The sequence below is a fragment of the Hemiscyllium ocellatum genome, chromosome 4, assembly GCF_020745735.1.
Source record: "Hemiscyllium ocellatum isolate sHemOce1 chromosome 4, sHemOce1.pat.X.cur, whole genome shotgun sequence".
In the NCBI taxonomy this organism is placed as follows: domain Eukaryota; kingdom Metazoa; phylum Chordata; class Chondrichthyes; order Orectolobiformes; family Hemiscylliidae; genus Hemiscyllium; species Hemiscyllium ocellatum.
This window is the reverse complement of record NC_083404.1, coordinates 85,105,127-85,235,549: the sequence shown is the minus strand read 5'-3', so window position 1 is coordinate 85,235,549 and position 130,423 is coordinate 85,105,127. Positions and strand designations below refer to the sequence as shown.

At 40.1% G+C, this 130,423-nt stretch overlaps 1 protein-coding gene across 1 annotated transcript; it reads right to left on the bottom strand.

Moving 5' to 3' along the window:
* Positions 1 to 12,985: 12,985 nt before the first annotated feature.
* adcy8 (adenylate cyclase 8 (brain)) lies at positions 12,986 to 121,843 on the bottom strand. The gene is made up of 18 exons (XM_060824370.1): positions 120,953 to 121,843; positions 119,284 to 119,433; positions 110,347 to 110,477; positions 109,678 to 109,789; positions 98,616 to 98,743; positions 92,718 to 92,876; positions 92,301 to 92,571; positions 67,072 to 67,269; positions 66,466 to 66,566; positions 61,971 to 62,172; positions 58,008 to 58,097; positions 44,377 to 44,549; positions 41,637 to 41,715; positions 35,099 to 35,257; positions 32,309 to 32,455; positions 30,023 to 30,115; positions 29,792 to 29,906; positions 12,986 to 13,473 (listed from the first exon to the last, which is right to left on the bottom strand). The coding sequence occupies exons 1-18, from the start codon at positions 121,820 to 121,822 to the stop codon at positions 12,986 to 12,988; spliced, it is 3,666 nt and encodes a 1,221-aa protein (XP_060680353.1). The 5' UTR covers positions 121,823 to 121,843.
* Positions 121,844 to 130,423: the final 8,580 nt, after the last annotated feature.

The following is a 130,423-nucleotide window of genomic DNA, read 5'->3' as shown; positions in this document are numbered from 1 at the left end:
GTATAATTGATCTGGCTGCAAAAGGAGTACTTGTTAAAACATACCCAGAAAATGAGATTACTGCTATTTACCTTCCAGTAAGTGCAGGGTTAATCTTCTAGGCCTCACAAGAAAATCTCTCCTTCACCCCACACTTTTCCTCTTACTTTCCCCAGTGCTGAATCAACTCTCATCTCAACCATGAAACTTGCAGTGGCTACTGCAGTGCCAAATGCATCCTTGTTTTCCAATTAGGTGGTTCTTCCCACCTTTATTAAACAGGAGAATGATGAGGTCAGTTCATGTTAGACTTGGGACTTAAAAAGAACAGGTCTCATGCTGCACAGGACTTGATGGTTTTCCATCTGCGTCAGCTACTGGCTACAAACTTCATGCTGCAGTCATACAGGGCCTTGGTGAGGCCACATCTTCAGTACTGTGTGCAGTTTTGATCTCTTAGTCTGAGGAAGGACATTCTTGCAATTGAGAGAGTCCAGTGAAGCTTCACCAGACTGATTGCCAGGATGGCAGAACTGACACATGATCAAATGGGCTAGTATTCGTTGGAATTTAGAAAAATGGGGGGGGGGGGGGATCTCATAGAAACATATAAAATCATAATGGGACTGGATGCAGGAAGAATATTTCTGATGTTGGGGAAGTGAAGAATGAGGGGTCACAGTCTAAGAATAACTTGTAAGCCATTCAGGCCTGAGATGAGAAAGAATTTCTTCATTCAGAGGATTGTGAATCTATGGAATTCTCTCCTATAGGAAGCTGTTGGGACCAGTTCATTAGATATATTCAAGAGGGAGCTGGACTTGGCCCTTGAAGCTAAAGGGATCAAGGGGTATGGGGAGAGGGCGGGAATGAAATATTGAGATTGCATGATCAGCCATGATCATATTGAATGGTGGTGCAGGAGTGGCCTACTCCTGCATCTATTTTCTATGTTTCATACCAAGGAATTAAAATTAGGGACTGAAGAACAGTCATTGAACTTGAAACTCTGCTTTTTCTCCACAGATGCTAATGGACCTCTTCGGTTTCTCCAGCAATTTCTGTTTTGTTTCAGGTATCCAGCATCTTTGTTTTATATTACTTTTTTTGTTTGTTTAAAACAAATGGCTGAGATTAGACATCTTCTTTCGTGAATTAATAAAATGTAGTCGTGTGAAACTTCATACCATGATAACTTTTCCTCCTAAAGTTAAATTCTATCTTGTTCTATATACTATGTTCATGTTATGTCCAGATGGATTTATAAAAAATATACAAATGTGCAACCTGCAATAATAGCAGGTGTGAACCAAACACTTCGTGTCATAGAGTCATAGAGATGTACAGCATGGAAACAGACACTTCGGTCCATCTCATCCATGCTGACCAGATATCCTAACCTAATGTAGTCCCATTTGCCAGTACTTGGTCCATATCCCTCCATACCCTTCCTATTCATATACACACCCAGTTGTCTTTTAAATGCTGTAATTGAACGAGCCTCACCAATTCCTCTGGCAGCATATTCCATACATGCACCACCTTTTGTGTGAAAAAGTTGCCTCTTAGGTCCCTTTTATATCTTTCCCCTCTCACCCTAAACCTATGTATTCTAGTTCTGGACTCCCACACCCCAGGGAAAAGACTTTGTCTATTTACCTTCTCCATGTCCCTCATGATTTTATAATGTCAGCCCGCAACCACCGACATACTAAGAAAAACAGCCCCAGTCTATTCAGCCTCTCTCTATAGCTCAAACCCTCCAACCCTGGCAACATCCTTGTAAATCTTTTCTGAACCTTTTCAGAAGGAGAAGAGAATTGCATGCAATATTCCAAAAGTAGCCTAACCAATGTCCTGTACAGCCGCAACATGATCTCCCAACTCCTATACTGTCATAATAACCATTTAAGCTTACTCCTTACTCAAACTCCTCTTTGTGACATGCCTATTCTCAACCACTCCAAATGATGCAATTTAAATGTCTGCAGCTCTTGCAAACTGCTCATGTAAAACAACTTAAGTAGGGATAATAATGCAGCAAAATTGTAGTTAATAAAACGCCTGAAATTCAGGGACAGTGAATAGGGCAGAAACTGATGAACTTATGCACTCCTGGCTGGCATTCTCCATTCTACCACCCCTCAACTTTAGACATTGAAAACTCTGCTGCCCATCTCTTAACTAGCACCAAGTCGTATTTCATCATCTCCCTTGTGCTCATTGATCAGCATTGACTCCCAGGCAAGCAACACCTTGATTTCAAAAATATCATCCTTGGGCAGCATTTATTGCTCCCATTCCAGGAGGTATGTTTGAAGGTGGGGTGACAAGTAGCTGCACAGGGTGGAGATCCTGCTACCTTCCTGTCTCTCTCCCTCTGATTAAATCCAGGATTGTGAATGATCTTTCTGCCAATTGAGGCCCTATAGCAGCCAGTTGATGGCCCTTTTAGGATTCAGTCTGCAAACTCTGGTATTGGACCAATGGACCAAGGAGAGACACTTGCCATATGTGGTGTTGTTTATGGCCTAGTTTCTGTCCTGTTACATCAGGTCAGAATTGGGTGGGGGATACATACTAGGAATCACTTTATGCCGTTCTTTCAATATAATTTTCTTCAGTTTGCCACTGAACTTCTTGACATGTTCACAGTTCTGCCCTTACACATCTTTTGACATGGATTACTGATGAAGGTGTAAGTAAACTGCTGACAGCAGTCACGGCTTTCATATACAGTTACAAATGGAAAGCTGTCAGTCTTCAATTGCCTGGCAGATCTTTCAGTACTACTTTTGTCTCACTGGTGGAGATCCTAGAACTTAATGTTGTCGACCGAGCTGTGAGCTATAGCCAGTTAAGGAATAAAAGCCCTTCAGGCTCCTGGATGTTGGATTGGGGGAGGGGAGGTAGAGGGTGTCATAGTTTTGGCTCTGGGTGTTGTTTCCTCCTTTGCCCCACTGCCGTTATTACACTCTGTCTCTGGCTTTCAAATGTTTCATGACTTCGCCCTTCCTTAGCCTTACGTTTTCTAACCACATCACTCTCTGAAATATTTGTAAGCTTCTAATTCTCATCTCTTGACCACTTTAATTTTAATCAGACCTCTCCTGGTAACCACTCTCTTCAATCATATAGACTCTATACTCTAGGATTTGCTCCCTACACTGTCCTGTTTCTTTGCTTATATATCTGGAAGGAACTGAAAGGGTTAATATTTGGTTGAGTGGGTAAGCACCGCCTACTGTGATAATGTCACAAGGATTTGTGGAGAGAGTAAAGTAGGATTTCATGAGAGATAGATGTAAGGCTAGCTTTTCCCAGCAGTCCTTACCATAAAGTAGGGCATATTCTTATAATGTGTGAATATGTGCGGAGTTGCGATGAACATCTTGTTTACTCTACAAAACTCTTCTCATTAAACTAGAGAACGGTTACCATTGCACACGTGATCACATAAGCCCCTAAAGAGCCCACGCAATTAGAAGAAATGGACAGAAAAACACACAACTTGGTGGTCACCCTGGGATCTGAACATATAATTTAGCAATACCCATGCAAACATCTTGTAACCCAGGACACTTCAAGAAAAAGATACTATTGATTGCTAAAATAATGTAGTCCCTGGTACAAAGGGGAAACTTTAAATAAAGCATTCATTTAGCCCAAGAAGATGAGAATTTAAAATATAACCTCGGAATGGGTGCCACTGCCATACAGCATAGATATCACAGCAAGTGAAAAAAATGGAACGAAAATGGCCAGGAGAGAAACCTACAGGGTAATTAAGAGAAATGAGCGATTTCTACGAGAAGTAGGAAATCCTCCATTAAAGCTTTAATAAGTGGAAATTCTAAAGCCACTAAATTATGGAAATCCCCTTTCGCAGCAGCAAAAATTGGGAAAATGATCCAGAACAGTAGCAAAGCACAGAAGAACTGCCATTACCACAAAATAAAAATCTATAAAGAACATAAATACCCAATAATGATTGAAAGTCATGGCATCAGAAATAGTATTGCGAGGAATAATAAATTTCTGTTTAGTCAATTTGATCCATAAATTATCAACTGGTCATCCTGGAGAGAAAAAAATGCTTGAAGTATAGAATATCTTCTAAACTGGGGGTCCTGTATCAGAAGCTGTATCCATTTGAAAGTATAGTGGATTATGTTATTACTTGCCAAGGAAGAAAAGAAGCAACAGACACTTTTGAAGAGATACTGAAAATCATAACAAATAAAATTCTAGAAAGGACAAGACTGACAAAACAATGCTTATATTATTTAATGAATTATTTCTACAGACTAGTGGAGAGATGTGACTTAAAGAGAATTAATGTTTGTCATTATTGATACATCTTTGCCATTTTATTACAGTGCAAAGAAGACTTGATTCAAAAGTTCAGATGATGAGTGAAGCAGAGGTGCAGAAGCATCACTTATAGGAGAAGATCAAACCTGGTGCAAGTCATCTTAGAAGTATCAATTCTTAAGGTATACAACCACAAAAGACACCTGAAATACACCGATCCAGATAACAGGCATTAAAAGCTCTGACTAATGCTGGAGAATAATAGGCATAGGCAAAGGGATAAACATCTAACAACACTCAAAGTTTTTATTGTAAAGCAATCAGGCATTTCCGAAATGTGCTGAAGCAGGACACAATCACAGAAAAGCAAAAGACCCACACAAATATATAAATGAGGTGGATGAGTCTCCAGCAGAAGGCAAACCCAAATTTTCCTAGGAGAAACCAGTGGCCCAGAATCAAAGAACATCTCATGAATCCCAAGTTATACAGTGGCACAAGTATAATAATATCATTAGATAGAAAGTCTTTATGACAAAACACTGCCTACAAGCTGACAGATATTTAACTACATGGTCCAGGGGACTTCTCATTTACATGAAATGTATGCAAGAAGTAACTCTCCAACATTAAATACCAAACATTAAAAAATCTTAAAATACTTCACAACCATGAATTCTCATTCCTGAGTGGAAAGACATGTATTTACCTCAATCATCTTTAAAAGCTGGAAGAGGTTAAACAATGAAAGGTCAAGAAACAGTCAATCAAAGAATGACTAGTCAAGACTCAGCCAATGAAGGCATAGCTGGTCAAAGATTTAACAGCACTCTGTTAGCTCCTGACTGAATCTTAACAAAATATCATAATCTCCTGAGGTTAATTATGTTGGAATAGGAAGTTTTATCATGCCATCAATGAGATGGAAAGCTGTGTCCATATTGATTTGGAAGAAATGTCTTCTATTACTACCAACTAATGAGACTTGCGATTCTAATTAACAACAAACTTTGAGAAAGAAGGAAAATAAAGAGGCAGCAACTGAACGGCATAGCCAACTTGGGACAACTGAAGCATCTGCAACTGAAATGATTGGAACATTGCACAGTGGACACCTGGTTATGAAAAATACAAGTCATATATTAGATGATGAAATGACAAGGAAGAGACAGGATCAAATGTTCTTATATTCTCCATATTGTTCTTATGTTTCAAAGTTGATTCCTCAATAACCATAAAGCAATGTCAACAAGAAGGAATCTAGTAATTGAAAAATTGAGCAAGTTGATTTCACCAATAATTCAGCAGCAGAAAGCAAAATAGAACGTCCAAATTATTCAACAATTTAAAATAAAAAAAACCTATCTACTTCAGTACAAATTTAACTCAACTTGAAGATGTGATGCATAAAACCCCATGGAAACAAGTACAGGGGATAAAGGGTTCTCCAGTTCAAATCTCAGATCATTGGGAAGACAGTTCAGGGTAACTAACTGACACAACAATTTACCATTCTTCCAAGTTTGAAGAAAAAAATGTTCTCCAGATATCTGAATTTGAAAAGTCAAAGATTTGGTGCAAAATGGGGTAGCTGTAAATGTAATTATCTAAACAAATATTAGGTAACAGAAAAATATCTGGGTGGGGACAGTGAAGTGCTGTTGTATAAGGATCTGAAAAAATTAATGCTTGATTGAGTTCAATAAATCACTCTTAATTGAGACAACCTGATTACATCCTAACCTGGGAGAATAAAAAAGAATTTTGTGGGAGCCAGAATTTTTTTAATAGATATTTTTATTGAGATGAAAAGATCTTTTCTCAAATTAAAAAATTACAATGATAATAAACCAAGATAAAACACTTCTCTAAATATATAACAAAAAAAACTCATGTGCAAGACGAACAAATCAGTAAAGGCAATTAATTAATAAATAAAATAGCTCAGCACAACGAAACATTAGTTCCTAACCTACAAGAGTATTGAGTATTACACATGAATTTATTCGAAATCCTTCCTTCAAAGATATCAAGTTCACTAAGTCAGATTATGGCTACACAAAAGCTCTAGTTAAGATGGCAGATAAATCAACATCCAGATAGTCCAAAAAGGGCCATCATATTTATAATAATTTTCAGTTTTTTGGTGTACATATTCATATGAAATTCCAAAGGATTACGTTTCATGATTAACCTATGCCAACCTGGCGGACCTGGGGGGGTTTCAGAGATCCGACACATCAAAATATTTACCCTCGCACAAAAAAGTGAGAATATAGTGAAAAGTGAAAAATGTTTTTGATTATCTCATGTAATATCTGGATGTGGTACAATTGTATTTAATTTTATAATGTTCCTGTTGAGTGGTCTGAGATATTTAATTATGTTAAAGATGTTTTACAAACTTGTTGTTTTTGTAACAGGGGTGTCCAGGTGTACTGAAGTTCTATCCTGTTTACAGTGCCATGGGTAAGGTCACGGAAAGGGCCTTCCATGAACCTCAAGGCATTTCAAGTCCTAAGACTTTTCCAGAAATTAAAGCTGTCATCTCTCTATAAACAGGGGTGATGTTAGCACTGTGCACTGGCCCTGAGCCATTAGGGACGTTGGGTGTACTCTGTGATGAGGTTAGTGATCCCAAGCAAACCTTTGGGCCTTGACAATAAAGCAAATAACTCTTATACTTTGGAAAATGTCACAATGTGAGGACAAAGTGCATGCTATGATTGAAATTTCACTAACCTGTTCTCAATTATTTCAAGAGCATGGCCTCATTTTTGATCCTAGGTTGTCCAATCAGAATAAAGTCTGTCACTTAACTGTGGCACTAGAGATTAGGTCGAACTTTATGACGTGCTGCACAGCAGACAAACAGTTGCACCCTTGCAGCAGTAACATTTTCAGTTAATGAGTAACTGGAAAACTTTAAAATTACACCATTATCCTGACCCTGAAAAGATGCTAATCAGAAATTAATTGGCTTGATGCCAACTTGCTATGTTTTGTACGGAGATAAATGTACAATACCTGCAGCTGCTGATAGACATGGTAAAGGTAGAAAGTGATGCTGAGAAGAAAGGATAGATCATTTCACAAAACATGAGTTCATTTGGTTTATGATCTATCAAGATATCTTCCAGGGGATAAAGTCACAGTCTGCTGTCTTTTCACAGTGCTTTTGAAAATGTACATTAATTCCCAAGAACGTATTAAAATCACAGGATTCCAAAGGGTGACCAAATGAAAATTAACTTTATTGCATTGACGATCCAAAGTACATTAATGCTTTATTTATTTTCCATGCCACACTTTATACATTGCAAGTAGTTTCAAATTGAAGGGTGATAGATATAGGACAGATGTCAGGGTAGTTTCTTTACTCAAAGAGTAGTAGGGGCGTAAAACCCACTGCTTGCAACAGTTGTAGGCTCGCCAACTTTACGGGCACTTAAGTGGTCATTGGATAGGTACATGAACGAGAATGGAATAGCATAGGTTAGTTTGGCTTCAGATTGGTTTCACAGGGTAGCACTACATCGAGGGCTGAAGGGCCTGTACTGCACTGTAATGTTCTATGTTCTATTTCCATACCAAAGGCTGTTTTTAGTGGATGGATTATATGCTTAGTTAAAAATCACACAGGTTATAGTCCAACAGGTTTGATCGGAAGCACACTAGCTTTCGGAGCATCGCTCCTTTATGTGCTGATTCACTATCACTTTCCCATCCTCTCCATCAAGAAATACTGCTAATTATAATTGATGGGGTTATTCCACTCATGAATACTTGATGGTTCCATTTCACTTGTTTGAAGAAAAACAATGATGTGCTGTTCTAGTCAGTTTCTAAATGAGAAACATAATTCCCAGGATCACATTAGTCAGATAAATTAAAATACACTTTACTGTGAGACAATCCCTATAGTTCAATGGAAATTCAGTGTTAAGAATTCTGTGTTACATATACTTTAAGAATTCCAGTACCCCAGCACGTAGGACATACACAGAAAGTCAGTTGTAAATATTTTGCAATAACAACTCACATGTAGAATTGCCATGCAACTTTTATTGTTTGCAACTGCCAGTCACCATTTATACCTCTTCAATGCAGCTCCTTTTACAGACTATGCAGGGACCAGAGGAAGGAACTGAATTAGCATGAAAAGAGTATGCATCTGGGCTGCTCCAAGTTCATCTCAGGCAATCGTCTGATGCACCAGGTCTCTGGTCTGGAATTTCTAACGCTGCTGCCGTTCAGGGGTGTGACGTTTGGTAAAGTAACTTCCTGATCTCTTACCTTAAGGGAACTGAGAATTCATATTTTAATTGCCTCAATTCCAAAGGGGACTGGGGAGAAGGAATTAACAGTGTAGGGATTTCCTTTCCCTTATGTTTACAAAACATCAGGCTCTATAATTTTGGTATACAGATCATCCAGCCCAAACCAAATCCCCCTCCTCTTGCCCACCCCACCCCAATAAATACCAGCAAAGGCGAGGTCCTTACCTTTTAGGTCTTTCCTAAGTTTTTGAATTTTCTGTGTTATCTTTGATATCTTGTCTAACGATTCATGTTGGTCACCTCTTTTCCTAAACAGGAAGACTTTCCTTTATCTCTAGTTACTATGTCGATTCTTGTACATCCCAGAAGAGTGAGTTGAGGCATAGATAAGATTGATCCAGGTCATGGTCAAATATCATGGATTGTGACAACCTGCCAATTGGTCTGTTTCTAATGGAATTCTCCAATTTACTTCAAAATAGTAAATTGATACGATTTAACCAGTCGATACATTCGGAGATTCAGGGAGAGGAAAATCTCAACAAATCTCTATGTATTAGCACCTATGCTCTTAAAATATTGCCAGCTACGCTCTGAATTTACATTGCTTATGCTCTGTTTCCTCCCATTTCTGAACAGTGTGTCCTGAAATTTAATAAATCTTCAGCTCGTGGCCAATTTTCTGTAATTTCTCCTTTTATGGCATTAATACCCTATCCTTTCATATGAATACAAGGGCTGTAAACATTGGGAGGTTGGCATGTGGCCCCAGCTGGTCAAAATTACACATTTGAACCTCCCAGTTGATAGTGTTGCAACACTGCCCATCACTTTTGAACTTTGCATTCCTCGTGTCACAAGATACTTTACGTAATTTTTTAAAAAAAAATTGATCACTGTCCTTAAGAATGTTGCTTCTACTTTAATAACTCTTCAGAGAGTGATCAGGCAGATCGAAATATTTTGTCATTTGGAGGCAGCTGGAGAGAGTAGAAACAAAAAAATTAACAAGCAGCAAATTATTTGTGTTTCATTGAGAAGTGGCTTTCATCTTCCATGAAATCAAATAACTGAAACATATTCCGAGAAACATAGTGGCAGTCTACCTAAGTTGTGAATCTTGCTCAATGTTAATGAAATTGAATCTTCTTGCTCAGTAAAGGCAAGATGACAATCAGTACTCTAGTGGGTGACCTCTGACATCTGGCAACAGTGATGTAATCAAAAAAAACTAAGCAAATTAGCACATTGAAGAATTCTCACAGACAGCAAACTAGGCAGTAACAAACAAGTTTTATTTAAACTTCTTTAGAATTTAAAAAAAAGTTGGGATGTTGTAGTAGAAAGTGAATACCGCAACTGGGATTTTATTCACTAGAGTTTCTAAAAATAAGTGGTCTCATTGAAACATATAGGAATCTTCAGGGCTTGACGGTAAATGCTGAGAGGATGCCTCCCATCATGGGAAAGTCTCAGACCAGAGGGCAAAGTCTCAAAGTAAGGGAGTGCTAATTCAAGACTAAGATGAGGAGGAATTTCTGCTGTCAGGAATTGAGAGTCTTTGGAACTCCTTGCCACAGAAAGCTCTGGGGGAAGAATCCTTGTGTATGTTTAAGGCTGAGATGGATAAACTCCTGATCAGTCAGGGAATCAAGAATTATGGGGAAAATGCAGGGAAGTAAATATGAGGATATTGGATTAGCTATAGAATGGTGGAAAAGGCTTGAGCGTCTGAATGGCCTATTCCTGTTCATAAGCCTTATGATTTTATGGTCTTATAATTAAATTTTTTAAAATCTAAGACATCTTTAATATTTGTTACAGAAATGCTTTACATTTGTTATCACTTGGAAGCCTTAAATCTTGATGGATTGTGGACAAAACAATTTATTTCAGGTTTTATGGATATAGAATAGTTTCTTTAAGATAAATAATTGACAATTCACTGCGGACCTTGGAGATAATCTTTTAACAATACCTCCCAGAATCACATGATCAGTGATGACTGCTTATATTGCTGTGGATTCTGTTGAGTTGCTTTGAACAGTAACTGGCCTGAATAGGTGCTTGTTTTATCTGGTACAGATGGAGGAAAGCCTGTCTGGAACAAGCTGTTCAGCTGACCTAAAAGAAACTCTCCAAATCAGTTCAGATTGAAATGTATTTGTTCTTTTGAAACAATGATTCAAAGAACATTTTAATATTGGACTCAATGAGTAAACTGTGTCTGCAAGACTTCAAATGCAACTGTGCATTGTTAGTGACTACATGTATCAACAATTGGAGCAATGGGCTTTATATTTTTTACCTTCAAGAATAAGACAATAAGACATATGAACAGAAGTAGACTATTTGGATTATCAAGTTTGCTTTATCATTCAATGAGATCATGGCTGATCTGACAATCCTGAATCACTTTCCTGTCTCATCCTCATAATACTTCATTCCCTTCCTGATTAATAATCTACCCATCTTAGACTCAATCATACTAATGACCCAGCCTTTACAGCTTTCTACAGTAAAGTATTCCACAGATTCATTAGCATCAGGGAGAAAAAACGATCCTTGTCATCTCTGTCATTATTGAGTGACCCCTTACTTTGGGATTATTCCCTCTGGCTTAAACTGTTCACAAGAGAAAACAACAACTCCCTGTCAAGCTTGCTAAAAGTATTATATTTTTCAAAAAGGTCTCCTCTCATTCATCTAAAGCCCAATGAGTACAAACTGAAACTACTCAGTCTCTCCTCATAAGAAAATTTCTCCATATTCAGAATCAATCTAGTGAAACCTCTCTAGACTGCCTTCAATTCCAATAATTTTCCCTTAGATAAGGGGACCAAAACAGTTCACACTTGTCTAACAATGACCTTGAATATATTTAGCAAGCCCTCTTTTTTTTACACTCCGTTCTATTTGGAAAAAAGGCACCAGTCCATTTGCCTTCCCAGTTGCCGGCTAAACTTGTATGCTAGCTTTATGTGATTCCTGCAAGAGTATCCCCAGCTTTGTGTAGTGTTTTCCTATTTATACAATTTTCAGCTTTCTATCATTCTTAACAAATCTCATAACCTCACACATTTCTACACTATATTCCATCTGCCAAGTTTTTTCACTCACTTTACTTGTCTATATCCATCTGCAGACATTTTGTGTTTAAACACCTGGCTTTGTGTTTATTTTGTGTCACTGCAAACCTGATGTAGTGATTGTAATGAGGTCAGCCAGTTGGACCTCATAGAATATGAGTTCCCTGATTGGGGTTCTTCATCTGGTCCAATCAGGGAGCCCTGATAGATAAGAACAGGAATGTCAGTCTGGCTGTGAGGGAGCTGGATCTATATTGAAGACTCTACATATGTAAATAAAGGGTAACCCAATGATGGGATACCTACCTCTGTGGAGTGGTTTCAACACCTGCCTTTATGTATAAAGTCCACAATCCAATTGACTTTATTAACTACTTTCGCAATCTTCAACAATTTGTACAAATGAATTCCCTTGTTCCTCTGTTCTTATGCCATGTTTAGATTAGTATCCTTTTTTATATTGCTCTTTCTTATTTTTCCTATTAAAGTACATCACTCCACATTTTCCTGTCTTAAATTTCACCTATTTCTCCACATATTTCACCAACCTATTCCCTCATGTAATCTATCAGTATACTCTTCAGTTCACAAGATATCCAGGTTTTATGCCTTCTGCAAATGTTGAAATTGTGTCTCAAGTCTAAGTCATTAATATTGATCGAGAAACATAGTTAATATCCTGATCCCCAGGGGGACCCTTAAAAATGTTCTTCCAGTATGAAAAATAGCAATTCACCATTGCTGTCTATTCCTTGTCACTTACCCAACAGTGCACCCCTGCTGCCCCTATCTTTTTATATTTCACTAGCTTCAACTTTACTGACAAGCCTGTTTTGTGACATGTTATTAAATGCCTTTTGGAAATCTCTATATGTCACATCAATCACATTACCTTCTTGAATTCACTCTTACTCTTAATAAGCAACTCAATTTAAAATTTGATTTGTCTTTAACAAATTCATAACAGTTTTCCTTATTAAACCACATTTGTCCATGTAACCATTAATATTGTCTTCAATTTTTTCTTAATAGGACTGGAATATTTCTGTAGTTCTAGCAACAGAGCACAACTATTTTGTAAAGATTTGTCCATGAACATGGTGATGAAATGCATGAACTCATCTGTGGTGTTAATGTGGCTAAGAATTCTTATTAACCATTGAACAGAGATGTGTAGCCTGAACTTCTTTGGCTTTGGAGATTTTTCAATAGTGTAAAGATGCAGGCTTTAAAACACTAGACCAGTTTTAAAAAAGTAAACCTTTTTATTTATATATATATAATATATAAAAGAAATACAAAATTTCAACAATTAAATTGTAATTATGGCAATTCAGTTTTTTCTGAGTCTTCGACTTGTGTCACTGCTTCAGGTACATTGGAAGTAAGTAATATCCTCCTGTTGTAGTGTCCCTTAATTATGCCAGTGTTCTTATTTTCATTCAGAATTTGCTTTTGTTTTTGTCTGTTTAAAGACTGTACAAGTCCAAGAACAACAGCAGCTAATGAGTATTGACCAGTTAACTTTCTTGGTTGCAATATAAGTGGATTTGGCAGAACTCTTCCCAGAAGAAAGAATGTTTTTACCTTCCCTTCTTGTTCACTTATCCCTTTGACGTATATTTCACCTCTGTACTCAAAGGCAAATCCTTTGTCCTTCAGGATAAGATATGTATCTTCAGGCACTTGTATCTTGCCACTAATGCCTGTGCTATCCATGCGGCTTGCTAAGTTTACAGTTTTACCCCAGATATCGTATTGAGGTTTCTTAGCGCCAATAACTCCTGCAACGACTGAGCCATGGCTAATACCTGGAAGTAAATGTGCATGACCAAGTAAATTATTTACACACATAAATAGAACATAGAACAATACAGCGCAGAACAGGCCCTTTGGCCTTCGATGTTGCACTGACCTGTGAATTATTCTCAGCTCGTCCCCCTACACTATCCCAAAATCATCCATGTACTTATTTAAGGATTGTTTAAATTACCCTAATGTGGCTGAGTTGGCTAGATTAGCAGGTAGGGCATCCCACGCCCTTACCATTCTCTTTGTAATAATGCATCAACTCCTGCTGAGTTTCCACTAACTGTAATGGGACATAATTAATCATTAAGCCATGCCATGCACGCACAATTATCACACACTTTTACTGACGTAATAAAGCATCATGGGAATTAAAAACTCTCCAATAGCTTTGTCAAAGTGGTTAATTCTTTTGATCCAAGACAATGAATACTGACACATTATTTGACAATTGAACATATTAGAGCTGAGCCTTGTCTGCGCCTGACCTGATGTAAATACAGAGATACATTTCAGCAGAGTTAATGAACAGTAATCCCAAATCATAACTGGAAGGCTGTTTGTGTTTTAGCCCTTTCTAAAGCCAGAAACTGAGTCCAATTACTATCCCAATTGGATAAGAAATTCAGAACAGACCAGTGTTTGAACAGGGAATATTTCACGTCTGTATCACTGAATATCCAAGTGAGGTATTGCATGATACTGATTCATCAGGAAATGTATTAGTTACTATTTAAAAAGAAACGGAAAACAAGTAAAGCATCATCTACAATTTTTTTCATTCAGCAACCTTTTCACAGCACTAATATGTTTTAACTTAAAAAAAACCATTTTACTCAGAATCAACACACAGTTAATTTCTCTAAACCACACAGTGAATACCTTCGATATATACCATATAACTCTTAGAACATAGGTAAGAAATGAATTAAAATAATTTGTAACACTACACAAAACTCACCAAAAACATCTAAAGGATGATTTGCTTTTCAGGAACACATAGATATCTCACTACTAATGTAAACCTCTGAAATATTTGTGGTCAAATAGTATGTTACAGCTGCGTTTCAGGATGTCTAGTTATTCTTTCACTTAAAACTTCTCACTCTGGGAAAGGTTGCATAATATTGTCCAAGTGATAAAGGCAGGTCTTCATGCAGTCTTAGTACAAATTTTATCTACTGTCTGGTTTTTTCACTTGTCATCATTGAAAATGAAAGTCTATTGGGAACTGTTCGTATTTGAGTTGAAAAGGCTGGTTCATATTCAATAGGTTTAATACTATTCAAGAACTGAACAATCTTTTTCCTTCAAATCCACTTGTTAGAATTTCAGAATCTAACATTGATGCCAGGAGCTTGTCAGCCCCCAATCTTGTTCCATGACAAAGTCCTCATCTAGGATTCAAAGTTTGTAGCAACAATTTAGCTATTGGTTCAGTATTGCTGAAAAAGACACATTTTGTTAAAACTTTTCATTTTTCACCTTTCCAAGAGGAAAACCAACATTTATACTGTAAGAGAGGAAAAATGCGAATTTTTGGGCAGCACAGTGGCTCAGTGGTTAGCACTGCTGTCTCACAGCGCATGGGAGTCAGGTTCGATTCCAGCCTCAGGCAATTGTCTGTATGGAGTTTACACACTCTCCTCGTGTCTGTGTGGGTTTCCTCTGGATGCTCCAGTTTCCTTCCACAGTCTAAAGATGTAGGTTAGGTGAACTGGCCATGCTAAATTTGCCACAGTGTTCAGGGATGTGTAGGTTCGGTGCATTGATCAGGGATAAATATAGGATATTAGAGTAGGGGAACGGGTCTGGGTGGGTTACTCTTCAGTGGATCAGTGGGGACTTGTTGGGACGAAGAGCCTGTTTCAACACCATAAGCATTCTATGATGATTCTAATTGGTTGGCATTGCCATGGAGACCGTAGTCATGAATGCTGATTGCCAGATTTTGTTGGTAATTATAATTGACTTTGTTGCAGGTTGACTCTTTTGGTAAGGGTCATTGGTCATAGGTTTATCATTCAGGCTTGCAGTGTGGCACACTTGCATATATGAAAAGTTACCTAATATTAATACATAGGGCCTGTTCTTTGCAGACAGAACAACATGTGTGTTTGAACTCAACAAAATAGGTGATGGCCATTCACTGGTTCATTTTATGACCAATTAGAGTCTATCTGCCTAGTTTGAACAAAGCTTGACTGTTAACTGTCAATCAACATTAATCGGTATATTTTCCATGGAAATCCTTTCACCAATCAGAATCATTGCCAACCAATTAGCATTCCCTTCTTCTACACTAGGATTGCTGGTTTTCCCCTTTGATATTTCTTGAGAATTGTCCAGATGAGTACAAGGCGAAAAGTTTTGACAAATTTTGAATTTTTCTGCAATCACAAGCAACTATCCTTTTGTATCACAAGCTCCAGTCCTCCTTAGGCTCCACAGGGACTTTGACCAAGTAAATCAACTCATGGACACAACCTTTAAACTCACCAATCAGAATAGTTCAGTCTGATCAAAACTGAGGGTTATCAGATTGTCAGATGTTTCATGCAGTACATATTATCTGCCAGTTGGTGTCCCTGTAATGCTTAATGAATGACAGTAAATTGGAAGTAAGAAACAAATGTGTGAGTGATTTAAGGTGATACTTGTGATAGCAAAATTAAAATTATTTAGATATTTATATGTGCTAGTATTTGTCTGTGCGGAAGATCCAATGACTATGCAGCCATGAAGTTACAGCATAATGCAAAAAGGGCATAAATATTTATATTAAATAATAATGGATTGAGATTACATACTTAAAAAAAACAATGTGGGTCAATGGAATGAATATCTGTTCAAGTGCACATTTAAGTGAATGAACATGACTTTACACATTAAATAATTCATTGAATGGAAGTGCCAATTGATCTTAATTGTGCCAGCCTTTTCATGTGTGTTTACACCTTAAGTTCGTGTCATCTAAAATGCACAGCGTCCTCTACAGAACATACAGGACCATTGTGAACAGAGCAAGCAACCCTGTAACTCCTTAATCAAACAGACTGAAAGATGTTTAAAGAGTAGAGCAGTTTCAGCACAGAATTTAAACCCGGAAGTATCTGTGAGATTATTTAATTCAATGGGAAATCACGTGCAGAAAAAAAAGAAAGAAAGATGACAAAAAGAGAGGTTAAAAAAAATTAAAAGAGAAAAGTAAAAGATGGAGAATTAAAGTATAAAAGTAAAAGCAAAATCCAACAACGAATGAAATCTGGGGCATTTTTAGAGCGGGCACTCAGTCAGGATACAATGCACCAACTGTGGATTTCATGGAGACCTATTTTGATGTTGTCAAGAAACCCATATGTAAAATTGTTTAATTAATTATTGCGATATAGTAGGTATGTATCAGCTATTTCAGGCTTAAACATGCCATTCTTCACCTGAATGAAAGGTCGCTTATAGTAGCCACTGTCTCCTTTCTTTCAGGCAAATGTTTATCAGAGAGCTTTTGTTTAGGTACAGCTGTTTACAATCTTGGAGGATTTCAAAGTGATCAGATCATGACAGAAAGTATATTGGATGTGTTTGACACCAAATGAAAAGAGAGAAGAATCTGCGATATTTCATAGAATCCACACAGAGTGGAAACAACTCATTAGGTCCAAAAAGTCCACACTGACTCTCCAAAGAGTAACCCACCCAGACCCATTCACCTACTCTAGCATTCTACATTTCCCCTGGAATGCACCTAACCAGCAAATCCCTGAACACTATGGGCAATTTAGCTTGGCCAGTTCACCTAACTTTCGACTGTGGGAGGAGACCCGCACAGACACAGGGAGAACATACAAACTCCACAAAGACAGTCACATAAGGCTGATGTCACGTGAGACACTAGCCAGGTCATAGCCTTTACAGACAGAGGCTCATTTTCCTTGATCTTTTGGAAAAGTAATACTTCCTCAGGTTGAAGTTGTCACAGTGAGGTGGTGGCAGCTTGCAGCCTTCCACAGGAAGTGCTGCTCACTGTTGGCCCCAGTGGCCACAAATTAACCATAGCTCCAACACTGACCAATTGCCTGCACTTTTTCACCACTGATTTCTTCCAGGGCACGACTGGAGAGATATTCAGTGACTCCCAGTCGGCTCCTCATAAATATAATGAGCAGATTCTTTACGATTGCTTTCAAGTTCCAACAAAATTTGCCTCACAATCACAATAGCTCAGGATAGTTGGCTGATTTCCACTGACTGCACATTTTTGGCAATATTATAAAGCATTATGAGCTTGTCCAAAAATCCAGAACTGGTTCATAATCATATCAAGGGGTTCTTGTCAGTACCTGTGCACCAGATTTCCTCCAGAGCAAATTAACATGGAGAAACCCATCCCACCAGGAACCAGAGGCTTGCCAGATATTCCAGCAATGAAACAACTATTGGCTCATGCCCTCTGAAGGTCATCCCAAAAATAGAAGATGAAGTTAAGTACTGTGAGGTACTGAGACAGAGAGAAGAATCAGGAAAAGAGTAGAATTCCCATTTCCACACCCACTTTTGCCATCATCCCTCCTAAAGGCTAATGCTGCCTGATCTGCTGTACCTTTCCAGAGCCACACTTTTCAACTCTGACTCTCCAGCATCTGCAGTCCTCACCTTCTCCAATATGTATTGCAACCTGGCAGCAATCAGTAGCACTTTTTAAGGTCACATTTGTTGGCCTCTACACAGCTATGGTCATCGCCTGCATGAACTCATTTCGGAGGATGTTCAAAGCTCCCATGAGGTGAGCTTCCTCTCCGTGGCAGACCTTTTCACATTCCTGGATGAGGCAGACACTGCATCATCAACTCTGCTCCTCTTTGGTCTCCATCAGTACAGTGGAGACAGAGAGTTTATGCAGCACATCTGTTAATACTTTTCTAGGCTGCTGATGTGTCTCTTGAATTTTACTTCTCTGTGACAACCCCATGATGTTCTCAGAGTGGGTTGTGTTCCCTGACCTGGATCATCCACTACTGTCTCTGCCACTACTTCCATTCATGCACATGTGGTGAAAATCTGGCAAACTATCTAAATAGAACCATGCTAGTGTGTGTGGTTGCACCTTCTGTGGTGGTGCATCTCCAGAAGGAGTGAGGTCCTCTAAGGACTCATCCTCATGGATGTCCAATGACAATAGCTGCACCTGTGAAGACAAAATAAAGGGTTGTGATTTAATCATTGCAAAGTCATAATCTTGACAGTCACCATACTCAGGCTGCTCAGTTTGATCACTAATCAAAGAATACATGTGCATTGTGATACTGTCTCTAGGTGTTTGTAAATTCCATGTTTCTCCATTGCCAACTTAAAGAAATCAGATTGCGCCACCTCTCTCCCTTTTCTTTGCCTTCTCTTCTCCTTTTAGAGGTGAGCAAACAGACCTGGGAGCGAAAGTCAGGTTTTCACCCAATTGATGCAGTGCATTCAGTGAGAGTGACAATGTAACATGCACAAAAGAAGCACAGGAGGGGTAAAAATGAATGAAATTCACAAGGAAAAGGGAGGTTGATGACGAACACAGAAAGCGAAGGCTGGATAACCAAAAATACAAACGAGCAAATGTATTGACTTTTCTTGACTTGGTATGGTCATTAAATAGTGCCCTACACTCCCTAAAATCCTGCTACTCGCTTCCTCAATTACATGAACCATGCCTTCTTGGTGAAAGCAGAGGTTACTTTCTTCCCATTGTTTGGGAAATGTATATCCCTGTTTTTTTTCCTGATTGCATCCAGCAGTAATTGATTTTGAGTACAGCCTTTGCTCTCTATCCACCAACAACTACTATATTTAAATGATCAATGCAATAATGTAAATTGGAGGATTTCAACTGGTTGTGGATAATATAACAAGGGCAGCACCCAAAGCCTCTCTACCGTAAGTGTCAAGAGTGTGATAAAATACTCCATACTTGCCTGGAGAACTGCAGATCCAACAACACTCAAGAAGCTTGACACCATCCAGGAGGGAGTTGGTTGCAGACAGCATGGATGTTTGTGGATGTGGTGCCAATCAAGTGGGCTGCTTTTTCCTGGGATAGTGTCAAACTTCTTGTTGTTCAAGCTGCACTCATCCAGGCAAGAGTATTCCATCACACTCCTGTCTTATAGGTGGCAGACAGGCTCTGGGGAGTCAGCAAGGGAGTTACTTAGCATGACCTTCTCTTGTAACGACTGTTTTTATATGGTGAATCCAGTTGGGTTTCAGGTCAATGGTAATGGCAGGATATTGATATTGTGGGATTCAGTGACTATTCAGTATCAAGGTGAAGTCATTCAATTGTCTCTTATTGGAGGCGGTCATTGTCTGGCATTTGTGTGGTGTGAATCTTACTTGCTACTTGTCAGTCTAAGCCTGGATATTGTCCAAATCTTGTTGCATTTGAATACTGCTTCAGTATCTGAGAAGTTACGAATGGTGCTGAACATAGTGCAACCATCAGTGAATATTTCCACTTCAGACCTTATGATGGAGGGAAGGTCATTTGTGAAGCAACTGAAGATGTTTGGGTTGAGGACACTACCCTGAGGAACTCCTGCAGGGATGTCCTGGAGCTGAGATGACTGACCTTCAATAACCACAACCACCTTCCTATGTGACAGCTATGCCTCTAATCAATGAGGAGCTTGCACCGTGATACACATCGATTCCAGTTTTGCCAGGGCCTCTTGATGTCCCACTCAATCAAATGTGGTCTTGATGTCAATGGCTGTCACTCTAACATCACATCTGTATTTCATGTGTTTTGTTCATGTTTGAAGGCTGTAATGAGGGCAGGAGCTGAGTGGCTCAGATGGAATCCAAACTGAGTATCACTGACTAGGTTATACATGCTACCTCATACATGAACTGCTGCTGGCTGTGTGAGATCTAATGATGGTGTTTCATTCAGAAACAATGCCTAATCGTTTTAGTATTTCTGTGTTGGTATCAGTGTCTGACCAAGAAGCAGATCTTGGATATTTAAAAGAAGGAAAAACAAGAGGTGCATGCTTACACCAAAGGCAGCTTGCAAACCAAAATATATTGTGAAATGAGACAGAAGTGAGATGTGAGAAAACAAACTGGGTTTGGAAATCAGATCATTTGCTTTGTTCTCAGCACCACCACTGGCCATGGCTTCAGCTGCTCCAGTTATACCTCAAACTTCTTCTTCATGCCTGACCTCACTGCTTAGCTCCTGCTGGTTCCAGCTCTGTGCCATGTTATCATGAAAGAGAGATTGAACTGTCTTAGTACATGTGGTGCAAACCGTTTAGGTGATGTGGCTGCCATTGCTGAATGTCTTGTAGTGTGTGCAAACTGAGATGAGGGTACGAGATTCACAACAGAGGTAAGGGGCAGGAGGATGAACTAGAGGTTCTTCGCAGGTGAACAATGTGCTATGCTCTATTAGGTACAGTGTGAAGCTCATGGTTCAGTTTTAAGTAGATGGTATTTGAAAATAAATTTCCTGTGAGGTCATTAAACTTCTATCGAAGTAAGATTATTAATATTGACCTCCATGATTGTGCCCATTGCCTTCTAAGTGTTTGTTTGGAGGGCCTCCGATGAGAAGAGGATCTGCTGCCACTTGTCCATCTCCAACACCATGGCCTTGAGTACTGTATCAGCCAATCTGACTGCTCACTCTTTGCCAATCTTTTCGCTAATGTGTACTAGAGATTCCTCTCCAGCCATTTTCAGTACTGGCTGCAATGCAGACTGGGTTTAAATAGTGTAGGCTAGACATAAAAGGTCTTAGCCTTGAATAAAATTAGCACTCTTTATCTCAGCCAATCAGCAGCACACTTACTGCTGGGTTGCAAGCCAATATTATCCAATCAGTGGGTAGCATAAAAAGTTACCTGCATGACGCTGAATGGGTATAGAGTACTTGCTAATTGAGGTCCTGGTACTTGTTTTGGGGAGTCTATCCAAATTTTAGATTTTTTTTGACATTAACTGCATCATTACATCATAAAACACATCAAACAATAAAAAAACATTTTTCAGTAAATATTAGAAACTGCTACATTAAAACAATATGTTGTGTTTTACTGTTTAAAAAAAATCCTCAGATTTGGTGTTAAACTTTATTTCCAGGTTAACAATGATACTGGAGAGGACTATTTTTACACAGCGAAATCTGTTATTAGATTAGCAACTGCTAACCCCAGTAAATATTACAGTCCTTGAGCACCCAATGAAAAGCTTTCCCCACAGGCCTTGAAAGCTTGGAGGGAAGGTGAATGTTTTGAGCTGTGACGTGGGTACCCGAGTGAGGCAGGCAGCTCCCTGGTCCCAGCAGCATTTCTTGAAGTAGTTACCACAGTAAGGACTATAACAGTCTCAAACACTGGAGAGCTGGAGCTGTAATGAAAAGTGAGCAGGGATTGATGCACGAAATGTGTCGGGGTCAGAGCAGGCAGGCCAGGGGCTCAAAGGAACTGGAGACGTGGGAGATTGGGGTTCCAGTTAATGAGGCACCCCAAAGCCTCTTGTCTGCTTTCAACAGCTGCAGTAAAAGCTGGACCCCTCCCCCACTGGTTGGCCCTAGTGACAGTATGATGAAGCTTTTAAGTCACCAGTTCATTTACCACTTAAGGGTCACAACTGACCTATTGACATGTACTGATAAAAATATGGTGACAGCAAGGGTGTGTGTGGAGGGCAGGTGACCATGGCATATTACAAGGCTGAAATCCTCATAATATGCCAATGAGGATTTTATTGGGGACAATAAAATCCAGCGCGTAAAGTTAGCATTTCCAAGTGGATTGCTCATGCCATTTGTAGCTTAGAAGGATAGAATACATTATTCCATGACCAAAGGGCAAATTAAACTTCTTTTAAGGACAAAGTGTCTCGTTATTGTTTTTGTTGAGTGAATTAAACCCATTTTTTCTTTGGCAAAATATCAGGCTAATCAGAAATCAAAAGAAACCAGCATGCATGAGTTTTTTTTATTTTCTTATCTTTCATTCAAGTGTAACACAATAATGTTCATGTTAACAGTGTCGACCTTAATTATAACGTGTCTCAAACAAGATTTGAATACTCGATATCTATAATACCATAAGGCGTAAGAATAGATGTAGGCCTTTCAGCCCACTGAGTCCATTCAGTGAGAATATGACTGACCTGTTAATCCTCAACCCTATTTTCCTGCCTTATCCCCTTGATTCCCTTACAGATTAAAAATCTGTCTATCTCAGCCTTGAGTATCCTTAGTGACCCAACCACAACAGCCCTCTGTGATAAAGAATTCCACAGATTCACTACCCTCTGAGAAAAGCACTTCTCCTTCTCACTGTCTTAAATGGACAACTCAGTTAAGATTGAGATGAGGAGGAATTTCTTCTGTCAGAGGGTTGAGAATCTGTGGACTTTTTTTACAACACAGAGCTGTTGAGGAGGGATTGTTAAGTATATTCAAGGCTGAGATAGACAGATTTTTAATTAATAAGATAATTAAGCGTGATGGGAAAAGACAGGAAAGCAGAGTTGAAAATGATCAGTCTCATCTTATCGAATGGCGGAGCAGACCCGATCGGTCGAATCAGCAATTTCTGTTCCCACATCTTACAGTCTTATGGCCTGTAGCCTTTCAGTGTCTAATGCCTTAGTAGCTAGTTTCTTAATATCACATGGAGTGAGTGGAGTTCACTGAAGACTGGCGTCTGTGATACTATGGAGTTTAGGCAGAGATCCATAGTCATGTAATGATATTCAGAGATACTAGAGTCTATGGAGTTGAAAATTTGATGATCTCCAAAAAGGTTAACCCACTGATGGAAAATAAGCAATTGAAATAAAATTGAGACCTCCACTTACCTGATCTTAGTTTATTTCAGCTCTGTCTTTAGAATGAGAAGGGTGCTGAGGATTTAAATGTTTTTCATACTATTTGCATTAATATTATCCAAACCTGATCGAAACTGGTCTTACGGTTTTCTGTGTCTTTTAACTATGGCCTCTTGCATATCCCTGATTTTGATATTGATACCATTAAAGTGGCTGTGCCTTCAGCTGCCTCACCCTGAACTCTGGGATTTCCTTTCTATATCTCGACCTGTCACCTCCCTCTCCGCCTTTAATTGCCTCATAAAATCTTCCACTTTGGTCAAGTTTTTCATTGTCTGCGCTAATATTTTCTCATTTGACTTGCTATTGAACCTTGTTGGATCATGTTCCTTTGAAGCACCTTGAGACATTTTGCTCAGTTAAATGTGATTTATTCCTGCAAGTGGTTTTGGTTGTTTTAGCTGATACCATATCAACTTTATATAACATTCTACGTGAAACATTTCAGAGGAGAAATATTCTGCTGCATGCGAGGCATTACTATGAAGATGTGCCTGAATATTTAGGAGGCAGACAGCCCCTTAGGGTGCTACCTGTGCAGCCCATGTGATGCTGCCTGCCTCCAGGGTTTCAGTGTCAGTCTGTATGTATATTAGATGACAGTAAGCAGGAGGGTCCAGACAGGCTGCTAAGTCTGGACAAATAAAGACCCTCAAATTATCTTGAGTAAAAATCTCAGAAGGAGGATGCTCAGGTGTGCAGTAGAATCCCGTCTGCGCTCACCCCTGCCTGGACGGAATTTCACATTGGCCCCAAGGTCCCGTACATCCCAAGGGAGTCTGTGCCCCACAACCTGAGCTGCCTCCGGAATTTTAGTTTTGCCCCTTTTAAGGACGGAAAAGGCGGGCCCTGTACGGACTGTTGCTGCACACCGTACACCTCTTCTCCCTCATCCACCGTCTGGACACGCCTTGGCGTGCCCATTTGCTACCGGGTGGTTGGGATCCTCAGTGAAGGGCTCTCTATGCGGGAGTTCTCCTCCTTTCTCTCGGAGATCTGGGGTGGAGGGTACTGCACGCAGCGGTCCCCTGCAACTGCAGATTGCAGTGGTTCACGGACTTCGAGCCCAAATGCTTGTTCTGTGGTGCTGTGGACCATGTATATATTGGGTGTGGGCGCTTGCACTCCCTTTTTGATTTTCTCAAAAACCTCCTCCTCTGCTTTTGGGTGCACTTCAGTCCCACGCTCCTGATCTTTGGGCACCTAGTACGGAGGAGGGAGGGCAGGTCTGAAGACCTCCTCGTGGGTCTGCTCCTGGGCCTGGCCAAACTGGCCATAAACAGGTCCAGGCAGCGGGCCGTGGAGGGGGTCGTTAGGGCCGAATGCCTGCCCCTCTTCCACGGTTACGTTAGAGCCCGGGTGTCTCTGGAAAAGATGCATGCAGTGTCCACCAACACCCTGGAGTTGTTCAGGGAGAGGTGGGCACCGCAGGGAGTGGAGTGCATTATTTCACCCTCCTATTCTATTTTGATTTGATCCCTGCCCTCCCCTCCACTGTTTGATCACACAACATTGCCCTTTGATGTGAAGGACACTGCTTGTCACTGGCCACTCCGGTGTTTCCTATCTTCCTGGTGGTGGAAATTTGAATAAAGATTCATGCACCTTGTGTCTTTCACTGTGTCTCACACCTGCACACACACAACATAGGTGCTGGGGAAAAAATAAGCACTACCGCAGTTAGGCGGGAGTGTGGGGGTAATAAAAAGGAAAAAAACAGAACAGGAGTGTCAGACATCCTGTTCACTCTGAGAGCTGGCTCTGAGGGAGCTGGATCAGTGTCAAGGACTCTCCACATGTAAATAAAGCGTGATTTGGTTAAAAAAAACAGGAGTGTCAGGGGTTCTGTTCACTCTGAGAGCTGACACTGAGGGGGTTGGATCAGTCTCAAGTATTCTCCACTTGTAAATAAAGGGTGACTTACTGATGGGATACTGGAACTCTTTCAACCATAAATGGACATTGTTTATGCAAACTTATCAGGGAGGCCAAAGGACATGCTAAACTCCAAATGATACATTCTTCACATTTAAGGCTTGAAACTAAAGCTTCAACTCTTATAACTCTCAGTTATGCACATCATAAAAGGAATCTGCAATTTAGGAAGTCTTTTTTGTTTTAATATGAAAAATACACTCAGAAGTGGTAGCTTACCAGTGAGTTTAGATTAGATTCCTTACAGAGTGGAAACAGGCCCTTCAGCACAATCAGTCCACACCAACCTCCAAAGAGTAACCCACCCAGACCCATTTCCCCTCTGACTAATGCACCTAACACAATGGGCAATTTAGCATGGCCAATTCACCTTGTCTGCACATCTTTGCACTGTGGGAGGAAACCAGAGCACCTAGAGGAAACCCATGGAGACACGGGGAGAATGTGCAAACTCCACACAGACAGTCGCCCGAGGCTGGAATTGAACCTGGGACCCTGGTGATGTGAGGCAGCAGCACTAACCACGGAGCCACCTTGCCACCCATTATATTTGATTCTCTGGGACTTGATCAGATAGAACTTGCTAGAGGTGTATGAGAGTATGCTTTAGACTGTTAGTATTTGCAAGACCATGAGGAAAGGCATCATTACCCTTGTCTACATGCAGAATGGGGAGAGGGAGGAAACTAGAAATGGATGATCAATCTCACTGCTGAATGTGGACTACAAAATTTTGTCCAAGGTCACAGAATCATGTAGCACACAAAGGTCATCGCCAACTGGAATAGGTCTACTCTGGAGTTAGTTATTCACACTGACCAGACCTGTGCTGTACCTGGAAGGAAGATCTCTGAGGGTGGACGTTACTCAGGAATACATGCAGGTCAGGGAGGATGGACATATGCCTCATCAAATTAGACTGGGGAAAACCTTTATCAGAATTTCACCCACTTACATGATGAATGTGCTCACCAAAACAGGCTTTGCAGAGGGAATCTGCATTTGGATTTGACTAATCTTTATAAACATCAGTAGTGCAGTCTCAATCAAAGGCAATCAGAAAGCATCCCAATCAAATCTGGAGCTGGCTCTCTCTCTCTTCCCCCCGCCTTATTTGTATGTTGTATAGAGCCCTTCATCAGCACGTCCATCAGAAAGGATGTGAGCCTGACAGAAGTGATGATCCCAGGCAGTGGAGGCCATTAGGTTCAGGCCTCCCTGAACACGGAGGGCATCACTACCTTCTGCTCAGGCCTGCTGTCAGGCATAGGCTCATGAGATTTGCCACCAGTTTAAAGTGGCCTTGAGAGCCAAGGTAAATCAAAGCAAGAACGAGGCCAGGCTCTTTAGGAACTGGGTCAATTGATATCTATTTCTCCATCAGGTCAAATTACCTGCAGATGCTGGCCATGTGGTTTGGCATTGCTAATATCCAGGAGCAGTATAATTCCAAAGTGAAGCAGAAACTGGGCATGTGGCAGCACCACTCCCACTGGATTATGGGTAGAAACCTAGTCATGAGATGTGAGCTGGTCTTGGTATAACTTTACATAGGCAGGACTGGCCCATTCCCCAAGTCACCTGAGCCATCTTCTACTTACCTGGGGGTCAAGGATGGATTGTGGCCAGCAAGGAAACCTTGTACAAAACCCTGGATAGAAGAGGGAAGAACAGACCCAATGTCAGTCTCATCCTGACGGTCCCGTTGTGTGTGGTTGTATTAAGCTGTCCGTGGACCTCCAGTCTACCGTAATTAAATGTTGGAGCTCTACCTGTCCCCAGTGCTGTGAAGGATAGGTCTGACCCCATTGCTATGGAATGATCCCAGTAGCTAGGCCATACATATTACCTGTCCCTTGTTAAAAGATTTGTATAGAACAACACCTTTGACCACAAGGGGGTGGTCAGCACATAACGCCTTTGAGACGCTGTGGGGATAGGAGATGATTCATCCTGATCCCGGAGCAGACTGCTGAATTCATTTGGCAGAACGCCTCATGGCCAGACCTTTCCAACAAACACCAAGACGTAGTTTGGCTGGTGGTGAGAAGGGCACTACTCATCAGATCATTCATATAGATTGAGCACTCTGTGCCATAGGATGCTGCTCTTGAAATTGCTGTGGCAGTGAGGAGACTGTCATACATCTCCTTCTGAACTGTGCCTTTTCAAAGGGAAGATCTCGAGAGAGTGATGCAGTGTGTTTTTTTGTCGAGGTTTGTCCTGAGCAGCTCCATGATGCTCAAGTCTTGAGTTCTACAGGCTGGTCTCAGTGATGCACACCAACAAACATCAACTGTGCCTCAATGACACATCAACATGTCGAAAGACAAGCTCTTTGGTCTGCCCAAAACGTGCTGGTTGTCCAGAGCAAAGTATCATCCTCAACTGTGTACTGCAAACTGGCATATTACAAGTGAAGGATGTACTAAAGCTTGGGACAGCTGCCACAAACACCCAGTGGAGAAAGGCCATTGTCTAAGGCTTTTCATCCATAACATACTGAAGAGTTGTGTGGGATATAGGTAAAGTAGTGTTACTTCTGCAATCATAATTACTTATGCAAGGTAAATGAACTCACACCAGTGTATAATTGTTTCAGACAAGAGCTGAGTTTACAAGAATGAAAACTATGTGAAGGAAATACATAATTGTTTTTGTATTAGCTAAAATGTGCATACAAGAATGAAATGTGCCTGCAAACAATGGTAGATGTTACACACAAATAGATAAGGTGCTGTGAGGGGAGGGGGTTAAGCTAGATATGCCTGTACAAACAGTAGTTATAAGCATCTATTTCCCACTTCTGCAAAAACAAGAACAAACCACAACCAAGAAGTCATGAGGTCATAAGATCATAACAAGTGAGGGAAACAGATGGTAGTGAAGGAGGATATACCTAACAATGACCATGGCGGGATGTGGTCAAACGGCCTTGTGAGGCCAGAAATAAGCATTTTGTCACAGACAAGGCCGGATAAGGCAAGAGATCAACAAGAATAATGGGCGTCGGTCTTAGAGAAGTGGGAGATGTAAACAGGGGAGGAGCAATGGGAGGATGGAATAGGAACAAATTACAGAAATGTTGTGGATAGTTGAATTCAGTGTGTGTGTGTGTGTCCCTGCCTTGTAGACAGTGGACACAACAACATCCCTCTTGCAATAGCGAAATAAATGACACTATTGATTCAGATCTTATCTCGGACTGAAATTATTGAAGTGCGTGAGCTTCGCTTCTCACAGTTGAATGCTTGTAACGGAAAGTACATAGTTCTTGCCATATTTAGTTAATACAAGCAAGAGGCTGGAAGAACACAGCAGGCCTGGCAGCAACAGGAGGTGGGGAAGTCAACATTTCAGGTGTTACGTCCGAAACGTTGACTTCTCCACCGCCTGATGCTGCCTGGCTTGCTGTATTCTTCCAGCCTCCAGCTTGTCTACCCTAGATTCCAGCATCTGCAGGTTTTTTGTCTCTAACCTATTTAGTTAATACGACAATTTTTTAATTGGTTGAGGCAATTGGTTGAAGAGAATTGAGAAAAGTGGGTACTTTATTATATTTTCTATCAGATCTGATCTGAAATATTTTGTAATATATTTATGCAAAAGATAAAAATCAGTGTCAGTCTGCGTACTGCCACAAATTCATTTATTTCATTTGAGGTAAATCATTGAATGTTTAACATAAAGCATGAAAATATTCATTTTAAATTCTTTTCACACATTGTGGGCAGGAGGAATCTTGCAGTGTATTTGATGGAATAAGGGCAATTTAATTGGGCAAGATGAGATCTTGCACCTACCATCTTCACTCAATTAAGGCCAGTTGGAAGACTGTTGAATGACCTTCTGCCCTGCTGCCAAATGAGGGCCTTAAGTGTCCAATTAATGCCTGCCTAAGAACCTCAACCAGTACGGGTCATAGAGTTGCTGTGGGCAACATGACAAATAAACCTTAGTGTAATACTTTGGCAGGTTACTAAGGGGTCTCTTGTTTAAAGTGTCTGATCGAAGAACCAGGAATCAGGAACGAGAGATGCGGGAGATATGGTGAGCACCATTACACACCACTACCATCCTGCCCCTGATGTAGATCCCTCTTCCCCCAGGGCCCTGTTCCAGTAAACCCCTTCCAGACATTACTTTGTTTCTGAGTCCTTCCTCAATCTGAGGCGTGGGGGTGGCTATAGTCCCAGCAGCAGTGAGCCCCTCTCCGGTGCTGCAGTTGATAACAGAAGATTTGCCGACCTCTGACTGACTGGCTGCTCTTGGCAGGGTCCTCGATTCTACAATAGGCTGGCCTGCTAAGTGCCTGAGTGGTGTCGGATGTGGAGGACCTTCCTGAAGGAAGGAAGACACTCTAGTCACCAGCCGAGACCATCGCTGTCTCCATACGATTCTGCCCAATGTTTTAATTCTAAAATAGGAGTGAGCCGTGTGCAATTTTTCACAGCAACTTCACGTGAGAATTAATGTGAATATTCAAGCTATACTTACCAACACGAAGTTCAAAGTTATTGAAGGAATGTTTGTTTATTTCCTGTATACTTTCATTTAACGCAATGGTAAAGTCTGCCAAAGCACACAGATGGCCCCATTTTTCATCACAGTGCTAAAAGGGAGATAATAAAAAATGTTTTTTTATTTTATAAATTTTCAATATGCTCATTTATTGAATGTGAAGTGCTATAAAGTATTCACACATACTTTACTCTGTTTCATTTTTACCTGTTTCTCAGGAGACAATCCAGAGACAGCCATGTAAGTACTTCCAATAGTTTTAATTTTTTCAATGTCCTGAAATCGCTCTTGAATCAACAACTGCAAGAATTATCAAAAAGGTGGAACAATCAAATATAAAAGGTCAGATGTATCATTTTTAAAAATTACATTCTATTAAATTCTATTATGTTCTGAACAACTCCCAATTTTGTCCAGCCCTACAATTCACTGTGATTGCATTCCTTAAAATTTGACTCTTGCTCATGTGCACCATTTTTAACATTAGATTTTGACTTGATTTATTGTTGTCACATGTACCTAAGTACAGTAAAAAGTTTTGTTTTGACAGTACAATCAGATCATAACAAACAAGAACATTCAGATCATAGGGTGCTTAGACAGAATGAGGAATACAAAGTTTTGACTGCACAGGAGGTGCACATAAGCAAGGTTAACATTAGATTGAAATTACAGAGGTCCATTAAGCAGTCTAATAACAACAGGGAGAAAGCTGTTCTTGAACCTGCTGGTGCATGTGTTCAAGCTTCTGTATCTTCTAGCTGACAATACTTCAGGTAAAGGAGAAACTGGAATAAGCTGCCTCGATTCAATAACAATTTTTGAAAGGAAATTGGATTAATACTTGAAGGAAATTTGTTGGGCTTCAGAAAGGAGCAGGAAAGTGGAACTCGATAGCTCTTTTAAAATATCGAGTGCATACGTAATGGTCCTTCTTTGCTGTACCATTCTTTGATTGAATTCTACACTCCAATGAACCAGACTGGGACTTTAAAGGCACTAAGTAAATGCCAAGTGCTGTTTCTTTTGAATTATATGAGTTTATGTAAATCCATACTGCAGTTCACTGGTTCCCTGTAACTCCCAATTTGGAAAAAGCTAATCTTACGTCTCATGCTCCAATAGAAACAGAAAAAAAAAATCATTGGTCGAGATATATGAAAACAAAAAAAACTAGATTTCAAAATTTTTGAGGCTTTTTTCCTGCTCAGCCCTGGGAAAGTACGTTAAAAAAAATTACCATGTTTTTGAGGAGACCTCAGAATGGAGGTGCTATCTTCATTGTCCTACAATCTTCATTGTGACCACAACTATCAGTGTGACTGCTGTGCTGCCAAATCTTTGACTGGGCTAAAGAGGTTGGAGTCCCTGATGGTAGTCAGATTTCACCCAGGGTTCCCATCTGCATGTGGTCACATCCTGCTTTATCCCAAAAGTGGTGCTACTTACCTGTTGAGAACATTCTGACCAATTAATATATGGATCCACCTATAATTTTGGTTGGGCTAATGCAGCAGATGGGCTATTGTTCGAATGGTACAACTCTGGGAATTTAGATTAGAGTGGTGCTGGAAAGGCACAGCAGTTCAGGCAGCATCCGAGGAGCAGTAAAATCGACGTTTCGGGCAAAAGCCCTGCATCAGGAATACCTGGGAATATCTGGGAATTTATTAGAGAGTCATAGAGGATTATAGCATGGAAACATGCCTTCTGGCCCAATCTGTCCACACCACCCAGTTTTCACAATTAATATAGTCCCATTTGTCTGTGTTTGGTCAATATCCCTCCATAGCTATCACACCCATGTACCTGTCCAAATGTTTCTTAAATGATAAAATTGTACTTGCCTCCATCACTACCTCTGGCAGCCCGTTCCAGACAATCACCATCCTCTGTGTGAAAAAAAATTGCCCCTCTGCACCCTTTTGGATCTCTCTCCTCTCACATTACACTTACACCCTTTAGATTTAGATTCCCCGACCATGAGAAAATGTTGTTGGCTATTTACCTTATCAATTTGAGAAACAAAGAAAAAGAAAGAAAAGGGGAGAGAGAGAAAGAGAGAGGGAGAAAGGGAGAGAGAGGGGACGATCTTACATTTCTTTAGTGCCATTCATAATTTTAAGATGCCACAAAGTGTTTCCAGCCTTTATAGTTTGGTAGAATACTGTGACTGTTGAAACACAGAAAATTAAGTTACAATGGAACAGCACTATAGCAGTTACCTCTCTGATCTTTCTCTTGAGCCCCTCTCAGTGCTCAGAGAATCTGTTATTCTCAAAGCAAATGCTTCATTCCTTAAAAAAAGATATATGTCATATCTTTTGATGACATATATTGGCGCAAGCCAAAAATAACCAACAGAATGTGTCTTTTTTCAGCAATACTCAAGTTCATTATTAGAATGACAATTTACCTTTACACTTCAAAAAGCAACCAAAGGCATAAAATCACAAGACTTTAAATCATGTAAGTCTAAGATTTTAAAGTTACCTCATCAAAATCAGCAATAATTTCGTTCAGCAAACGTAAACATTCTACTCCTTGGTTATTCATCTCAGTTTGAGAATAAAAATCTGCAAATCCTGGAATGGAGGCAAACATCACAGCAACAGAATCGTAAGATTGTGAATAAAGTTCCTGATGAGAAAAAAACAATGATAGTGGTAAGTAGCAAAGAATAATCATCAGCTTCTCAGAGTTACAGCTTACTTCTGGGAATTCAAAGTTGCTTTTTTGTTGAAAAAGTAAATGATCCAAAATTTTGACTTCAACAATCTTGGTATTCTCATACAGAAGCTGAATTTGAATTGACAAATTCTGTATCAAAAGAATTACATTCTATATCTAATTTTGAAACAATATTTCTGGATTTTGTGCACAGATGTATAACTGGTCATAACTATTATATATGATGTTAATGTAAGGGAATTAAATTGAATCTTAGCATAATAATACCATAATAATCACAAACAGCTTTTATTTTCTTGCCAAAGCAATAAATTCAGTCAATTCAGTCCAGTTGGCATTGGCACTAGCACGACAGTTCCCAATTTGACCTAATGGATTTTGATGGTGGGGGAGTGTGGGTGAGAAAGGGGAGTGAGGTTGCAATCGTAGTTCAACATTACTGATACCTGTGGAGTGCCATACTATTCATACATTGCTCCAGGTAAACATTAAAACATCTTTTTCCATGCTGTGACAATGTGGAAATATTCAATTTCAGAATCAGGCTGGTTTCGATACATAGTCTACTGTAAATACAACCATTATGCAATCATTGAATCCGTGACAAAAGCTTCTGGAAACACAAGTTCTTAATTTTCAAAAGCAATTTCTAAGAATACTCAACACTAATCTCACAGAACCTCATTCATTTTTTTTATATAGGTATTGGGAGGGTGCAGTGGAGTTCGATTAAATTCCAGTCATTGAGAAATCCAATTCCTTTTAAAATAGTTAATGTGCATGCGGGAAGCCATCCACCCTGAATGATCCTTTGTGTGCTGCTTGCTGTCTCTGACCCAGTGTAACCCTAGGCTGTCGAATGGTGGATCCAGTCACTAGGTTAAAGGTCCAATGTGGGGGTTGGGGTAGCACTGGTAAGGGTCTGGGGAACAAACTGTCCTTATACATTTCTGATCCTTCCAATCAAGAAGAAATAATTTGACCTCATTGTCTTCTCCTCCAGTTTTTACTGAGCAGCATGCCAAGAGAGAAATTACACTTTGTAGGACATTTAAAGACATCTTCTATTGGACTTTGATTAATGTTAATTCACAAAGTTTCCACCTGATTTAAGTGGGTAGACTCATGAAAACATCAGAAGAGACATGAATGAAAGTGGGTGGAATCTTGTGTAATTGCTTTCATGTTGAGTTAGTTGGCCGGCCATTTATTTGAGTAGGACAGTCTGAGGAGGACACCTTAATTTTCCTGCCTGGATGCCAATTAATTTCATGGCAGGAAGGCCCATGGACAGCCACTCAAGGATCTCACCTTCCATCACTGGCATTAACTCACTGGTGATTGAGGAACCCACCGTGCTGGCAGCACAATAAGCAATCTGCTGGCTCCGGGAGTAGGGTCCCTTGCACAAAGCTACTCAGGGCCTGATCAAGGGACTTGGCAAAAGGTTGAATGTGGGGGAGGGGATCGGAAAGGGTGTGGGCCAACTAAGAACCATTGCCCTGCCTTTTTTGCCAACTGCTCCAATGTTTCCTCCACCATGACGCCCATCCAACAAATCTCCTGCCAGCAATCACTTGCTTATTTTTGGTTCTCCTTGATCTGAGACTATGTGGATGCAGTGCCAGCATGAAGCCATACTCCTCAAGTGGCGATGCTGAGCACAGAAGGGCTACAGCCTCTGATTGGCTGGTAACTCTCAGCAGATAGAGTGTCCTACTCCTGTTCTTCATTTTCCATCTTGGTATTTGGTCGGGTGTTCCAGCTGCCTCCAACAGTGCCTGGAGGATTGTGGTGCAAAGCTCTGTTTACAGGCTATAAATGAGGCTTTCGAAACTAGAGGCAGCACACTGCCCTCCTGAAGATTAAGGATAGTCATTGCTGCAATGAAACAGAATTTCACCTGGGTAAGAGATGTGCTAATGTCTACAAAGCAAAGAACAACACTGATTCATTGTGGTAAACCAAACAAAACTCCTGTTATTTGGAGTAAAGTGACCCGTACTCATGGAAACTGTGGCACAGTGTGTGCAGAGTTCAGCAGCAATCTGCCTGCCACAAGTTTCATGTGATGCTGTACCTATCAAGAATAGATGCTGTATATAAATTGATATTAAGTAGGAAAATGATTTAATAAAAAATAGCCTGTTGCTTGACTATCAAGTGCCGGACTGGCAATGGAAGTAGGAAACCTTCCAAAATGCAGGTAATGTGGAGATTTTTGCAGGCTTTCATTTGGGCTGAGATCCCTGGCACCTTCACAAGAGTCAGTCCTGTATTTTCATTGCTCCAGTTTTAAATCTAATGCATCCATTCTGTTAAGTGAAAGGAGTTAAAGCTGCTACCGTAGGTTTTACCTTATGATTGTTAATGCCTTGTTGATATTGATGGTATTGGAATTATAAAACAGTCTCATTTATAGCGTGGAAAGATTCATAACTGACAAGTGTACTGGCTATGTAGCTATTTTTAACACTAATTTACCACTCGTTGAATTGAATAAGCTTCAAATATGACTTGTGAATGCAAAACTGAAAAACTTTGACTATAGATTCAATTCGTTTTAAACTTAAGGTAGCTGAGTGAACTTACCTCATTGTCTCTATCCTTTTCCAAGAAATGGTGTGCAACATGACTTGGTAGAATATTTCGAAGCATATTTTCATTATGTTCTCGTAGCTCTCTCATTTCATTAACTTCCTCTTTTGCTTGGACTCGCCATAGGAAGTCCAGTCTTGCAGTGTATTCCAGCTGAACATTTTTATTAAAACAAAGTTAAGATTTTTCAAGTTGATTTCCTTGAATAACTCAAAAATTCCCTTCTGCTTTGTCTATCTCTATTTGTACATTTTTTATGTTTTACAGAATCTGTGCGTCAACCCATAACAATATGCTAAGATGGCTTAATGCCATTTGTTCCTTTCCCATTTTTTTAATGTTGCCCGCATAAATAGAATTGTAAAATATACATCATTAAAGGAATTAAAGAATTACATATATATTATCTCTTGAATGTAACTGATTGACAACAAATATTTTCAATCTAGGTATTCCAGCCTTTGACTATATGGGTCATTAGTTTTTATTTGTTCAGACACATGGGGTTGCTGACTAGGCCTGCATTCCCTGTATGTACTTGACAAGGTGGTGGGGAACTGCCTTCTTAAATACAACTAAAAAGCTTGCAAGGCCAGTGCAAAGGGCAGATAACACAACTGCCCTGCGTTTGTTTTACATATAAATGAAACCAGGTGAGGACAGCAGGTTTCCTGCCCAACAGGACTTCTGCGAACCCGTAAGGTTTATGCAGCAATATAGTTGTCATTACTAATATTAACTTTCTATTCCAAATATATTTACATAACTGATTTTAAATTCTCTACTGACCATGGTGAGATTCTGAACTCATTTTTCCAGATCATTACTTCATGCCTTTGGATGATCACTATCATGGCCACTGTGTTGCATGTAGTTGCATGGCCCACCCATCCTCTGTAATCCTGAATGATTTCTCTCTTTGGGTATTTATCCAGTTGACTTTTAATAGCTACAATTCAATCTGCCTCCACCACACTCACATGCAGCAAATTCCAGATCCTAACTCACTCACTGTTTTCCTCACCTTGCCTTTAGTTCTTTTGCTAATCACCTGAAACTACTATCCTTGGGTTGAAGGCCTTCCATCAATGAGGAACATTGTCTATACTTATTATTAGTCTCTTACGATTTTGAACACTGTTAAATCTCCTCTCAAGCTGCCTTACACTGAGGAGAACAAACTTAGCTTCTTCAATCTATCAACACAACTCATTCTCAGAAATATTTTCTGCAACGTCTCTAAGGTTTCCACATCCCTTTGGAAAGTGTGGTGCCTGGAATTGAAAATAGTATGGTTAGATCATATGGGATCCAGGGAGATCCTGCTGATTTAGATACAAAATTGGTTTAATGGTAGGAGACAGAGGATGGTTATAGAAGATTGTTTTTGGACTGGAGACCTGTGACCAGCGGTGTGCCACAAGGATCGGTGCTGGGTTATTTACATATACAATTTGAATGAGAATATAGGAAACATGATTAGTAAGTTTGTGATAGACTACAAAATTGGTGGTATAGTGGAAAGTGAAGAAGATTATCTGAGAGTATAATGTGATCTTGATCACCTGGGCAAATAGGCAGAGGAGTCGTAGATGGTGTTTAATTTAGATACATGTGAGAGGTTGTATATTGGTAAGACAAACCTGGGCAGGGCTTACACAATTAATGGTAGGGCCCTGGAGAGTGTTTTCGAACAGAGAGACCGAGGGTAAAGGTATATAGTTTCTTGAAAGTGGCATCTCAGGGAATGTGGTGAAGGAGGCATTTGGCACCTTTGCCTTCACTGGTCAGGGCACTGAGTACAGGAATTGGGACGTTATGTTGCAGCTGTACAAAGCATTTATGAGGCCACTTTTGGACTACTGCGTATAGTTCTGGTCACCCTGCTACAGGAAGAATTTTATTTAACTGGAGAGGGTGCAGAAAGATTAGCAAGATATTACCAAGACTGGAGGGTTTGAGGGAGAAGGCGATGCTGGATAGGCTGGGACTTGCATCCCTGGAGCATAGGAAGCAGAAGGGTGATCTTATAGAGGTTTATAAAATCATGCGAGACATAAATAGGATGAATAGCTAAGGTCTTTTCCCCACAATAGCGGAGTTCAAAACTAGAGGGCGTAGGTTTAAGGAGAGAGAGGCAAGACTTAAAACAGACCTGAAGGATTACTCTTTCACACAAAATGTGGTACATTTATGGAACTACCTGGCACAAAAGGTGGTAGAGGTGGGTACAATTACAACATTAAAAAGACATTTGGAATAGTACATAAATAGGAAAAGTTTAGAGGGTTATGGGTCAAACATGGGCAAATGGGATTGGTTCAGGGAAGGAAAACTAGTCAGCAGGGATGAGTTGAACCGAAGGGTCTATTTCCATATTGTATGATTCTATGAAGCTATGTTAAAGTAGTATTTTATCAAGTTTCATCATAACTTCCTTGATTTTATAATATCTCTCTACTTATAAAGTCTGGGATCCATATATGATACCTTTTAACTACTTGTTCAACCTGCGTTTCCACCCTCACATCTCTCTGATCTTTAATCTGTTTTATAACTGTACCAGTTAGTTATACAGCAAACTTTGTTTTAACAGGCACCTTTTGAATCAGCACTCTAAATATTTATTCCACATTTAATCACATTTATGCATTCCAACAGCCTGTCTATACCATCCAAACACTGATCCCTGGGGGGGGGGGGAGTATCACTGTGTATTTTGCACTAATCCAAAAACCTATAATTCACTACTATCTCTGGGCTGAATTTTACCAGTATTCTGGGAAAGACAGGGGCTCGGGATGGTGGGAAAACTCTGTAAAATAACAAGGGAAGGTAGGCAGCGCTGGTGTGCACCTAGTTTTCCTGCAGCTATGTCATCTTTCCAGAAAGATGATAGACAGATCTCCTGCCCTATGGCCAATTGAGCCACTTTAGGGATCGATTAAGAACCTCTTCCTGATATTGCTTGCATTTTACCAATGGTGAGGTGGGCCTTCTGCCATGTGAGGAAATCACCAGGTTAACACTGGTGGGCTCATGGAGATCCTTCTCATTTGGGCATTCAGACAGACGAATAGCAGCAAAGCTTCCCCACCATGGTATACCCACACTAACACCTCTCAACCCATGGTGGGAACTGCTTTTCTGACCAGAGTGCCTGTCAAGTCCAATTATCTTTTTGGGAGAGCATTACCCTTCTATGATATCCTCTCTTCCAACCAGTCCCACCAGTAACTATTACTCCCAGTAAAGCTGCTGAGATGCATGCCCTCTGATTAACTGGCAGTTCCTTGGAGCAATTACTTGCCTCCTGCTCAAAGAGTGTGGCCTGTTAGAGCAGGGTATTTAAGTAGAGTGCCCCAGCCAACTCCCCATCTCCAACCTATCTGTGGGAACTGTCCTGTGAATATATTTTCTCTCTGCATCCAGTAAAATAAGTGACATAAACCCCTACAGTTTAATTATCCCAGTATGCTAATCATAAATGTTTCACTGAGTATGTACATCACAATCTAACACAGGGTGAAGATTGAAAATCCCACAAAGTAAAGTTCTTCTGCAGCCATCACAACTCCCAACACATTCTCCAGATATAGTCATTCCTAGCTACCAGGGTGAAAAGGTGATCTCCAATGATCTGTGTACTCACTTCTCTTACTTACTCTCCTATCATACCTCACCCACTAATCTCATTTATTCACTCATTTACTCACCTCACTCACTTATCTCAACCACCTCGCCCACCTCACTAACCTGATCTCAACCACCTCACTAACCTGATCTCAACCACCTCACTAACCTGACTTCAACACCCTCACCCATCTCACTAACCTGATCTCAACCATTTCACCCACCTCAGTAACCTTACCTCAATAATCTTAGTAACCTGACCCGCTCACTTACTCACATGCATCATTTTTCAATGGCGATTAGAAATCACCAGAAATAAGATGGAGATATTTTCAGCTGTTATTTTCTAAATTGAAGCAATAATTTAAATGGAGAAAAATGGCAGAAGGCTGCAATACTAAGGGACTTGAGGGGGTACGTGTGCATGAAACACAGAAAGCTAGCACACAGGTATAGCAGGTAATCAGGAAAGCTGATGGAATAATGGCTCTTATTTCAAGGAGGATTGGAGTATAATAGTAGGGAAGTCCACTGCAACTTTACAAGGTGCTGGTGAGACCAAAACTGTGAGCAGTTTTCATCCTAATGTTTAAGGAAAGATATCATTTCATTGGAGGTAGTTCAGAGAAAGTTCACTAAGATGATTCCTGGTGTAACAAAGGTCAAACTGGAGTTTAGAAGGATGAGGTGATCTCACTGAAACATGGGATTCTTAAGGGATTTGACAGGATAAATGCTGTGAGGCTGTTTCCACTCATGGGAGAGTCTAAGACCAAAGGGCATAATCTCAGAATAACTTTAAGACTGAGTTAAGGAGCAATTTCTTCTCTTAGAACTCTTTGCCAAAGAAAGCTGTGGGGGCAGAGTCTTTGTGTATATTTGGGCTGTGATAGATAGATAGATTCTTGATCAGTTGGGGAATCAAGGGTTACAAGGAAAGGGCACGAAAGTGGATCTGAGGAATGTCAGTTCAGTCTTGATCCTATTGAATGATGGAACAGGCTCAAGGGGGCAAAAAATTTAATCCTGTACCTATTTCTTATGGTCTAGTAGTTGTAGAAGCCTTTAGCACAGAGACTGACCATTCTGTCTATCAAGTCTTTAAATGAGCTAGCCAGTCTAACCCTATTCACCAGGTCTATAACTTATTAAATGAAACGAGTCAATGTTTTTTTGAAAACAAAGGCTCCTTTCAAAATAATTTCTTGCAGAAAATTCCCCATCTGAATACATGGTACTATTTCTTTCAACAAAAAAACAAAAAATGGTGGAAATACACTGCACATCAGCCATCACTTATGGAAAGAGCAACAGAGTTATTATTTCAGGTTAATGACTTTTCGTCAGAACTGGTGAACTTCCCTTCAGTAAACTGGCAATAAGTTAGTTCTGTCATAATAGTAAGGTCCTGGGGAGTGTTGCTGAACAAAGAGAACTTGGAGTGCAGGTTCATAGCTCCTTGAAAGTAGAATCGCAGGTAGATAGAATAGTGAAGAAGGCGTTTGGTATGCTTTCCTTTATTGGTTAGAGTATTGATTACAGGAGTTGGGAGGTCATGTTGCGGCTGTACAGGACATTGGTTAGGTCACTTTTGGAATATTGAATGCAATTCTGGTCTCTTTCCTAACAGAAGGATGTTGTGAAACTTGAAAGAGCTCAGAAAAGATTTACAAGGATGTTGCCAGGTTTGGAGGATTTCAGCTGTTGGGAGAGGTTGAATAGGGTAGCGCTTTTTTCCCTGGAGCGTCGGAGGCTGAGAGGTAATCTTATAGAGGTTTATAAAATCATGAGGGGTATGGACAGGAAAAATAGACAATCTTTTTCCCTGGGGTGGGGAGTCTAGAACTAGAGGGCATAGGTTTAGAGTGGGAGGGGAAAGATATGAAAGGGACCTAAGGGGCAACTTTTTCACGCAGAAGGTGGTGCGTACATCAAATGGGCTGCCAGAGGAAGTGGTGGAGGCTAGTACAATTGCAATATCTAAAAGGCGTCTGGATGGGTATAGGAATAGGAAGGGTTTGGAGGGATATGGGCCAGTTGCTGGCAGGTGGGACTAGATTGGGTAGGCTATCTGGTCGGCATGGATGAGCTGGACATCTGTACATCTCTATGACTCTAAGTCCTACCTATTAGCCAGAAGATATAAGCATAGAACCAAAACAATTTGCACAAAACTTTCATTTCAAATAAGCGATGATGTCTAGTGGACAGCCTCTTTGGTACTGAGGTACAGACATGGAGATTGGACAGGTCTTGGGTAGTGATCAGAGGTTTAATGATGGGAGAGATGAGAGATATTAGGGACAGGAGATTCCATAAAGGATATCCAATGGCAGGGCAGGTTGGGTGCCAGCATCAAACTGGACACTTTAATCAATGGGGTTTTTGAGGCCCTGGTAGCTTGGCTTGTCAGGGTTACATTTAAAGTCATGATTCATCCTGAAGCATGCAACAAGATTATCGTTCTTTGACAACCATTTCATCTTTTTTGGCTGGATTAGTTGCCTGCCTACTGTTTTGCCTCTGTAGAAGCTTCAATTTAGCAGGTTGGAGCCAGATTTCATGTTTCCTTTCAATTTTGAATACCATCCTACCCAAACCATGCGTTTCTGGGAGTTAAGCTTCATCAATAATAAATCTGATGGCAAACTGCTCTACTTGACCAATACAGGTGGGAGCCAGAACCTTGCTATCAACAGAAATCACAAACATAAAGAAGCACTAACATTGTGGAACTCACAGTCTTTCTATAGAAGAGATATACTCATCATTAGGTAAACTATAAAGAAAAATATATACGCCATGGATGAAACAATGAATAATTCTGCTTATTATTTATTTCTAAATCAATACATTGTAATCTCACTGTTAGTGAACTTCTAAAGTTTGTCATTATTACCTGTTGTCCATGATAAAAAACAGCTAAAACGAACATTGCCATTAACAGCAAGGAGGACTCCTTTGAGCTTAGCAAGTCTCTGCTATAAAAGAACAAATAGGAGCACTCATTAATATTATAATCAACATGTCAAGGAAATCTTCATGTTACAGCTACTGATTCTGTGGCCATGGTTACACCTTGTACAGTTTGTCTAAACAAAACAACGTATCATTCAGAACACAACAAAAGAAGGCACAAAAGCAGACTTTGAAGAATTAGGTTTGAGATTCTATCCCATCACTACAGATAACTCTATGGGAGGCTGACAGGAAAGTAGTGAAGATCTATTTGTTTGACAGGAAAGTGGTGAAGATCTAAAAGGCGTCTGGATGGGTATAGGAATAGGAAGGGTTTGGAGGGATATGGGCCAGTTGCTGGCAGGTGGGACTAGATTGACTAAATGCCAAGACTTCCGCCTGCCCCTTCCAAGGCAAATATCTTCAAGAGCCAGTGGAAGTGGCGCACTACTGTGAGGATATGCCCCACTGGACGTGTTAAGGCCTGCCATATTTGAGCAAGTCAGTTTGTCCATGAAGGTGTCCCATTTGTGCAGGGGGATCATAACTATCAGTATAGTGACACAGGAATTTCATTCAGCCCTCAACTCTTTAAATCTTGTTATAATTTCCAAGTTGTCAATCCATTACCATATCAAAGGTCTTGAGAGACCATTTTGGACTCTGCAACAGTACCTGCTCAAAACTTAATCACCAGGCCAGAAATGTTTTTAGATTTGTGCGCACATTCGACCTATTTATATCTGAGGTCCTACAGTTGAAGGATTAAGCAGTCGCCTCTGGGACTGGGGCTGACAGGCATTGTATTTGCCTATTTATAAGTTCACCTGACAATTCCATCAGGCGAGCCTTCAACATCCGTCACACCTCCTCCAATTTGCAATTGCCAAACACTCATTTTTAAGTGTGAAATGGAAAGTCTTCCATTGTAAATTAGCCCCTCGGTCTTTTGTTGAGCTATACTTGTAATCAACAATTATTCCTTAGAAACATACAGAATTATAAAATAGATTGCGTCCTCTGATGATATATTAAAATATATATTGTTGGGTCCCTAAAAGCTCTGATTATATAACAACAGAACTTTTTCTCAGTAGAAAGCTTTCACTTAATAAGATCAATTCTAAACATTTTACAAAAATCAGTCTTTTCTTGATTCCTTTGATGACTCAGTGAGAAACGAGACCATGAATTGTGGTACTGAAGCATTCAGACCTTGAAGCTCTGATTTGATCTGTTTTCTATGCTGAGCTACCTCACCTCAGCCAAAATCAGAATACTACAGGTGACATTGTTACAAAAAAGTTTGTTCGATTTTAAGTTATTTTCATAATACACTCTGTTTTTGTAATTTTGTGCCCTTCTTCATTCACCCAGCTTGATACCAGTGCATCTCAGAGTTGGTCAGCCCACTCACAGGTTGCTGTCAGAATCCTTGCAAGTGGATGCTCAGAGTACAGAGACTATTTATATAATGACTTGGAGATGCTGGTGTTGGACTGGGGTGTACAAGTTGGGGAACACTTCAGTGGTCCAGGACATTCAGCCTTGGACCTTTGGGTGATCATCCTCCAAGGTGGACTTCGGGACAGGCAGCAAAGGAAAGTGGCCAAGCAGAGGCTGATAGCTAAGTTCGGTACCCATAGGGAGGGCTTCAACCGGGACCTTGGGTTCATGTCACATTACAGGTGATCATCATTGCACTACACACACACACACACAGATATTCCTACACACACACACTCTCACATACACATGGACACAGGTACACACAGACACGCACACAGACACCCACACATGCCCTTATAGACACACACACTTCCACGCTCACACATGCACCCCCTCGCAGACTTAAGACACTCTGCACCCACTACACACACACACACACACACACACACACTTTCTCACACTCACAACCCCCACACCAGACAGACAGACCACGCACATACAAAGACCCACATGCACACACATATTCTGTGGGGTGAATTTGTATTGCAGAGTTACATTACACTTTGCTCAAAAACTGCATACATTCATGTAGAACTCTGAGCTCAAAAACTGCAGGAATTTATGTAAAGCACTGTATCTCACTTATTAGATTAGAATCAATCTAAACATCAGATCATAGACAGAGAACACAGGGGGCTAACACCTTCAACATATTGTCTAGCTATCACCATTGTTAGCAGCTAACCCGAGAATGTAACTTTAAAAAGAAGGGTTTTGTGATTTACACATGAAAGAAGTGAAACTATCACTGTATTCTAACAGATGAAAGGCTTAACAGACAATCAATTTTTCAATGTATAATTTCAGTTACATCACACTGCAAATTTTTGCTATAAATTCTGTGTTACGATCGAGCCCTCCACTATCACCTGATGAAGGAGCGTCGCTCCGAAAGCTAGTGTGCTTCCAATTAAACCTGTTGGACCAAAACCTGGTGTTGTGTGATTTTTAACTATTTAAAAAATGTTAACCTTCGATGATCCCCTTTATTCTGACAGGACATGCTTTAGACACTGCTCGGGCTTTCGCTATGCATTGAGGCACAGAGGAGTTGTTTTTGAATCACATCAATTTCTGCTCCTGACAGTCTTGCTAAGAGGTAATTACTTTATGTTGCCTTAAGTCTAAGTGATGAAATTAGTACTGAATGAAGTAGAACATTAAAAACTTACGTTCCATTGTGACGACTGTTGTCGTATCTGATAAATATCGAGTTGAAGAACGTTTCAGTCAGCAATGAGTAAACTGCAATCATTACCAGCAGCACGCCAAGTTTCAAAATGGAATTCAGACGTAGAAACACTGCACATGTCACCATCGCTAGCACCCCAGTAAACACAAAATACTGAACAGATAACACACAAGGGTTAGGTTAGAGTTTCAACTGCAAAGTGGGCAGATATTCAGGTTGTCTGTGAATTTGTTACTGAAGTTTTACTGTCTTAGTTTCTTTGGAATTACTCTCTTCATTTTTACTTCTCTCTTATAGCTCTCCCAATGCAATAGTGCTCTCGGTTTAAAAACATTAACATCCCGCTTTGCCCTTTGTCATGCCCATACCTCTGACTTTAATGAGTTGTATAATGCCTCAATGCAATTTGTGCTCACTGCTGTAATTTAGTATCCAAACAACATTTCTGCATTTATTCCGTGTACCATGTACTACTGGAATGGTGAAGCAGCTCCATGATAGATCATGGGCATACTTATTTTCCATGATTCAGAAAATTAGTTTATCGAATCTCTACATTAGAGTCATGCAATGCAAATTGAAACAAATCAAAAGTTTGCATTCTGTTTAATTTCAATTAAACAATTCAATAGCAATTTCAAAACTCGCATGTAAAATCATACTTGAAATCTCACATAATGAAAATAAGATATGAGTCTGACAGGTTTGGCACACCTGAAACTACATAACTTTATCAGCTGTACTAAGTTTTCCTTACGAAATCTGAAGGTCCTTTGTCTCAAAAAAAACTGAAACACTAGTAAGAGGGGCAAAGGAATCAAATTACACTAAAAGTAAACTTTTACATTTCTAGAATGAAAGTAAGTACTTGTATTATACAAGATCAAAACAGAAATGACTAGAAACAGCAGCAGACCAAGCAGCATCTGTCGAGAGAAACACTGTTAACGCTTCAGGTGAATGACCATTCAACATTTTCTTTGTATTTACACAAAACCTTTCAAGACCACAGAACATTAAAATATTATGCTTTTGAAGAAGTGCTCTCATGATTGTAGTGCAATCATGTGATGTAAGATGTGTGATTTACATACATGTTTTAATATCATTTTTATTTGAGTTTGGATTTTAGAATTTGACCTAGTGGCATAAGGGGTTTATTATGTGTTGGAAGAGATTTCATGATTAATGTGTTTCATCGGATTATTCAACAATTAGAATTTGAAGAAAGAAAACCTGAAATGTCCCAACTGGAATTAGCTAAGGTGCAGTTGGAAATGAAAACACTTGAATTGGAAGAGAGAGATAAGCAGTGATTAAAGAACACAGTATTAAGAAAACTAAACACTAAAAATGAGGAAAAACAAAGGAAGATAGAAATTGTTGAAAACAAGTTATGGATAGTAATGGAAATCAAGCAGAAAGAAATGGGGAGAGAAATGGAAAGGAAAATAGAAGTAAAAGGATACGAATTTTGATTAGACAAGAAAAATAGAGAACACAAGTTGTTCATGAAACATCTTAGAGGAGTATACTAAGAAGGCTCTGGACAGTCATGAAGATAATTTTTTGGATATTGACAAGGAGAGCTAAACCCCTGGAGGCTCTGATTATTAGGTGCTGATTATTTTATCTCAAAAGGAGAAATATTCCTTTGTGCTTTGAATAAAAGGGCATGAGATCATAAGAACTAGGAACAGTAGTAGGCCTTTCAGCTTCTCAGGCCTTTCCTGCCATTCTACTAGATTATCGCTGATCTTCCAGGGTCTCAACTCCTCTTTAGTGCCAACTCAGCAGAGTTCTGAACTCTCTGATATTTCAAAAATCTACCTATATTCCCTTTAAATACTTTCCGTGATCTAGCCTTTGCATCTCCTTGACATAGAGTATTCCAAACATTCACTATGTTCTGGAAGAAGAAATTCATTTGAACGTCAAATGACTTTCAAATGAGTGTCCCCATATTCTGTAACTTTGTCACCTAGTTCAAGACTTCTCTAATACTGGAAATATCTTCTCAAAACCATCCTGTCAAGTCCCTTCAGAATCCTAAATACTTCAATAAGAATACCCGTCATTGTTCTAAACTCTCATGAATAAAGGCCGAAACTGTTTAGCTGTTCTTGATAAGTCAACCCCTTCATCCAAGGAATCAGCCTAGTGAATTCCTTTTGAATTGCCTCCGATGCCAGTTTATTGTTCATTAAACACAGGACCAAAACTGTACACAGTCCATCAGATGTAGCCTTACCAACATTCTGTACAGTTATAACAAGACTTCCCTTTCTTAAATTCCAACCCACTAACAAGAAAGGCCAAAATTCCATTTGCCTTCTTAATTACTTGGTGCACCTACATGCTTCTTTTTTGTGTTTAATGCTCAAGAATCAATATTCAGAGTATTCAAGAAGATTTGTAGCTCAGGTTGTGGGTAAGGTTGCTGAATAGCTCGATGAGCTGGTAACTTCATTCACAGATGTTTTGTCGCCATTCTAGGTAACATCATCAGTACACCTCTGGTGAAGCGTTGGTGTTCGGTCTCACTTGCTATCTGTGTCTGGGTCTGCTGGGGTTGGTGGCATCATTTCCAGTTTTGTTGCTGATTATGTTTCTTAGTGGTTGGTATATAGGGTCCAGTTCTACATGGAGTTCCAGGTTGAGTGCCAGCCTTCCAGGAATTCCCATGCATGTCTCTGTTTGGTTTGTTCCAGGATGGATACATTGTCCCAGTCGAATTGGTGTCCTTCATTGTCCAAGTGATAGCTGAACATGTCTCTTGGTGGCTAGTTGGTGTTCGTTGGTGGTTAATTTCCTTCCTGTTTGCCCTATGTAATGTTTTGATAGTCTTTACATGGTATTTTGTATATAACGTTGGTTCTGTTGACTGTGGGTATGGGACCTTTTGAATTCGCTAGTAGCTGTTGTAGTTGGTTTGTGGGCTACCAGGATACCCAGGGGTGGGAGAAGTCTGGTGGTCATCTCTGATATGGCCTTAATATACGGCAGTGTGGCCACTGTGTCCGGACGTGTTGTGTCTTCCTATTGTGGTCTGTTGTGTAAGTATCAGCGCACTACTCTTTTTGGGTATCAGCCATTACCTACATTACTGATCACAACACTGGACACACTGGCCACACTGCCATTCATTAAGAACATAACAGAAATGGCCATCAGACTCCTCCAAACCCTAGGTATCAAGGTAGCCCATAAATCAACTACCAAACTACAACAACTAGTTCCCAGAAATGTTAGGAAATTAAGAGTCTCATGAGAAGGAAGAATTAATGGAAATCTGTATTGGTTCAAAAAAAGTGCTGCTAGGAAAATTAATAGGATTAAAGCCTGATAAACTTCCATGATGCAGAGTACTCAAAGAAGTGGCCTTGGATATACTGGATATATTGACGGTCATTTTCCAAAATTCTATAGACTCTGGAGCAGTTCCTACAGATTAGAGAGTGACAAATCTAAACCCAATATTTGAAACGGGAAAGGGGAAGAAAACTGCAGAATCACAAAGCAGTTATCCAAAATCAGTAATAGTATAAGTATTAGAGCCTATCATAAAAGATTGATGACCGAACCGCTTGGTAAGAATTAACATGACCAGACATAGTCAGCATAGGTTTATGAAAGGGTTTAACAAAGTTTCTGGAGGTTTTTGAGGATGTAGCCAGTAAATAGATAAATAAGGGAGAAGTAGGGGTCATGGTGTATTTGGATTTCAAGAATGCTTTCAATAAAGTCCCCCTGTAAAAGGCTATGGTACAGAAGTATTGTACACGGGATTCGGTGTAATGTATTGGCATGGATTGAGAACTGGTTGACAGACTGGAAGCATATAGAGTGGGTCTTTTTTCAGATCGCAGGCAGTGGCTAGTGCTGTATCACAGAGATCAGTGCTTGGGCCCCAGTTATTATTCCTGAAGAAGGACTTATGCCCGAAACATTGATTTTCCTGCTCCTCGGATGCTGCCTGGCCTGCTGTGTTTTTCCAGCACCACATTTTTCAATCCCAGTTATTTGTAACTTGGATCTGAAAACCAAATATAGTATTTCAAATTTTCCTGACAACACAAAACTAGGTGGAAAAGTTATGCACTTTGTTGTGAAGAACAGAAATACAAAATATTATTAAATGATGACATAATGGGAGTATGGATGTACGAAGGGATCTTGGTGTCTTCTACATTAGTCAATGGAGGTAAACATACTGGTGGAGCAAGAAATTAGGAAGGCAAATTGTATCCTGTCTTTGTTGGAAGAGGACTTGTGTTCAAAAGTAGGATGCCTTACTGTAGGGGCTTGTAAGATCATATCTGGAGTACTGTGTGTATCCTCTACCGAAGAAAGGATATTCTTGTCGTAGAAGTAGTGAAGGTTCGCTAGGTGATACTGGGGATGGAAGTTCTGTTGTATGAGGTGAAGTTGATTTGACAAGGTCTGTATTCACTAGAATTAAAAGGAATGAGAGGAGATCTGACTGAAATACATCAAATTCTAACAGAGTCTATAACCAGGTATCACAATCTCAGGATATGGAGTTGGCCATTTAGGACTGAGATAAGGAAAACATTTCTTTACTCACAAGGTGGTCAACCTGTGGAATTCTCCATCACAGAAGTCAGTGGAGGCTGGGCCATTGGGTTTATTCAAGAAAGTATTGATAAAGCTTCAGATATTAAAGGTATTGAGGGGTACAGAGAGAATGCAGGAACATGGCATTGACACAGATGGTCATACTGAATGTGGGATTAGTCTGGAGAGGTGAGTAACTATGTTCTATGTTTCTAAGCTTCCAAAGCTCTGTTAATGGCATGCTGGCCTGTCAACAAAATCCAAGAGGCAAGATGCCACAACTTGTAAATCTTAGATATACAATACATATGATGAACCTGGCACACCACATAAAGTGTCAGAAAGATGAGGTCTTTACTTTCAAGTGATATATGCCAAAAAGCATGGACAATATGCACTATATGCCAAAATTGACACAGATATCAGGGCAAATACCACCCCTTTATGCATCTAACATGAGATGGCCTCAGGAAACTTGTGCACCATGTGCAGTTCACACATGATAAGCTGCTTACAATAGATCTGGCATTCAATGAATTAGCATTATCTATTTTAAAAGTCAATATGACTCACTAGGATGGCCAAATGCAATATTTTACATTATTGCAATAGGTGAACCAGCTATGACCAGTCTGCCAGTGAGCAGGGATCTACCTATCATCATAATCCACAGAATATCAAACCCTTCAGTTGCAACACCAAAGATTCCAAACCATAACAATGATCAGATACAGTTTCATCACAGCTAAGCTCAGCCAGTTCAGCAAGCCTCACAAAACAATGCAACAGCTCAACTGAGGGCCTGAACACATCCAACATTGCTGAGCCATGTACCTTCCTTCTGGTCATTTAAAGATGATATAGATTCTCCGAGAATTTACTCTTCAAAGGCAAAAGGTTATAAGTCTTCAAGCACTATGTCAATATATAATTAGTCACATAGACTTGTTAAAAAAAGAATTTGGCTGTGAATCCATATAATGTGTGATGATGTTGTTCCTTTAACAAGGTTATGTTGTCCTTTTTTTTCCAGAAGTCATAAGAGACACAGACTCTGAAAAGTCTAAATTGAAGGGTTTTAAGGCTAATCTGATTATAACCAACAGACACTGCCTCAGGAAAAAGGCTTTCAAGTTTAAAAAAAACACTAATACAATGAAAGGGGAGTGGCCAGTTCTCCCAGCTCAGCTATTCTCTGTTTTGGTTTGGTTTTTACCAGTCTGGCTATTCACTGAAAGCAGTCAGGCAGTTTTGAAGCTGCCAGAAACAAAGAAGCAGGTCCATACTGGTATTCTCTCTCTGACGTCTCTCCTGTAAGACCCTGTTTTGATTTTAACTTTTGTGCCAAAGGGTGTTTATGGGGATTGTTGTAGGTATTGGGAACAGCACCATTATGTTGGGAGGACCTGTTGGGTTTTCAGAGGTTAAATTATTCGGTATTTTATTCTCTGTTGTATGTGTTTCATTCAGTAATCTTGTAATTAAATTGTTTTGTTTAAAACCAAGTGTTTTAACCAGCAGCATTTCTCCTGGAAGATCCACTCTATACCTGCTTAAAACAACTAGCAAACTTGCTGCTTTCTTGAAATGTTTTAAGGGCGTCCGGCCTGGTCCATAACAATTGGCCAGGCAATAATAAGGACTTTGATCAACACATCAAGCCATGTGTACCATGTCAATTTCATCCACTATAACAGCCAAGAGACCCTCTCCTTTCACATGAGATTCCTTCTGAGCCATGCTGCAGGATAACTGCTGATATAGTCCATATCTAAGGATGCAATGATATTGCTATATTATACAGAGGGCATATTGGTGAAACAGTCACTCACTAAAGATACCACCAGTGCAGCTGTTGTCAACATATTGCCCTCCATATTCAGTATTTTATATGTTCTTTAACAAATTTTGTCTGACAACAATCTGCAGTACATTCCTGCACTCATACAGGAGGTGCAGAAAATGGATTGTTCAACATGTCTCCTCTTCTCCTTAGCGACAGTCAGAAGGTATTGAAGACCACACTGTTCCATAAAATTAATTAAATGTAAAGCGCTTGCTAAGATTTGTAGGGAGCAATGTGATATATATGTGCTACTACATTAGGCAACAGTTTACCTTCAATGGCAGCTCTTAGGTTTGGAAGACAGAGTCATACAGTCCTTTCCTGCCCATAACCTCACCACCAAACCATATGTACCTGACACTGTGTTGGAAAGGAGGGAGAAAATGAGATAAAGGCATTATCAAGGAGCATGGAGACAGTTATCCCAACTTAAACGAGGACAAAGCATTTGAGTTCAAAATTTCCATTCCAACAGATGGATTCATGGATACGGCGTTCTTGCGTCCAGCATGTCATATGACTTCTTTTTTTATTATTCAAGGGATGTGGGCTTTGCTGGTGGACCATGCATTTATTGCCCGGCCCAGTTGTCCCTGAGAAGATGGTGATGAGCTAACTTTATGAACCACTGCAGTCCATTTGGTTTAGGTATAATCACAATGCTGTTAAAAGGGAGTTTCAGGATTTTCAACAGTGACACTAAAGGAATGGCAAGACATTCCCACAAACATTTACTCCTTTAACCACTGATGTACAGTGGCAACACTCTACAAGATGCACTGCAGAAATTCACCAAGGCTTCTTGGATAGTACATAAAAACCTGTGACCATCTGGGAGGACAACAGGTAAATTGGAACATCATCACTTACAATTCTCCTCAATGTCATTTACCATCATGGCCTACTCTTGTAGCCACTGTATTTATATAGCTAGCCCAGTTCAGTTTCTTATCAATGGTAATCCCCAGAATGTTGATTTTGGAGATCCAAAGACAGTAATGACAATGAATGTCAAGGGGCGATAGTCTAGATCTTCTCTTGTTTGAGATGACTATTGCCTTGCACTTGTGTGACTTGAATGTTGCCTATCATTTATCAGTCCAAACATGAATATTGTCCTGGTCTTGTTGCATTTAGACTTGGACTGCTTTGGTACATGAAGTCTTGAATGTTACTGAACATTGTGCAATTGGCTGCAAACATCTCACTTCTGATTTTATGAGGGTGGGGTTGATGGTCAGTGATGAAGAAGCTGAAGCTGATGGGCAGTACTCCAAGGAACACATGCAGAGATGTCTTGCAGCTGATATGACCGACTTACAACAATCACAACCAGGTATGACTTGAACTAGCAGAGATTTTTCCCTGATTTCCCAGTTTTGCTCGGGCTCCTTAATATCACATTGGGTCAAATACTACATTGATGTCAAGGGCAGTTGCTGTCCCCTTCCCTCTGAAGCTTACCTATATAGTCCATGTTTGAACTAAGGCTGTAACGAGGCTAAGAATCAAATGGCCCTGACGGAACCAACCAAACTGAATGTTAATAAGCAGGCTATTGGTAAACAAATGCTACTTGATAGCATTGTTGATGACTATCCTCCCTCACTTTACTGATGATTTACAGTAGACGGATGGGATGATAATATTCTGCAATGGATTTGTCTTGCTTTGTGTATACAGGACAAAAGTGGTCCTTTTTCCTCATTGTCAGGTAGATACCAGTGTTGTATTGCACTGTGAGACAGCTTGGCTAAGGGCATAGGAAATTCTGGAGCCAGAATGATGTCAGCGCCATGCTTTTGAAATATCCAGTGCCTTCAGCTATTTCTTGGTATCATGTGGAATGAATCAAATTGACTGAGGATTGGAATCTGTGACCCTGGGAATTTCCGGAGGAGGCTAAGATGGATCATCGACTTGACACTTCTGATCAAGGATTGTTGCAAATACTTCAGCCTTTATCTTTTGCACTGATGTGCCTGGAGGATTGGGACATTTATGTAATGATCAATAGTCAAATCCTGGAAAGGAATGGATGATATGTCCAAATGCATATCCATCACGGAGGGTGACAGCTGGATAGTAAAAACATTATACCAGACAATAACCTCTGATATCATACACACCCACCAGTGAGGACAGATAGCACACTTGCTGCTATGCTGCCAAAACATCCTGCTAACTGTGTAGAAGATTAGATCTGGTCAAGTCATCATCCTCCAAAATGTTATACAAATGTTAAAAAAGCTCTGTGCATTTATTGGAAAAGGGTTCCTATACTGTAAAGGGAAAATGAATAATATTGGAATAAATCAAATCCTGAGCAGACAGACCTGCACCTTTAAGACAGTTACATTACATGGCATTCTAGTGTATAAGTACCTGCCCAGCTTTCAGTCTCTTTCTCTCACTCTCGATGTAATAAAGCCAGAGTAGGAACATGAAAAGATATACAGCAGCAGAAAAAGACTATTTAACCCTTCAGATCTTTTCCACCACTCTATATTAGAGCCCATGCTCTGTCTCAACTCTATATCGCCAAACTATCCCCACAGACAGTGATATTGTTAAACTTGAATATCCTGAATGACTGAGCTTCCAGCGTCCTTTGGGATCAAGAATTCCAAAGGCTCAACACCCTCTGAGGACAGACAAGTTCCTCTTCATCTTATTCCTAAATGGCTTGCCTCTTATTCTGAGATATGTCCACTTTCTAACTCACAGCCGAAAAATGTGGTTCTGGAAAAACACAGCAGGCCAGGCAGCATCCAAGGAGCAGGAGAATCAATGTTTCAGGCATAAGCCCTTCTTCAGGAATGAGGCTGGTATGCCAGGTGGGCTGAGATAAAAGATGGGGGGAAGGAATTTGGGGAAGGGGCACTGAGAATATGATGGGTGGAAGGAGGTGAGGGTGAGGGTGATAGGCCGGTGAGGGGGTGGGGCCGGAGAGGTCGGGAAGAAAACTGCAGGTCAAGAGGCTAGTGCTGAATCCGGGGGTTAGGACTGAGATAAAGTGGGGGGAGGGGAAATGAGGAAGCTGGAGAAATCTTCATTCATCCAGTGTGGTTGGAGGGTTCTAAGGCGAAAGATGAGGCACTCTTCCTCCAGGCATCGTGTGGCCAGGGTCTGGGGATGGAGGCGAAGTGGGAGGGGGAGTTAAAGTGTTCAGCCACCGAGCGGTTGGGCTGGTTGGTGCAGGTGTCCCAGAGGTGTTCCCTGAAACGTTCCGCAAGTAGGTGGCCTGTCTCCCCAACTCACAGCAGGAGATCCAGGAAACTTAGATGTTGGGTTTCCCCGTTGCAGCTCCTCTGTACATGCAGCCCATGCTCTGAACATCATGCCCAAATTCTTTAGAGTTGTAGGGGATGCAGGATGTGGTCGTGATCTAGTCAAGATAGGGAGTGATTTGACTAGCAAGGGAAGAATTTTAAATTTAATTCCAAGGCCAGTCAGTGCAGGGGTGACAGGTGAACAGAATTCGGTTTCTAACTCACAGCCAAGGGAAACATCCTTCCTGAATTTTCTAATTTCTATTAAGTTGCTTTTCATTCTTCTAAACTACAGAGAATATGGGCCTGGTCTTTTCAATAATTTCCCATACGATAGTCCCACCAGCCCAGGATTCATACTGGTGGACTTCCATAGCAATCCCTCTATGGCAGGTATACATTTCCTCAGGTAAGAAGAACTGCACACATTACTCCACGCATGGTTTCATCAATGTTCCACAGAATGGACTCCTGTACTCAAACTGTCTTACAATAAAGGTTAACCTATCTTTTTCCTTGCCAATCATTCCAATCCATTGGTAGCCACTTCTCAGATGAACCACACTATTTTCAACATACCTTGATGAGCGCATAGATGAGCTTCTGACCTGATAGTCTCTCTGCCCTAGTCAACAGTGGCCGTTTCCATCTTTGCACAGTTGGGCCCTGTCTCAGCTTAGCAGGAGCTTGAACCCTCAACTGTGCCCCTCACTCTGGTCTTCTCCTGGAAGTCCTCCCACCCTCCATCCTTCATAAACCTAGGATACAGGGCATCCCAACGATCCTATCCCACACCGAATTCTGTTCACCTGTCACCCCTGCACTGACTGGCCTTGGATTTAAATTTAAAACTCTTCCCTTGCTAGTCAAATCACTCCCTATCTTGACTAGATCATAACCACATCCTGCATCCCCTACAACTCTAAAGAATTTGGGCATGATGTTCAGAGCATGAGCTGCATGTACAGAGGAGCTGCAACGGGGAAACCCAACATCTAAGTTTCCTGGATCTCCTGCTAAAGTCTTTTAATTATCTGAATCTTACCTGTTTAACAACCAGTCAGACTGACTGGCTGAACCAGTGACACAAGAATGTAACTATAGAGAGTCAGAGAGATTTCACACAATGGATGGTGGTTGGAGAGCTCATTATGGTCAGGAAACGTGAGAGGGAGGACGAAGGAGGACTGAGCTGTCGGTTGTGGAGCAGTGAGGTGTTGATCAAGATGTTAGAAAACAAGTGAGACAGTGGCTGGGAGTAGCGAGACTGTGGGCGAGGCTGATGTTGATTGGAAGGGTAATCATGGGAAAGGGAATCAGCAACTGTGGAATTCATGACAAGGAAACTTATTGGATTTGGAGGGAGCTATCTTTTTTTTTAAAATCACTCACAGGATGTAGACATAGCTAGGTGGGCCAGCATTGGCTGCCCATCCCTAATTGCTCTGAAGACATGGGGATGAGCTACCTTCTTGAACCACTGAAGTCTATTTAGTGTGAGTAGACCGACAATGCCATTCGGGAGTGTTAAGACGGTTCTACCGTCCCCGTGTTCGTTTCGGAGGAATGAGACACCGGGTCAGATTCTAAGAAACAGACTGCTTTATTCGAGAGAGAATCGAGTTACAGCAAGACATCAGACTTGCTGGAGAAGGCGTTCTGACCCTTTGTTCTAAGTTGTTTATTCTTATACCCCCCTTATTCCTGCACCGTTCCCTTATTTGGTAATGGTCGGTTCTATAGTTTGTCATTGGCCCCAGTCTCTTATCAGTGTTCGAACATGCCTTATTCGGCTATCAGTTAGCTCAACTTGCTATGTACCAGATGGCCCCCTTTGTTCTGTTTTTTCAAGTTTTACTGCTCTTTCAGTACTTTTCCACTGGTTCAGTTATCTCCCTCAGACCTCGTGTCTGTTTCCCCCTCTGGGGCCCCCTGGCCACATCAGCCTGAGAGCTATTTCTATCTAACATTTTAGTGTTACATCCATCTTACATTTGCCCGAGTGTTAATCCTACCTAACAGGAGGGAGTTGCAGGAGGAATGGTGATGTATTTCCAAGTCAGGATGGTGAGTGGCTTTAAGGGGAACTTACAAATGGTGGTGTTACCACGTATTTCATTTCTTGTCCTGGTAGTGGTAATGTGTTTGGAAGGTGCTATCTGAAGGGCTTTGATGAATTTCTGCTCTGTAACTTTTGAACAGGACTGAGCATTGGTGGTGAAGGGAGTGAATGTTTGTGAATGTGATGCCAATCAAATGACCTGCTTCAGGAGGAGCTGCACATATCCAGGCAATTAAGGAATATTTAATCATACCTCTGTGCCTTGTAGATAGTAGACAGGTTTTGGGGAGTTAGGAGGCGAATTAACACATTGACACCAGTTTTGGCAGAGCTCCTTGATGCTACACTCAGTTAAATGTCATCTCACCTCTGGAATTCAGCTCTTTTGTTCATGTTTAAACCAAGATTGTAATGATGTCAGGAGATAAAGGGACTTCGAGGAACCAACAGGTGCTGCTTGATAGTACTATTGATGACACTTCACTGATGGTTGAGTGCAAACTGATGGGGTGGGAGTTGGCTAGGTTTGATTCATTCTCCTTTTGTGCACAGGACATACCTGGGCAACTTCCTACTTTGTTGGATAGCTGTTGGCGTTATAGCTTTATTGGAACAGCTTGGTTAAAGGAGTGGCAAGTCTGAAACGCAAGTCTACTACTGCTGGAATATTCTCAAGGCCTATAGGCTTTGCAGTATTCAGTGATATTACGTGGACAGAATTGAATTCACTGAAGACTTGCATCTGTGATTCAGGGGGCCACTAGAAGAGACTGAGATGGATTATCCACTTGGCAGTTGTGGCTGAAGACTGTTGCAAAAGCTTCAAACTTTCTTTTGCACTAATGTGCTGGGCTCCCCTATTTTGGAGGATGGGATGTTTGTGCAGTGCTCCATAGAACTGTTTAATTATCCACCACCTTTGATGACTAAATGTAGCAGAACCATTAAATAGTGCTTTAAAGATATTTGATTAAAGCATCCAGCACTTATTGCTTCCTTTTGTCTAAAAGATGAAGAAAAATCTCACAATTAAGGTGCATGACCTCCTTAAAAGTAGTTACTGACTCTACTCCTGAGAACTGATTAGTCACTGACACCTGAACTACCTCTATTAAAACTAAAATTGGAAATGTTTGAGACAGGTTAGTCAGGATCGAGTTATAAATGTTTACTTTCTCACCAAACCAAAACTTACCCAAGTTCTGTCTCATGTTTACCACCCTCCAGTTCCTTCACCATAACGTAGATGGCCATATCTTCAGACATCAATGAGCACAACACAGTTCATACCTTAAACCTGTACATCTCTCTACCAGCTTCTCCTTCTTAAAGACCGTCTGGAGCATTTACTTCTTAAAGAAAGCTTTTAGTCACATCTAACATCCTCTTTTATTCTGTATCTTTATCCAAGGACATTTCTGTGAGCATTTTGTAATGTTTTCTACGTAAAAGGTATGGTGTAATCATAAGTCATCATTTCTGTAATTTGGATGTGTTCAGTGCTGATATTAAATAATAAATTTGGAAAGGAGGCGTTCTATCCCTAGTATTGACAATATTCACTTTAATGAAAGCAAAATGTCACCCAAAATGGTCTCGGTGACTCAGAATTCAAGTTGAAACGTCTTCAATTGGAACAGCCTCACGACAGAAGACCACTTTTATTCCTCATAAGAAAAGTCTCAGCAGTGTATACGACCATTGCTGCCAGTGAGTTACATGGGTGCAAAAGGGTGAGGTGAATTTCCTTTATCTTTCATCCGGTATTGAGTCAGACTGTCTGACAAAAAAATCTGGCATAATTAAAAGATGATTAAACAATGACACACATGCTAAAAAGAGTATTTAAATACCTTTGGATAGAAGCATATGTCTGCATACATGTCAGTAGAGTTGAATGTCTGATTCTTTACAGTTGTCAAGGTATCTGAATCACACCAAAACTGAAAAAGAAGTCAAGTGTTAGGTGCAATTTACTCAATAATTATATTCAAAAAAATTCTATATCAAGTAATTTGAAATTGATTCGATCTAAATATTTAGTAAAGATATAAAGATGTCAAAGCACACATCTGAAAAGCGATCTGCTAAATTACAGGAATGTATATTAAATTCTCAAAATAGTGTTAATGCCATCTGTGCAGCTAAACAAAGTTAACATCTACGTAAGACCTAAAGCAGGATGTAAATGCATTGGAGGTAGTTCAGAAGAGGTTTACTAGTTTGATACTCAGAATGTGTGGGTTGTTTTATTAAGAAAGGTGGCAAGACTGGATTTGTTTCCACTAGAATTTATGAGAGGGTTGACTTGATAAAAGCTTATAAGATTTTGTATGGTCTTGACAAGGTGGATGTGGAAAGAAATTTTCCTCTTGTGTATGTGTTCAGAACTAAGGGGGCACTGCTTAAGAATTAGGGATCATCCTGTTAGGACAGAGATGAAGAGATATGTTTTCTCTCAAGAGGGTTGGGCTTTGGAACTCTCTGTTCTGAATAAGTTTGGAGGCAGATTATTAAATATTTCTAAGGTGGATGTAAATGGATTTGTTAGGCAAAGAAATCAATTGAGGGGAGATGGGAATGTGGAATTCAAAACACAAACTGATCAGCTAAGAAATTTTGAATGGCAGAACATGCTCTAGAAGCCAAATGGCCTCTTGATTCAATTTTGTACCAACATACACAGATGCATATTCTTCAATTTACACGACTTCAGTTTTTTTAGATTTTAACACAGCTATAGCTAAAGAACTTTGAACATATTGCTTTATTTTTATTAATTCATGGGATGTGGGTGTCACTGGACATTTTATTACCCATCCCTAATTGCCTACAGGGCAGTTCAGAGTCAATCACATTGTTGGAGTCACATGTAGGCCACACCAGGTAAAGATGGCAGTTTCCATCCCTAAAGGACATTAGTGAACCAGGTGAGTTTTTACAACAATCGACAATGGTTTAATGAGCATCATTAGACTACTAATTCCAGATATTTACTGAATTCAAAGTCCACACCTGCCATGCCAGGATTCGAACCCAGGTCCCCAGAACGTTACCAGAGTTTTTGGATTAATGGTCCAGCAATAATACCACTAGCCATCACCTCCCCCCCCCCCCCCCCCCCCAATTTATTTGACAATTTCCAAATTAGCAATGGCAGGGCGGGATTAACTGTACTTGAGAATGAGGCTGGAGAATCCTCTTAATGGTCCTATCTATGCAACGATGGTTTTGCTGTTTGCCTGTATAAATAGGGTTTCTGTCCTATTTCTGACAGAGTGGTGACAGTGAAGTAGGAACTATTCTAAGGAAAAGTCCCAGCCCTAATCATACAAATCATAAGAATCAGGACAGATTCAAGGACCAGCAGTATTTTGTCACTGCAGAAGAATGCACATTGAGGGGAAGTATCAACTCTTTAAATGATAAAGGAAATAGAATCCTTGGCGACAGTGTCAGAGGGGGTTTGGGTGTATTGATGAGGCGGCCCTATCACCGACTCATGGCCACTACAGCAGAGGCGAATTTGGGTGTCTGGCAACATCTGAGTTTGGCACAGATTCATGGAGGCAGCGGTGGAGGCAGGTTTGGGCACATTACGAGACTCTGCAGCAAGGGCCGTGGCTGCGTTAGTGGGATGGGCCTGAAGTGAGCAACAACGGACTGGAGTTTTGTCCAGTGCAGGTTCCTGGCATTTGTGGCATCTGCATTGGTGAGGTCCAGTAAGGACTCAAATTGGCAAGGGCATTGGTGGAGACCGTGGTGCCAAAAATTGGCAAATTTCCTTCCAGTGGCGGCAGCGCAGTGAAGGGAGCTTGTACCTGGCCACTAGACCCTGACGGAACATTGAACAAGACGGATCGTAAAGTTGATCACTTCTTCTTTATTCTTCTACCTTTATATTCTATGTTTTGATTCATTTTTCTGTGTTTTAAGGTGGCGGCTAAGAATGGCGACACTATGCAACATTTTTCATTGTATTTTGTAACAAAATACACATGACATTAAATAAGTCAAATCAAGGAAGACTGCCGTGTATATCCTCACTGGATTCTGGATTAGTGGTGCTGGAAGAGCACAGCAGTTCAGGCAGCATCCAAAGTGCAGCGAAATCGACATTTCAGGCAATTGCCCGAAACGTCGATTTCACTACACTTTGGATACTGCCTGAACTGCTTTGCTCTTCCAGCACCACTAATCCAGAATCTGGTTTCCAGCATCTGCAGTCATTGTTTTTACCTCGTTGATTTTAGCCTTACTGGAGTCTGTTTCACTGGCTTACCTCTGTTCTCAGGCATCCATCACTGGCTGCTGCTTTGAGTCTCCTGGTGACCTTTAAGAGCTACGGGCCATGTGATAATCTGGCAGCTCTGGGATGTAAACTCTTCAATTTTAAACGTTTGGGACTTTAAGGGCAAGCAGTTCACTAGCTAACTGACATTTACTTCCATCAATGTTCCTGGAAATGATTGTGAAAGGGTTGCAATTGGATTTCTGACTGCTGCAACTATTACATTCAGTCCATTGTTTTGCATGTTTGAATTTTTCCTGCCATTAAGTGGGGAAGTAGATTGGAAAAATCTACTTGATGACTCACAGTTGAAAATTGGCCACATTAAAAACCAACACACACATTTAAGTAAGGATAAAAATCTGAAATAGCCTGTTACATTCAGAATAAAAAAAACATAAGAAGTAGGCAATTCAGCCCCTCAGGTCTGTTTTGCCATTCAATACAACCATGGTTAATCTCAGCTCCGCCTCAATTCCACTATTCTGCCTGCTCCCCATAACCCTCCAAACCAGTACTAATTAAAAACCTGTCTATCTCCTCCTTAAATTTAGTCAGTGTCTCAGCAATCACTGCACTCTGGGGTAGTGAATTCCATAGATCATGACCCTTTAAGACAGTAATTCCTCCTCACCACTATTTTAAACCTGCTACGTCTTACACTAAAACTATGATCTCTTGTTCTGGACTGCTGCACAAGGAAAAACATCTATTCTACGTCTACTTTGTTAATCCCTTTTAACATCTTATACCTCTGTTAGATCTCCTCTTATCTTTCTGGATAGTGTAGGCCTAAACTGCTCAATCTTCTTTTCATAAGACAGAATCCTTAACTCAAGATAACACAGTTCCAGTGCAAAGCCTGCTTTATATTGCAGCAGTATGTTTCTTCTTAGAAGGCTTTCATCACCAAGTTTCTGATCCGTCCAGAGACTCAAATTCTCATTCTTATTTATTGAATTTTGAATTTATTTATATTATTTGATGTCATACAAAATTATACTTGATTTAAGCCTCAATATCTTAAAAATAAAGTTTGTTAATCTTTTCTGTTTTTCTGGTAATTTTGGACACAAAATTAGAATATGCCAAATCAGTTTAACAAACTGTAAAAGTGGAGAAAATTTTCACCTAAACTATCACTGGAGCTAAAAGTTTGAGAAAATATTTTATCAAAGTGATGTACTAAAGTAATACAATAACATAAGTCAAAATAATTGTACATCTAATTATGAAGAAATGGCTTTAAGTTTTATTTCATTAAAAATAACTAATAGCGTAATATTCTTCGGAGTTTTTGCTAGAAAGCTACAAACTTTCTGCCTTTATCAACATACACTTCAGTTTTCTGAATAATGATATACTTGACTGGGAGATCAATTGGACCTGTACTTCTTTGAAGGTTGAAAACTAAACTGCACAATGTTCAATAGGATTTAAAATGGTGTGGAGCCCAATAACGTCTATTTAAGTTACATCAAACATACCTCACCAAAAAACAGTACAATAGCAATTTAATACGTACTATGTTCATCATAGCGCTAAGGAAGTTTATGATAATGGAGATAAGTGTAACAATATTCCGTGCGAAATGTGTTTCATTGATCCAGCAGCAACATTGCCGAAGCATTAAAGGCAGACATTTATAATCCTCTGCAGTTGTGAATAGTATCAATGCAGCATGCAATATGATCAGAATAGTATATTGGATCGCCACAGGAATTGTTCTAAAGAGAAAACATTGTAAGGTCACTTTGTTTAACAATATACAGTCACTCGAAACAACACTGCATTTGAAAAACCATTAACATCTATGGACTGTACCTGTCTGACTAACACCGAAATAGTATAAACTGAATTTTGCTATACAGATGTTTTAATGGTCATAAGAAAACAAAAGTACTTGATTTTCACATCACAGTAAAATGATAGCAGACTGGTAGCATCTGAAATTCAGGAAATTGATATTACCATTTTTGTTTCCTATCACTGATTGTTATTTCATTTGTCGGCTTTTCATTGGTTACCCTTCATGTCTGCCTGTTTCAGGTAAGAATGTACTTGTATAAGAGTGAGTCCTTTGACACACACAAAGGAGTGAAGTGTAATTTTAATATACCATGTGAACTGTGACAAAAGCAAGTTCTTTCAGGAAGAACTTTGTGGATACAAGAGGACAGTGAATGCTCCTGACACCATATGGTCTTCTAGAAGTTGCTGATACTGCAGGACCTCCTCCTGTCATTGCCTCCTGCCTCTCCACTTCAAGTTATTACCCCAGGCTCATCTCCATGTAAGAGCTACAATCTCTTCCTGCTCCAACTAATAGGTTACCTTCGAGCACTAGATCAACATCTACAACAAGCTGTGCACATTGAAATGAACTCTGGCCAGTACATGGCTTTGGGCCCTTGCAAATGCATTAAGCTGCATGTCTTATATCCACCCAAAGTTAAAATTAGCCCCAAGTTTCCATCTTTTAACATTACCAATAAAATTGCAACAATCAAATCCATAAGGGTGCTATTTTGCAGATGTGCACTAGATGAGTTGGCCACTTGAGCAGTTAAATTCATCAACAAATTGATAGGCAGTTCCCATAAAGTTGCACGTAGTGAACTTAATAACCGCAGACGGGGGTTGTGTAGAAAGGTTATCTGTCATTTTTAAATATCAGTAATGTTCTATTGAATGACCTGAATTACCCAATTTATCACAATTAAAGCAGACAGTGTGTTCTCTTGCAGCTCTGCCTCCTACATTTGTTCTTCCAAAGGTTAGAGATTGGTTTCCACATGTTTCCCCATTCCCTTTTCCTTGAGGATCTACTTCCACTTTCTCTCTCTCCCTTTTCTCTTTTCCCTGCTGATACAGACTATTTGACCAGTTGTGATTCAAAGATCTCTGGGTTAGGTCATTGCTGTTAGCCTTTGAACCAAGTGCCTTTACCAAAGGTAACTCTTTAATCCTTTAAGTACATTTTAATACTCCTCGAACAATGTAAGTTCTCTTATTTGTTTGTAAGTGTAGTGATCGTGCTCTTGAAATGTAATACAAATAAAGGAGTAAATGAAGGATCTTTGTTTAATGATCTCTTGTGGCTTCGTTTACAGCTGAAAATAAGGCATACAGCACAGAGTTATCTCTAGACACATCCTTGGCCGAGGGTGCTGCATTGCAGAGTGACCATGGCCTCCAATCAAGTGATAACATCCTGAAACTTGGCCCATCCAAGTATGCACCTCTTAAAGCAACTCCACTCTTAAAGTAGTAATGCAAACATTTCCCTTTCTTTTTCCCAAAAGGAGCATCTTCAGCCCTGACCAATAGCCTTGTTGATCACTGACGATTTCAAAGTTGGATTTGTCATATACCCTAGCAGCCTATGCCAGCCAAATAAAGGCCTTCTAGCCTTGCCCTGACATGACAACTAGTATTCATACCTACAATAACTCTCAAGTCAGAGAAGGCAAAAGTACCTCTCTCTAATTTTCAACTGTAAATCAATTAATGTGTTCCATATTGCCAATGTCCAAACCATAATGGATCATTATGATTCCAATACCGGCTCAATTTTGTAAAGCTTCTTCACCATGTGTAAAGCTGCAGTGATGGAATACATCGCCTGTCTTTATGTTACAATTACAACAGTACTCGGGAAGCTCAACACTTTCCATGAAAAGGAATTTTATTTATGGGATACACCTACTGCTGTACTCATTATCTATTGTCTTCAACATTCTCTACCACCACTAGTGTACTGTGGCTGGGTTATATATGATCTATAAATTGCACTGCAGTAACTTGCTAGATTTACTTCAACAGCAATTCCACATCAAAGCAATTAATACTGCTCAAAAATGAATTAAATTAATGCAATCGAACTGAGATAAGGGAAAAGGAGAGATTTCAAAATGTTCCAAAGAACAAACTGGACAACAATGTCAAATATTTTATTATATTATTGTAACGGACAGGGAGTTTGACTAGAGAAGGGATGAGTTACTGGCAGAGGAAGAAAGCATTGCTAACCTATGATCTCAAAGTGTATTGTTAATATTTAAGTCTGGGAAGTGAACAGGAAGTGTTTTCAGGTAAAGAGGGTGTACTTGCAATAATTACTGACTTAATTGGTACTTCAATTATAGATCTTAAAGAAAGAGAGTCCAGCAAAGATTTAAATGTAAAATCTATGCAAACTATTGTAAACATCTGGGGGAAATAAAAGGAAGATAATCCTCCAATAAGACCTAACTGGGAAATGTAAGGGAGAACTGGAATGCATAATCTATGTGGGGATGTATTTTCCATGAAATAATTCTGAACTAAAAAAAATTCACTTCTTTAAAGTGGGTAGATCTGATGTGCAGTTGTGGCACAATAATTGATGAGGTGAATAACTGTCTTTCTTACATATATTTCCATCATCACAAATGAAATGTCATCAGGACTCACAACCTTCTCTGTGGTCAATGTACTCAACTGTTTCATAATGTCACATGAAATTAACCAAATTGACAAAACACTGGCGCTGGACTGCAAGAAGAAAATTGAATTGTATTGTTCACTTACAGATTAAGACATGCTTGCAGATTTAGACATACTTGCAAATACTTCCAATACTGCATCTTACACACTTGCATGGTGGCTTCAGCAGAGTTGAGAAGGAAATGTATGTGAGGCCTTCTCTTTCTGTATTTAACTCGGATGACCACCAGCACTTTGGCTCTGTATGCTGGCGTTATTGAGCTTTGCTTTAACAACAATAAAAGCACACACCAGCGACCATAACACTTGAAAACTTCATCTTGACTGATTCTTCAGTCTTACCACATCAGTTCGAGGATGGCAATGTTCAACCCTGTTTTGCCCATTTATCTTAACCAAGCAAAAGATGGACTGACAATGCTAAACTGCCTAAAGTGTCCAGGGGTGTTTAGGTTAGGTGGGTTAGCCATGGTAAATGCGGGGTTACAATGGTAGGGTATGGGGGCAGGGGGGAGCTTGTCAGAGGATTGGTATAAACTTGATGGTCGAATGGCTTGTTTCCACACTGTTGGGATTCTATGAAGGTTCTAGTATGTAGTTTCACTAAAACTGATGCCCCTTTCCAAGGTATGCCTGATAAACTCCTAGCATGTCCTTCAATGGTGTTCATTGAACTCGTCTTGGTCTCCTCATCAGGTACTAACAGATGCAAATGTGGGATATGCCAGCATTAACTGTTCAAGGCAGTGGTATACAAGTCAGCTGATCTTGACCCACCATAATAGTATAAATGGTCCTAATCTAATGCTATACACCAGTTTTCATATTTACCAGGATTTATTTTGATTCTCAGTTTGTAATTTCTGCTTATCTCTATATCAGCTCTTCCATCCTTTTTGTTTTTTGGTGTCTGCCTATCAAGATTTTAGGATCTTATCATTTCAGGCTTGGCTTGAAAAAATATTAAATATATTTTCAACAGCACACTCTAGCTATTGAATAACACCAAGTCAGATAAACAACAATGCTGTTCCCCAGTGCTATGGAATCTAGAGTCATAGAGATGTGCAGCACGGAAACAGACCCTTCGGTCCAACTTGTCCATGCCGACCAGATATCCTAACCTAATCTAGTCCCATTTGTCAGCACCCAGCCTATATCCCTCTAAACCTTTCCTATTCATTTACCCATCCAAATGCCTTTTAAATGCTGTAATTGAACTAGCCTCCACCATTTCCTCTGACAACTCATTCCATACGTAGAGCACCTCTGCGTGAAAAAGATGCCCTTTAGGCCCTTTTTAAATATTTCCCCTTTCATCCTAAACCAATGCCCTCTACTTTTGGACTCCCCTACATCAGGGAAAAGGTCTTCTCCATTTACCCTATCTATGTTCTTCATGACGTTATAAACCTCTATAATGTCACTCCTCGGATTCTGACCCTCCAGGGAAAAAGTGTGATGTTACACCATACAAATCAGAAAAAAAATAATAATTCATCATTCATAAGGAGTTGGCATGGTATATCTACCTTGGTGTAGGAAATAGACTTTGTACTGTGGCGATGAATATAAGAACAATAAAAGCACACACCAGATTTGACTTGAAAACTTCATCTCGCATCTGTAAATACTGGAAGAAAGAAGCACAAAAGATTAACAGATTATGTGTTGCAGGTTCTGTAGTGCTTTGGAGTGATGTATCTGTCTCTATAGGGTTTCTGGGAAATTAGCAAGATAATGCCGACAAGTAAATGAGCTGGGTCAATTAAAACAAAGAACAATACTAAATTTCTAAAGATATTTTCAGGGTTACTTTACAGAGAGTTTTAAAAATGTTCTGAAAAGTATCTAAACCCAATGGATACACTACTAAAATAACCAGTCTTGATTCATACATTATTATTATCTTCCTCTTTTAACTATCTTTCCTTTCACATTTTAATCGTCTCTCTATTCATTTTACTAAGTACTTCAAAACTTTCTTGTGTGAAAGGTATGCAATAATAGAACTGTATACTTTCTAAATTTAAAATTTTGTGATTGCATCTTTTCCCTTCAAGCTTTTACATCTTTGCTTCCACTTAAAGAGTCTTTTTTGCTAATGCTGCCAAAATGTGTATTTATGGGCCAGCTACCTTTTCCTCCAGGCTGGATTCTTTAAACATCAGTGAGAAAGGCTTGATATGCTCTCTTCTTAATTTATCCCCACTTCTTAAGTCGATGATATGTTCTATTCGCTTGTTAATTTCCTCAGGCCCAGATTGGACATGCAAAGCTTGTGCAAGGTGGTTTGGAAGCAGATTTATTGAATTTCTTGTTAGGGCAGCCAGAGTCTAGGGAAAGCACATGCAAACAGAATAAACCCCGCTAGACCTCTGTTCAATTGCATTAGAGTGAACAGTTAAAGGACATGTGACAAGGCAGAGATGATCTCTTACGGAATTAAGACGAATTTGATTTTACTACCAGAACCCAGTTCTACAAGTACTGCTTTCTCAATAGTATTGATCATTTTCACAGCATGTCTGCAATTTATCCTCTAAACCACACAAACAATGTGTCATTTTGAATAACGTCCATGCGTTATTTTACAATTTCCTAGATACTGTAAGTGCCTTTAATTTTTTTTTCAATGTTTGTCGTTCTGAATTTACATAATTTTTTTGCTGAATGGTAACAATGAACAAATTATCTTGTTAATGAACAGTTAATCAGAACACAAAAGTATCAAATGTTAAAGCAGTAGCTAATAAAAAAAATTGGAAAAATCAAATCTAAAATAAAGAAGAAAATCCTCTTTTTAACAGAAAATTACAGTTTAACTTGATGTAAATTATACAGGGATCAATCAGATTGACTGCATTCTTTTTCCTACAGTGTGACTTAAACACAGTAGAATTTTTAACAAATGGTCATTATCTGTTTGCAACCAGTGCTTTTTAATATACTTTTAGAGGCTAAATTTAATCTTGAGTGACAACACACAACAAAATGTCGGTTTAACACTGTCTTCCATTTTATTTTCCACTGAATTCAGTGTTTTCTAATTCGAGTACTTTATTCCTTATCATTAACAAAAAAAGGGAACTTTGTCAGTTACTTCCATATTTCTAGATTGGCAAATGAATGCCTGGTACACCATACTCAGAATGAACTAAAGTAATATTAAGCACACTCTCCTCCATCTCTAGGAGAAACTGCGCTTTGTATTTATGCTTTAATGTAAAATTTTAATATTTTAATTAATTTCGCATAACTTTTCAGTTGAAATTAACCTTGCTTCTTGACTGGTCCAAAACAATGGTTTAATTTAACAGTAACAGTAAATCTAACTGGTTACCTTTTCCAGCTAGGAGTTAAAACCTTTGCAAAATACAGCTGTTAGCAATGACCTCAACACAGCAACATGGAACGCAAACATTCCTAAAGGTATTGGCAATTTCTCTTACTTTGGATATATTTGCTTATTTCATGGTTAAGAGGATAACACATGCACATACCAACCTCAATTAACAAATTGAGACCTTGTCAAATAACCTTTAAGCATGTTACAATGCTTCACAAACGTGCACTTTAAGAACTCAGTCAGGTCTTCAAACCGATATTTGTGAAACAGACACTAAAGATTGATTCTGCAATATCTCTTTTTAAAAGTATATCGAAATCATTTGCTGTTCAAATGTTTTATTATTTGTGAGAAAGAAGGACTACCATAAACTTGTAGCATATACAAATATTGCCGCCATTTTGAAAGGGTAATAGCTCAATTCACAATCACTTAATTACTAGAGTTAAAAATCACAAAACACCAGGTTATAGTCCAACAGGTTTAATTGAAAGCACAGTAGCTTTTGGAGCGCCGCTCCTTCATCAGGTGGTTGTGGAGGACACAATTATAAGGCATAGAATTTATAGCGAAAGTTTACAGTGTGATGTAACTGAAATTATACATTGAAAAATACCTTGATTGTCTGTTGAGTCTTTCATCTGTTCAAATACCATGATAGTTTCACTTCTTTCATAAAATCACAAAACTTTTTAAAAAAAATTTGCATTCACAGGTTAACTGTAACCTGAGAATGCAACTTTTAAGAAAATGCTTTGTGATGTACACATGAAAGAAGTGAAACTATCATGGTATTTGAATAGATGAAAGACTCAACAATCAAGATATTTTTCAATGTATAATTTTAGTTACATCACACTGCAAACTTTTGCAATAAATTCTATGCCTTACAATTGTGTCCTCCACAACTACCTGATGAAGGAGCGGCGCTCCGAAAGCTACTGTGCTTTCAATTAAACCCGTTGGCCTAAACCTGGTGTTGTGTGATTTTTAACTTTGTAAACCCCAGTCCAACACTGGTATCTCCAAATCTTAATTTCTAGACCTTGTGTTTGATCCTAGTTCCAGTGCTATGAACACTTCCAAACTGAGTCAGATGGAAGCCCCAAAAGACATAGACTCACAGTATAGAAACCAAATCTGGCTTTGTTTTACTTTGATCTCACAATCTTGTTCAGAGGCTATATGAAAAGAGAGAAAAATGAGAACGGCAATTTGGCACTACTGAAGCATAAGACTTCCTGAAGTTGGGGTTGTGGCACACTATGTGGTTGAAAGAGGAAACTAAGCAATGTAGCCATTTAGCCTATGACACGTAGACCTTGCAGAATGATGGACTGAGTTTAAAGTTTAAGTCCTGAGCCACTGGATTGTAAAAAATGACTAAAGCAACAGAAAACTTACCAAAGTGGAATCAGCTGAAGTCAATCCTTTTATTTAATACTTGCGTAGCTCTCCATTTGATTATTGGGAATGTTTCTCAGCTGGTTTTACCCTTCAGATAGATGTACTGTGTGACCACTTATCTAGGTTACCTGCATTTCTAGGATATTGTTCTCCTGCTATAGACCATGTTAGTGACACAACAGATCCCGTGTCAAGTCAGAATGACATCACTTTGATTATTTATATAAGAATAAACCCATAAAGCAGGGATTTCAAACCAGACAAAATTTCACTGTGTTATTAAATTCCAATGATGGGCTATTCACATTCATAATCGGGGTAGTTCCCATGTTTTCTTTATATTTCAAGGATGTTAAATTCAAATTAATAAGATGAAAGGAAAATATGACCTGGCCACCTATTCTATCAGTTTCATTTTAACTAACAAGACCAACATAGAATGGTTGCAAGTGACCAAAGGAGAACTAAATAGCTGAGAAATATTCACAGCAATTACAAAAGAGAGAACTACTTTACCCCAGGAATTAAGTTTGAGTAAGAGTTGACATAATCAAGAGTTTTATACAGAGATGGTCGTAAATAGCAACACAATGAGATAATGCAGGTACAATCATTCCCTGAGAACTTTGAAAAAAATACAGTGCTTATAGTAACGAAACCAATTTACAATTCAGAGAAGATGCTATTGTCAGTTATAGCTAATATATTTTCTTTGGAGTAAAACTTTTAAACATGCATCAATGGATTACTATTCTTACTGTTGCAGTAATTGATTGCAAAGCTGAATATTGCCAGGCATTGTCAGAAATAATCGAACTACATGCAACAATGCAGCAATTGCATTCAGTGTTATGTTGTTAAGCATGATCATTAAGTGATTGTTAAACAACTATATCTACTGAAAATGATGCATGCACAGTTCCGTGTTACAGATTTTGGAGCTGCTTATTAAGGTCTATCCTTTTGCTGCTGGATGACAACATCCACAATGTCCTGGTTCAGTGACAGAGCCCAGCTCACGGACACTGTGTCTGCACAGGCACAATCAAATTACTTTTTGATCAGGCTGCCATGAACAATATGGTTAGAAATTCCTTTGAATTATAAATTTTCTCCTTTCTTTCACCAACGAACCAGTCAGAATTTTCAAATGAAGCCATTAAAAACATTACTCTTTAATACACATTTTGATACTATATAATAATTATTTTTGCCTCATTAATAAAACAGTTTGGACTGTAACACTCTTTTTGCAGCATTCTGTAATATGTTTTTCTGTCATCTATAAAGACAGTTTTATAGCAAGGTTTTAACCTGTCTTCATTTTTTCCCTCTCCCAGATGACAGCTGCTCTGTGTACTTCCAGTACTTCCTCTTTTTATTTCCAACTTCTGGCATTTTCAGTTTTCCTTTCTATTTTAGCATATCATGGTATTTTTGGGTTACAAGTTGGAACTAAATACTAATTGGAAAGCATTTACTGATAACAGCAATGATCAGTGACTGAATAACTGGCTCCCTGAGCAATAATCAAATCATTATTAAAATAGCTTTCCCAAAGAGTATTCCAGGATAGAACATTAAAAGGCACTTATCCTTTGATACAATGCTTTTGACCTGCTTATGGCATGCTGACAGTATAATCAACTTGATTACATATAGGTAAATGACAAAGGGCACTGTAGTTACAGAACAACCAATGATTGTAGTTTTCAACAAAATAATTTGAATAATTTGTTTTTCCTTCTGTCCTGGTTTGCATACGCAACTGCCATTGCAAAACATTTCTGTGCATCAATCTGACAGAAGGAACAGGGCACTATCAATAATTACTAAAACCTTTTACTCAAACAGCACCTAACTTTCTTTGACTCAACCATGCTTTGATGTTGAAATGTTTTACAGAATTTAATGTTTACTATAGGAATCACTGTACTGCATCAGATAGAAAAGGTAAATATAAAAGATGCTTTCCATTCCAATTCAGAGTGTCAACTTGACTTGGTGGCAGCACTTTCATTTCTGATTTTGATGGAAGTGGGAAAGACAGCAGGAAGACTAAAGGGAAGAAGAACAGGGAGTGGACTGAACAGAAGCGACTGAAAAAAAAGTTAGGGGAGGGGAAATGGGGAAGAATGGAAATGAGAAACAAGAAGGGGAAGCAGAATTGAGCAAAGGATGAGGGAGGGAATGGTGTAGGGAGGAAAAGGGAGAGGAAAAGAGAGAAAAAGTCAAAGCGCATAGGAGGCTACTTAATTGATAGCACTCCATCCATCACCTTAAATATTCTTGACCACTAGTTAACAACGACAGCAGTGTATACATTATACAGCAACTTACTAACGTTCCTTGAGCTCCATCTTCCAAAACCGTAATCTTTGCTAACTAGAACAATGATGGAAGAAAATCCATGCAACCACCAACGTTTGCAAGGTTCCCTCTGAGTCACATATCATCCTGACCACTGTTGTCTCTTCATTGTCACTCTGACAAATTCCTGCAACTCCTTCCCTAACAACACTGTAAGTATATCCTTGTGGGTTGCATTAGTTATAGGGGATCGCTCAACACCACCTTCTTAAGGACAATCGCTTTAAGGGGAGAAACGAATGGAAAAGTTTACGAATGCAGAGTAGTCAACACTCAAGGATTTTTTTTACTGTTGAGAAAATGCTTAATTTCATGATTTACTTATTTTAAAAATTGGAATTTTAAGCACAAAATAAATGAGAAGAAAAACTTGGTAAATATTTCTCAGATAATTACCAGTCAAATGTTGGTTACTCTGGGAGAAGCCTTAATTGTTTCAGAGTGACATCTGGGGTTGAGTTAAAATAGAATATAATACTGAGTATGAGTGACTCAATTGGGCACAGGAGATTTCCAAGGCCGGGGACCAAATATTTTTCTGTTTGACAGTGCCGAATGCAGCGAACACTGCCAGGTTCATGCCCATCTCTCCCGTCACATGTACAGTTGTAGCAGGGATGGAATCAGGCCCCTAGGTGGTTCCCACATGTCTCAGTAAGTTGCCTTCTCCACTATTCCTTATTATCTGGATCATAGGTTGGAATGGGCAGGAAAATGATGGTGAGGCCATTTTGTTATTTTATTAGCCTCCCTGCCTATGAATACATTGGTGGGAGGATGCAAATCCAGCTCATGGAGCATGCTGCATGATTTTACAATTGCCAGAAGAGTTTTTTTTTCCTTTAGGAAAAAAGTGGGGGTTCTGACTGATATTATCATCTCTTTCCTCAGGCCTATATTATCTGTTTGTTGGGCTTGCACTTAATGAGCAGAGGCCAGTCCCTCTTTATGCATATTTGCCAGAAGAATCTTCATGTACATATTAATTTATCAGAGCTCAAGAAACTATTCTCTGTTATTATTGTTGTAGTTTAAATATATCCGATGGCAGGATTCCCAAAGTCCCTTTCCCTTACAAGTTGCTGTTATGTTTTAAGCAGTGTTGTCATGCCACCTCTCATTTTCAGGTGGCCCGTATCAGCAGAGATCCTTTCTCAGTCTTCCCCGCATATTAAATTAGCCCTGCCCTGGGGAAATAAGTTACAGCTGTGGGTGGAAATATGGTTCAGTCACATGGTAAATGGTAAAAAAAACACACTTGGAAGAAAGTGGGCGGCATGGTGGCACAGTGGTTAGCACTGCTGCCTCACAGCGCCAGAGACCCAGGTTCAGTTCCCGACTCAGGCAACTGACTGTGTGGAGTTTGCACCTTCTCCCTGTGCCTGTGTGGGTTTCCTCCAGGTCTTCTGGTTTCCTCCAACAGTCCAAAAATGTGCAGGTTAGATGAATTGGCCATGTTAAATTGCCTGTAGTGTTAGGGGTAAATGTAAGGGAATGGGTGTGCTTCAGCGGGTCGGTGTGGACTTGTTGGGCCAAAGGGCCTGTTTCCATGCTGTCAGTAATCTAATCTAAAATCCATGACCGCCAGTTTTTTTTATTTTATTGATAATTGAAAATGTTAAATAAATCCCCCCAATTTTCCTAGTCAGTTAAACATTACTTCTAGAATTCCTCCATTGGAAATTTTTATTTCCATACTTTTTTTATTTCAATTAAATGTTTATGCCTATATGTGTCTAACTCTTTCTGTGATTCCAGTTTACCTTGTCAGTTCCATGAGACCTTGTAGTCTTTATGAATTCAAATTGTTAACATAGATTAGAGGCAGCGTATGTCAAGAGTTACTGAACCACAAAAATGAAACCTTTCTAAAGGTTGCTAACTTGTTACTGTTTCCTAATCCTGTCATTTCCTGAAGGGATTTCTTGCTCTTTTGAACATTGTCCTGTCTTTCTTTCAAATCTGGCTGGTGATTATCCAAGGAATTGTTCATAATGAAATAAAATAATATAATGGCACAGGTGAGGTGCCAGAACACTGGAGGTTGGCAAACATGGTGCCACTGTTTAAGAAGGGCGGTAATGCCAAGCCAGGGAACTATAGCCAGTGAACCTGACCTCAGTGGTGGGCAAGTTGTTGGAGGGAATCCTGAGGGACAGGATGTATAAGTAATTTGGAAAGACAAGGACTGATTAGGAATAGTCAACATAACTTTGTGTGTGGGAAATCATGTCTCACAAACTTGATTGAGTTTTTTGAAGAAGTAACAAAGAAGATTGATGAGGGCAGAGCAGTAGATGTCATCTATATGGACTTCTGTAAGGCGTTTGACAAGGTTCCCCAAGGGAGACTGATTAGCAAGGTTAGATCTCATAGAATACAGGGAGAACTAGCCATTTGGATACAGAACTGGCTGAAAGATAGAATACAGAGGGTAGAGGTGGAGGGTTGTTTTTTAGATTGGAGGCCTGTGACCAGTGGAGTGCCACAAGGATCGGTGCTGGGTCCTCTACTTTTTGTCGTTTACATAAATGATTTGGATGCGAGCATAACAGGTATAGTGAGTAAGTTTGCGGATGACACCAAAATTGGAGGTGTAGTGGACAGAGAAGAGGGTTACTTCAGATTACAATAGGATCATGACCAGATGGGCCAATGGGCTGAGCAGTGGCAGATGGAGTTTAATTCTGATAAATGCGAAGTGCTGCATTTTGGGAAAGCAAATCTTAGCAGGACTTATACACTTAATGGTAAGGTCCTACAGAGTGTTGCTGAACAAAGAAACCTTGGAGTGCAGGTTCATACCTCCTTGAAAGTGGAGTCGCAGGTACATAGGATAGTGAAGAAGGCATTTGGTATGCTTTCCTTTATTGGTCAGAGTATTGAGTCCAGGAATTGGGAGGCTATGTTTCAGCTGTACAAAGCATTGGTTAGGCCACTGTTGGAATATTGCGTGCAATTCTGGTCTCATTCCTATTGGAAAGATGTTGTGAAACTTGAAAGAGTTCAGAAAAGATTTACAAGGGTGTTGCCAGGGTTGGAGGATTTGAGCCACAGGGAGAGGCTGAACAGGCTGGGGTTGTTTTCCCTGGAGTGTCGGAGGCTGAGGGGTGACCTTATAGAGGTTTACAAAATTATGAGGGGCATGGATAGGATAAATAAACAAAGTCTTTTCCAAGGGGTCGGGGAGTCCAGAACTAGAGGGCATAGTTTTAAGGTAAGAGGGGAAGTATATAGAAGAGACCTAAGGGGCAACTTTTTCACGCTGAGAGTGGTATGTGTATGGAATGAACTGCCAGAAGATGTGGTAGAGGCTGGTACAAATCGCAACATTTAAGAGGCATTTGGATGGGTTTACGAATAGGAAGGTTTTGGAGAGATATGGGCCGGGTGCTGGCAGGTGGGACTAGATTGGATTGGGATATTTGGTCGGCATGGACAGGTTGGACCGAAGGGTCTGTTTCTGTGCTGTACATCTCTATGACTCTATGACTCTATATTATTTACATATAATGACTTCTAACATAATGTAATGTCTTTATAACCATGCAAAGATATGGTTTACATTAATACTTCTGCTATCAGTTTCAGTTAATTTCAATAAACAACAATTTCAATGTTAATTATTATTAAGGACTCAGATGTTTATGATGTAATCAACAATTAAATATGGAAAGTAATTTCTCAAATACCTGAAAATTTAATTTAATAAACAATTAATTATTACTATTAGACAATTTAGTTATGAAATTCAAGTGATTAATATTAATTAATGATCTTCTTTAATACACGGTTAAATTTAACTGATTTGTTAAAAGTATAAACAGATTGAGAATGTAATTTAATTTCTTCCCCCTGTCCTGCTTCCTGAGACAGCCTGGACCTTGCTTGAGATTGATGACAGTTTTCTACCAATTAGGTCCTGACAGAAACTGACAGTTTGAGTATTCTGATATCCGGATGGTTCATCATAGAGTCACAGAAACAGACCCTTTGGACCAACCAATCCACGTCGACCATAATCCCAAACTCACTTTGCCTGCATCTGGCCCTATCCCTCCAAACCTCCCCTAATGGTGGCTCAGTGGCTAGCACTGCTACCTCACAGCACCAGGGTCCCAGGTTCAATTCCAGCCTGGGGTGACGGTGGGTGGAGTTTGCATATTCTCCCTGTGTTTGCATGGGTTTCCTCCTACAGGTTTGGTGAATTGGCTGTGCTAAATTACCCATAGTGTTCAGGGATGTGTAGGCTAGGTGCATTAGTCAAGGATAATAGGGTAGGGGAATGAGTCTGGATGGGTTACTCTTTAGAGGGTCAGTGTGGACTTGATGGGCCTGTTTCCACACTGTAGGGATTCTTTGATACATGTACTTATCCAAATGCCTTTTAAACGTTGTAACCATACCCATCTCCTGAGCAATTTATGCTAGGTCACATCACTGGGCCTTTGGAAATTCATGGCCCTATTGCTTTGGACAATTCATAGAAAATAGCTTCTTGTGGGTTACCAGGTGGATAAGTAATGCCAAATCTAGGCAGAATTCAAGCAAACACTTAACATCTTTAAGATGAAGAGAGGGTTGGACTTACCAGAAACAGAATGAATCTAAGCAAAAAAAAAGCGACTTTAGCATTTGAAATGACTGATTCCAGATAATAAAGAATTCATAGGGGCTGTGGTTTGCAACTCCAAAACAGGACTGAGTGGTGACCCCGTCTTCATTTCCATCTAACTCCATTTCAGGCAGTACAGGAAATGTTGCAGAGGGAAACTCAAAACTCCACTGATCAACAGAGAAGCAGCTTCCCCTCAGCTCCCCTTTCAGCATTCCCAAAACACTGTTCCCTCCATGATATCCTGGTTCATTTCTCAATCATACCAAATATCCATCTGTGGTCCCTTCCTTGCAATGCAAGAAACGCAACACCCGTCCTTTTACCTCCTCTGTCCTCAGAGTTACCTGCTCCTATAGTGATTCCAGTTGAGGTTATTAACAGCGCAACCAAGAATCACCGCATGAGGCTGATGTAAGATTTGACAATCTCCTCAATTGTACAAAGTAGTTACAATGCTATTTCAACTGTCAAGAGTCAAGTTAAACCTGATGTGATTGCATAAGATCAAAGCAGTACAACAACTCTGTGCAAGCAGACAGGATCCTGCATGATACTGAAACATGAGAATGATATTCTAGTTTCCAATGACAGCACAGTGGATGTCCAGATTTCCAGATGTGAAGTGAGAGTGGCAGCTCTCGCTTAATCAAAGCAGCATTCAACTAAGCATGGCATCAAGGAACCAGAGCAAAACTAGAGTCAATGGGGATCAGGAGCAAGCTCTCCATTGGTTGAAGTCATACCTGGCATAAGAAGATGGTCATGATTGTTGGAGGTCAGCCATGTCATCTCCAGGACATCTCAGGGAGGTGTCCCAGGCCCAACCATCTTCAGCTGCTTCATCAATGACCTTCTCTCCATCATAGGGTCAGAGGTGGGGGTGTTCACTGATGATTGCACAATGTTCAGCACCATTGGTGATTCAAAAGAATAACAGAATAAAAGAGAAGTACAGGACAGGAACAGACCCTTCAGCCTCCAAGCCTGTGCCAAACATCATGCCCTAAGTAAACTGAAAAACAAATCTTCTGCCCTTATTCAGCCAAACTGTCTGGTTCCACCACCTCTTTTAGCAGTGCTTTTCAGGCTCCCACCACCCTCTGCTTGAAAATCTTCCTTTGCACATCTCCCTTAAACTTTCCCCCTCTCATCTTGAACCTGTGCCCCCGTGTAATTGAAACTTCAAACCTGGGAAAAAGCCTCTGACTATCCATGCTATCCATGCCTCTAATAATTGTTTAGACTTCTATCAGGGGGTCTCCTCACAGCCAGTGTAAACAATCCTAGTCTTCTTAACCTTTTCACATAGTCAATGCCCTCTAGACCAGGCAATATCCTGGTGAACCTTCTCTGCACTCTCTCCAAAGCTTCCATGTTCTTCTGGTAGTGTGGCCACCAAAATTGCACATAATACTCCAGATGCGGCCTAACTCCTTCAATACTGAAATGGTCCATGCCCAAATGCAACAAGATCTAGACAATAACCAGGTTTGGGCTGACAAGTGACAAGTAACCTTCACGCCACATGAATGCCAGGCAATGACCATCTCCAATCAGAGATGCCAACCTAACCACTGTGCCTTGACATTCAATGGTGTTACCATCACTGAATCCTTGCTATCGACATCCTGGGGTTACCATTAACCAGAAACTGAACTGGCATCATTGTACAAATAAAGTGGCTACAAGAACAGGTTAGAGGCTAGGAATCCTGCATTAAGTTACTAATCTCCTAACTCCTCAAAGCCTGTCCATCATCTATAAGTCACAAGTCATGAGTTTGATGGAATAGTCCACACTTGCCTGGACAGATGCAGCTCCAACAATACTTAACAAGCTTCAGATGATTCAGGATAAAGCAGCCCACTTGATAGGCAGCACATCCACAAACATTCACTTCCTCCACCACTGATATTCTGTTACAGCAGTGTGCACTATCTACAGAATGCACTGCCGAAATTTGCCAAGGATCGTCAGGCAGCACCTTCCAAACCCATGGCCATTTCCATCCAGAAGGACAAGGGTAGCAGATACATAACAGCACCACCAGATGGAAGTTCCTCTCCATGCCACTCAGCATCCTGATTTGGAAATGTATTGCCATTCCTTCATTGTCACTGAGTCAAAATCCTGGAATTTCCTCCCTCACGGCATTGTGGATCAATGCACATCACATGGCCTGCAATGCTTCAAGAAGACAGCTCCCACCACCTTCTCAAGAGCAACTAGGGATGGGCAGGAAATGCTGAGCCAGCCAGTGATACCCATGTCCTATGAGTGAATTAAAAAAAAATTCTCTGATTTTGCCTGGCTTTTTCAGGATACTGTCAGCAACAGTCGAAGATTAAAGCCATCTCACAATGCCTTTTCGTCCAGAATGCTATGTAACAACAAATGTATTCCTGACGGTCCCAGCAAAAAAAATCTTTCAGTGCAAGGGACAGTGTCTGCAAAGCTTTTCGTTAATAATTTGCAGTCCTGTGTGAGTCTTATGAAGCTGTGAACTCTGCATTCCTCCAGATGATTTCATTCATCTCTTTCTCCTAATCTTCAGAAAATGATCTAATAAGTTCAAAATATTTCTGAGTAATCTTGTAAGGATCTGAGTGATGTTGGTTATGGGGAGAGTTGTGGCAGAATTAGACGAGAAGTTTGGCAAGGTCTATCTCAATGTTGAGATCATCTAGTCCCATTTTTTTATGCTTTTGCTAGGCAGCTGTGAGTTGCCAATTAAGGGGATTATTGCTTGTTAAACTCCTTGACAACAGCCCAACCCATTAGTATTTTTGAGGTTCGTAGTTCACTAAACTTGCCAACCAAGCTAGACATCGAGAAACATGAAATGGAAATCAGAGCAATTACCTGCCAGATTCGACTCATTGTTGCTTCAGAAATTGCCTCAGACCAAAGTGCAACCTGGGGCGCAATCCACGATTCCAGGTGCACACATCATCCCTCCACTGACACTGGGGCATGGTATCAGACAACCAGTCATGATCACCCTCTCAAATCGACTGCCAGTGTGCTCTGGAAGAAAAGGGCTACTTTGCTGGGCACATTGGCAACTAGAGTTGAAAGGCTGCAGTGTGGACACTTTGCCCAGAGGCACAGATGATAGCACATGGACTGCACTAAGCTGCATCCCTAGGCAACTTGCTCACACTCTTAGTGTTCAGTCACTTAACATGGCTGAGTAGGGGATCAGATATGTACATTAAGGTAGGGTTGGAGTTTTGGAGGGAACAGAGTGTGACCACACCAGGCACAGTCACTTCATAAATCAGGGATTGACCAGGAAAGGCGGATGGTTGTAGGTGCAAGTGGATGCATGAAGCCCATGAAGTTTACAGCATAGGCTAGTAGGAAAGAATTGTGGACATTTGAGGTCTTAACAACATGTTCAGGCTGAGACTGGAAGCCAGTGGGAGCAGATCACGCACAGTTGCCTTCCTTGGTGAGAGGTATTTCCTGGTGAAGCCCCAAGAGCTCAAAGTCTCTCTGTGATGGAGTCTCTTGCTCCTACCCTCCTTACCTTTAATCTGCTCTCTCTGGAATTGTCCAACCTCTCTTCCCAACTTCAGTTTGGTGCAAAGAATGGGAGAAGCATCTTCATGCTCATTAAGATCCTTGGGACTGCAAAGTAAAACACTCCAGCAATCTGGTAAGGGAGATGAGATTGCAACAGTGGAATTAAACCCACCTCCTCCTTCCCATCTGCAACATTAAGATCCAGCATAAAGACTATCTCTTCACACCTCCCTCAAGCTATCTATCTCTGAACATTCTTGTGTTTTCCACCACCGTCAGTGAGAAGATTTCCTTGAAGTTGCACGCTGTTCTGATTTAGACACTGTCATTCTTTCATTATTGTTCAGTAAATGTCCTGGAATTCCTTAACTAAAATTAATGGCAACATCACCACTACAAGAGACTAGAGTTCAATAAGACTCACACTACATTTGGAGAGTAGTCCTTGGAAGTGTTGATTGTTATGTGCGGAAGTACTGACATTAAAGATGTTGTCTGAAAGCACTAAGAATTAGAATCTGGCAGAAATCAGAATGGAATGTTCCAGAGTTCTAAAACGTCGGGATAGATGTAATGGTATGTGGGGCCACTGGGTGTCCAGGGGAGCAGGTTTTCAGGATGACGGTTTTGTACGGAGCTTGGTGACAGCATGAAGATGTAGATATTTGGTGTCAGGATGAGGGCAATGGGAGGTGGAGAGAGAAGACGTAGCTACTCAGCTGGGAGAGTCAAGTTGTTGCAGCAGGTTTTTGCAAACTCAGTTGTGACTGAAGTAGACCTGCATTAATTAATTTACTAATGCGCAGCTGTGCAGATTTTAAAAGTTTAAGATGTTCTAGTCTGGTCACATGGTCATGGGAGAATCATACAGGAAGTTAACCAGCAGGATTAGATCTGTTCGGAGCTTGGGCAAGTAATGCCATAGCACTTTGTGAGTGATGAGTAAGAAATGGAAGAACTTAGAGGTTATGCTTGAAGAACACAATGGCTAGTGGGTAAACAACAGATGGCAATCACCAGCCAGCCTCAGAACACCACTATGATATCTGTGAGGGAGGAAAGTCCATCCAAGATTTAAATAACAAATCTTGGAACAATGTAAATTCATTGGTGCATAGGAGTTGCTTCATGTTCAGGAGTTTGATGACATGAAACGTAGGTTTATTGGGTCATTGAGTAGGGAAGCCAGTTGTCCTTCCAGAGCTCTCTGTAGAGCAAACCAGCCAGTTCTATTCCTATGGTTCCATCTCCATAGCCCAGCAAACATAATTTGCTCAACTGTATATCCAATTTCCTTTTAAAATCATTTGACCTCTCCACTCCAACATCTTCCTGATGGCAAGTTCCAAGCCATTGCTACTCACTGCACAATAAATTTCTTCCTCATATTCAACCTTTGTTGAAATACTTAAATTAATATCTACCAGTACTTATACCATAAGCTTTACATTGTTTACCCCATCCAATTCTCTTGCACATAACTATCAAATCTCTCAACAATTCCAGCTCCTTCACCTTAACCTTGAAATTAAAGACCCCATCTGAAAATGTGTTGCTGGTTAAAGCACAGCAGGTTAGGCAGCATCCAAGGAATAGGAAATTCGACGTTTCGGGCATAAGCCCAAGACCCCATCTCAGGTACCAGCCTGAAACCTCCTCTGTACCCTCTCAAGAACATTCCCATCCTGTCTAAAGTTGGTGATCAGAATTAGATGCAATATTTTTGTTGTCCCCTAATCAGAATTTTACAAAGGTTCGAGGTTACAGATGTCTTGCTTAAGTAGGGAAGAGGATTATCTCAGAGTACTACGGGACTTTAATCAGATGGGCCAGTGATCCGAGTAATTTAATGGATAGAGTTTAATTTAGATAAATGCGAGGTGTTGCATTTTGGTAAGGCAAACCAGGAAGGATTTATAGTTACTGGTAGGGCCCTGAGGTGTGTTGCCAAAATGCAACACCTTGCATTTATTTAAATTAAATTCCATCTGTTCCTTGAAAGTGGACTCGCAGGTAGACAAGTTAGTGAAGAAGGCATTTGGTATCTTTGCCTTCATTGGTCCGTGCATTGAGTATAGGAGTTGGGTTGTCATGTTGCAGCTGTACAGAACATTGATGAGGCCACTTTCAGAATACTGTGTTCAATTCTGGTCACCCTCCTATAGGAAGGATGCTGTTAAACTCGAAAAGCTGCAAAAAATCAAGGATGTTGCTGAGACTGGAGGGTTTAAGCAACAGGGAGAGGCTAAATAGGCTTAGGCTTTTTTCCCCGGAGCATTGGAGGCTGAGGGGTGACCTTATAAAGGTTTATAAAATCCTGAGGGGCATGGAGAGGGGGAAGAGCCAAGATATTTTCCCTAGGGTGGGCCAGTCCTAAACTACAGGATATAGCTTTAAGGTGAGAGGGGAAAGTTTGAAAAGGACCTGAGGGGCAACTTTTCCATGCAGAGAGTGGTGCTTGGTATGGAATAAGCTGCCAAAGAAAGTTGTCAAGACTGGTATAATCACGACATTTAAAAGGCAACTGGATGGGTATATGAAGAGGAAGGGTTTGGAGGGATATGAGCCAAATGCTGGTAAATGGGAGTAGGTCAGACTGGGATGTCTGGTCAGTGCAAACGAGTTGGATTGAAGGGTCTGTTTCCATGCTGTATGACTCAATGTAAGCAATGCCTCAATTTCTGAAGCCGAATATCCTTTCTTAACCATGCTCTCAATATCTAATTTAGAGTGATGCTGGAAAAGCACTGCAGGTCAGGCAGCATCCGAGCAGTAGAAAAATTGATGTTTCGGGCAAAAGCCCTTCATCAGGCTCCTTGGCTGCTGCCTGGTCTGCTGTGCTTTTCCAGCACTATTCTAATCTAGACTCTGGTTTCCAGCATCTGCAGTCTTTGTTTTTACCATGCTCTCAATATGTCCTGCTGGCACCCAAAGCCTAAGCACATGGTCTGTCCTATGTTCCTTTAGCCCTGGACTCATTTTAGAATTCTGCCATTAAGTCCATATTGCCTCTCCCTATCCCTTCATTAAGATGTATCATCACACACTTCTCTGCATTCAATTCTGTCTGCCATCCCTGCCCATTCTGCCAGTTTATCAGTTGATTTGCATCGTCTTCCTTTTTGGTCACATCTTCCAGTTTGGTATCATCAGGAAATGTTTGAATTGTATTCCATGTATATATTTCTTATACAAATAAAAAGAAAAGCTGTGATTCTAGCACTGATATTTAACAAATATCAACATCTACTATCCTTCAGGCTATAAAGCAATCATTCACAACAAACTTGGTGTCCTTTTTCTAAAGCCACGTTTCTGTTACCTGCTGTCACTGGCCCTTGTTTACCTTCAGTCTCAGGTTGGTTAGCAAGCTCCTTCATCAGCCTTTTATGTGGTTCTTCATCAAACACTTTCTTAAAATCATATCTGCACCATATATTAGCTTTTCCTAATTCACTGAAACTACTCTAGGTTGATTGTTTCTCTGTCCATTGTTTTAAAACTTTACAAAACACTGATTTCAAACTGATCAGCCTGTGGTTATTCATGAAATCCTTACACTTTTTACTTAAATATTTGCCACCCTTTGTCGATCCTCTGAAAACTCCCCCACATATCTAGAGCAAGATTGGAAGATTATGGCAAGCTGTTCTGTTTCCCCCTAGTTCTCCCTCCATTAGCCATCTGGATCAGGTGGTCCACTTGGCTCACCTTATTTCCCAACACCACATCCAGCAATATCTTCTTCCTGGTGCCATGAATCAAGGAGGTTCTTCCCCCAAACACATTTCAGAAATTCCTCCCCGTCCTTACAATTGACTCTAACATTATACCAATCAATATTTGGGTCATTAAACATCCCGAATCACCACTATGTATTTTGGACACATCTGTGATTTCCCCACAGATTTATTCCTTAAACTTTCATTATTTGGAGGCTGGGAGAATAACCACAACAGTGTGCTCATCTCCATTTTGCATTTGAACTCTCATCCAATGGATTTTGTTCCTTTCCCCCGCCAGGAGATTCTCTTTTTCCAACATGACAATGTTTTCCCTAATTAATACATCTGAACCACGTTCCTTTTAGCCTTCCTTATCTTTCCAGAACACTTTGAATCTTTGAAATTAAGTTTTCAGTCCTTACTACTTTCAAACCATGTTCCTAAGTTGTGTATCATATTTCCCCTTGGATATTTGTAACTGTAGTTCAACACACCACATCATACTTTGTGTTTTCACACATGCATTGTAAACTGGTCTTTATGTTCTCCATAGTCCTTGTTAAGCTATTTCAATATAATCCTTTGCCATTCCTATAAAAAATTCTACTTCTTTTATTCCATTTGTATGTATTCTGCAGGAATATGTTTCAGAATTTCTCTACAGGTTTGCACAGAATGCCTGAGATTCACTGTTAAAAGATGATTGCTGATGAAGGACCTTGCTGTGGCTGTGTTTATTTTTGATGTACACAGATGCCTCATGAACCGTGGGCAGTTGCACATATGAGGCCCTGAAGCAACACAATAGAAGGCCAAACGTCCTGGGCAAACAATACATGTAGGTGGGTCACATGAAAAAACAAATGAGATGGACCATGTCCAGTGGAACATGAACCAATGAAACACTGATCACATGTGTCAGAGTCCAACAGTGATCAACCCATGATCGATCACCCAAGATCAATCCAGGAACAATGGATCAGGCATGAGGATTGTTACTGAGCAGTCAACTGTGAACGCAGGCTAGAAACCCTAATTCAAAGCATTGTTGAGAGCAAAATCTTCAAAAGGACTTTCTGGAAAGTGATTGGTTCAAATCTGATTGCAGCCAACTGGCCTGTAGTCAAGCCTTGTCTGATTAACTGGGTAAAAACAATGAATCTGGAAACCAGATTCTGGATCAGTGGTGCTGGAAGAGCACAGCAGTTCAGGCAGCATCCAAGAAGCAATGAAATCGACGTTTCGGGCAAAAGCCCTTCATCAGGAATAAGGGCAGAGAGCCTGAAACGTGGAGAGATAAGCTAGAGGAGGGTGGGGGTGGGGAGAAAGTAGCATAGAGTATAATAGGTGAGTGGGGGAGGGGATGAAGGTGATAGGTCAGGGAGGACAGGGTGGAGTGGATAGATGGAAAAGGAAAAAGGCAGGTAGGACAAGTCTGGACAAGTCATGGGGACAGTGCTGAGCTGGAAGTTTGGAACTAGTGTGAGGTGGAGGAAGGGGAAATAAGGAAACTGTTGAAGTCCACATTGATGCGCTAGAGTTGAAGTGTTCTGAGGCAGAAGATGAGGCGTTCTTCCTCCAGGCGTCTGGTAGTGAGGGGGCGGCGGTGAAGGAGGCCCAGGACCTCCATGTCCTCAGCAGAGTGGGAGGGGGAGTTGAAATGTTGGGAAATTGCATGCTTTAGCCAATTATAAAGTACAGCTGTAAAATTGTTGGATTTATGTTGAATTTGTTACAGTTGTGACTCTCAATCTCCAAGACTTTACAAGTCCATGTCACTGCCAATTTAATTTACATTCTCCCCATCGACGCTCGTGGAACCTGCCACAAACGCATTGGTCTCAGTCCTTTTCAGGTGACTACTTTCTCTGAATACTTGTCTCCTGCCTCAGAGCCATTTCCAGTCCTAAGGCCTTCCTCCTGCACCATGTTTAAAACTGTGTGCACTGATCCTCCCCTATCCTTCCAATTCCACACACTAGATCGGGGTGTTACAGCACTGTCACTGGCTGGAAAGAGCAATCAATTACTGTATGGTATGTTCAGATAGTAAGCCGTTACCATTCTTAATGTGAATGTAAGAATTTATAATAATAAATTATGGTAGAAAATGTGTAGTGGTAAGAAATGTCTATACACTAGATTTTTAGAAAACAAATAGTTAAAAAACAAATCTCAATTTATCAAATTATCCTGGGAACTGGAGAATGACTGTAATGCTTTACTTTATTCTTTCCTGTTCCAGTGGCATCAAGGTAATTAAAACTGCTCATAATTATACGCAATTACAACTATGGTCAATTAGACGTCAGTAAATTCGATACAAATTTTAGGGCTCTTATGGTATAATGGTAGTGTTCCTACCTCTGAGCCAGGGGAGCTGAGTTTAAGTTTGACCTGTTCCCAGATGTGTTATAACATCCCTTAACAGGTTGATTAAAAATACCTTGTGTATAAATTTTAGGTTCCAGGTCAACGGCTCTTTTTTTGTTTTACAAAGATAGTTTTCTGAATCTAACAAGATGGAGATGTTTTCCTTCTTTATTCTTTTTCATGTAGATGTGGGTGTCACTGCTAAAGCCAGCATGTTTTGCCTATTCTTAGTTGCCCTTGAACTGAACAATGTGCTAGGCATTTTCAGATGGCAATTAAGAATCAGTCTCATTGCTTTGTTTCTGGGGTCACATGTAGGTCAGACCAGTAAGGACAACAGGATTTCTTCCCAAAAACACATCAGTGCACCAGATGGGTTTTTACAGCAATTGATGATGGTTTCATGGTCATTGTGTTTTCAATTCAAGACTCCACTAAATTAATTTAAATTTCGCTGCTTAACTACAAATCACAGTTGATGAAACTTGCCTTACCTAAATACACTGCAACACAAAGCGGAAAAAAAAATGCTTATTTTGGAATAAAAATCTTGGTCTGGATCTGATTTGTTTTGGATAAGTATAAGTTTCATCAAGCATTTGGTGGGATTTTCACACAAAGCCAAGTGTGATCCCTCACAAAGTCTTGGCAAACTCACCTCAGCAACTAATTACATCGCCCCTGCTGTGGAGCCCCTCGCCTAATTCTAGTCCCAGCTTACTACTCACATTCCCAGAACAACTTGCCACTCAAAAAAGATATCTGATAAAATGCCAGCATCCCTGGCACCCATTCTTAGTTCAAAAAGCTGATGTATGTCTGAATGAGCAGTGACATTCTGAAGCTGCCCCCCTTGGTAATGCATATTCAGTCAGAGATAAGGGAAATGATGTCATGATTCTCCAATAAGGTCCCAAAGATGCTGCTGGATGGGATGGTGCTCAGGAGGGACATGACTTTCCCAAACTACCAGCAGACCCTGACAGCCTGGCCCCAGGTCTCCACTCAGTTCAGCGCACACTCCATCGTCCAGAGGAATGGCCAGCAGAGTCACTGCTGCCTGCAACATCCTCCCTCACTCGCTCACATTTCCCCTCCCTCCAACCTCCTGCACCACTAATCCTCTCCACTGCCTACTCACTCGTACAGGACAACTTGCCACTTTTCGACTACATGCACCTCAGCATTATAAGCCATGCTGCTCACTTCTATCACACTCGGTCCCTCTTGTTCTCCCATTCCAGGACAAAACAGTCCATGACAGGGGGTAAAGAGTCAGGCTGGCGAGAGAGGTGCCAAGACACTAGACTTCTCCCTCATTGGGAGGGAGCTAACACTGATAGAAAAATGCACAAGCATCAGTTTATGCATCTGAGGACATCTTATCTGGGACTGTCCAGATAGGTGACTCAAGGGGTGAAGTCTGGGGGGTATGCTGGTATTGATCCGTCAGCTCTGCCAAGAGCAACTAGGTAGAAAGGGGTAATTTGCATTGCTAACGAGGGATTTCCGTCACAAATTTCACCGCAGTCCATTTCACAGAGACCCCTATAAGATTCTGTGGATTGCATCAAAGAATGGTTCCAGCACAGCCCATTGTGTTGGCTCTCTGCAGCAACAATTCATCTCCTGCCATTTCCGTCTCTTTTCCCTGTAGTCCTCAAAATGGCTTTTCGTTTGAGATATTGGTCCAGATAATCTGACAGATGGAGAGTAGTGGTAGCAAGTGTAGAGTGGAGTCAGGCCATGCAGAAGCCTTCACACTGCTGGCTTCATGAGAACTGCCCCAGGAAATCAAGGTTCCCAAGTGTAATTCCCCTGTGATTGGAAATCTCAGAAAAAGTCCAGAGAATCCACTGATCCTGATTCATTTAAGATGAACTGTTACCAGAAAAAGTGACGGCTTAGAATTTTCCTCCCTCCCCGGGCAACTATTGACACTCCCAGCTACCTATCCTAGCATCACCAAGACGTAGGCCCAGCTGAATCAGCCCTGTTATTGACTTCTCTCTCACCTCCCTCTTTTACTTGATCCCACTAGAACCAACACTAACTCTCCCCATAGTCTTAACCCACCCTTCCCCACACTCCTAACCTGCTCACAACCAACCCCAAGCATTCATACCTGACATTCTCCCCCTAACTCTAGCTTTAAGCCTCACTTGGCATTCTACCCATTTCCAACTCCACCTACTTCACCCATCTGACATCTTTCCTTGTCTCCATTTTAACTCACCTTTCCTTAATCACTGTCAAAGTGGCTTCAGGGTATTTAACTCCTAAAATATGACAGTGAAAAAGGGGATTGTTTCATCTTCAATATTACTCCCTGGTTTTTCCTGATGGATACATTTGGGGCAGGCCAAATTTGGAATCTTGGCTGGAAAACTCACCAACAGTTAAGTGCCAAATGTTTAATCTGTTCTGACAGTAATCAGATTACCTGGGCCAATTATAAAGCAGCATTCTTCAGCAAATAAGAAAGTCCATTTCGAGCCCAATTTGCCTTTCTATGGCAGGTAATCTGGAAGATAATTACTATCTCTTCCTTAAGAGGATTCCAGGAACTGAATCTAAACCTTAACCTCTTCACATAAAAGTGAATGCACTTCATTTTTTGCAAATGTGCTTGACTGGACATATTCCAGTTATCAGGAATAAAATACTTGATTTCCATCTGCAATATCACCTGAGGAAAACTGATTTATAGTCTGTCAACAAGATAATCAATCATGTCTCCAAAAATGCATAGGTTATACAGAAAATTGAAGGGAACACTAACACAGACAAACAGGTTGGTCTGGGTGAGGAAGAATGTTAAAATTCACAAAACAAAACTGAATCTAACGCACATTAAATGCCTGAACCTTCAGTTCTAACAGAGGAAGAATGAGGTTAAGTTGCTTGGTGATGTATCGATTGTTCAGAGGTGAGCCCCATATTTTAACATTTCAATGGTGCTTTTTCTTTTCAAGTTTTAAATGTAATTCTCTTTACGTGGACTTCAGGAAACATGAGAGCTAGAGATGGATGAGGATTGATCGATGCAAGAATAAATGGTCTGTATACCACTGCTTATGAACAAGGAAGACCTGGAGTGCTACCTCTCCGTTCACCAAAGTAATCTACTGGCACCCTGGCTTTGCCTTTCTGATCCCATCCCTGTGAGCTCACCATCACCTTCTCATGAGCAACTATGAAAGGTCAATAAATGCTGCATCCTCATTCTGTGAATAAATAAAAGAATTCTAACCAATCCTTCCCCCTTCCTCCTTTGAATTCCTGGATGTGGACTCCAAATCTTCCTGATCTCCCCTCCAATCTCTAGCTTCTGATTTCTCTAGTATGCTGCAATAGTGTCTAATCTCACAATTCCATCATCTCCACCCCAAGTAACCACTGAGAAAACTGGCTTCTGCACTCCCCCACCAACATCACCATCTGATCTCCATTAAGACTCAAGGGGGTTTTCCATCCCCTTCTCCCCAATACATGGTGAAACATTACACCATAAACCTGCTTCCAGACAGTAGGAGAAAATGGGACAAACACAGCGATGTAGAACTGTACAGCAAGGAAACAGACCCTTCAGCACAACTCGTCCATGCCGACCAGATATCCCAACCCAATCTAGTCCCATTTGCCGGCACGTGGCCTGTAACCCTCTAAACCCTTCCTATTCATATACCCATCCAGATGCCTTTTAAATGCTGTAATTGTATCAACCTCCAACACTCATTCCATACACCTACCACTCTCTGCATGAAAAAGTTGCTCCTTAGATCCCTTTCCTCTCTCACCCTAAACCTATGCCCTCTAGTTCTGGACTCCCCCACTCTAGGGAAAAGACCTTGTCTATTTAATCTATCCATGCCCCATATGATATTATAAACCTCTATAAGGTCAGCCCTCAGCTTTGACGCTCCAGGGAAAACAGCCCCAGCCTGTTCAGCCTTTCCCTATAGCTCAAACCCTCCAACACTGGCAATATCCTTGTAAATCTTTTCTGAACTCTTTCAAGTTTCACAACATCCTTCCGATAGGAAGGAGACCAGAATTGCATGCAATATTCCAACAGTGGCCTAACCAATGTCCTGTACAGCCACAATATGACCTCCCAACTCCTATACTCAATACTCTGACCAATAAAGGAAAGCAAACCAAATGCCTTCTTCACTATCCTATCTACCTGTGACTCCATTTTCAAAGAACTATAAACCTGCACTCCAAGGTCTCTTTGTTCAGCAGCACTCCCCAGAACCTTACTATTAAGTGTATAAGTCCTGCTCTGATTTGCTTTTCCAAAATGCAGCATCTTGCATTTATCTAAATTAAGCTCCATCTGCCACTCCTCAGCCCATTGAAATGGACAGGACCCAACACATTGACCCATCCAGCTTGTCTTCACAACTACAATGCCTTATGCAACATAGCTACTCCACACCAGACCTCTCAAGTGCCATGAAATAAGGCACACAAAGAGAAACTGCTTTGCTCAGTTAAGGCAGGTGAGAACCTGAAAGCATTGTGATCTACTGAGGAAACTACCATGGTCTCACACTGACATCCAATCTCCCAACAAAATAGGTCTCAGATCGCATCTTTACTCTATACCCTTCCTCTATTTGTGGTCTCTGTCATCCTTTGCTCTCTTATTTCCATTCCAGACAACCTTTGTTGAAGGCCTCCTAACATACAGTCTCTTAATTTTGGTGTTTACAATCAGAACTGAAACTTATTAATCAGATCCTATTGCTGAATTGAGCAGAATGAGGAAATCTGCTTTTTCATACAGCATGAATGAAAATCTGCTATTCCTGCACCACCAACACCACCGAGTCTCACCTTCTCCTGCTCCACCCCTTTCTGTAAGTACTGAAGTCATCTTTTCCAACGATGAAATGGAAAATAAAGTGACTAATCTGGAAATTCAGTTAAATCCTTTACTGTTTTGTTATCTCTCTAATTACAACACTGTTGTATAATATTTCCATAAAAAGAAAAAATATTTTTTATTGGTTAATCATTATGAAACTCTGTAAACTTTGGTCTCATCTCTTTCTACATTATTGTGGTATTGGAAGGCTTTCCACAATAAGTAGTGAAAATTGAGCTTGCACATGTAGTTAAAGTCCCAAAGTCATAGAGGTGCCCCAGTACAGGTGTCCCCAGTCAAACACTACATCACAAATGTGCTTCCAAACAATAGGAGAGAATGATACAAACATACGTGATAATATGGACAGGACTAGACAAGTTGACCTATCCAGCTTGTTCTCAACTACATTGCTATGAGCATCACAACATAGTTACTCCACACCAGGCCACAATGTAATCAAATGTAAATACACAAAGACAAACTGCTTCCCTAAGTTAAGCCAGATGATAACCCAAAAGCATCGTGATCTACTGAGAAAACCTGGTGTTGGTGATGTGTTACCATAGCTGAAAATTGTGTTGCTGTAAAAGCGCAGCAGGTCAGGCAGCATCTAAGGAGCAGGAGAATCAATGTTTTGGGCATAAGCCCTTCTTTTTCAGCTCTGAACTCCAGTATCTGCAGTCCTCACTTTCCCCGATGTGTTACCATAGTCTGAACACACCAAAGGGGCTGCTCTCTTATGGGAGAGAAAGCGACTGGTGGTGATTTAACCTGAGGGTCACCAGATCTCAGGCGAGGGAAAAGGTTGAGAAGGAGAATCCTTTGTAGTAATCCCAAACCAGAAGTGAGAATTTAACCCATGCTGTTGGCATCCCACTGCTCTGTAAACCAACAATCCAGCCAACTGAGCTAAACTGATTCCCACTGAGAAAACTATTATTTTGTAATTGTATCAACTATTATACATGTGCAAGACTTCAAGCATACAATTTTAGAAAATGAATGCATGATGAAGGCAGGATTTCATGATCATTTCTAATGATCAGTAAAAAGCTCCCTTAAATGATTTACATTAATTCGAGCAACCGAGAAGGTACATCAGATAAAAGCTGTCTTACGTTCTGTTTTCCAACAATATTATCAAATGGAAGTTCAGGACTCCAGGAACCTTCAGTAAATGTTGTGGCACTGTTTCTACTGTCAGGAGGTGTACTGGATTCTTTCATAATGTCTTCAGGCAAAGTCAACAGGCTTTCTTCTGGTTGCTTGATCAGGTACGATTCAATATTGTGTTTTCTCAGAAACTCATTTCTCTCTTTCCCATGCCCTTCTTCAACCTCATAATCATTATTTAGACAATCCAGTGTTGCTTTAGAAATGTGAATCCTCCTGCAAACAAACAGATGATCGGAGATACAATCAGTTCCCTCCAAGGAACTATCCCTCCCACAAGTGTTTATAACAAGAGCGTTTTAAATTTATTATTCAAAGAAGAATAAATTGCTTATGCCTTGTATAAAGGTCATGATATCTACCCAGGGATTCCACCAGACTCCAGTTTGTTTGCAATATCAACATCCCAGGACCAGACATCAAATTGCCATTTCCGAAGCCCAAGCACTCCACAAAGCACTGATCCAGAGTGTATTCCTATACGCATATCAATCTCATGTTTTGTGTGGACTCTCACATATCTAGCCACAAAAATGAGATAAAAATTACTGAAGTTTTCAAACATTAAGACAAGCAAACTACTATATTCTTAAAATTGTAAGGCAAATACAAATGGATAATAGCTTCAATAAAACAGTGATGTAAAATCTTTAAGTGGTGATACTCAACAAAATAATACCATCACATATATATTAACAATCACATTTTAGTTAAGGGTCAGTTTTCCATTTGTGCACTCCTGTTTTAAAGTAACTGCCTGCACAATTAGCAGATAATGCAACTTTTAATCTCTCTTCATGGATGCTGCCTAATGCTCTGTTGTCTATTTCCAGCATTTTCTTTTTAATTTCAGATTTCCAGCATTCACAGCATTGTGCTTTTCCTTTCACTGTTAGTTATTTAAAGCTGAGACATTTATAAAATTTGCTTAATTAGTTCAATTAAAAATATTTGCTGCAGAAAAATTATAGTATTTTTATCAACAATTTAGTGCCTTCTTCACTGTTACTGATATCTTAAAGGCTGGACATTTCCAGAAAGCACACGCTCATAAATTGAGTTTGAAGGCACAAGAGGGATTTTGAACTGGCAAATCATTACAATAAAACACATTATAACCCAGTTGCATGTGACACTTAAAGTACAATGGTGACATTTTGTTGTGTTTAAGTGCCAGTCATTTCTCAAGAGAGTACTGTTAAATGTCAAAAAGTGAATCTTAGTCATAGAGTCATAGAGATGTACAGCACGGAAACAGACCCTTTAATCCAACTTGTCCATGGCCGACCAGATATCCCAATCTAATCTAGCCCCACTTGCCAGCACCCAGCCCATATCCCTCCAAACCCTTCCTATTCATATACAATATTCATATACCAGATGCCTTTTAAATGTTGTAATTGTACCAGCCTTCATCACTTCCTCTGGCAGCTCATTCCATACACACACCACTCTCTGTATGAAAAAGTTGCCCATTAGGTCTCTTTTATACCTTTCCCCTCTCACCCTAAATCTATGCCCTCTGATTATGGAAAACACCTTGTTTATTTACCCTATCCATGGCCCTTTATGATTTTATAAACCTCTATTAGGTCACTCCTCAGCATCTGATGCTCTAGGGAAAACAGCCCCAGCCTATTCAGCCTCTCCATATAGCTCAAATCCTCCAATCCTGGCAACATCCTTGTAAATCGATCTTATGATCAGTTCTTGAGACAACTGTCTTCACCTAACCTAATGGCCACAGGTCTTCTCTTTACCTAATCTTTAAAATCCAAGTATTAAAATAAGATATCACACATTGACGCTTACGTGTTATTTTTAATATTAAAACCGTTCATGAAGAAGAAAAATAGACCCAGTGTGCTATAACTTGGCATTAATTAAACATTGGAGTCACTAACCCATGTGGATTCTGAAGGCAGGCAAGGAGTAATGTTGGTGCTGCCACCACTTTGTTATGAAGTAGCAGGGGGTTCAGTGGCCACAGAGCTGCTGGCTGTATTTGTGCTCCAGAGGGGGCTGCATTGTAATGTACGAACATGTGGTATAGTCAGCCTTGTGCTCTTAACAACAGTCTGTTCCTTTTAAAGCCATTGAGTACTATGGCTACAAATTATAATGTGTACATATGAAAACCAGAACAGAGAGACTTTTCAGTGTAACAGATGTAACAGCCGAGGTATTATTTTTGGGAGTGGACAGAAGGAGACAAGCTACTGTTCCTTGAGGGTTGGGAGGCCAATTTGGAGCACTTTCAGCTTGGATGGCAAGTAGAGGTTCAAGACAGTCTCTTCACCTGGATCTGAGGAATTGGCTGGAGTGCCACATGGTACATTAATCTCACTTGGACAAAGTCAGTGAATCCATCTTCATCCTTTTACACCAACGTCTTATGTTTCACAACGTAGCACAACCCATTACTCACGCATCAGTACTCGCTGGTACTCAGTAGTCAGGCATGTTCCTGTCCTGTACCCCTTGTGAACCTCCTCGCGCCCTTACATCCTGTGATCTGAGGTATGAGTGAGCCGTTATTGGTGTGACCATGAGCATCTCTTGCTTCCCACTTTTCTCATACCAACTTCAGGTTTTCTATTTTCCATTGCAGCAGCCTCAGCAGAATGCGAGAGAATAGCAGCATAAAACTGACAAGCAGGCCCCCTCACTTGGTGTAATATTTTCAGAGTAAAAAGTGAGGTCTGCAGATACTGGAGATCAGAGCTGAAAATGTGTTGCTGGTTAAAGCACAGCAGGTTAGGCAGCATCCAAGGAACAGGAAATTCGACGTTTCGGGCCAGAGCTCTTCATCAGGAATATTTTCAGACACTGCATAACTACCTTTCAGGCTAGTGAGTAGAATGTGCACATTGTAAACGATTCGGGCCTGAGTGGGTGCAGCCCTATTAGGGCTAGTAGACATATTATCAGCTAGTTTATCAGATGGTGAGGTCAATGAACATTTCCACCACAGAGGACTCAGATAAGGGTTTCTGAGTGTGGCCACAGACAGAAAGGTCTAAGTCTGAAATGTTTTGTGTAAATAACCATGATCAGTCATGATAGGCAAGGAGATCCTCAGCAATGTCTTGGCCACTCAGACACTATCTGCCCCAGGGTTGGCTCCAGCACTAACAAGCCTCACTGCCAAGTAAGCTCCCTCTACCCGGGCTGCAGAACCCGGGACAACTCTCCGTGGAAAAAGCCCTTTTGAGGGCTCTTTGGTGACACGGTGAACATTTTGCGCTATATAAATGTATGTTTGGATGAATATGTTTTGTATTGTGCTCTATTTGTTTGTTTGTGCCTCTGTATAGCCCTGATTGGTACAGTACCATACATAAAGTCATGCCACAGAATGGAACATGGATCAAAGTCTGTATCGAGAGCCTACTGCAGTATGTGATAGCAAGACAAACAAGGTGTATATGGGGCAATGGGTTCTGCTGGCACCATTGCCTATCTTGATCAAAACATCAATGTTCTTTCCCCAGACTCTGAATGGATAAGTGTCGATTAAATAGTCAGTGGGATCTGTTTGGGTACGTGTACAGTATACAGGGAGCTAATGCATTAGAGCTGTCAGGAATAAGAGATCTCAGTGTCTGTCTCCTGTGCAATGTGTCGGGTCTGTGTGGAATTCATGGAATAGATCCACAGAATTATACACTTTAAAAAGGCCTTTCAGCCCATCAACTCTGCACCATCAAAAAAAGGTATTTAAATGTACACTCGTTTCACTTTACAGCACCTGACACATCGCCGTGAATGTTTTGACAATTCATGGGTCCAGCCAAATTATTTTTAAAGATTCCTAACTCAACTACCCTCTCAGGCAGTGCTTTCCAGGTTCCCACTACCCTCTGGATGAAAAAACTTCTTCTAAAATCCCCTCTAAATCTCTGCCTTTTATCTTATAGCAATACCCTTCAATTAAGGGGAAAGGCAGCTTTCACTCCACTCTATCATTAACCCTTGTATTCCTACATGCCCTCAATCCGGTCTCCTCACAGTATTTCTATTTCTAAAGAAAACAACCAGAGTTTGTCTAGGCTCCTTTCAGACCTAAACTGCTCCATCCCAAGCAACATCCTGGTGAATCTCCTCTGCACCTCGTTCAGCGCAATCACATCTAGACTGCTCTGCTTCAGTTAGGTGGAAGGATGAGTCAAAAGCAAATCATAGTTTAAAGCTTGGCAAATTGATTTGAATTAGCAGTAATTTTTGCCTGTTCTACTGATACATTTATGAACGTCCCATTGTGAACAGGAGCATTGTTCACAGCCTCACTCTAAAAGCTCAAACAAAAGTTTGCATTTCCAGATTATTCAATGTTATTTCATGGTAGATCTGAAATAGTTCCCAAAACCAAGACTTCTTGTTCTGTATTTCCAGCAAACCTGTGCTGGATCTGCTAATGATGTGGACAGGCTTGGGTTGGGAGTATAGAAAGGTGGCCATGCCCAGTGACTCCTATTAATTTTATCAGCCTCCTTAAAATTTCTGCTACATTCAAGAATAATGCATTTATAGAAATAAAATTCTTACAATGCTAAAAAATTGGACTTGCATAGCATTAAAATTTACACCAATATTCAAAATTACACTGCAATTTTAGAAAGAGATATATAATATATAATCCATGATAACAAGTTGGGGATCTTGCCATTTTTACTTGCATCTCCAATAAAGCTTTACAAAATTGTGAGATAAGTGAACAGAGATTCTATGATGAATGATATTGGTCTAGACATAAATATTGTCTAGAATATTAAAGGAACACATCTGATTTTTGTCAAATAGTATCATTTTATGCCAACTATGGGAGTAAATGGGACTTTCTTTAACATGTTATACCAAAAGCCACCACCTCTCAATCTGAGATTTAGGGTAATAAAGTAAACCCACACAATACAGTTGTGGCTCAGTTGGTGAAACTGTCTTCTTTCAATTAGAAGGTTATGGCTGACATAATGTTTTTAAAAAAAAGGAGTAAGTGAGGACTGCAGCTGCTGGAGAGTCAGAGTTGAAAAGTGTGGCTCTGGAAAGGTACAGCAGATCAGGCAGCATCCGAGGAGCAGGAGACTTGAGGTTTCAGGCAGAAGCCCTTCATTGGGAACGTGAATTTAAAAACGTAATTTTTTTAAAAACTCAACCTGCTCAGCCACATTAGGACATATCTGCAATGCAAGGTAGGACCAGAACACAGCCTTTCTTGCCCAGAGGTAGCAACAAGAGAACTATGACATGAGACTCTAGTTTACACTCTCAGGTTTCTAGCGTGGCCCTTGAATTCCCTAATCTTCTAACTTGGAAGCTAAAGCATTACCACTGAGGTGACACTGATACATTTTAATAGATCCATTGCAAGTATAGTTAACTGGGAGGTGAGCAAAACAGATGTTTTATTAATTAAATATGTTGGCGGGTTAAATAAGTATCACCAATTGTCTTGCATAATTTACAAATGCCATTAATCCACAAGTAGCATGCTCTAGTTGCAAATTGAAAACCAATATTTGTACCAATACACAAATTTTATTGACTACACATTTAACCACTACATTTTATTATTCTAATTGTAAGGAGTCAAAATATTAATGTCCAGTCCAGTTAAATATAAGGAACATTTAAATCCCCAGGAAAATCAATATTTAGTGTGTTTATTCATTTCAGTAATAATCATTATTAAATGCTTTAAATGCATTACAAACAGGAAAGTCTTGCGTTTCTAGCACTAATCATGACTTCAGGATTTTTCCTGCTAAAAAGCCATTGAGATCATTGTGAACTTTAGCCACTGTTGCAATATAGAGAATACAGCAACAATTTTTTTAAAAATTGCAAAATTCCACAGACATCAATATGATAATAACCTGATAATATTGTTTTTCTGTGATGCTGACTGAGGGTTAAAAATTGGCAAGAGACAACGTTCTTCGAAATGGTTCTTTAAAATGGAATTGCTTACAACCACTGATAGGACAGTAGGATTTAATATCTCATCTGAAAGCAGCATCTCTAACAGCTCAGCACTCCCTCAGTGTGAAAGAGGAATTTCAATTCTTATGATTTGTGCTCAAGTACTGGAGAAGCCCTTAAACCCATAATGTTTTAACTGAGACGTACAGTTTCATCAGTTGAGCCACAAATTATATTACGTACGTTTACTGTATTATGTATCTATTGTGTAACTTTATTATCTTAAACTTGCAGTTGTAATATACTTTAGCATACTTGCATAATTGTGATGAAATTACCTTATTGCCTTGATCATGCTAAGACCCATTTCAACACAGCAGTGTGCGTGGTCTTGACGTGGTTCAGGAAGTCCAGAAACACAGTAGTAGCAATCTCCCAAGATCTTAATTCTAAGGCAGTGATGCTCCTACAATATTATTAAAAATACATTAGTTTAACTACTACACTGCACTGCATAATTGTGCTAGTGGAACTCTTTACATGCACAGATGCATCATTTTCATAATTTAGCATTTATTAAGCCTCTGACAAATTTGCTGAGGGAAGAAGCAAAAATCGGTAAATTTCTCTTCAATGATCAAACGTATTAGATCAGTTGTCTGTGGAAAAGAATTACAGAAACTGTAAGAAAACAATCTCAAACATCCTTTACATAATCACACTTTATTTAAAATAAGCAGGCCACATAGGAAGCACTCAAAAATATACTTAAATTCAAATTTAGGTAAGTACATTTTGTTAGTAAACATTGTGACACATTACAACAGGTTACATATTAGAAATGTATTATTCTGTCTGGAAAATATAATTGCATAAATTACAGATAATATACAATGTAAATGAGTCTTTCAGCTAATTATTGAGTACCGAGGGATATGCCCTATTCTAAGGAGCAAGACCTTCTTGGAGGTGCTTTATTTCTCTGCCAATTTCATTACAAAACACAGTATGGTTGAAATTAGTCTTTGCTTCTGGCAAAAAATGGATTGAAAGCAAACTGGCATCAAATGGAGAAAAAATTATTTTAATTTACCCATCTGCTGAAAGATATATAGATACCATAAACAATTGTTTTCTTAAACAACAAATTACAGCTAAAAAGACACATGGACATCAATGATCAAAATATCATTAGAACTGATCAAGCAAATCAAGAAAATGTATCAGGTGGCAAACAACGTCAATAAAATTCATTGAGAGATTGTACTGAAGAAACGTTGATTAGAAATGAAAAACTCTTTATTCTTATGCTCAAAGGAAGCAAGTCTCCAATATTATAAGTAATGTCAATGGTAAATAAAACCAAATAGATAGCTCACAGAGAATCCAAAATAGGTATAAGACTCAGCTCTGAAGCCAATCCTAATCTTCGCAGCTCAAGAACCCAGCACTTGGATTATGTTTCAATGTCTTATCTGACAGCTGCATCCACAGCTTTCCCCATTCATCTCAAACCCTGCTTAAATTAAACTCAAGAAGTAGATAAAGCCTTGTTGGGTTCCTAGTCTGGGATCACCTCTTGGGGCTTTAACCCTAATTGTACTCAAGCACGCCTGTCTTTGGCAGGTTTATATCCATATTGTGGAGAACTTTTAGAATAATGAACTCAGAGAGGTTAAGTAATTTCACAGAAGTAAAAATGAAAAAAAAATGATTTTTTTCAATTCGATAGAGTTGGGGCAGAAAATGTATCCGTTATGAGAGGTAGAAATAGTCTAAGGGTTTGGAGTTATTTCTTTTGGAAGAGAGATTAACTTCTGGAATAATTTGACAGAAAATGCAGCAAGTGTAGTTTCACTGCCAATAATCAACAGGGAATTGGACAAGTTCTCAACAGTGATAAACATGTGTATGCACAGGAAACTTTTGGGTTATACCTTATACCCTAGTCACCAGTTTCAGAATCAGAAACAAACTTCGCAGAAATTTCTCCTGGACCAGTCATTTTATTTTGCCTTTTCAAAATATTGCATGATGTGGTGGTCACTGTTGGAGTTGGAGGGTAGTGGGCAGAATATGTAAATAGTTTTCAAAAAATACACAGTGGCCTGATAGGCTCTGAAAGACCATACATCGTATGTCACGTATTTTTACATAAACTTTGGTCATGTGCTCTAATATTACCTTGTGTTGTTCAGTGTCAAATTGTCTTTGTGAAGCTGCTTGGAACAAGTTCTTACATTAGAAGTGTTAACTAAAAGCAAATTGTTGTTTACACATCTTCAGTGCCTATTTTCTTCAATAATAAATGAATTTCTTCTGATTAAAATGCACTTTGACAAGTCTAGCTGTAAGTGCCCATTGCAAATCAGTATTTAGCTTTCATCAAACTTTCAACACTATGAACCACATTTCACTGATTATTGAGTTATGTACCAGGTTTTTCTGATTATTAATCCAAATTAGTAGAGAACCCTGACCGATTCTTTGAAGAACTGTTTAAACAGGTCCAGAAATGGCCACAAAGTATATGGGCAAAGGTACTAAATGAGTACTTCTGTCTTTATCAAATTTAAAAAAATGATAGCAATGGCTCAGTTGAAAATGTGGATATTGAGCAACTGAGCAGTACAGTGATAGATAAAGAAGTGCTAAAGAGACCGTTGGCACTCCAGGTAGAAAAATTGTCAGACTCAAGTGGGATACATCCTAGATTGCTGAGACAGGTAAAGGAGCAAATTGCGAAGATGTTGGCAGAAATTATCCAGACCTCTTTGAAACAGGATTAGTCCCAGCAAACTAGAGGACTGCAAAAGTGATACAGTTGTTTAAGAAAGGGGCAAAGGGTCACCTAGGAAACTACAGACCTATTAGCTTGACATCAATAGTGGAAAAACTGACAGAGGCCGTAATATGGGATAAGATAAATATACACTTAGAGAAAAATATGTTAACACCACACAGTCAACATGGCTTTGTCAAGGCCAGGTCATGTTTGTCAAATTTAACCAAATACTTTGACAAGATGACAGAGGCAGTGGATGAGGGTAGTGCTGTAGATGTTGTATATTTGAACTTTCAGACAGCATTTGATGCCACATGACAGGTTGGTTAGCAAATGAGAAATGTTTGGGATTGATGGATCCTTGGCAGCGTGGATTAGAAGTTGTCTAAAAACGAGAAAACGGAAGGTAGGTATCGAACGGCATTTCTCAGACTGGAGATGAGTTGAAGATGGTGTTCCCCAGGGATCAGTGTTGGGACCTTTAATTTTTCAGATTTATGTAAACAATTGGAGATGGGTGTTGAGGGTAAAATCTTTAAATTTGTAAATGATACTAAGTGAGGGAGAATAGTGAATTGTGAGAGGATGATGCTGAGTGACTTCAGAGGAACATTGACAGATTGACCAAATGAGCGGGCAACTGACAGATAAATTTCAATGTAGAGAAATGTGAGGTAATGCATTGTGGTCAAAGAAACACAGAGCAATGGTACAACTTGAGGGGAGTATAGGAGCAGAGGGACCTCAGGGTTCACGTGCATAATTCTCTGAAGGTGGCCAACGAAGTTGAAACAATTGTTAAGAAAGCTTACAGGATCCTTGGGGTTATAAATAGAGGCATAAAAGCAAAGAAATGATGTTACACTCTAAAAATCATTGGTCAGACCACACTTAGAGTATTGGGCTTAATTCTGGGCATTTTATTGAAGGAAGGATATTAAAGCCCTGGAAAGAGAGCAAAGGAAATTTATTAGGATTACATCAGGAATGAGGGATTTTAGGTACAAGGAAAGATGAGAGAAATTGGGCTTATTCTCCTTAGTGCACAAAAGATTAAGAGGTGACCTAATTGAGGTTTTCAACATTATAAACAATTTTGACAGGGTAAAGAAGGATATTCTGTTTCACTATTTGGTATATCAGTAACTAGTGGTCACAATGTCAAGCTTGTCAGCAAGAGAGCTAGGTGTGGAATGAGGAGAAATTTATTTACTCAGGAGAGCTGTTAGGATTTGGAATGCACTGCTTGGGAGAGTGGTGAAGGTAATTCCATAAGAGGTTTCAAAAGAGAGCTTGACATAAAGTTGCAAGTGACACATTTAGAAGGCTACGGAGATAGGGCTGGAGAATGGAACTAGCTGGCTAGCTCTTCAAGGAGCCAGTACAAACAGAATGGGTCAAATGGTCTCCTGCTGTACTGTAAATTAAAGAGTCATAGAGATTAGATTACCTACAGCGTGGAAACAGGCCCTTCGGCCCAGCCAGTCCACACCGACCCTCCAAAGAGTAGCCCACCCAGACCCATTTCCCTCTGACTAATGCACCTAACACTATGGGCAATGTAGAATGGCCAATTCACCTGACCTGCATATCTTTGGAGTGTGGGAGGAAACCGGAGCACCCAGAGGAAACCCACGCAGACACCGGGAGAATGTGCAAATTCCACAGACAGTCGCCCAAGGCTGGAATCAAACCTGGGACTCTGGTGCTCTGAGGTAGCAGTGCTAACCACTGAGTCACCATGCCGCCTATGCTACAGCATGGATGTACAGCATCTCTATGACTCTATAATTTACAGTACAGCAAGAGACCATTTGATCCATTCTGTTTGTACTGGCTCCGTAGCCTTCTAAATTTATCACTTGCAACTTTATGTCAAGCTCTCTTTTGAAACCTCCTATGGAATTACATTCACAGCTCACCCAGACAGTGCATTCCAAATCCTAACAGCTCCCCTGAGTAAAGAAATTTCTCCTCATTCCACCCTTAGCTCCATTTCTATGATTCTAATTAGCAGATACATTGTTATCATTTAACTCTACAATTACTGACATCCCCCAATGTGCTGATTCTGATCTTGTAACATTCAAATGAATCTTTTGTAGTAACATGATATCATGTGTATACATATATCATTATGTCAAGCATATATGCATTCATATAAACATATCAGGAACTGGAATAAGCCATTTAACACTTCAAACCTGCCGCACCATTTGGTAAGATCATGGTTGATCTGGCTGTGGCCTCCACTTGGCTTTCCTGTCTACCTTCTAAATCCCTACTTCAATTCAGAATCTAACTTAGCGTTAATGTTCAATGACTGTCTCTCCACTGCTCTCTGGGGAGGAGAGTTCCACAGAGTAAGAACCCTTTCAGAAAACAAGAAATCTTCACATGTTAATCTTAAATGGGAGAATTCTTATTTTTAGACTGACTCTCCTAGTTTGAGTCTCTCAGAAGAAACATCCTCTCATCTTACCAATGCTTTGTAGCAGAATTACCCTACCTTTACATTCCAATGCCATTACGAATAAATGGCATTTTAGAAGCACCTTTGGCAGGACGTAAACATACCTAATCAATGATTCTTCTTTCCATTGAAGTCAATGACAAAAATTGAACAGGGTTTACACTAGGTAGCCAGTCCGATGTTGGTGTTTCTCAGCCCATGGTGCACAACCTAATATTCAAATGCAATCTCACAAATGAAATGGAACATTTTAAAATACCTTGCTTTAATTTCTATATGAAGCCTTTGCTATACTGTCAAACAGTCTATTTTCTTTGCAACCTGAGAGAATAAAGTTGATTAGATCCCCTACTGTGTGGAAATAGGCCCTTCAGCCCAACAAGTCCACACCGTCCCTCCGAAGAGTAACCCACCCAGACCCACTTCCCTCTGACTAATGCACCTAACACCATAGACAATTTAGCATGGCCAATTCACCTGATCTGCACATCTTTGGACTGTGGGAGGAAACCACGCAATAACAGGGAGAATGTACAAACTCCACAGTCACTCGAGGCTGGAATTGAACCCAGGTCCCTGGTGCTGTGAGGCTGTAATGCTAACCACTGAGCTACCCTTGCTGAGATGTTCACCAAGATTCAGCAATGCCCAGTGGCATTAAAATCCCTCCACCTTGTTCCTACTGTGTGTATATCCCATGTCCCACTTTTGACAGATCGTGTCACTTTATATTTACCTACATTAAACATATTTGCTATTCATCTCTGCATAAAGCAAATATCTCTCTGAATTTGTCAATGGTGATTCTAGATAGTTGCACTGACCCTCCTGTGCTGTCATTCTTAAAATTAAACAACTTTGAAATGATTTAACACTCATAAATTTGGTAAATAGAAATATGGAAACAATGTGAACCATATTTTTGAATACTAAACACAAAAAGCCAAGAAATACATCCTTATGAAAGAGTTGATTGGCCTTTGATTAGTGACCTTGAAAACTATTTCTCCTTATTTATTCTTTCTAAACCCTTTCAACACCTTTATCTCACCTCTTTTTATCCTTCTCTGCTCCAAAATGAACAACTTCAGTTTCTCTAGTGTACCCCATCACGGTTCCCTCTAATTCGTCCTTCGTTTGCACAGACCGCTGAGGTCCATGTGTGACAGGACTTCCGAAACCAGATGTCAATGTTACAATCTGCATTGCCATGATGTGCTGAACATTAGAATGGCTGTGCCCATGTGTAGCCTTGAGGAAATGCTGCTCCACATAAAAAAAACAATGAATCCCTGACCCTCTGTCTTTTGTGGTGTTAATCAAATCTCAGTCCACTTTATCCTGAATATTCTTTGTGCTCCTACCTTGTGCAATAATCTTTTATGAGGCACCGCATCCTCCCAAACCCAAATACACTATATCTATCTGTTCCCCTTTATCAACTTGCCCATTATATCCTAAAGAACTCCAGCAAATTTGTCAAACATGATTTCCCTTCCACAAAATCATGCTGACTCTGTTTGATTGCATTAAGCTTTTCTCAATATCCTGGTATTTCTTCCTATAAAATGGACTATGTGTCTGCTTCAGTTCCATTAGTTTGTCAATACTTTATCCCTTGTGATAGAGACTGTTGTAAGATCTTTCTTCCTATTACCACTTTGCTCATCTGTCATCTTTAGGATGTTTATTGTGTTCTCCACCATGAAGACTGCTACAAAGTATTGGTTTAAATTATCTGCTATTTCCATCTTCCCTATTATTCAACGATTCCACACTTACTTCAGCTCTCTACACTTTTTTATACCGAAAGAAGCAATAATGGGAGACTGGTTAGCAAGGTTAGATCACATGGAATACTTAGAGAACTAGCCATTTGGATACAGACTGGCTCAAAGGTAGAAGACAGAGAGTGGTGTTGGAAGGTCGTTTTTCAGACTGTAGGCCTGTGACCAGTGGTGTGCCACAAGGATTGGTGCAAGGTTCAGTTATATCATTTATATAAATGATTTGGATGTGTACACAGGAGGTATAGTTAGTCAATTTGCAGATGACACCAAAATTGGAAATGTGGTGGACAGCAAAGAAGGTTACCTCAGAGTACAACGAGATCTTAATCAGGTGGGTCAATGAGCCAAGGAGTGGCAGACAGAGTTTAATTTAGATAAATGTGAGGTGCTGCATTTTGGAATGGCAAATTATATAGGAAAGGCAGGACTTATATACTTAATGGTAAGGTCCTAGGGAGTGTTGCTTCACAAAGAGTGCAGGTCCATAGTTTCTTGAAAGTGGAGTCACAGGAAGATAAGGTAGTGAAGAAGGCATTTGGTATGCTCTCCTTTATTGAACAGAGCATTGACTATCAGAGTTGGGAGGTTATATTGTGGCTGTACAGGACAGTAGCTAGGCCACTTTTGGAATATTGTGCACAATTCTGGTTTCCCTCCTATAGGAAGGAGGTTGTGAAACTTGAAAGGGTTCAGAAAAGATTTATAAGGATGCTGCCAGGGTTGGAGAACTTGAGCTACAGGGAGAGGCTGAATAGGCTGGGAATGTTTTCCCTGGAGCGTCAGAGGCTGAGGGGTGACCTCATAGGGTTTATAAAATCATGAGATGCATGGATAGGGTAAACAGATTAGGTCTTTTCCGTGGGGTGGGGGAGTCCAGAACTAGAGGGCACAGGTTTAGGGTGAGAAGGGAAGGATTTTAAAAAAGATCTATAGAACAACTTTTCACAGAGGGTGGTGCGTGTATGGAATGAGCTGACAGATTAAGTGGTGGAGGCTGGCACAATTGCAACATTTAAGAGGCATCTGGATGGGTATAAGAATAGTGAGGACTTAGAGGGATATGGACCAAGTCCTGGCAAATGGGATTAGATTAATTTAGGATATGTGGTCGGAATGAATGAGTTGGTCTGAAGGGTCTGTTTCTGTGCTGTACATCTCTATGAATCTTGTTATACGTTTTGTACATTTATTACCTATGAACTTTCATAATTCATCTTCTCCTTCCTTATTAGCTGGTTAGTGGTTTGCTGCTGGTTCCTAAAAAATTCCCAGTTTTCTGCCTACCATTAGCTTTCCTCCCTCGGCATGCCTTAGTTTTTGACTGGATTGTTTGAGTGGCCTTCTCTAAAGCTGTAACACCCTCCCAAATTCTGGTGCATAGAATTGGCTGTAAGAATCTAGCTGATATCTTACTACTATTTCATAAAAGTTTTTATTTTCTTACTTCTGTACTCTTTTCCTTGTTGTACAAAGGCACAAATCCCATCCATCTTTAAAACAACCTTTCCCCTACAAAGATTTATGTAAATACAAACCCTGGTTCCACTGTTCAATTCCCATTAAAACTATCATTTATTTTATTTTTGCCATTCCTCAACCTTCCTGCCAAAATAAACCACTTCATATTTCTCTACATTAGATCTAATCTGCCATATGCCTGTCCATTTTGTCAGTCTGCTTGTCTTTTTGAAGTTTGCCACTATCTTCCTCACAGTTTATCTGAGTTTTGAATTTTGTGGCATCTGCAAGGTTTGAAACTATGGAGTCATAGAAGTCTGCTGCACAGTAAAAGGCTCCTTTGGTCCATTAAGTCTGTGCCAGTCAAAATCGGTCACCTAATTCTATTATGCTCTGTATACCCAAGGTATTAATATATAATGTTTCTCCCTTCTGAAAAAGAAGTGTTCACCACTATTCTATTTTCTGTCCACTTGCTGATCTCATTTCCACATGGCCTTCAACCCACAGAGTAATTGCTCCTATTGAGTCTATTATGTGGTACTCTGTGAAATAGCTTCTGGAAGTCAAAATGCACAATGTAACCAAACTCTCCATGAATTAATTAAAGAACAAGTTGCAAGAGGTATATTGTATTGGAATGTGGGTTGTACATTCCATTCTACCCAACATTAAATAACTTGTTAGCAAGGGGCTGAAGTGGCAGATTGTGGATTTGAGGCTACACTCAGATAAGTCATGATCAGCCAGATCAGCTAAGATCTCAGTGAATGGTGAAGCAGGATCAAATAGATGAATAAGCCATGTCTCCTCCAAATTTGTATGCCCTTATGTAACACTGCGCACACAAATGCTTAATATTTGGTGTAAAGCTCTGTCCTTGAGAATGCAGGCAAAAAAAAAGCATTTACTTTCTCCTGCCAATTAAAAGATTCCACGGTTGGTTTAAAAAAAAATCCAGGATGCCCAATGGATTATCTGTGCACTTTTATGAATGCAGTTTCATATCACATGATGCCAATTCCAAATGAAAAGCAACAGCTTCCCTAAGGGAGTCTTGCCCTACGTCATTTTAGTGCCTTCTGGACTAGGTTTGATCTTACTGGGTTACCCTATTATTTTAACATCAATAAGCATTTGAAACCATTTAGCATCAATATGAAAGTGGCAGAACCTTAAGAGGCACATACTTCATCAACTCAAATATCAAAGCCTAAAACACAATAACAGCAATTTACATTTATATAGCACTGTTATTGAAGAAAAGCATCACTAGGCACTTAATTGGAATGTGATCAAGCATAAACGATACTGAACTGCAGACAGAGATATTACGACAGGTTGGTCACAAATGTGGACCATTTTACAGGAAGAGAGAGGATGGGAAAAGCATTTTGGGAAAATTATAGACACAGGCAACCGAAAGCATAGCACTCAATGACTATGTAAAGTAACTCAAGGATGCACAAAATGCCATAATTGAAGAAGCATAAAGATTTTGGAATGCTGAAGGTCCGGGAAAGGTGACAGAGACAAGTTGGGCCAAGCTCATTAAGGAATTTGAGCAGAAAGATGAGAATTTAAAATTTATCACAATTTTGGACAGAATGCCAATTTGTGTTAGACTAAACAAAGATGATAGAATCCTAGTCATAGTCAAACAGAAAAGAAACAGACCTTCAGTCCATATTGACCATAATCCCAACTAAACTAGTTCGACCTGCCTGCACTTGGCCCATATCCCTCCAAATATTTCTTATTCATGTACTTATCTTAATATCCTTTAAAAGAACCAAACATGAATCAAAATTTTAAAAAATCTTATACAACTGAAATGTAAAAATAGCTGTAAAAAATCTAGAAGTAAGCTTGCAATTTCAGAAGCAGCTGCAAGATCCATGCTACTTACAGTCGATGGGTGAACGGAACTTGGTGTGGGTTAGGATACAGGCAATGGATTTAATGTCTCCTGAAAAACAGCACCTCTGAAAATACAGAGTTTCCTGTGTATTGCATTTATGTATCAGCTTGAATTACACACTTAGGCCTTACAGTGTGGCTTGAAAGTGTCGTTACTTCACCAAGGGTAACTTGATATTCATTTATAAATATCCTAAAATATACTTGATGATGTCAGTTACTGATGCACAGATTTTGTCCTTTACAAAAATAACGTCCGTTGCATCTTGTTAATCTTTGGGATCCATACTATAATTCTTGCACAAATGTTAACATGAGAGAAGTTATAAAAACATTAAAAGTGCACATTGAAAAAAGGGAAAAGAATGAAACGCTGGAAATAGACATCAACATAGCTTCCATAGGCATTATATTCAAGATGTTTGTCTGTATTTTCCTTTTCGCTATAGATGACCTTTTGTGTATTTTCAGCATTTAGTATTTTTTCTTTTCAGGTTTTTGGCATTTCTTAGTTTTCCTTTTATACATGAAAAACAGTGTGGAAATATACTTGAACATTGGAAGGTAGATCTCCAACCAAAACTGACATGAAGTGTTGCCTGTTAGGCAGCAAGAATCATATCTCTGTAATTGTAATATTAAACTATCACATTGAATTGTGGATCATGATAAAGCAATGGAGGCAGATAAACATGTGGAGTGAATTTACAATGCAGCACAATTCTTGGGAATTTCACAACAGTCTATCATTTTAAATCGTTAATCAGAAAAAATTAAATACAAAAAGCCATGAAAAATGTAATTTTGAATTACAATTATAGAAGGAACAAACTAAATTCTGATTATTGTATCTGGCAAGGTAAAATGACTAGCTTAACTCCAAGATGACTTTTGGGCTCGGTGTAGTACCATATTTTACATATCATAAGCAGTTGTAAAGACCATCCACTGCAATTATGCTTGATTGAACTTACATGTGCAAGTCGATCAAATCTTGCGAACAGTTCATTCAGCATCCTCACCAGTTCCTGTGCAGACAGGGTTGTAGAGAGGTTGGTAAAACCCTTCACGTCTGCAAAGAGAATGCTAAATAAAACATGGAAAATATTGTATTAATTTTTTCTTTCTTTGGTCAATAAGGCAGCTACATTTCAATACTTGAGTCAGTTTAAATTATTCTATTCGCATTTTTATACTATCGGGTACCCATCAGCTTTGTGGAAGGTCCCTTTCAAAATGTGTATCCATTTCGAAATTTATTTCTTTTTCTATCTCTACTGCTGTGAACATGTAGCTGGGAAAGCAGGGAATTAGGTATGTGCTTTTTATCATACATTGCATAATTAAAATGTTGGGGACAAAGGACAACCACTTCTACTGCTCATGACAGGCCGACTTCAACAACTGTTTAAGCAAATCTAAAAGAACCATGCAAGTCAGGAAAACCTGATGAACATGACAGACAGATATTAAATGTCTGATTATTTTCCAGGCCTTTTAACTTTGTAATTAACATGCTGGGTCATTTAAAAAGGAAGATAAACTGGAAGTGTTGGTTATAATCCTAGGTGAAAGATTTGACTTCTTCAACCAAGGTATTTCTTAAATTGAACAGAAATGGTAACAGCAAATAGACTTCTTACCTCACATTTTCATAGCGATGTATGTAGATTTTATGAAACTGGGGCTGTAATTGTTCACCATCCACACTCGACATGTCATTAATCATCTCCAATACAACAAACCGTGGTAAAACTGAAAGAACCAGCCTCTCCTTAATTATGTAAAAAAAATATGCACACATGGATATCATTAGCAATTATAGGTAATATATTCAGAGGATTCTTTAGATTTGGAAGAATTGTAATTAATACCATCCCCCTCACCTATCCTTCTCCAGCCTTCTCAATTCTGACTATCTTCTCTGTTTACTTTCATGCACTGATTTAAATTCTGCTTTCCTTTGACTCCATATACTCTTGTAGACAGACCAGTGAATCCCTTATAATTCTGAATTCGATTGAACATTGTGAAGTAATCAGAACATAGGGAACTACAAGTGAAAAAACAAAACCTTAAAGGTTGGAATCTCAGGATTTCTCCTAGTGCCATACAATGAAGATGAAAAATAGAAGTAAAAACTCGACAAGTGTGTGGCAGGAAAGGAGTTATTGCAGGGAACAATTTCTATTCCTGAGCTTTGGGAACTATTCTGGGGGAGATTGGATCTGTACAAGCTGGATTGATGTCACCCCAGCAGAATCAAGTCCAATATCCACTCAGGGACATTCACCAGTACGATGCAGAAGAATTTAATATGCCAGGTTTGGAAGGTTTGAGGTAAAGGGAGCGAGTGAATAGGCTGGGGCTATTTTTCCCTGGGAGTGTCGGGGGCTGAGGCGTGACCTTAGAGAAGTTTATAAAATCATGTGGAAACATGGATAGGGTAAATAGTCAAGCGGTGAGGAAGTCCAAAATTAGAGGGCACAGGTTTAAGGTGAGAGGGGAAAGATTTAAAAGGGACCTAAGGGGCAACTTGTGCACACAGAGGTAGTGTGTGAATGGAATGAGTTGCCAGAGGAAGTGGTGGTGGCTGGTACAATTACAACACCTAAAAGGCATCTGGATGGGTGTATGAATAGGGAGGCTTTAAAGTGATATGGGCCAAGTGTTGGCAAATGGGATGAGAGGTCGGTTTCTGAGCTGTACATTCCTATGACATTATGACTCTAAGTGACAAAAGGGATGAGACTCAAGAGGGGGCAAGAAAGAAAGAAAGATATAAGAAAGTGAAAGAGCAAGGCAAAGGAAACAAGAGCTAGTAGTAAACTGAGCAACACAAAATGTGTAAAAATATTAAAAGATACTCTATTTGATTGTGTAAAGCATTCACAATAAGGAAAATTAGAAACCCTACAGCATAGAAACAGGCTCTTTGGCCCAACAAGACCACATCGACCCTCTGAAGAGTAACCCACAAGACCTATTCCTCTACCCTACATTTGCCCCTGACTAATGCATCTACCTACCTACACATCCCTAAATACTATGGACAATTTACCTAGCCTGCATTTCTTTGGACTGTGGGAAAAAGCCCACACAGACACAGGGAGAATATGCAACCTCCACACAGAATTGAACCCAGGTCCCATGAAGTAGCAGTGCTAACTGCTGAGCCACTGTGCTGCCCAGTAAGGTAGCAGCACAAAACAGTCATAAACAGGTAAGATATGATATGATTACAGAGACATGGCTGTAAGGTGACCAAGGCTGTGAACTGGAAATCCAAAGTATTCAATCTTTAGGAAGAACAGATAAAAGGGAAAAAAACAGGTAGGGTGACTATTTTAGTAAAGGATAAAACCAGTGCAACAGTGAGAAAATCTAGATGTGAGAATAGTCTAGGTGGAGCTAAGAAGTAACACAGAGTGGAAAGCATGAGTGGGAGTTTCTATTGACCTCCAAACAGTAGTGGCATGTTAGGGCAGAGCATCACACATGAAACTAGAGCAACATTTTATGAGGTCACTACAAAAATCACAGGTGACTTTAATCTGTATATAGACTGAGAAAAACACATTAGCAATACGCAAATGAATTCCTGGAATGTGTATAAGGTTTTTTTTCAGACCAATATGGGAACAAGCTATCCTGGATTTGGCTTTGTGCAATGAATTGGAGTTAATTAATACTCTTGTACTGCGGGTCCTTTAGAAACGAATGCCCATAACTTGATAAAATTCTTCACTAGGATAAAAAGTGAAGTCATCCAATCTGAAACTAAGGTCTGAAATCTAAACAAAGGAAACAACAAAGGTATAACAGGTGAGCTGGCTCTGGTTATTAGGTAATGCCATTAAAAAGCTTATAGGCAATGGCTAATATTTCAAGGATGAGTACATGCATGGCAACAGTTGTACATTCCTTTATAGTGCAAAACGCAACAATGAAGGAGTGTGGCCCAAATGACAAACAAAAGAAATTAAGGTCAGTACTGGATCTAAAGAGGGGTCATATAAAGCCACCAGAAAAAAGTAGCAAGTCTGAGAATTGACAGCAGTTTAGAATTCAGCAAAGGAGATATCAAAAGTTGGGGGAAAAAATAAAGTATGAGTCTAAACTTGCAAGAAACATAAAAATAGACAGTAAAAGCTTCTATAAACATGCAACAGTGAAAGGTCAGTGTCAACAAATGTAGGCTCCTTAATGGTCTTATATGAGAGAATTGATAATGGAGAACAACAAAGTAGTAAAGTAATTAAACAACTGCTTTTGTGCTGACTTCATGGAGGTGCCCACTTTCTCAGATGCACTCAGGAATTGGGGTCTTATGGGGAAGAGGAATTGAAAAAAATTAATATTAATTGAAAAAAATCAATAGGATTAAAAAGATGATAAATCCTTTGGGTTTGATAATCTACAGCTCAGGATACGAAAGGAGGTTTCCATGGAAACAGTGGATGTGTTGGGTGTCACCTTCCAAAATTCTGTCAGTCCTGGAACAGCCCTGGTGATTAGAAGGTGGCAAAAGTAATCCCACTATTTTTAAAAGGAGCAAGAAAATAGGGAATCATGGACTGGTTAGTCTAATACCAGCAGGAGGAAATTTCTAGTCTATTATCCAGGATGTGTTAACAGGCCACTTAGAAAATATCAAAAGGACAAATTGACTGGAGTTTTTTGAGAATGTAACTAGTAGGCTAGATAATGGACAACCACTAGATATAGAGTATTTGGATTTTCAGAAAGCTTTTATTGATGTCCCACATTAAAGAAAAGTGTGCAAAACTAAAGTAAATGGGATTGGGGTAATGTTTGGTATGGATTGGGAATTGATTAGCTGATAGGAAATAGAGAGTAGCAACAAATAGACCTTTTCCAGAGTAGACTACTGCAGGGATCAGTGCCTAGGCCCCAATATTAGCAACATACATCAACAATTTGGGTAAGAGAATCATATGCAATACTTCCAAATTTGCTGGCGACACAACGGAGAGGTGTGGGTGGTATGGACAACACAAACAGGCTTGTAGGTGATGCAGACACTCAAGAAGTTTGACTCCATCCAGGAGAAAGCAACTGCTTGACTGGAAGAACATCTACAAACATTCAGTCCTTCCACCATGAATGCTCAGCAGCAGCAGCAGTGTGTACCAGCTGTAGCTGATACACTACAGAATTTCACCAAAGCTCTTAGACAACATCCTCTAAGGCCATGACCACCACCATCTAGAAAGAGAAAGGCAGGAGATACATGGGGACATCACTTCCTTAAACCTTCTCTCCAAGGAACTAGCCATCCTGACTTGGAAATATGTTGTTGTTCCTTCAGTGTCATTAGTTCAAAATCCTGGAACTCCCTCCCCAACAGCATTATAGGTGTGCCTAGGCCAAATGGATAGCAGCAGTTCAAGAAAACAGCCCACAACCACTTTTTCCACAGCAACTATAGAGTGGCTGCTGGCCTGAGCAGCAAAGCCCACACATCTCCTGAGTGAAAAAAATGGACAAATTGAGTGATGGGCAAATACATGGCAGGTGCAATTTAATATGGATAAACATGAAATTGTCCCCTGAGTAGGAAAAACAGAATAGTTAAATATTATTTAAATGGTGATAGATTAGGAATCGTCAGACTGACTCATGGGATGGCAGGTTTGCTGTTTGAAGGATTGGGTCGACTGAGCTTGTCTTGACTGAAGTTTAGAAGAATTAAGAGGGGATCTCATTGATATTGATAAACATCTGACAGGGCTGGACAGACAAGGTGTGGGGATAAGTTTCCCCTGTCTGGGGGGGGGGGGGGGTCTCAGGATACTGGGCAGTACATTCAGGATTTAAATGAGGAGAAATTTCTTCACTTGGAATTCTCCAATGCAAAAGGCTGTGGGGATGATCTTATTGAATATAAGTAAAAAAAAAATAGACACATTTCTACATGCTAAAGACATCCAGGAGTATAGGGAGGGAATCTAAGTATGGTGTTATGATAAAGTACCAGTCATGATCGTACTGAATGACAGTGTAGGCTCAATGGGCCAAAGGGTCTACCCCTGCTCTTGTTTTCCCCATTTCTTGTGGCTCTATTTTCTATGTTTCGTTGACAGAGGGTTATTTGTTTTCTCAATTTATAGGAATGCCTTGACACAAACTCTATATGTAACTTTGAATGATGGTGTAAAAAGGGAGTGGCATTCCTGACACCATGAATTTTTCCAGCATTGAAGAAGGAATAAAAGCAGCTGACCCCTACATGAAGGCAGAAAACCAATTAACCCAATTCTGGCCCCAGTTTGGTGCCAATTTCTGCTGTTAACCATATTTTCCCAACACTAAGCTGACCCCCCCATTGTTTAAATCCTGCCCCAATAACAAGGCTGTGGGGATGAAAGTTCATCGCACTTTCTGTCAATACTACTGTGGAGAGATTTCCCCTTGCCCCTAATGTATCTATCAGCTTTGGGTCTCTTATTTGATTACTTCGGTATAGGCAACTGAAGGTGCCTCTGTGCTCTCTGTCTGCCTGTCTCTCTTGTTGGGGCTACCAAACTACAGCCTCAGGAGCCAACTGTTCTCCTTAGTAGGACAGTAAATGTGAAAGCAATCATTTACAAAGCTACACTCAGAAGGCTGCACTGACACTCGCAATAACATGATGGGTGGACTTAAGATCCCCACATGCATCTGATATCAGGGTCCCAAAGTAAGGCAGAATATCCAGCCCACTAACTCTGTTTCTCTCTCTGCGGATGCTGTCTCATTTGCTATTTCCAACATTTTCTGTATTTATTTCAGATTTCCTACAACTGACATATTTTGTGTTTGGCTACATCAGCATCGCCTGTTGTGTACTAACCCCTAAAGCTGAAATTACCCTCACTGTATGAAAAGCAAAGTAATGAAGTCCATTCTAGAGCTTGTAGAGCTGTTAAACCTGTGGCAAAGTTGACCCTTATGTTACTTAGCTTTTCAAATAATTACCGTGAGCATTCTGAATAAATCAGGTCAGAATGCTTCCTGCAAATTTTACCCACCTGAATCATTATTCTGTATATCCTTATCAAGGATTATATATAATTAATGTAATTTACAGTTGATTCTTTCAATGTGAAATCAGCATTGTCATTGACATTTGTAAATTTTATCACTGATGAAGATTTTGGCATATGAACTAAACTACTATTGCTTATTGGCATCACTATTTTAACATTCTCATGAAAAGGTAAAAACAGATTGAAGGTAAAATCTTAGCTATCTAAATAAATGAGCACTGAAGATACTGAATGAAGAGATAAGAAATAGATGTGGAACTTTTAAAATACCAAAATGAAAAGGTTATTTAATAATGTAACAAAAGGAATGAAGTCGCCACTGAAATTTAGTCCCCCATTAGCAATATTCTTAATACATCAACATGCATGGGAATTTGCATTTCAAAGTGAGGACAGTATTGACTGCCTCAGCTAAATAATTCTTGTTCTATTATAGATTAAATGAGAAGCAAAGCCAGGTGCATTGCTAATAAAAATGTAGATTTTTTAATCTTACCTATTGCTGAGATTTTAATCGAAGATAAAATAAATTGTGCAAAATGCACTATTAACTTTCGAAATGCATCTGCGTCAGTTGTGATTGGAGGGAAGGATACCTCAGCTATTGGTAATTTGTTTCTTTGGCCATCAATTATTAACAAACACACTTATGTGACCTTCACAAATTACTGTTAGTTTAAACGAGTCTCCTATTTGCAAATCTTAGCTGTGAATTAATATTAGCATAGCAACATTTCTCAGTAGTCCGGAGAGCAGTGGCATTGTAGAAGATCAGCAATCTAGAGTTCAAGATTAATGTTCTAGGGTCATGCATTTGAATCACCGTAGCAGATGGTGAAATTTGAATTCAATAAAAATCTCGAATTAAAAGCTGGCCTAATGGCAACATGAAACCATTACTGATTTTGTAAATACCCATCAGGTTCACTAATGTCCTTTACAGAAGGAAATCTGTCGTCCTTACTGGTCAGATTTCCATGTGAGTCCAGACCAACAAAAATGAGGTTGACTCTTTACTGTCCTCTGAAATAGGCTAGGAAGTCAATCATTCAAGGGCAGTCAGTGTTGGGCCACAAATGCTGGCCTAGCTAACAAATCACATCCCATGAACAAATAATAAATCAAAAGAAAATGTCACAATTTGAGAGACGTGCTTCAACATTCAACCCCCCAAAACTTCACGGGCTAAGCAATATTTTCTTCCATCAGTTTGAATAAAAATTGTTATTAGATAATATTTGAAGTGGAGGACACAAAGCTTCAAAAGACTGCGGTATTATGTTGTTATCAATGATTATGCAAGATGCGCACTTGAAACATTTCAACCATTTTGTGCACTGGTGGAGTTGCATTTCCAGAAGCTTCAATGTAAATGATAATTAGATGAAGCACTAAATAGGAAGCACATTCACTAAGGTGCATTTTAATATACTGTCCCACAGGAATTTATACCTTCAATGTTCTAATCTATCCCACTGTCTTTGAATCTTGGCTTTGAATCAAGATGAAGCTTATGTGATCAAAATCTCTGGTTTGTAATATCTAAACTTAAAAAATGATTAAAACATAATAAAATAAATTTAGAATCTCATCTCCATAAAACAAAACAATTCTCTCTTTGAATTCTTGCGGTATGTGTCACGCTCTGTGGTCAGATTTTAGGAGATCCTTCAATCACAAATGCACACTCGGTAGATTCCTGCACAGACTGAAGTACATTTCATATCTGAGGTCTGTACACACATCTTTTATCAGCTTCAATCAGCAGAAGCCCTGGAGCAGTCTGTCTATAAACTCTTTCAGTTTGTTATAGGATAAGGCTACATAAAAGTGACTGCAAATATCGTTTGAGAAAAGGCAGCTTGATTATTATTCCTTGGACAGGGAAGGCTCTCTGTAGCCCACAGAATAACTATATAAGTGATCACACACCCACATGCATATTTTCTCCTGAAAAAGGAAGTAAATTCTAACAAATGGACACATAGAATTAGGAAAATAGCTTTAACATTACAATAGCAAAATAACATCCCCACTAACTTTTACTTCTATTGCATTACCACCACACAGGATGCATTCACTCATACTGTTTTGGATGCCACAGCATCTCAAAATGCCACTAACAGAATGGCAGAAAGTTTACATTCCATCAATACATCAATCATTTTGGTCTGAAAATGTTTTGAATGACTACTTCAACTTTAAAAAAATAAACAATTGCATTTGCCTTATCAACATAACCATACTGCATTAAACTCCAGTATCACTTTAAAAGCAGATTTCTCACATTCTTTTACACTGTGAAGGGTTCTGTTATTTAAGCACCATGTTATCACTGGCATACTGTATTTACTCAATAGATGTTGTTACATTTAATCGATCTACTTCACAAGCCTTATGTGCAAAGTCAATAATATAGACAACAATATACTATTGAAGAAGTAGCCATGTAAACTCTAATAATATTAGACAATAGCTGATTTTCCTATTCATGATATAAATAGCACCCAAATATTCAGGAATTTGATCTGTTCAACTACAAATTAAGAGCAGAAAATTTATCTTTAAAGTGATTAGATTTCCAAATGGTCAAATGAAAGACTTAGTTGATATTTTAAGCATCATGTATGTATTGGTTTGATAAAATGTAAGCCAAAAAGTGATTACATATTTGGTTAAAATGCAGTGTGCAAGGTTTACCCAAGTGCATGGTGAAAGACACGAACTCACTCAAATGATTAAAGTAACTAAGCACAGAAAGAGGCCATTATCCCATTAAATTCATGCTGAATAATCACTAATATTGAATTTAGGTAAGTGTATTCTTACAATGCAATTAAGTGCTAACTTCGGAACACATCTTCAACGTAGAAATTCTGAAACAAAGTCAAATTTAGTCTTTATAGGCAGCCTGTTCAGTAGGTCCTCTTTTTATTGCATGTTGCTTAAATTCACAAATATCAGCAAATGGTTAAAATATTGTATAACAATAGTAAGTTGCATCATTGGATTTACTGCTGACAAGTGTGACACTAGACAAAACTTTGGTCAGGTCACACAAGATTATTCAAATACTGTCCACAGTCCAAGAGGTCATATTAGGTCATAACAACTTAAGTTACTAAATCTGTAAGATTCTCAAAGTGCACATATACTGAATAGAAAATTGAGGCAGCTTCATTATTACACTGGTTTACTCTCTGCTGATCATATACATCTATAAATGGGATCCCTTTGCAAATACATTTGGAATTATTCTTCATTGGGGCTTTGATAAGAACTCATAGCATAATTTAAGACTGTAGCACAATTTAAGTTAAAACCTTGTTCATTGACATTACTAAGGCATAAAATTTAAATTAAATAGTATCTTGTTGGCATGTTGCAAATTATATTTGCTTTGGTTTATTTGTTTCCATTGCAAACTTTTGAAATATATTTGTAGGATATTAGAGTATGATTAGATTAGGCATTTATACCTACGAGAAGCCAAGCCAGTTTTGCCTGGCTCTGACAGTACATTCTTACCTGTCTTTGATTCTCTGACTCTAGCCGCAGTCTGGCCTCTATACATCGCCTTGTTTCCAGGAAAGCCTGGCGCTGAGCTCGGTCTGAGAGGTAGCTGATAAATATGCCAGCCGTGTTCATGCACATGAACAATACTGCCTGGGCTATCACCTGGAATGGCAAAAACCAAGACACTTCATTTCATCCATTAGAAATTGTTCTGTTTTCTTTGCCCTCTCAAAATAATAGCATAAACACAAGATCACAAGCCTGGTCAATACGACCACTCTGTTTTATTTGTAGTCAAATGAATATTGATTCTCATTATTGAAATATATGAAATATATGCTGGAGATAAACAGCAAGTCATTCGGCATCTGTAAAGAGAAAAGACAGGTTATTACCTCCAGTGTAAGACCCTGCGACAGGTACTGATGGATACAGTACACCCATTTCTTACATAACCGATTATATCAGGTCTCTGCAAATTTAATTTGTGTTCCAATTACTAATCATGGCCATTTTTTTGAAAAATGTTGTGGGAACACATTTGTCCAATCTCTTCATTCTTCACTAAAGATGAGGTGCAGTTTCGTACAATGCAAAGTGATTGATAGAATTAGGTGGCACGAAAAGTGGCCAATCTTGATGGGTTTTTTTTAACACTTTCATCTAATTGGGAGTTAGTTGATCTAACCCTTCATTTGGGGGAATATTGTTGTCAAGAAAAGTAAACACATGTTTATGCATGTCTCAAGGCAGTTTACGCAGGTTGGATGGGGATAGGAAGTGGCCACTTTGACATTGGGATAATGATTTAATCCAATCTTCAACATATTGAGTTTTTGAGAGATATATTTTCACATGTATTTTAAATACAACACAGACTCAAAAGGACTATAATTATTGATTTAAACTGGGTTTGATAATATTCCTAGAGTTGGTAGATAGACCTTGAGTTTGGGTGGTCTGGGAGGAAATACCATTGGGAGCTTCATAAGTGGTAATGCTATGAAGGTCCCAAGTATTGACCCATTAACTCTGACTGGAATTTGTAAGCTTCTCTCCCCGTCCCGCTGAGACAAGGTGGTGTTACTCTCACTGTAAAATCATATGCTAACATACCTTCTGTGACCTGGTTATTGACAGGAAGCTGACACCATACCAATGCCAAAAGCATTGCCCACCCCCACCAAAATTGCAGGTACATCCTGAGTCATCAGAGCTGGTAGAGCATGGACTGTAGACAGGATCCTGACAACAAAGCCACCCTCTCATAGCTCAGTCTATTCAAGTTAATCGCAAACAGGACTGCAGAAAGGTGGGAGAATGAGGGAAATGAATATATTCCATTTATGTCCCCAATTGCACAGATACAGCTGTCTCTCTTACACAGACAGGAAACAAAACATGCCAGACAATCGATGTAGATGGATGAGCTAGTTTTTTTGGCTACATTCATTCTACAGACCATCCGCGAATAGCCCTCTTTAAAACCTGTGTCAGAAATGCATTAACAAGCCCAAACAGCACATCTATAAAGTGTATGGGATTTAGGAGGCACGCTGGAAAGACTAGGCAGTGTCTGTGAAGGGAGGTCACGACCCAGAAACGTTAACCGTTTCTGACTTGCAGGGTTTTTATTTCCGATTCCCGGCGGTTTGCTTTATTATATGTCGGAAGGCACTACCTGGTTTGTTGGCGGCAACACAATCCGGTGCGTGAGAATCTGGATGGCGAGGTGCAGCACAGAGGTCAGGAGGCCAGCCAGGATCGCCCAGGTCAAGGGCAGGGGCAGCATGCTGTAGGTGGCGAACAGGGTAAACAGCACGTAGCCGGTGCCCTCCCCACAAAGTCCGTAGCCGAAGTCGGCGTCCAGGATCTGAGTGGCCATCACCAGCCAGGTCAGCAGGCCGGTGTACTGCAGGTAACTCTGCGAAGCTGTGTCCTTCTTGGCCACCACTAAGGCACAGGTGACCACCTGGATGCCGACGAACACACCGAGCAGGGTGCCTTTGGCAGGGCGCAGGGGGATCAGGGACAGGGTGAGGTGGAGGATCAGCACGGTCACCTTGGTCAGGATATCCAAGATGTTCATGACGATCACCGACTTGCGCCTCTGGCCCAGGAAGTAGCGCTGGTAGAGCAGCTCCAGGTCCCGGGACTTGAAGGAGTTCCTCAGAGTTGGGAAGATGACCCCGCGGTAGATGTAGCCCCAGTTGAGGAAGAAGTCGGAGTTGCTGGGGGCGGTGTCCAGAGGCAGGAAGCCCAGCTCGGTGCTGGGGCCCTCCGGGAAGACCTTAGTGCTGCCGTTGTTGGACATCTTGCCGGCAGAGTGCTTCCTCCTGCCGGGGCTCCAGGAGCCCTCCGAGGAGGGGATGGTCCTCGCCCCTCCGCCTTGCTCATGGATGAACCTCTGCTCGGTGATGTGGCGGACCGCGTTCTGCCACAGCAGCCTTTTGGGTCGGTTACTGCTGCTGCTGCTGCTCGCCAGCCCCGTCCTGTTAATGGTATACAGCTCATCGCTGGGGCTGGAGCACCTCACATCTGATAACTCCATGATGCTGGAGCTCCTTGATCAGGAACACACACACACACACACACACAAATTACAGCAATTATTATAAATTACCCCCCGAGCGTCCTTCCAGCGCCCAGGACTCGCCTACTCTCACTCTGCTCAAACCTCAGAGGTTCTGATGGTCCGGGACATGTCCCCCTCCTTCTCCTCCTCCCAGACAACCCCCACTTCACCATCTCAATCCCGGGAGGAGGGGGGTGGGTGGGGAGAAACCCAAGCCTCTCTAACCCGGCGACCTTCTCATCGCGTCTTTCAGGGTCCCCTGGGTGGTGGAGGGGAGGGGGGAGCCCCCCCACTTGCAGAGTGCGGGTCTCTTGGCGTCTTCTGGATATGGGGGGGTCAGAGAGAGGGAGAGGGACATCCCACTGAGAGGGAGGAAGGGAGGGAGGGAGGGAGAGGAGAGAGGGAGGGAGGGAGAGTGAGAAGGAGGGATGGAGGTGGTTCACTCACTCAGCCCCTCAGTCAGTCAGTCACTGGTCAGTGAGTGAGTGGGTGTCCGGAGCCCGTGCTGGGGAGGACCGCACACACACAGTCACTGAGCCCGGGCACAGAGCTCCCTCCCAGAGCCGGCCAGCCCGTGTCTCCCTGAGCCGTGCTCCCGCTCCCTCTCCCGCTGCCGCTGGTGTGAGTGTCGGGCAGGGAATGGATTAAAACACCAGCTCTTAGAGTCTGAACCCAGGAGGGAGGGAGGAAAGGGGGGGGGGGGAGAGAGAATTGACGTCAACTGCTCTCAGCAAATATACATGGAGGGGAGGGGGCAAACTCCAGTCTGAGAGGGGAGAGAGAAACTAACCAGGGATAGGGGTGGAGGGAGAGAACACCAACCAGGATAACAAGCCAGAGCAGAAACGGGACAGACAGATAGAGAAGGGGCACACAGACAGTGAGCGGCAAACACACACACACACACACAGAAGGGAACACAGAGAGAGGAAAACTCAAGAGAGGGCGCAAGGACCAAACCACTCACTGGAAGTTAAAGTGTGACGGGTAAAGGGTTAAAAACAAAACACACACACACAGAGAAAAAGTCATCTGCAAACGAGACACGGCTCGGACTATCAACACCCGCTGTGACTGGATAAAGATCAACAAGAGGGGAGAGACAGCGAAGCCAAACAGGTGAAGGAGAACAAAAGGTGGGCTTGTGCCCACGGTCTGAGAGAGCAGAGGAGAGACCAGAGAGAATAAGGACAGGTTACCAGAGAAAGGGACTCTCAGTCCCCACTCAGGGAGGTCAATGCAAGGGAAAAGTGAGATGCAAAAGCTGAAGCAGCAAGTGCGAACCGAGCTGAGTTGTAAGAGTGAACACTAGGAAGTCGGAATGAGAAGTGCCAGATCAAAGCGTGTGAACACCCACACAAGTGTGACCCAGGAGGCTGAACACTCAAACACAGTGAGATGAGGGACAGAGCTACAGTGTGAAGAGGGGCGTGAGAAAAAAAGGCTTTTATTTCAATTACACTGAATAATACGTGTATACCGTGCATATATTCAGCGAGACGCACAATGCCCACATTTATGAATAAAAACGTAATTGCTGCAGATACTGAATCAGTTATAAGTGATATACTTACATCTGAGAATTTAACATATGTGAGTGTACATTGCACATGTATGCACTATATGTCTACATTTCCTTGAAATAGATACGTCTGCACCCTCCACACACACACACAAACGGGAAATAGACTGTGCGTGGCTTAGACACTGTATTTCCAAATGCTACTCGCTGTAATCACCCCATTCTCTAGATTATAAACTTGTGGATCTGTTGTCGCTGTATGAAGGCACCATATGTGTATACGCATTGTGGATCCGCAATTTATTCACGTGCTTGCTGTGACATTGTGCAAGTCATTAATGTACTCGAGTCCTCGGGGTTAATTCAGCAGCGAGCGTATCTTTAACATCCAGTTTTTAATGCTCATTCTTTTCCGATTTCGAATCACGGACGGGGTAGGGGGTGTACCCTAACTGGATCACTGGCCAATTCCAACAATCAGAGACAAGGTTTAAGATTATACTTTTAAGAATCACCTCCCTTAAGTATCACGCAGCTTCATATTTAAAATCCTGCTTGGATCATGCATTATAAATGGGAAAAGACGAAATCATCGAAGAATGGGCAGTAATAGTCACGAATGTTTTCTGAATTCTGACAGTGATCCCCTAAAGCTGGCTCAGTGTACACTGACTGTTTCTTCCGCATCTGAGCAGCCCAGAGACAATGCAACAGTATGAGCCCATGACGGGAGATTTAAGTGATGGCTGCACCGTCGCTTTGCTCTTCAATTTCTAAACAATGTTTTCGGAACCAAACTTGCTCAGATTAACTCTTTAATGGTTTTCTAGGTGCATAATATTTACCAACAGAAATAGAGACCCAATATCGTCCAAGGTCGATCATTCTCAGTTCAAAATCACGCAGCACCAGGTTATGTGATTTTTAACTTTGTCCACCCCAGTCCGACATCATTCAGGGTTAAGAGCTTATTGTTAGCTGATATTGAACTCTGCAAAAGACCTGATTTTGTAAAGTCTGCAATGAAACATTCGGCCGTCAGACGAAATTTTAGCTTGGAGTGTACTGTTCAGTTCATACACAATTCTAGCTGTTTGAAGCTACGACCATCTGTTAGTACATCCTTGATCATAACTGTGATGAGAATCAAGTGTTGGAATTCTACACGGGGGAAAAAGGTCTTGCATTTATTTAGCTACTTTCACACCTCTTACCACCCCACATTTTTTACAGCCAAAAAACGTACAGCAAGATGATATTAAACAAATTAAATACGAATAGGAAGGGTTTAGAGGGATATGGGCCAAATGCTGCCAAATGGGAGTATATTAATTTAGGATATCTGGTCGGCATGGATGGGTTGGATTGAAAGGTCTGTTTCAGTGCTGTACATCTCTAAGACTGTACAATCAGCTTGTTTAGGGAATAAATATGGAACATTAGTCATGAGACTTTATAAAGCTCTGGTTAGGCCCCATTTGGAGTACTGTGTCCAGTTTTGGTCCCCACACCTCAGGAAGGACATACTGGCACTTGAACGCGTCCAATGGAGATTCACACGGATGATCCCTGGAATGGTTGGTCAAACATACGAGGAACGGCTGAGGATCCTGGGATTGTATTCATTGGAGTTTAGAAGATCAAGGGGAGACTTAATAGAAACTTACAAGTTAATACATGGCTTGGAAAGGGTAGACACTAGGAAATTGTTTCCATTAGGCGAGGAGACTAGGACCCGTGGACACAGCCTTAGAATTAGAGGGGGTCAATTCAGAACAGAAATGCGGAGACATTTCTTCAGCCAGAGAGTGGTGAGCCTGTGGAATTCATTGCCGCAGAGTGCAGTGGAAGCCGGGATGCTAAATGTCTTCAAGGCAGAGATTGATTCTTGATGTCACGAGGAATTAAGGGCTACGGGGAGAATGCTGATAAATGGAGTTGAAATGCCCATCAGCCATGATTGAATGGCGGAGTGGACTCGATGGACTGAATGGCCTTACTTCCACTCCTATGTCTTATGGTCTTTATATGTGACCTGAGAGACCAGCACTTCTTCAGGGAAGGCGTATCTAGAATTTGTTTCCATTTGGGGTTGCCATGCAAGAGCTTAGATTTATCATCGAACATTATTAAATTTTTAGCAGTTAAATATCTCACTCCAACAGGAGCCACTTGAATAAAGGTGTGAACTTTGAATTTTTACTGATATACTTCAATACTTTGCAACTACATGCTTTTGCAGTGAATGTTTAGGGATGTTGGTAAAAGAACACTTATTTATTAGCTCAAGCTTTCACTAGTATAAGTTTAGTAAAAAGCATGTTTCTAGGCTTTTTTTGCCACAATGTCCTTTATCATCAACTTTATGTGCACCAGCCCAGGTTATTCTGGTTTTGCTCACTTGTGGCTTCTCTGTGTGAGATTGCTAAATTTATGACAAATTAAACCAAATTAGAAGGACCCTAAAACATGTCCATTAGGAATGAAATCAAACATCCCTGGTCATCCATTAAGCATTAAACAATATGCTAGAATGCTTAATATCAGACAATCTGCATCAATCTGATAATTTATTTTATATGAATCTGTCTTCTCTTACCAGTTCCATTTGTTCTCTATCACCCAGAGAAACCATCTGTGGCACTACATTTTTGATTGATTGATTGATTTATTGTACCAAAGTAGAGAGAAAAGCTTTGTTTATGAGCAACACAGGTAGATCACAGTCAGCAAGGAAATACAGAACAAAACATTTAGACAGAGGCATACAGGTGACATTGCACAGGGCGTACAATGCTATTCCCATTTTGGATTCAGCCCAGCTGCAGTAATTCCAAAAAGCCATTGTGGAGATATTGTGAACTTGATCACGTTGGAGAGTTTGGTGTCAGAAAAGCATTTCTCTGACACAGAGAAACGTACGCATGTTTGTTTTTTAACTATTTAGGGATGGGTCAGCGAAGTCCACATCTCGCTAAGAACCTGATTTGAAAAAACTGGTTAAAGCATTTCAAAGCATTATCATTTAAGTGTCTATAGCTAATTTCTGTATATGGTTACATAAGGTGTTTGGTGTGATTCTGCAGAAGAGATTATGAGCAAAAATAAGACTGAACATAATAAAAGGTAAACTTGCTATATTATTTCTTAAATAGTTGACAGTAGAAGACCGAGAGTAGGTATATAGGTTTGATGTTGTAAATGGTATTTCAATAGTAATCTGAACTGGGTCCCACTGAGGATCCTGGGATTGTATTCATTGGAGTTTAGAAGATTAAGGGGAGACTTAATAGAAACTTACAAGATAATACATGGCTTGGAAAGGGTGGACTCTAGGAAATTGTTTCTGTTAGGCGAGGAGACTAGGACCCATGGACACAGCCTTAGAATTAAAGGGGGTCAATTCAGAACAGAAATGCGGAGACATTTCTTCAGCCAGAGAGTGGTGGGCCTGTGGAATTCATTGCCGCAGAGTGCAGTGGAGGCCGGGACGCTAAATGTCTTCAAGGCAGAGATTGATAAATTCTTGATGTCACAAGGAATTAAGGGCTATGGGGAGAATGCTGGTAAGTGGAGTTGAAATGCCCATCAGCCATGATTGAATGGCGGAGTGGACTCGATGGGCCGAATGGCCTTACTTCCACTCCTATGTCTTATGGTCTTTAAGGTCTTTACTCACTGCATATGTTAATGATTTGAAGGAACTGGAGGTGTACTGAACAGTGAAAAAAGTTACCTCAGATTACAATGGGATCTTGTTCAGATGGTCCAATGGGCTAATGAGTGGCAGATGGAGTTTAATTCAGATAAATGTGAGATGCTACAATTTGGGAAAACAAATCTTAGCATGACTTATACACTTAATGGTAGGTCCTAGGGAGCTGAACAAGGTCTTAGTTTGCTGAACAAAGAGACGTTGGAGTGCAGGTTTATAGCTCCTTGAAAATAGAGTCACTGGTAGATAGGATAGTGAAAAAGGTATTTGGGTATGCTTTCCTTTATTGGTTAGAGTATTGAGTACAGGAGTCGGGAGATCATGTTGCGGCTGTACAGGACATTAGTTAGACCACTTTTAGAATATTGCATGCAATTCTTGTCTCCTTCCTATTGCAAGGATGTTGTGAAACTTGAAAGGATTCAGAAAAGATTCACAAGGATTTTGCCAGGGTTGGAGGATTTGAGCTATAGGGAGAGGCTGAATAGGCTGGGGCTGTTTTCCCTGTAGCAGCGGAGGCTGAAGGGTAACTTTATACAGGCTTAGAAAATCACAAGAGGCATGGATAAAATAGACAGATGAATGCTTTTCCCTGGGTTGGGGGAGTGCAGAACTAGAAGGCATGAGTTTAGGGTCAGAGGGCAAAGATATAAAAGAGATCTCAGGGGCAACTTTTTCACTCAGAGGGTGGTATATGTATGGAATGAGCTGCCAAAGGAAGGTGGAGGCTGGTACAATTGCAATATTTAAAAGACAACTTGATGGGAATATGAATATGGGCCGGGTGCTGGCAGGTGGGACAAGATTGGGTTGGGATATTTAGTCAGCATGGACAAGTTGGACTGAAGGGTCTGTTTCCATGCTGTACATCTCTATGACTCTAATAGAGAATTATATATTTAAAGATTTTATGCGACTATTCCAATTAATGGAGAAATGGCATTAATCTCAAGAGGGTTAAGAATTGGGAAATTTGGAAATGATATTTCATTGTAGGCAAAGGGCTTTTGCTCGAAACGTCGATTTCGCTGCTCGTTGGATGCTGCCTGAACTGCTGTGCTCTTCCAGCACCACTGATCCAGAATCTGGTTTCCAGCATCTGCAGTCATTGTTTTTACCTCGTTTTATTTCATTGTAGGGACTTGGTGAGACTCCAGATCCCAAATGAAGTACCATGTTTAATTTTGGATACCAACATCAGGAAAGATATATTTAGCCTTGGAAAGACTGCTGTAAAGATTCACTATAATGATATAAAACCACTAGAGTTTAAAGATTTAAAATATGAGTGCAGGTTATGTAGATTTAATTTGGATTACGTTCAGTTTAGAAGTGAAAGTGTGATCTAATCAAGATGTTTAAAATGAAGAAATTGCTAGATGAAATATAGAGAAATGCTTTTCTTTGGCCAGTAATCTTGAAATTAGAGCTGGACAGTTTAGGAATGAAACATTTTCACATAAAAGGCAGTGAATATGTCGGGTATGCTGCCAAACCAAATTATGGAGACTGTGTAATTTGAAATTATCATGATTAAGATCACTAGATTTTTATATAGTGAGGAAATCAAGGGGTATGAATCAGTGAACAAATGGAGTTGAGGTACAACTCAGCCATGACTGAAATGAAAGGCAGAATGGGCCCTAGGGACTGCATTATATTAACAGTTAGTGTGTGCCTAGGGATCAGGTAACCAACAACTGTGTAAAAAGCTTGAAAGTCAGCTGTATGTAAACCAGCCCAAATTTTGTCTATTGGCACTGCTATTCAGGGAAACAAAACCATGTTCTTTTGGTGCCGAAGCAAATTTACCTGACAACACACTGAACTGTAAAGGCCAGGAGAACTTTAATTTTGTTCAGCTGCCCTATTCAGAGATTGCTTGTGTGCGGAAAGAGGTTATTTGGCACATCAAGCCTGCAATAACCCTTTGAAGAGTATCCTACCCAGATCCAGCATCCTACTCTATCCCTGCAACCCCTCATTTGCAACATCTAATCCACCTAGTCTGCACAAACTTGGACAGTATGGTAAATTTAGCATGGCCAATCTACTTAACTTGCATATTTTTGAACTGTGGGAGGAAACTCGATCAAAAACCCACCCAGGCGTGGAGAATGTACAAACCCAACTCTGACAGTCACCCAAGGTTGGAACGGAGGCCGGGTCCCTCGCAACGGTGTGGGAGCAAGACTAACCACTGAGTCACCGTGCCACCCCTAATTAGTTAGCTGCTGTCAGAATGTAAGTAATAACACCAATCATAATTAATGTTTCAAAGGGTAAGTAGTTATTTCCATGTTTTTTTTGCTTTAACCTATTTTCCGAATAAACATGTTCAGAGATGTTATTACACACATCTGGAGCAAGTGGAACTTGAAACTGAGCCTCTTGTTCCAGAGGTAGGACACCACCACTGTCTACAGGAGGGCCTAAAAGGTAACTGCTGCTGTAAACATGTCCACACCGCATCTTGGGTGAGGAATGTAACAGAAAATCATTTAGGTTGTCCATCCCTACTTTTAAGACAAAAGCTTGAATTATACCAAGGTAGAGTGTCGGAGCATACCTCCCATCTCTGAAACTGCAGTCCAGAAAAAATGATAGAAAATTACTGAAGAAAAAAATATAAGAAAATAGAATGGGTATGAACCCAAAACAAAGTATTGTGGAGGTTGGAAATTTGAAACAGAAAAAAAAAGGTGGAGATGCTCAGCAGTGGAGAGAAACAGTTAACATTTCAGGCATGTAACCTTTTTGTCAGTACTCAGTGTTCTGATGAAAGGTCATGACCTGAAATGTGAACTCAGTTTCTATCAACAGCTGCTGTCAAAACTGAGTATTTGCAGCAGTTTCTGCTTTAATTTTAGGAACGAATTCATTGTCTACAAGATAATTTGAATACTTTTGGATTTGGTTCAAAAATTCCTTTTCAAGAAGAAGTTCTGATCGAACTACAAGTAACTGAACTGTATATTTGACACATTTACGACAAATCAATAGCTGATCCTAAGCTTGTCCATCGAAGCTAATGAATGGGCAATAGTGGGTTTGCATATACGACGTCCAGAAGGGCTCTTACATTGGATAAAACATTGTGATGAGTGTGCAACTTTGAAAAATTACCCCTGAATTACATATATATAAATGTTTCACAAGATGTAACAAAAGTGAAAATAGAATACAACACCATGATCTCTCAATGAAAGTGAAAAATTATACCGTTTCTCTGTGCAAGTGGCAAATTTACAGAATAGTGTACAGCAGGTACAAATAAAGTGTCAAATGACCTGAAAAATACTGTCTGTATTGATGATTTGAAGCCAAGCATTTTCCAAAG

Excerpts from the sequence above, each read along its gene's own strand:
- adcy8 (XM_060824370.1), bottom strand. The coding sequence starts at position 121,822 with ATGGAGTTATCAGATGTGAGGTGCTCCAGCCCCAGCGATGAGCTGTAT. Across the intron at positions 62,173-66,465 it reads AGTCTATTTCCTACACCAAG|AACAATTCCTGTGGCGATCC; the intron begins GTAGATATACCA and ends TTTTCTCTTTAG. Across the intron at positions 30,116-32,308 it reads TTATTGCTGATTTTGATGAG|TTGTTGATTCAAGAGCGATT; the intron begins GTAACTTTAAAA and ends TAATTCTTGCAG.